We start from the raw sequence: 144,179 nt of genomic DNA, 5'->3' as shown, positions 1-144,179 counted from the left end.
TTAACAGTCCACTGGGGGTGAAGGCGAGGTTCTGGGGGCTTGGGTGAGGAAAAAACAAAGGAGATTCATATTGTGCTCACGGTAGGAAAAGAGCAGTAATTTAGGGATAAGGGCAAACACAAAATCAAGTAGAAGGTAAGCGTTTCAAGAGACAAGAGAAGACGAAGAATAAGGAAAAAAGCTTACACCTGAGGTAGGAAAATGATTGGAAAACACTGAAAAAGCAGATTGTCTAATATCCAATTGAAAAATATCTGCTGAGCGGTACTGCGTGTCAGGATTGTCGTCATTATCTGTGAATACTCAGAATAATCCACTATGCTCCCAGAGCTATCCGCAGACAAGGAGTGCTGGCACCCAGAAGAAGCTGGGAACTGGAGACTAGATGTCTAGTATAAACAGTTGGTCAGGATTGAAGAGGAAAACCTGCGCAATTCTTTTTTTTTTTTAATTTTTAATTTTTAATTTTTTTTAATTTATTTTCTGAGAGAGAGAGAGATAGAGCAGGGGAGGGGCAGAGAGAGAGAGAGGGAGACACAGAATCTGAAACAGCTTCCATGGCATGGAGCCTGATGTGGGGCTCGAACTCAGGAGCTATGAGATCATGACCTGAGCTATAGTCAGACATTTAACTGATTGAGCCACCCAGGCACCCCAAACCTGGGCAGATTCTTAAAGGACCTAGTGAGGCTCCAAATGAAATCCACTCTAGAAATCTCTCTGTCTCTGTCTCTCTTCATGTGTGCCTGCACAAGCTCATGCGTGTATGTATTTATTTATCGCATATGAATATTTAAATTTAACTAAGAATTTAAGTTTGAATCTCGAATTCAGTAGCCAGCCATCTCTGTTTGGTTTCTTAAGATGTAAAATTGATCCTGCTGGCTGTAAAATTGGTCCTCATTTCACAGAGCCTCAGTGTTCTCATCTGTGGAATAGGAGGTTTCTCTTTATATTCTGCAGGACATCTCCAAAAACCAAACTCAAGAATACACATTAAAGCAATTTGTAGATCCTCGCCTGCCAAACAAGTAATGATAGCAACGATTTTGTATTTGCACAGCTCTGAACTCTTTCTAAAGCTTTTTACCATGGATTGTCTGCTTTTCTATTCACAATCACCCTGCAAGCTACGTCTTCTTAATCCTACTGAAAGACAATAAACGTGGTTCTGAGAGGCTAACTGAGAATCTCAAAGTCACATGGCAAGTAAATGGCAGAGAGGACCCTTTCTACTTCAAGAGCAGTCCTTTTCCATAACCTCCATTTCTTTTAGCTGTTTAATGAGACATCAGATCATCGGCAGTAGCCTCAGTTTCACCTACCGCATCTTGCCTTCTGGTCACAGTGAGCCAGCCCTGTACAAATGACCCACTGGCAGAAATCCTGGACTATCCAATTTTTCTCTTCAGTTAAAAACAAACATCCAGAGGTAGGGAGAAGGTAGACTAAAAAGAAGGAAAGTGGAGAAGACATTGAGTTTTAAAACAGAGCTCTTATCGTGCTGGGTAATTGCTTTTCATAGTTTTTTTTTTTTTAAGCAGAAATTATAGATCCATAATATGCTAATGAACATTCACACTCACAGCATGCGCTGTAATGACTCTGGTGGAGAAGCGGGAAGCTTCCATTCGGCTCTGAACAGGCTGCCAAATGAGATCATACCTAGTTTCCAGCAATCATAGATTAAACAATATCTGTAGCTTACTCTAAAATACACACACGCACGCACACACACGTGTGTGCACACACCACGACCATCACTACAAAATAATGATAAAAGAGAAATATAATCAGAGAGGGAAAGGAATCTTCAGAGAAAATAGTGAAGGCAACCCAAAAAATTAAACATTTTTAAAGGTTAAACAAAACACAATAAATTAGGGATCTGATGGAGACTTCATTCTCATATGAACTTACTGCCAATCACAATTCTTAGAAATGCCAGAATGTAAGAGACGTAACATCAATGAAGAAAAGCTGTAGAGTCATTAAACCCAGGGCGATCACCTTAACGGTTTGGCTAGATATATACAGCTTCTCTCTTCAATATGGACGGGCTGGAATGTGGGAATGTTTTACATACGTGTGAGTAGACCACTCAGTACAGCCCCTGCCACCCATGCCTCCATCATAACATAGTTGCCAACATTTGAGATCTGAGCACATCAGACTTCAATGATTTACTAATTGTCTCCCCACATCATTTTGCCAACTGATGGGAGAAAACCCAGTGCCAGGAAGTAGCCAGTTATTTTTACCATGCCTCTGTCTCTGGTGAGTGACTGCATACGACACAGCCATGATCTTTGAAAAGCTGTCACCTTCCTTCCTCCGTTTTCTCTAAGAACTAAAGTAGATTTAGCTCCTTGTCATAATTTGAGTCTATATTGTTAGTGCTTCCTCAAGAAGAAGTCTGTTCTATTCTCCTCTTCCTTCTGAGGACCTCCATGCAATGTTGAGACAATACTGTCTCAGTCCCAAATATATACATCTTGTTTGTTTCCCCGATTTAAGGCAATTTTATGTCTAAGTATGTATGGCTATACAAGTGAATGTGCAGATGTGTCTTCATTTGGGTTCTTCCAGAAGCCAACCTGAAATAAGTATTTGAGAGTAATTAGGCTATTTGGAACATCATCCTAAGAAACAGTAGTGGGGGGGGGGGCAGTGATAAGTTGTGTTAATTCTCCTGTACTTTCATACTGCTCTACAAGAAGGTAGACCTAGCTCCAGGTATCATTAAAGCCATTGGGCAAGGACAAGCAGAGTGTGGCATTTAGAAGTCAGAGCTCCATGCATCACATGGTAAAACCCTAGGGAATATAATGGGACACCAGCATCATTTGCAAGAGGATTGATACAACCCAAATGCGTTAATAGTGGAATCCACATTATCAGGATGCTGGTAGAATGAAATGTATATGTATACGTAAACCACGTAGGGTCTATGCATGATAAGTATTCAATAGGCATTATTATGTTATACCCATAATTAATAAGATGATTGTGATATGTATTTTTTTGTCATATATACATTTTTGTTCCCTTAGTAATCATTCACTTACGAGATTTTTTAATGTATTCCTTGTCTGTTCCAGAAGTTATTTTAAATTCTTACAATAATATATAAAATGGAAAAAGTTAAAATTTAGAAAACGGACATTCGGAATTGTAGAAGGGATCAATGAAGACTTAAAACAACTATCACAATTACCTGCACATTTTTGTGACTGGCTAGACATTTGTTTATATGCTGTTTAAAATTTTTTTTTTAACATGTATTCATTTTTGAGACAGAGAGAGACAGAGCATGAACGGGGGAAGGTCAGAGAGAGAGGGAGACACAGAATCCAAAACAGGCTCCAGGCTCTGAGCTGTCAGCACAGAGCCCGACGCGGGGCTCGAACTCACAGACCGCGAGATCATGACCTGAGCCGAAGTCGGATGTTCAACCGACCGAGCCACCCAGGCGCCCTATATGCTGTTTAAAAGACAACATAAAAACAGCAACACTGAAAGCCAAAGCCGGCTTCTTATTCAATCTGAGTGAAAATGCCAAGGGAATAGCTGGGAACTTTTTCTCGTCAAGGGGCCTGGGTATTTGAAGGTCCAAGGACAACATAAGGAAAATCTGGGCTGCGTTTTCCATAAAACTTCTTTTCTGTTACCAGGAATATAGAACCCTTAAACATATTATATGTTTGCCATTTATACAGACATGTAGTATATACATATGGGAGATTACTCCTGCTTCCAAAATCCTAAATAACTTCAGTCTGCAGAAGGTAGACCTGTTCTTGCAGACTCCTACAGCCCATATTCTCAGACTTTCTGGGTTCATGACACCTTCACTATTTAGTAATACTTCTGTGGGCACCAAAGCCAGAATTAATACCTCACAATTCCATTTATTACGTGGTTAGATCCAAGAATTTGGAAAAGTAGTTATGCTCTAGCAATATAGTAACCATTGAAAATACAGTTGACCCTTCAACAACACAGGAGGTGGGGGCACTGACCCCCTCACAATCGAAACTCTGTGTATAACTTTTGACTCCCCCAAAACCTAACTACTAGTAGCCTGCTATTGACCATAAGCCTTACCAATAACATAAACAGTCTATTAACATGTATTTTGCATTGTATATGTATAATATACTGTATTTTTACAATACAGTAAGCTAGATAAAAGAAAATGTTACCAAGAAAGTCATAAGGAAGGAAAAATACATTTTTAGTAGTGGGCTGTCTTCATGGAAAAAAAATCTAGGTATAAGTGGGCCTGCACAGTTAAAACTGTGTTGTTTAAGGGTCAACTGTAATAATAATAATAATAATAATAATAATAATAATACAAATTTAAAGAAGAAATCATAGTTCATTTATTTCTTAAGCAATACTGATAATGGGGTATGTTTTCTGTTGGGCGATGCCTGCTAACCCTTCTTTCAACTTCCAACACTTGGCGTTCCTTCAACTGAAAATAATCTCTGGCCTCAGAGTACATGTTTCTCACGTGCAATGGCAGGTGAGACGTGTGAGGGAATGAACAGCTCCCAAGAGCACTCCCAACCAAGCAGCAAGAGTCACTACAAAAATATTCCCGATTGCCTTGGCCATTAGGGGCACAGCTCTGAGGCGTCTGTGTTAGCTTATCTCCCAGAGCTCCTCACTGGGATTAAGCTCCAGTTACCTACAGTGGGAGTTTGCTTGATGATGTTCCCTTTGATTGGCTGCCTTCCCTTCTCTAACTTTCCTACTTCCTCCTTCTAATGTTGCCTGGAATAGCCTCCTGAGCAATACACTAGTGTACTTGAACCCTTATCTCTAGGTCTTCTCCTTGAGAAAACTCAAGCTAAGACAGGTGAATTGATGACCCATCAGCCTTACACCATGTACTAACTATTCTTTCCTTGTAAAGTTTCTTCTTCTGTCCTTTGTTCTTTATCCCAGATGCTAACTTGGAGTGATATTTATGATAGGCACAGAGCTAATTGGTATATTCTTATGGTGCCTAATCACACTACAATTCATTCAGTGGAAATGCATCAAGCCTCTAGGTTTTACACACCGTGTTTAGTGCTGGAAATACCAATATAAATCAATATAAATAAGACATACAATTCTTGCTTTCAAAAGTTCAGAGTCTCAAGAGTAGAAAGACTTATGAACTGGGACTATTAACATATGGTAAATGCTTGAAAGCCCTCAATAAATAGTTCCCATATACCTGAATGTAAAGGCACCTTTCTTGCCTCCATAACCTTCTTTATTTTTTTCATTGTGTTCTTTATCTCTTTATTACAATATTGTCAGAAAAGAGCAAGAACAGTGGGTGTAGGTCATAAGTCACATGTTAGGACAACTCCCCTTTGTCGTCTCTGCAGTAAAAGTAGGAACTATTTGGTCCATTTGTTTAGAATAATGCATTGTAAGACCAAGATTATGAGTCTGACCTTGAGCAGACATATGGGAAGGCATGAAAGAATTAACACAAATCCATCACCACTGCTAAGGAAACAGCTTAAAATTATTACTTATGGCAGGATAATAACATCATGTTTATTAGTAAAAGAGACTGATGAAAAGAATCATGTGGAAATCTTCCCCTTTACCCAACTCATCAATAATAAAGGTCCCTTGGGAAAGTCCTCTTCAGCAATCAAGGATCAGGAAAGTGCTACCTAGGTCCGTATGTATTAAACTGAGTAGTCCCTTCCCAGATTAGCCATGACTTCATATGGAACGAAGTGAAATAACTAGATGGATAGATAGATGGGTAGACACACATAGAGGTATATATTGAAGGATATAATGAGTTCATAATTCCTTGCCTACCATCAACAACAGTAAAAAACATGAATAAAATTACTTGAAAATAATTAGGCATTGTTTCCAATTTAACTATATTTTCATCAAAGGTTTAGAGTCAGTATCATTAGGAGAGTAGAAAGAAAATAATTCTACTGTCACACATGATGTCATAAAGTGATGTATAATGCGACCATTGATCACTGCCAGCGGTCACAATTTGAACACCTCAAGTCTCAGGAGCTAGGTGAAAGCCAGCAGTCACAGTGGCTGCGCTAGTATGATGGCTTGAAGAGAATGCTGTATTTCCCTTGAACAATTTACTACTCTGTTGGTCAGATATAGCCCGCAATTTGTGCCCCTGGAATTAAGCGTTGAAGGAAAGGAGATTTAAAATTCAACTGACAGCTTCCTCAAATGAACCACTGATAAGGAGATATTGTGTTTATATGGTTATGATTGCCATGTTGCTATGAGAGACCTCTCTCAATGAGTGACATGAAAAACAGAAACTTCTTCATTGCCCTCCCATTTCATTCACCTTTACACAGCAAGAAAGTTGAGTTACATACACACACGTGTGTGCATATCATGCACATGTGTGCGCGCGCGCACACACACACACACACACACACACACACACAGGCAAGAATGTTATAAACCCCTGTACAAATTCAGCCACAGTAACTACCTCCCTGAAAATTTTCAAAGTCAGCCACTGGTTAAACACAGGGAATTAATAAGTTACAATGAAATTTGTAGTACAATATATTCAACTCCTATGCGTCATTGCCACGGACAAAAGAGCAGGAATCATCTCAGAAAAGTACACTTTACTTTTGTTCATTATTATTTGTAATGACCTTTTGGAAAACAGTGACAAAGTAACTGTCCCTGTCACCCCTTTGTTAGACTCAATGTACAGAGCTCAAACGCTACATGTTTTCCGTTTTGTGGTATTTTCTGGTTGTATGTCTAAACGGAAAGAAACTTAGGGTTTTGTATGTTTGTATAATTTAAGGGATTTTAAATGTGTTTGGGAAGCAGAGGGAAATAAATAATCGGTTTAGCAAAACTCCCCTATTTTGAACTAACTAAAAGGGAAGCCGCCTGAATTAATGACTATGTTGAAGTCAATGCCATCTTTTTCCCTCCTGAGTATGTTCAGTACCTCACACTAGGCTAATAAAATGTTGCCTAGAAGCAGTCATTAGAGAAACCACTTTACTAAATAAGAATGAGTCACAATTTGTAGTGTATCAATTGTTTTAAGGGAATATTCCAAAGAACGATTTACATAAACCAATTAAAGCCAGCCCCAACAAACTTGTTTACATGATAAAATCAAGCCAAGGGCCCCTAGAACTAGAGAGCTAATAGTCCAAAAGGTTGCAGTCATTTACATAGCAAGCCTGATACAAATGTTTCGTGACACTGCACATCCACAATTCTGATACATGCCCATTTTAGTTACTTGGACAAAGAAGAGAAGTGCTGGTAATTCTCCATTCACAGATACACACACACCCATCCTTTGTTGATGGTTAGCACAGAAGAAATAAGAACCTCATGCACATTTTGCTCATGCTATTTGGGGCCTGCAAAAATACCATAAAGGGTGAAAAGTAGAACGTCTTAAAAAAAAAAAAGAAAAGAAAAGAAAAGAAAAGAAAAGAAAAGAAAAGAAAAGAAAAGAAAAAAGAAAAAAACGAAATCAACATACTGATGACAAATAAATGGCCCCTCTAGAACAAAACAAAGCAAAATGTAAACAACAAAAATAGTCTTTTTATCTCTCAGGGAATCATTTTAAATACAGATTTGTTTTTAAGATGCAAAACTCATGCTATCAGAGACCAAACAAACAAAAAACTGTTGCAGTGATGGTTATGGTCAAACGCTGATAAATCGATTCAAGGTAGAGTAGAAATGAAAAGAGAATTAAGACAGCACCTTTAAAAACATGATTCTCTTAATCAAACTAGGAGACCAGACAGCAGGCAAATGCCAAGGAATAAGGGTCTGATGTCTGCCCTTTCCAGGACATTTGCGTTAAAGAGCAATGTAATTTTTAACATGTGGGAGATAACAGTGCCTCGCCAAAGAAAACAGTGCATTTAAAGTAGGTAATGAAGAATTTTCCTTGACAGGCAGAGAGGGCAAACACTGTTACTGGACTGACTCAGGATAATTTGCCACCAATTCTCTAAAAGATAATTTTTAAAAAAATCATACAAAAAATAATCGTTTTTCGTTTTAGTTTCAGTCAGCCTCTATTCACAGTTATCAATAAGGAAAAGACACGACTTATTTTTGTTATCGAAAGAAACACTTAAATTTCCTCTGCTGGCCTCTTCATCATTTTAATTTGAATTTCAGAGGATCTTATACAGCATCCAAGCCAACATTAAAGATGCAAGAGGTGAAATGATTTGCTCAGCCTTCTAAATATTTGGAGACCAGACTTCAACTAGAACGGGCCCTCCTGATTGTATCTCTAAGAGATCTGAGCGGAGTGAGTGTTTCTTGGTGCAGAGACAGAGTAACAGCCAACTAAGACATAGCAGCTCACATTTCCATTTTTTTTTTCTCTCATCAGTGTCACAGAATCATCAACGATTAAGTGTCCTGGTACAAACTGCATTATGATAATCAGCCACCCAACACAATGGGTCTTTTACTAAGATGGGGAGAGTCTCAAGAAAGTGGATTCAAAAACTTTCAGTATAGTTAGTCCTCGGCTTCTCTGCTAGGATAGTAAAGGGAAGTCAGGCTTTATTAATGTCAACTCTGATAAAATTGCTGGGGACATGGGGACTTCAGTTGTGGAGCGGTGGACTGAGTCTACCAATTCTTTTTAAACCAACGTTTAACAAAGCTTTCTGAAAATATTACATATGGCGTGTATCAACTTATGACATGTGGCCAATAACAACAGATGTAAATTTAGCTTGGGAAATTCGATATGAAAGGCATACTAACTCATTAATAATTTGTATTACTGAACTCTAGAGACAGTACACAGTAATTAGGCATGACATAATCAGTGGACAGTTTTGACCACCAGTGTTGTCACGATCAGGGGTACATTGTAGGAATTTACAGGAGCAGGGGAGATGAAACTTGGTATTGAAAAGAGCCTTCTTGTATACACGTCAACGTTACATAGGAATAAAGACAATGGCAGCCAGGAAGAGCTGCAATACGGGTGAGAGATATATTTTCATTGGAGAGGCATGTCAACAGTGGATAAATAACATTGTTTAAGGAGTGATAATGTCATCTATTAGAATTGGTTATCGTAAGTGGGCAACAGCCCAGCAGTGATAACACGAAGGAGGTGATAGAAGTAACAATTATAGTCCTTTCATCAAGAAACTTACATTCGACCTGAGACATCTTCAAACAGGAGTCCATAAGAATATACACAGATACAGTTAACAAAAATAATGTCCTGAAGATCATTGTCATTATCGTTTTAAAAAGAAATTGATCAGTAATAAGAGAGGAGTCAAGAAAGGCTATAAGAGGAATTACAATAAGAGCTTGGTCGATTGAATTTCACAGTGCAAAAGGACAGGAGTGCATCTAAGTCGTGAGGTAAAAGAAGGAGTAGGTAGGAATGATCACTCTTTCAGAGGCATTTTGAATAATTAGATTGGACCGAAGCACTGGGTGCTGGACTGTGAACTTCTTGATGGCCACACTGAAAATGACATTATACATTAGAACAGGGTTGCCCAACAGATCTTTCTGTGATGAGGGAACTGCCTTATGTTTGTGCTGTCCAATATTGTAGGCACGTGTGGCTATGGGGCATTTGAAATGTGGCTAGTGCAACTGAGAAACTGAATTTTAATTTTATTTAATTCTAATTAATTAAAATTTAAATTTAAGTAGCCACATGAGGCTAGTGGTGTCAGTGTTAAACAGCACAGCTCTGGGGAGTAGGGAATCACTGTAGGTTTTAAGCAGGGAATGACAAGATAAAAACCATATTTTAGGCAAGTTAATTTGGCAGCAGTTTTTAGGAGAGTTAGGTGCAAAACAAGTAGTTCTCTTGAGATTGTACTGAATTTGTAAATCGATCTAGAAGAATTGACATCTTTAAAAATATGAGTCTTCTAATCATGAACATGCTGTATTGCTAGCTTTATTTAGCTTCTCCCATTTTTAAACACATCTGAACAGGTTTTATAAGCTTATAGCAACATAGTTCATAAAAACAAAATTACGGAAACAACATTAGGGGGCTAATGTTCATCAACAATATAATGTGTAAGTAACATCGATGGCGTATTCTATTACAAGGAAAAGGAAAGAGCTATTGCTATATGAGACATAATGAATATATTAGGTAAATGAAGTAAGACACAAAATGATACACTTAGTATGACTCCATTCAGAAAAGGTACTATAATAGGCAAAACACAATTGTATTATTTCTGTGAAGAGTAAATCATACAGAAAAACAAAGAAAAGATTCATTATGAAAGGCAGGATAATGATTTCTTCTACATGGACGAGATGTAGAAGCCACATGGGCTGTTACTAGGACTATTATCAACCAGGTTACTACTCAGTCTTGGGTGGTTTGTGTTGAAAGGCAGTTTCATTGCATATATTCAGAGATGACTAAAAGCGTAGTAGCCGTACAGGTAAAATTATGATTTAAAACAAAAACAAGCATTGCTCAAAAGCCTTGCTGGTACTGTCCACAAAACCTCTACGCTATAGACGCCCATCAGTTGTCTTTAACATTATTTCCTGCAGTGGTGTCAAAGGTCATGCATGTTCTGTTTACACACTGAAAATCATAGGGTTGAAGAAAACTTGCTACTTACTGGTTGTAATTTGTCCTGCTTGACAGTCTTTCATTATCTTATTTCACACTTGTGTAATTTCATATTGATGACAAATCTACTCTTATTGGCTAGTACTAAAATTTCCAATATTGATAAGAGTCTGAAATTAGGTGAGCTTGCTAAGGCAAACATAATGATCATCGCAGAACACCAGGCTACTGATTAATAAAAGGGACTTCTCACCTCTCTGTTCCAAAAATAATAATAATGACAATAAGACTTCAAAATAAGCATACATATTTAACAAAAATAAAAAACAAAAAAAGAATGGGAAGGCGAGTCAGTGTCCAGTATTTTATAAATTTATAAAGAACGTCATCCATGTGAAACTAACATTGGCATATGCCAGCTGGATGGTTTAGGAAATAGTATAGCAAATAAAAGAAGAAGATTTTCAAGTTATAAAATTTGATACGGTAATCCCAGGGGCAGATAGAAGATTTAAAAGAGAAATCTTGCCTCCATTCTCTGAAGTTTTCCTACACTTCTTATTTAGTTACTCCCTGATTCCTTGAAGTGCTTTTCAATGTAAGAGGGGTGTGGAGAATTTGGAGGGTGGGGGGAAGTGACAGGATAGGGAGGGGACAAGCAGAGCATCTTGGGAGAGAGGAGAGGATCCTGACGAAATGGAAAGAGAGTTATTAGACCCAACTATGGAAAGAAAATTAAAATATTTTGAAATTCAGAGACCTCAGCAAAGGAAACCATGGGGGGCTTCTCAGGACCTGAAAAGGGAATGTCACTCGTAGCAAAACTGCAGTGAGAGCCCACAAAATAATTCCTCCTAAATGCTGACAAATAGGTACACCAGTAGTACGTGGCTTTGCTTTGTTCTAGATTCTGAATCTGAGTTCATGGTCAACAGAAGTGTCTTTCTCTTCTGTCAGTAACAGCACACATCTACAACATCTAACTCCTTTCTGTTGATACGGCTATGAATGTGTTACACACATCTTTGTACAGTCAAAAATAAACCCCAAAACCAAAAAACCTTACCTTTATTTCAAATGATGTTTTCACAAGAATCCACATTGTCTCATGATTAACTTCTCTACCACCATTAAGAAAGTGAAGGTATACCTATAAGGACTTCATTGTGTAAAGTTTAGGCACTAGTGTGGTATGGATACAACCCTTTTGAAAGCTTCTCCTTTTTTCCCCCCTCCTCTGCTAATGGATTTAACATCCTTAAATTGCAAAAGGCAGGACAGAAAGGTGATGTTTTGACAAAATGAGCTTTGTTGTTTGGAAGCAGCCCCCAAGGCAGAAGCTCTGAATTGGGGGCCTGATGTGGGTTTCTCCATAATGCAGATAAAACTTCATGATATATTTAAATCCTTTTCCGCAAACATTTCCCTGATTTGTTGCCAAGCTGTCACTGAATTTAGTAATCCAGACAGATTACCATAGGGGTTCTATTTTTAGGGTCCTTCTGTTACTGTGGAGTTGCAGCTGATCGGATTACAGCTATATCCTACCCATGTAAAATGCATTGATGCTTCAGGAGGAACCTGCACTTCACTCCCATAATTACAATGTCAGACTCATCACTGGGTATTTCTCTCTGAGTTTATTTCGTAGCTCCGTTGTGGCCAATCCATTATTAACTCATGAGATGGCATGTTGTCTCTTAGTTTTGCTCTGTGTCTTTCAATAGTAGCCCAGGTGCGTGTGTGTGTGTGTGTGTGTGTGTGTGTGTCTGTTTTTGGAGGGAAGGTGGGTGATGGAAAATGCATGCTGTGGGTCACAGAAGACATATATAATTTCTGATTCTGAAGGCAGAAAAATAGCAACCCACACATTACTCTCCTATAAATGACAATATCTCCATCTAGTGGTGAAAATGAGCATAAAAATTATATTATCTTCACTGCCAGATGAGGGAAGAGGCATTTGCAAATTTGTCTCAAAACATAATTTGCATTTTACCTACAGAATATAAACATTTTCCTCAGAAGAATACATGTTCACATAACCAAATTGGACCCTTTTCCTGCAGCCTCTGCAAGGGAAAAATAATCCCTCTACTTCAGAGAAAGTTTGGACTTCCGAAAAGACTGTCCCTCAAAGTTCAGTTGTGCAAGATTTGTCAATAAACTCTTTCATGTTTTTTTTTTTTTTATGAGGCATTGGAAGGGTGACAGCTATAAAGTGTAGTGAAATAATTTCACAAGTGTAGTTGAATTAATTTCATTTGGATTTTTGTATTTGGTCTAAGAAGTAAATTTCCCAACACATTTCTCATCTCCCACAAAATTACCTTTCATTAATTTCATAGTAGTTACACCCCAGTGAACTAGTATATATTATACCCATATAAGCAGGTAAATTGCATGTTTTACTTGAAGGAATGAAAGCTAAAGAAGAATGTTAAGGTTTTCCTATTTCATAAATTATTGCAATCTTGATCAAAGAGTTCTTGCAATATAAAGCCAATAATTGAAGGCCACCTTTTACAAATGCCACTGATTACATTATTGTTATTTGTTAATGAAAACTCAAGGTTGTTTTTAATTAATCGTCCAACTCATATCAAGTTATTTAACTTGTAGTAAATTTATGTACATAAATATAAAATATAGATCATCAAGCAGAGAACCATGATGGCGATGAAGACAGACACTGAACTTGCATCAAAGCCCCACCAGGTGGCAGCACTCATGTGGGCATGTTCTAAATCCTGGCCCTAGGACTTAAGAGCACTCAAATTTCCACTTTTTTGGTGTGCTACAAGAATTTAGTCTCTTCAGAAGGACTGAGTCCGGTAACCCACTGCAAGAGAGTCGGACCTTCCAAGTCAGAATCCCAATTGATTAACGTAAAATTGATGAAGTTCCTTTCCTCAGACTGTAATGTCGGAATATACAGAGGGAGATCAGAGAGAGGTATGGAAATAAATACAGATGTGTGGGCATATACACATATCTATTTCCTAGTTCTGTATACTGAGCAGCCCTAAGTGCAATCACACTACAGTAGCTATGCACACCTAGTGACCAGATCCTGGTTCCTAAAATTATTTTGCCTTAAAGGAGCTAGGGCTCTTTGGAGACATGAATGATTCCAGGGCTTATATAGGGAAGTAATAGGACTAGAAAATATGGAGGTTCTCAGAGAAAAGTGGGGACACGTCACGGTGACATAAAGGCCAGCCCAAAGAGGCTCCCACCATTTAACTTCAAATGATATGCACATGAAAATAAATTATGATATCAATGAATTATAAGATGTCAAAGTTGGAAATACCAAAGATACACTGGGGAACTACTCCAGAATAAGGAAGATTAAAGAGACATGACAGCTAAATACATGTGGTCCTGGATTAAGCCTTGGACCACATATTTTTGGGGGGTGGTCGTGGTGGCAGGTAGCCCTAAAAGACATTATTGGGACAATTGCAAAACATAAAGTAGGTCTACAGATTAGATAGGAAAATTGTATTGATGTTCATTTGCTGATTTTGAGAATCACATTCCGATTTTGTAACAAACTATTTTTTTTCCAAGAAACAACTGCTAATATGTTTAGTGGTAAAGGCTGAAAGTTACTTTCAAATCCATTAGAAAAAAAGTGTGTGTGTGTGTGTGTGTGTGTGTGTGTGTGTGTATGTTTGTGTTTAGAAAAAAAGACAGGACAGAAAAAAGGTACAGTGTTAAAACTGAGGAATCTGAGTGAAGGGAATATGAAAATTCTTTGTACTATTTTTACAAATTTTCTGTAAGTCTGAACTTTTTCAAAATAAAAAAAAATTAGAACTTTAGTGTCTAGAAAATAATATTATCGCCATTCCTGGCACATATAATTTTAATAAATGTCAAGCTTAGCCTTCATAATTTTCACAGAACATTGTGAATTACTCACTGGGTGTGAAGTAATATGTCTACGTCATTCATCATTTAATAACTCACAAGATAAGAAATAAAATATCTGTATGTTATGTTTAGGTGAAAGAACACACTTTGAAATGACACTTGCAAACTTTTAGTTCAAAAATGCTGAAATGAGCACAGCATTTTTCCTTTCTTTCTTTTTTTAAGTTTATGTACTTATTTTGAGGGGGGAGGGGCAGAGAGAGAGAGGGGGAGGGAGGGAGAAAAATCCTAACCTGGCTCCGAGCTGTCGAGCTGTCAGTGCAGAGCCTGATGGGGCCTTGAATTCAGAAACTGTGAGATCATGACCTGAGGGGGAATCAACAGTCGGATGCTTAACTGACAGAGCCACCCAGGTGCCCCTTCCTTCATTTTTAGAATCTCCCTGAAATTACAGGAAATATACACAAGAAGAATAAATTACTTACAGTGCTAAAAGCAAGAAAACATGCCATCAACCAGCCACATAAACCTACATTTTTGTAATATAGAAAGCTGGTAAAATCCTACTGATGGATAAATTAGAGAAAATGACTCAAAACGTGTGCAGCAGAAGGCTGAAAAACAGACAGGGGCAATTTCTGTCTGTGGAATCACAGAGTGGCCAAGCTGAACGTTGACAAAGATGGTGACAGTGAGGGGTCCGAGGCTGTCCTCAGAGTAATTAGTAAAAGGCTGAATATAGAATGGCTGAGCTTTTGTGTTTACAGATGGCTGGGCTATCTACCCCCAAGTAATGCCACAAAAAGAGAAGGCAATCATGTGGATACACCCTTCTCCAGCTCCCTCTTGGGGTGCAAATGGGTGAGGGTCTCAGCTAGAGAGAAGACTAAGAGATTGCAGGGCTGTGGTCCAGCTGGCTTCTTGGCCAACCCCAGAGCCTTGTGCCTCTAGACCTCCTGTTAGGAGCAGGAAATAAATCCTGATTTGTTTAAGCCATAATTCATCAGGTTTTCTTTTATCTGGAGCCAAAATCATTCCAAAACCAATTCTACATTTAAATGCACAAATGGCAATCATCAGAAAAACTAAAAAATAATGATGAAATTAACGAATATTTGTAGGAGCAGGTGGGACTGGGGAGGGTAAGAAAGGTATCTTCATCTTTTGCAGGAGAAATGTTAATACTTTCCAAAGTTCACAAGTTAAGAAATAGACGTATGGGTTTATAATAAGAATATTTGAGTTAAAACATCAGAAGAAGTACAAATACATTTTCAAGTGGATTTATCCATTTTCTCAGACAATACAAGAACATATTAGGAAAAATGACTTAAATGCCATCATTTTAAATAAAAAAATATATAAAACCATGTATGTTGGCAATCTGAAATATAATATATAACATATCATTTTCTTAATAACATGTGAATACTTACTTGTAAAAATAAAAAACACATTAAGAAGTACATACAAAGATTCGAGGTATTTCCAAAGTCTCTGTTTTGCGGTTTGTTCTTAAGAAAGGACCAAAAAAAGCCAAAATATTTTTCTTTTTTTTCTTCTATTCAACTGAGAAAGAATAAAATACAGGATCAAGAAACTTTACTTAGTCCTTTGGAACAGAGTTTAAAGATCTGGAAAAAAGTAATTATATAATAATCTGATTTCATATGTTGACACTGGGTGCTTTTTTCCCTCCCTTGCATTTCCATTTTCACTACTCTCTTTTCATTTCTTCTCAGTGTGTGTTGGGTACATACCCTCAGTTTGATACTCGTGGTCTTAACCATTTGAAAATTCTCCTTTAGAGTGTGACCCAACTTTGAGCAATCTGCAGCAAGTTCAGGGGTCCATTGGCACAGCACCAAGGACAAGAAGCAAAGAGTATTCACAAGCAAGAATCCTTCATCCGAGGACAAGGATGCTTTCCGCCAGACTTCTGTTTTCAAATCACTGAGTTCTAAATGGAGTTGTCCACTCTTGTGAATAGTTCGCAATCTTCATGATCGGCAAAGTGCTACTGTCTAGTTAACCTAACTGGGATTTGTTGTTCGTTTGTTTCTACCCCAGTGATAAGCATTGGCAGCGGTCAGTGCCCTCACCACATTTCTGTTTGGTACCAGCACAGTGATGACGATTCTGTAAAAGGTTGCTGTGCCTTATCCTGTCTCTCTTTTTCAATAGGACTAAAGTTCACGTTCATAGGTTGAAAGTGCAGACACGGTGAGCTTCGGTTCCCGGGTGACATCCAAGTATTCAGAAAGTCACTAGACGTGCCAGGCTAAAACGCTGGGGAAACAGTGCTTACACATTAGATTTGAAGGTTATCAGCATGTGCATGGAAGAGGGCGACGGGGTGGCTCAGTCAGTTGAGCGTCCGACTTGGGGTCAGGTCGTGATCTTGCGGTTCCTGAGTTTGAGCCCCACATTGGGCTCACCGCTGTCAGCACAGAGCCCTCTTCGCTTCAGATCCTCTGTCCCCCTCCCCCTTTCATGCTCTTCCTCTCAAAAAATAAACAAAACATTTTTTAAAATGTGGATGGAAGATAAAAACATACATGTCAAGGATATCACCTGACCATTGGTGAGCCAAGCATACCACCTTGGGTCATACTGGTGTCACAGACTGAAAGTGTCCCCCCAGATTCACATACTGAAATCTAATCCCCAAGTTGGAGATGGGCCTTTGGAATGTGCTTAGGTTTTAAGGACAGAACGCTCACGAATGAGATTTAGTGCTCTTATGGAAGAGGCCACAGAGAGACCCTTTGTCCCCCTGCCACATAAGGTGACAGGGAAAAGACAGCCAGACGTCTATGAACCAGGAAGTGGGCTCTCACCAGACACTGAATCTAGACTTCCCTGCCTCAGAACTGCGAGAAACAAATCTCTGTTTTATAGGAGCCATCCAGTCTGTGGCATTTGGTTACAGTGGCCAGAACAGACCGAGACAACCAATAACATCCCAAGAGGAGGCCAAGGAAAAGGAACCCGTAAAAGAGAAGGCATGGAGAAACCAGAGGACGGGAGTCACGGGAGGAGGGGACAACAGAAAATAGCACATCAAACGCAGCAAAGGAGCCCAGGAAAATAACTACAAGTGGCTATCGCATTGATAAAGTCACTGCGGGTTGGCCAGGGTCATTTCAGCAGAGTAGCCAGGAATAAAGGGAGCGAGGAAGCAGAACATGTCACTGAGGTGAAGTCTCTTAGGAAGTGTGGGCTTAGAGGAGAGCAAGAATGCTTGGTGTGATTCCTAAAAATCCACATTCCATTGATCAAATGCAATGTACGACTAAACTACAGAAAATGGATGAGTTGGCTTTCTAATGCCTCATTTCAACTAGAAATAATAAATAGGAAACACAATCATAGTAAATATAAAACATAAAACCATGCCTCTGTGTCCATAGGACACATACAGCTTTTCCCTGTGGGGATCATTTTTATTCCTTTATAGTCTTTTAAAAATGTTATTTTCTTTTTACATTCTCCGAAACCTGTCTTTGTATACGCTTAGGAAGAAGTTTTTTAAGTTTATCACTAGGTGGCGGTAAAGGTCAAAAGTTGAATGAAACCAGGCCTGAACACTTCCACGAGTAATAATTTTGAAATACATCATGAATCTGCACATTTTGGGGGCGCCTGGGTATCTCAGTAGGTTGAGCGTCCAGTAGGTGGAGTAGGCTCAGGTCATGATCTCACAGTTCGTGGGTTCGAGCCCCACATCAGACTGTGTGCTGACAGCTCAGAGCCTGGAGCCTGCTTCAGGTTCTGTGTCTCCCTCTCTCTGCGGCTCCCCGCCCCTCTCAAAAACAAATGAACATTAAAAAATTTGAGTTTGCATGTTTGGAATCGATATAGAAGTTATATTGTCAAGTCCTATAGCTAATACATACCTGAAAAAAGTATTGATGCTCTGTTAGCACTTAAAAAGCAGATTCTCTTAGGAAAACCATGGAAATGTTGAAGCCAAGTTGTTAAAAACACAACCTAGTGATGTGCCTATTTGCATGACAACTACACCCTCCACAACACCTAGAGACTCACTTACAAGCTTTTTAGACAATATGAGGATCAGGCCTAAAAGATTTAATTAAGTCCAGTTTTGTGCCTTCTGTCAGAAAACATGCACCTCCCCAACAAGTAGACAATTTCTTCATTTAGTCTTTTAGCATTCTTCATTCTAGCATTCTCTTCATTTTTGAGGATAATTGGCTAATGCAAAAAAAAAAAAAAAAATACCTAAAGGAACATTAGGACAGTGCATAACAATTCTTACTATATTTAATGGCATTTGTTTTTCATTTAAAATAATTTTGCAGTTTCTACTGTTTTGCCAGCATTTTAATTTAGAAAAGTTGTGGGATTCTTTGCTATCTTTGAGCGTATTTGTCATTGGCTTCCCCGCATAATGTGAGGAGTTATGACAAAACGGCTTAGTTATACAGCCTTTGCACTCCAAATAGCACTGGTTGTGACCTTTGATCGGAGATGAAGGGGACGTCTAACTCCTCCGTGGATAGACCTCTGAGAAAGACTCACAAAACCAGGATGGTTTGGGAAAGAGCCTGGTGGATCAGAAGTTCCTCCCCTGAGTCCGTCTTGATGTAATTTTTCGCTAAACAGACCCTGTGAGGATTAGCCCATGAATTAATTAAAGTGTTTAGCTTCTGTTTACAATGACGCCAGACGCCAGGGGCATATCCTGAACCAGACACTATTTTTTGTGTTTATTTTGTTCTGTATTTGAAAGTGGAAAATTCTTGAATCTTTTACATGAAGCTGGGAAAGAACCAGTAAAGGGAGAGATTTAAAATAACAAGCAATAATGAGTCTCATGAGGTATAAATGTTTCCCTATGAGATGCATTTATTTATGTGTTCCACAGAATTCATAAAAACACAGAGGAACAAGGAGACAAAATGGACCGACAGTGTCCATTGGAAGAAAAAAACCCGCTTCATTCAACAAGTAATTTTACTGCAGTGCCCCTGTGAATAAGAAGTAAGATCTGTGATTTTATATGAAAGTGGAGATTTTTTGATATTTTGCTTTAAGAAAAAGATATAAAACTCACCCCAAACAAAATATCAATATTTACTTGTAAATTTGTTTTAATCTTAGAAAAACTATCACACATGACTAGGTCCTAAAGTCACGTGAATCACAGCTTAGGTGTAGAGTAAATGTACAAGTACTTATTTTGGCTTTGGTTAACCTGTTCTTTCCCCCAGGTTCCCAAACCCTGGAAGAAACAATTATCTTTGAATTCCATCTTGTTTAAAATCTGGTAAGGCCAGTGCCTCTGGGAACAAATGGCCAGTCTCTCATACCCCACGTTCACCTCCAATGTCAAGAGATGTTAGCCAGCAAACAGAAGGGCCAGGGGACGCTGAGCCAAACACCTCAGCCTTTCCCTCTGCAATGACACCCTTCTGCCAAGCACACTCCAAAACATCTTGGAGAGTAGCCAGTGGAATAAATGGAAGCAAAACAGAACGTAAGCCCTTTTTTTTTTTTTCTGGACAAGTAGGGGAGTATCTAAAAGATGATCAAATCAGACTAAAATTCACACCAGATGGTACTAAAAGTTCATGTATCCCCTCCTTCACCTGAGTATGAGGGCTCATACCCTCACAGATTGTTTTTAGACAGCATAAAAGGGTTACATTCAGGTCAGCTTGACGGGCACACAGCAGTGCCGTTGCCTCGGTTTAGAAGTTGCCCATTCAGAAGAGCCCACGTTCGGTTTAAGGGTCTGCTTCCGCCATCTTGAAATTCTTAACTTTTGGACAAGGACCCTCACATTTTTATTTTGCCATGCCACCACGCTTGGCTGTGTTTTCTCTGCTTCATATTATGCTGTTTCATATTATGTTGTTTGTTTTTTTTTTATCGCATTAGACATAAACTACAGGTATTTTCCTTCTTTTCCTTTTGAAAAGTATTACAGCAGTTGGTGTTCCTAGGCCTATCTGGAGAAGTTCTGTGTGTGCTTCTCTGATATTTTACATCTGTGGTAATAGATTCAGAAGGACTAAAGTAGAGGACTGAATGTGGAGGATCTAAAAAGCAAATGCACAGGCTAAGGCTAGGTAAAATACAAAAGTCGAGTCATTTGAAATGAATAATTGGTTTGCATTCTGACACACAAACTTGCCAGCGGCTGCAATCATGAAAATGGAATGACAATAACTGTTTCCAGTTAGAAGCAAGAGACCATTTCCATTCGACAGGCCAAAACAAAACAGCCTTCTTTCCAGATGGGTTGTGTGGTAGATGATTCAGCCTAAATTTGACTAAAATTGAATTTCTGTGGATTCCTCTGGTAGGACCCAACACACACACACAGACACACACACACACACACACACACACAGTGAAATTCTTGATGTGCAGATATACCCAAGTCACGTTCACTTCCTTTTCTTTCAGATCTATTTTTTGCATCCTACTCTGTTCCTTTTCACAGATAACTTCCTACTTTTGCCTTGGATCCATTTGTGTTTCCATAGTCACAGAAACAGATAGTCAGTAAGTAAACCCTCCATACTTAAAAGGCTGACACCATTGAATGTCATAATCTACCCTGAGACAAGAATATAAAGAATATAATCCACAACTTAGTTTACTACATGCAAGAAATCTCATTCCATTTATCTTTGCAGTAGCTAGGAGTGGCCTGATATTTCTGATAGTATAGGGCATATTATAACACACACCCATAATGATGGAAGGTTTTATTGGCAACAATAAATTTCTAGCCCATCATAGAAGCAGAAGGGAGTATATATTAATATTTCCTGAGGTTGTTTTTATTGGTGCTAGAAGCTGATGATTTCATTTAATTTCCATCACAACCGTTAATACCCTCATTTTATAGATGAGTAAACTGAGGCACAGAGAAAGGAAGAAACTTGGCCGAGCCCCACAGTCAGTGAGTGGTAGGGCTGGGGTTTCTGTCAAGCAGCCTGACTAATTCTTAATTATGGTTTTAAAGACGCTGACTTTTGAGTCAAAAAGTAAACAGAGGTGATAATTGCAAGAGAACAAACACATCGTTTACTCAACGCTAAAGAAAGGATTTGGAAGGGAGGTCACTTTGGTTGCTGAGTCAATATCCAAGTTTCTACTGGTAAAGTTAAGGAAAGTGTCATTTCCACATGACTGCATTTTAGGTTTCCAGACACGAGCAAGCTCTTTCTTTTCCTGTATTTCTGGCTCAGCCTGAAGGAGATACACAAACTCCAGTACAAGGATTTTCTTTTCAGACCGTTCAATTTTTTTTTAAAGTTGTTTCAGTTTGGAGCTAAGAATGACTTTCGTCCAATTTAATCACCACAAGATTCATATCCTAGCAAGAGAAGGATGGAAAATAAAAATCCATTCAATTATATTGACTATTTGGCCTATCGTTACTAATCCTCTTAGCGTTTGGAGGCACCGATTTTTTTTTTCACGTTCTCTCGGGTGGTTTAATGTTATACCTTACTGATGAAAAACTATCACTTAGAAAAGGTAATTATCAGAGTGGGTGTCTCAGTCAGTGAAGTGCCCAACTCTTGACTTCAGCTCAGGTCACGATTTCACGGCTTTGTGGGTCCGAGCCCCACATCGGGCTCTGTGCTGTCAGAATTCCTGCTTGGGATTCTCTCTCCTCTCTCTGCCCCTCTCCCACTTGTTCTCTCTCTCTCTCTCTCTCTTTCTTTCAAAAATAAATAAATAAACTTAAAAATATGGTATTTTCCCCAGAGTCAGTTAATGAGTGGTAAAGGTTTGGTGAGAACTCCAATTGCCCTGGCTCCCAAGTCACTGCCCTCTGCACCACTCTGCTCCCAGGTGATGATGAGTCCTTTGCAAATATCCACAGATGTCTTTTCGTCTCCATTTTTCTCTGCTAGCAACATTCTATGATTTTCACAAAGAAAAAAAAACATAATGTATCCCAACCCTCGTTTACTACGTGTGGTCTTTTGAACTTTAAAGTAGTTATGCCAGTAAATTGAACATAACTTGTCGGCACCCCCACGAAAATGCTTCCCGAGATGGCAATCTAATTCCTGTATCACAATAGCCGGTATAGGAAACTCATGACTTTTTCAAAGCAATGCCAGCATGTGAACTTGCGTAGCCACTCCGTGGAAGATATCGTAGGCAATGGTACACGGAATGTAATGACAGGCTATTGTCCTACACATGGCATATCATCGCTTTACAAAAATGGCTGTCACAGAATCTGCCCTTCTTCCTCAAATCATCTAGGACCCTGCTACTCTCCCTTTAAGAGATGAAATGTAGCTGCCCTCCTCCCCTTGAATGTGAGCAGGCTTGTGACTTACTCAACAACAAAAATGTGTGACTTCTGAGGCCAGGATGTAGGAAGCGGATGTAGGAGCCCTGAATTGCTGTGTCAGCGGGCTGATTTCCCTAAGGCCACCATGCTGTAAGGAAGCTCAATCTAGTCTACTTGGAGAGATGCTAGGATTATCATCTAAAGAGAGGGATGCCTGGCCAGCCCTTATTTGTCTAGCGCCAGTGAACGACCATTATAGGAGGTTCCTCTAACCAGAACTGCCAAGTCAGGAAGAGAGAGGACTGGCAGTGATTCCCTGCAGAAGTCTTGGTGACAGCAAAACCAGGAGGGTGCAGAAGCAATAAGAAGATTGTCTTACTTTCCTTCTCCTGTTTCTCATCCCTTCAAAGCTCCCAAGGTTCTTGCCTAATTCTAAAGCTGGACTCCCAATCTTCTACCCATTCTCAGTCCCTTACTCCAACACACTCTTGTCTGTTTGTAAATCCCTCTTTTGTGAGTTAGCCAGTCGGTTTCTCTTGCTTGCAACAAAAGACCTGACATTTAAACTTAGAGATGACATTTAAATTCTCCCGACATTTAAACTTAGAGATGCCTATTGCTTCATATAAGCACAAACATAAATAATCATCCAGCTTCATTTTTTAAGGAAAAGGATTTTTAGGGAATGTGAGTAGTTCCCAACATGATGAACCCAGAGACGTTGTCTGGAGCTCTGGCAGCCACTTTGAAGCCATGAGATAATCAATATAAGGGAAATGCCAAATGATCACATTTATGAAATCATTTAGCTTCATTGCAAGCAGTGGTCTTCCCCGGGGTTTCTTGCAGAAAAAAAAAAATTCTATTTAGCCATTGTTACTCATCTTTTTCTGTTAATTACAGAGGACCACAAAATTAATTGATATATACATAGAAACTATCCCTGTGCATTCCATGTGAGGCCTGTAAGAACAAGAACAAAAGAGGAAGAAAGAAAGTCAAAAAGGAGTCATGCTCAAATCACTTGACCTCAGCATTCTGGTGACAGAGGTGTCCGTTGAGGTGCCACACAGGACACAGAGAGCAGAGGTGAGTCACTGCAATGGGTATTCTTATTTAATGATAAAGAAAAAATGCAGGTAAATAAAACTAATATAGAAGCAGCTACCTTAGCAGACATTTAGCCACAGATGAAGTATGTAGAGCATATGTGTGTTGAGCCTCGATGGATTTGTTAAATATTCTCCCTTTTGTATTGTTCCTGTGTTTATGCATGTTGTTGAAACTATTATCACTATTTTGTTTGAGAAATTTATCGTTGGTAATTTATAGTTTCTACTCCTCCATGCCCAAATCAATGAGAATTCTGTGTATGTCTGTGTGTGTTAACAAAATCACCATGGGCGTACAAAAATTCATGCATCAGCCAAAAGGAGGAATAGACAGTTTTTTGGCAAATGCAAAATGCTGGCTACGTGTTTTATGTGTTTGTTTACTTATTTGCACATTTAAAAATGTAAGTGTATTTTATCTTCTAGGGACTAGGTAGGGTACTGGAAACACAGAAGGGAATAAAACAAACATAGCCTGTATCCTTACAAAACCTAGAGAAGAGAAAACAACTGAACAGGCAATTGTGATACGGTATTCAGGGAACACTGAGGTGGGGGCCCTGACCAAGATTTTGAGGGTCCAGGAAGATGGAAGAACTGTTGTCTTGACACAGAGCTAAAACCTTAGTGTGAGTTAGAGAGGCAAATGGAGGGAATGGGGATTTTTCCTAGAATTTAACCATTTTATGGATAATATTGTCCAAGGCTTACCCTATACCACAGTTTACCAAGAAGAATATCTCATCCACATGGAAAAACTAATTTCTTTTTTTAAAATCTCTTTAAACATTTATTTATGTTTGATACAAAGAGAGATAGAGCAAGGGAAGGGGAGGGGCATAGAGAGAGAGGGAGACACAGCTTCTGAAGCAGGCTCTAGGCTCTGATTTGTCAGCACAGAGCCTGACGTGGGGCTTGAACTCACAGACTGTGAGATCATGACATGAGCCAAAGTCGGATGCTCAACCAACTGAGTCACCCAAAGGGCCCTGGAAAAACTAATTTCTTAGCATCGTGTTTAATTTCAGTATCTGGTCATGGAGCAGGAGACTATAGTCCTTTTCCACCTCTAATTTCCCACTCAGGTACTTGTCCTTCCCAAAGAAACACACCAGGGTGGTATCTTATATAATAGCAAAAGAACTAAAAAATCCAGAGACTGTAATAGGCATTTCTGCCAGCCTCCTTTGGCTGATATATCAGGACCCAAGTCATCATGACTGTTCCATAGGATGCATGGGACCAGATATACGTGGAAGAAAGTGAAGGGCAGAGGTCAAGGCAAATAAAGCTGCAATCAGGTGAATGCAGCTAGAATGGTCAGAAACTAAAACACCCAACTTGATTATTTTGGTGGTGATAAATTAAATTAAATTAGATAGATTAGTTTAGATTAGATTGCCACCTATGTGGTATGAATACTTTCAGAGGAAAATAACTGATTTCTTTTACAAAAGTGCAAAAACAATTCAATAGACGAAAGATAGCCTTTCCAACAAATGGGGTGGGGGGAGCCATTGGATATCCACAAGCAAAAAAAAAAAAAAAAGCAAACAAAAAAAGAGAGAAAGAGCTTTGACCTAAGTTTCACACTTTACACAAAAATTTGTTCAAAACAGATCACAAAATTTAGATGTTAAATGGAAAACTATAAAACTTCCTTTAGGAAACAACAGAAGAGGAATTTTCAGGAACTCAGGTTAGTAAAAAAGTCTGTAGATGTGATACCAAAAGCACAATCGATAAAAGAAAAAACTGAAACATGGAACCACATTAAAATTTAAAGTGTTTGTTCTGAGAGAGACCTGGTAAGAGGATAAAAATACAAGCTGCAGACTGAGAGGAAGTATTTGCAAACTGCGGATTGGACAAAGGACTACTATCCAGAGCATATAAAGACTTCTCAAACTCAACAATAAAAAACAAACTGTCCAAATACAAAATAGTGACAGTAACAAATGCTGGCAAGGTGGTGGAGAAAGTAGATGGTCATACGCTCATTATGGAAAAGTAAAATGGCACGGCCACTCTGGAAACAGTTTGACAGTTACTTTGAAAACTCAACATGCAACGTGCATTTTAATAGACACATTTTAATTGCTGCTCCTGGTTCTTCTTCACACTGGTTCGTGAAACACAGCAGAATGTTCAATTGTTACAATACCGATGCAATAAATCCATTATTATACAGACATGCTCTCCATTTTCTGTACCCAGATGATAAAATGTAAGGAGTCCATTTTCCAACTCTGACTATTTTCTTAAGTTTGATGTGCAAAATCTATTTCATTAAATGATTATAATTTAGGATTCAAGCTCCTTTCCCTTGGTACCAAATAAAACCACTGCATTACACACACACACACACACACACACACACACACACACACACACACAGAATCAGAATAGAAGAACCAATGACTTCTAGAAGTCCCTAGAAGAATCATTTTATTTTCTGCTGCACAAACATCTTTCTCAGGTAATGTTACCAGAACAACCTGTTTATGAGGTTTTATAGTTTGGGATAAGTATAGTTTAAAAAAGCTACTCTCTATCATATGGAGTTGTGATATAAAAATGATTTTTAGGCTATATTTTTCAAAAAGCATTTAGCTAGACTATAATCCTGCTGAGAAAACTTTACTATTTAAGTGTATGATATGGAATGAAAATATATGATTAAAAAGTCTTCTGATCAAGAAGCTTGTGGTCATCAAAGGAATGTTAGTCTCCGCAGAGAGCCACCAGGATTTTTTCATAATCTCCCTTGGTTTCATCCTGTTGATGAAGAAATAGAGTATACTTAATGCTACCTGAAACCACAATCAATGTAAAATATTTTTAATCATAGAAGAATTATATATTTGTAGATTAACAATTATAGAACGTATATCATAGTATGTGAACTCTAGGATCTTTGCTAAGACTATCATTTACTTAAGTCATATAATTAATATAGCAGATAACTGATATTTGTTAATCAATTATTGTATAAAAAGCAATAGCTTTCAAGATTCAGATTATATTGACTATGTTATATATTAGAGCCATTATTTCCCAAGAATGAAATACCACACAGAACTGGGTAACTTAACACAATATAATTTCGTATCACAGTAAAGAAGGACTATGTGACTCACTCACCAGAGAGAAAGTGATAAACCTGTGATTTTCTCACTTTTTCTTGGTAGATTTAGTTATCCAGTGTAAGTGACAACTTAACTTTAAACTGTCAACTATCTTTCAATCTTTCAATCTTTCAAGAAGTTTAAAACCTTTGACTTGTGTTTCTTTTTTACTTTTAACACTATAATGAAAATTTAAACTTGTTTGTTATACATTTTATATTAACAAAATTAAGTAAAAACTTACAATAGTAAGTTTCTAATCTCTAATCAATAGTCATTGCAAAATACATCATTATATCTCTCTACTAAAATGTTTTGTTTGCTAAATTTATACATGGGAAACTAAATGTTTCCATGACTGCTGGAAATTGTGTGTGGTTTTTCAGTATAGAATTCACAAGTCCAGGAAAGTTCAATAAATTAAGTATCCTAAAATAACAAATTAATCTTACGCATACAATCTACAAATATGTAAGTCAGCTTTTCTCTTTGAAGAAGTTGCAAAAAGGACTGCCGTTTGCGGGGGTGGGCAGGGAGCATTATGAAAACCACAACATACCAGGATGGCTTGGCAGAGGGAGACACCGTACAACTTCTGATAGCATGCTTTGATATCATTCATGTCGATTTCAGAACGGGAGACCATAATTCTGATCAGTGCCTTATGACGAGTCCCAGCACCCTGTTTAAAACAAATGATGGTAAATGTCATAGTCAGAGCATACTCTTAGTAAAGCAGGATATGGGTTTGAACGTGAAGCTCTTTTGTTCACTCATTAAAACACACATCCAAACACACACACACACACACACACACACACACACACACACCCATGCACTTGACACAGGTAGAAATAAAATGACAGGGATCCAACTGTTGCATCAGCAGGTGTAAGCTTTTACCACCGCTTGATTGGTCCTCCATCATCAGTCTTTCTTTTGTCCAAACGCTCCAAAAATTACAAATAACACGAACCTTCTAATTTGCGAATCTGATGGTCAAATTCATCTATTTAAAACCCTCAGTGGTCTTTGGGTTGCGTTTAGGATGAAAACCAAACATTTTGTCTGGGTTCACAATGTCTGCCTAGTCCCACAACCTCTTCTTCCACTACGTACTCTCATGCTCGTTGTATTTATCATCTTCAAAGTGTCATCCAGAGTCCTCCTCCTGGACCAACCTTGCTTCATCCCTCCATTCCTTCCACCACTACTGTCCTCTGGCTAATCCCTATTCAAATATCAGGTCTTAGTTTATCAGACGGCAAGTCTACACTGATTTCTCCTGCTTTTTTTCAGTGCTAGGCATTCATCCTCACCCAGCTAGATAACCATCCCCTTAGATGGCAGCAGGCACGAGGTCTGGGACTGTATTGCGAACCACATAGAGGACAATGTGTATCATTTCAGAGGGACTCTTTCCTATGAATTGAATAGTTAGATCTCTCTCTCTCTCTCTCTCTCTCTCTGAGGACTTCTCTATTTTGGAGTTGCAAAAGAAAAAAGAAGGACGGCTTTTCACAATACATGTATACAGGTGGCATCCTGTACAAGACGATGCATGCTAGAGAATGAAGTTCAAGTGAAGTGGCTGAAGTGGTATTTATTGCAAATGTATCTTAATAACACCTTCCACTTGTGTCATTTTAAAATGACGTTTTAAAATCTTAGAATGAAATATGAATCCAGGGCATGGATGCCAGAATAACAATAAAAACAAAAAGGAAAGTGAAACATAGAAAGGAGGAAATCGTAAAACCCACAACCTCAGCGGAAGTAGGTTCCTAAAATCACATCTTAAAAGAAAAAGTAACCTTTCTCCGCTGACTCAGGTTTTGTACAAATCATGAGTAAGCCACCAATTACCGACAAGCTCACCTTACTACCTCACCCGTAAAAAAATACAACAAATCTGACCGAATTTTATGCTAATAAGGAAGGGTATTGCCTTTTGCACTAGATGGAACAATGATTCTTTTTAGGAGGGAGATATTGAAATAAGCATGGCTTGCAAACGATATGAAGTTTTCTGTTGTTCTCCCCACAAACAATAATTTTACCCGTAAGCAAAGCACATACACACAACGTTACCTTCATGGCATGATGAAGCTTCTCAGCAAAGAACATCGGTTTGCTTGTGGCACACTTCACTGCAAGACAGGCACACTTAAGTTGACATATTTAGCACATGACAAGAAAGACACGTATGAAGGAAACATAAGGAATACAGTTTCCCCAGCAAGATTCTGTTCTACACTTCTGTTCCTCATCCCCCCACCTCATAACGGATATTTGGCCTATAAGAAACCATTCCCTAGATGGCGTTCTGAGTAATCTTTTCCCCAACAATGTCGCCCATCTCCTCCTGTATCTTAAATCCATCCAGTACCAACTCCGGTTCATGCTATCCGGAGTATAGTCTTCTTGGAAATGGGGAAACCAGTAGGTGTTAAAGGCCATGTGGGCACACGGTCAATACTTTTCTCATGTCATAATAAGAATTTTTTTCAAGTGAAATGGGGCTTGCTTGCAACATAAGGCAAGTGTCTGATAAAACACTAACACGTGCGTCCATTAGTGATATTCTCTACCTTGCAGCTCAACGTGGAATCTATCGACCAAAGGTATTGGCATCACCTGGGAGCTTGTTAGAAATGCAGAATCCCGGGGCCCCACTACAGACCTACTGAATCAGAATCTGCACTTAACAAGATTTTCGGGGGGATTCATGAGTGCGTCAAGGTTTGAGAAGCACTGCTTTAGAACATACGTTCCCAGGTAATCAGGATAGCACAGGAGACCTTTAAAGCCTTTTTCTTCTGAAGGCGTTTTCAGAAGTCTCTGCAGACCTACTGAATTAATCCCTCTGGCTATGACTAAGATGAGTCAATCAGCAAGTGGCAGACCAGGATTTGAATCTGCATTTATCTAAACCCAATCTCATGCTCTTAATGACTGACCACTCTGACTTTCCTCAGAGGTATGCCCTGCCTGGTGCTTCACTAAACGCTCAGAAAGTTATTTCCCACCTGCCCATCTTTTTGATAAAAGGAATAATATCTTTTATTATTAAGAAGGCCATTATATGCCTTTAGCTAAACATTCATTGCCATTATCTTACATGTTGCCTCTATATGAAATATAAGTTTATTATATCAGCTATTTTTTAAAAAAATTATGGGACAGCATTGACCATTTCAGGTTAGAAAACTCTCCCCGCTGCGGGACCACATACCAATAGCTGTGAGGCATTTCTCGATGTCCCCTTTCATTTCCAGGTCCAGAACTTTGTTCATGTCGTGCTTACTGTACTTGGCGTACTTCTGAAACACTGAATATGAAGTTTAAACTAAGAGATGTACAAGGCATCCTATTTTGGGGAAACTAGAAAAGCAGGGCGACTCAAAGCATTCCTTGACTGGATTTCAAAACACACATTTTAAAGCTAATTATTCAACTGAGCATATTTTGGATACTTCATCTTCTCCTAGGAATGTAGCTCTCATGGCTATTTTGGTGCTCCTGTATATTTTTGGGAAATCTCTGCAAGTGTTGACATTTATTAGAGCTGGCGTGTGATTGACAACCGTGATACTTACTACATCAGAGCCAAGTGCCATACCAAATGGATCTCCCCTTCTATAGAGATCTGTGTACTAAATGTCTCTTATTTTTATCATTAGAAATCAGTGTGCTATTATAAGATAATGAACTTTCGATCATCATTAGGACTTCCCCTTTGCGTTGGCTGCGAAAAGGTGCAGAGTCAAATCTTGTGCTCAAAGGCCAACTCTTGTTGCTTTGTGGTGTGTGTGGGGGGGGATGGGGGGACCGCTGTGCCCTTTTCTTCACTTAGTCCTGGGTTTTTAATAGTTTTCTTCATTGTAATTTCACTTATCGTATGTGTGTATTTTGTCACACCCATTCCAAATACTTTGAGAGAGTAGAAATAGTTAAGATAATGAAATAATGTTCTACCTGCCAAAATCACAAAGTGTGTTTCAAGTACTATACAATGGTGGCCGTTCAACTTTGGGCAAATGTACAAATGGCAATAAGGGGTCAGGAGCACCACATCCACTTGGGATGGGAAGGACACTAATTAAGGCTTCTATCTTTCCGTTCTTTTATTTGTCCTCAAAAAACCCTGAATCTTCCATAAGTAATTTTCAGGAACCTTTTTTCTCCCCATTTACCTTGGCGAAGATGGGGATATGCTCTGGTGGTGAGAATGGTAATGAACACATTCACATCTGTCCCTTTTCTCCTTTCTCCTGCTTCATATAAAGCCTATCAAGAAACACAAACATAAGCATTTGACTATCTGCCGACTTGATACCCGCACAAGAATGTTAGATCTCTTCAAAGATTTTCTAGGCAGCTGCTTTGTGTCCAATTCAATCACAGTAAGCAACGCTAAGAGTGCAAGTTCCGTAAAGATAGGGACCGTATTTGGTCAAGTATCTTCCACGGTATGTTTGTGCCTTGCAAACAGTAGAGACTGAAGATGTGTTTGCAGAATAAGTATTTGCTGAATTAAATTGCTTTCAGGTTATGCTCTATATCAAGACAACTCCAAGGGACTGTCTAAACATAGGGTGTTTTTTTTTACTCTTGATCGTTCAGAGTAACTACCAGCAAATGGTACTAATAAATCAATAATTCAAACATAACCTAGACTTGAATTTTGATATTAAGATTTCTGGATTCAAATTCTGACTCTGGAACTTAGTTGCCCTGTAATCTTAGATAAACAATTTAACCTTAGTGAAGTACAGAGTTTCCTCTTTTATTACTGGAAAAGATAATCTTTGTCGTACGGTCACAAGCATGCTCTGCTAACTTTGAAATGTTAATTGCCATCATCCTCCTGGGCCACTATTAATCCAGGTAGCTGCCATAAGTATACATCCAAGAGCCCTGATAGTCTTAAAATGGAAAGCAAATTCAGAAATGTCACAAGTAAATAAGAATCATGTTTTATTATAGGCAGTTATTCAAATGCTAACTTTTGTTCTTTGATACGCTTGCGTGATTTCTATTAAAATGGTCGAACTTCTGGTGGACGTAAGTTATTTTGGACTTTTCAAACAAAATCTGGTATGTATGCATTTATTCAACCAAAAGTTAATGAGTGCCTTTTATGTGCAAGATTATGTACCAGTATTATGAAGGGAGTGAGTATGGACAGATAAGTTTCTATCTTATTAACTCACCATAATGAATTTACAGACATAATATTATCCCATAGGGAAAGCATATGCAAATAATAGTTGTCTTTTTTTTTTTGTATTTAACAGAAATTCCAGGCCCTAAAATGGCACAGTTTCTCTAATGTTGCCAATGGATTGGTGTATAAATAACCAGCAATCTCACTGAAATTATATATGTCAATATACTTGAATGTATATAAATGTTATAATTTTTATAACTATAATCATTACTATAATGGTTTTACAACATAAACATACATCTATATGTATGAACTCATTGCACTGTTCACTGTTAAAAGACGGTTCAATGTGCTTACCCTTTCCACTTAAAAATTATTTTTCCCTTTCTTAGACATGATAAGAAAAAATTCAGGGTTTTCTCAACAAAAAAATTCTTAAGAATGACAAATCAATTTCTTTCAATCCCCTCCCACTTTGTGAGAAATGAAATCTATTAAGAACATAAAGATCACGTGTTTCACTCTGTTCAAGTACAAATGGGTGTGCATCACTCAGGGAATGAACATTAGGGGTGACTGGCCTCTGGGAGGATCTAAAGTTTGCTTTCACGTAGAGGCCTCAGGTGGTAACCCCACCTAACGCAAGACCTATCTGACATAGGAAGGTCGACTCCAGAAGTATTTGTGAGCACTTGCTTACCCTGGCGTCCGTATCAGCCAAGTCGTCATTCAAGCCAAAATCCTCAGATCGGTCACCCTGAAAAAAATCCCCATTCTCTGGTAAGTTGTTTTATTTTATTTCTTTTTTTAACTTTTTTAAGTGTTTATTATTTTTGAGAGAGAGAGAGAGAGAGAGAGAGAGAGAGAGAGAAAGCAGGGGAGGGGCAGAGAGTGAGGGAGACACAGAATGGGAAGCAAGCTCTAGGCTCCAAGCTGTCAGCACAGAGCCCGATGTGGGGCTCGAACTCACACTGACCGCGAGACCATGACCTGAGCTGAAGCCAGCCACCCAACCGACTGAGCCACCCGGGTGCCCTCTGGTAAGTTGTTTTCTAGCATGTAATCTCATGGTTTACTTAATTCTCTTAACATCAGGTACATAACACTTTTTGAGAAATAGAGAGTCAATTGCTTATTTCGAGAGAGAGAGAGAGGAAATCTAAGACTTGACTCCTCATAAAGGAGGAGGTATTTTCTGAACTAGTTGAAGTATACCTTAGCGAGAGAAAGCAAAGCATTCCGATAATCTCCAGATGTGTCTGAGGTGATATCTTTAGCCAGATCTCTCTTCAGTTCTGAGAAATAAGAAAAGTATATTTTGCAGTAAACTAGTGACAAATAATCGTGGTAGTAATATCTGACGTCTCTATGCTGGCTTACAATTTGCAGTGTCAAATGTTCAATGACTTATGGAAAGTATCTCAAATATTATCATTTTTTAAATAAAAACAGAGTAATCAGAGCGAGTAAAATCTTAGATCATCAAAGCTATTTCCATAGGGCAATGAAAGCAATTTAGATAATACTGTGAATGAAACCCTACGGTCATAAAACTTTTGCTAGCAAGAATAAATTGCATAGGTATACATGATTAAAAATCAATTTTGAAACAAAATATGCCAAAATTTAAGCAATGGGATGAATTAGAATATGTATTTAAAACCATAAGCTAGAGGTACTTCCTTGAACACAGATTATGTATTTACTTTAAAATGTTATAAATATCTTATATGTGATATAGTTTTGCATACATGTGTAAATATATATATAGATAGATTGATTATATATATAGATATAGATTTAAAATGTTGTAGAAAATCCCTTAACTAACTAGGCAAAAATAATGCTCTAGTACACAAAAATTAACTGAATTTATAATTGAGTAGAGGACAGGGCAGTTAAATAAGCCATCATTACATTATATTTGGTATATAATAGAGAAATATGGATATATACCTTTGTAAACTATGTTTTATCAAGAAAAATGAACTAATAATAATGCCTTTCTTGATTATCATTACTGATAAATGAATCTAAGAGAAATACTGGTAATGAGATAAGAATCGCAGAAAATGAGGTTAAAACCTTCCTTATTGTGATACCTTTATTAAATTGCCATGTGCAAGGGCTATTGTATTCCCTGTGCTTGGTATGAAAACCAAGCAGAAAGATCCTGTATGGTGCCGCATATTAGGATGGGAAAACAAACGTTGAAGGCTTGGGAAACTAGAAATAGAAATTAATAAAATTCCCAACACTGACCAAGACCCGGTGATAGCAACCCTGTTTACAGTGTTGAGCATATCTTTTAAATGAGATGTGTCACTGAATAGATAAAATGGTCCATGGCTGGTCATTCATCCCCATGGTTATAACTAGAGATAAAGAGTAAGTTACAAAAAAACATAAAGAGTAAGTGAGTCATTTATGTTCATAATGACTAAAGTTCATAATGGTAAAGGTAAAGTTTCCATCAGAGGATTGTAAGTACTAGACTCTACATTTTCTTTTTTTTTTTTTTAATTTTTTTAATGTTTATTTTATTTTTGAGAGAGACAGAGACAGAATGCGAGTGGGTTGGGGCAGAGAGAGAGGGAGGCACAGAATCTGAAACAGGCTCCAGGCTCCAAGCTGTCAGCACAGAGCCCCACGTGGGGCTCGAACCCACAAGCTGTGAGGTCATGACCTGAGCTGAAGTCAGACGCTCAACCAACTGAGCCACCCAGGCATCCCTGGACTCTACATTTTCAAGGGCAAATGGAGAATATTTTGTTTGGAAATTTCTGTTCTTGTTATCTTTTCAAAATAAAAAACAATGGGACATTTTTTGGACATAAATCTCAGAAAAATAGGAATGTTTTTAGGAAATTCTTTAAATTCAGCACTAATGAACTGAGTTTTCCATTACAGTACCACGTGGCCATTTGTGCTAGAAGGACATTTTCTATTAAAGTGCAACGTTGATGAGGGGTGGGATGCTGTCTCCCTCATCAGCACCCTGGCAACTCGAGTGCTGTCTGGTAACAATGTGTGCATGCATTGACACATGCCGAACAATGGAGAAAAATTATAATATGTAGAATTTCCAAAGCCCCATTATTAATATCCACATTCAGCTTTGAGAAACACATACCACATTTAGTTTCCGAGAGGCGATTTGGACTGTTAGGCATTAAAACATACCTTCTCTATAGACTCTGTTAATCTCTCTGATTTCTTTGTTAGTTCTTGATACCAAAATTTCATCCAGAGTATCTTCATCAGTCCCAAGGCCCTGGATTAAAGAGGAAATGTAGGAAAATCTTATTCAAGAGCATCTGCTAGCTTTTGTGTCCCAAAATTCATTTGAATCTGGCAGTTAGTAACTTTCCCACGGTATGTAGTAAATATCCACAATATTTAACGATTACAACAAACGCTATTATATTGCTCTAAAAACAAAATGGATTTAAAGCCAGTATTTTGCACAAAGATGTGAAAAATGAGGCGTATGATTCATTGCAGTGACATCATGAAAAGACTGGACGTAATACAGCTGCTAAGTCCAACATTCATTCATTTGTTTATTTACTTATTTACTTATGTATTTATTTATTTACTCATTCATTCATTTTATTCTCACTGATGGGCATGCCCTGTACTGGATGTTGAGGATATAAGAAGACATGTAAGTGGACTTGGTCTATACAATCTCTTGAAAGGAGTTTTGGTTAAATAAGGCCATTTACCTTCATGGCAGCACGAAGCTCTTCAGCATCAAACTGGGCTGGAGTTTTTAACAGAGCCAAAACAACTTCCTCGAGGTGACCAGAAAGAGCTTTCTTCAGAGCTTCATCCAAGGGCTATAACCAAGAGATTAGAATCAGGGCCTCTAATAAGTAAATGCTGATGCTGGGTAATATCACATTGTGGGGTGACCTGACTGTTAGGTAATCTTACTACCGATTGCTAAATCCAGCCGCCTTTTAGAGTTCCTTTCATTCAGGTACAAAATATGACATTTAGAATGTTACCTTCATTTTTTAGATCTAGAGTGATTACAATGAAATTCGCTGAATTCATTGATAACTTTCTTTTTCTTTTAGAGACAGTGCAATCAGGGGAGGAAGACAGAGAGAGAGAGAGAGAGAGAGAGAGAGAATTTCAAGCAGGCTACACACTCAGCATGGAGCCCCCTGCAGGACTCAGTCTCACAATAGTGAGATCATGACCTGAGCCGAAATCAAGAGTCAGATGCACAACTGACTGAGCCACCCAGGTGCCCTACACTGAGAACTCATAAAGGACTTCTTTAAGTATTCTCTTGATGTTTTACACAGGAAGAAAATCACAAGGCTCAAACATAGGAGTTTGTATTTTAACAGAAACAGTAGTAAGAATACTTCAAAAATAATGTACTAATAATTTTCCAGCCTTTGAGGTTTTCACTGCTCAAATAAGCATTACAATCAAGCAGTGGTATTATATCATTTTCTAACTGGACTCCTTAAAAATATTACCCATTATTGGTATAGAGAATACAAAGCTTACTTTTAAAGTAGAATTATATGTATAAACTTTACATTCAGACATTTAATCACTCAATTTAAAATTTAACAGAAGACACATATCAATCAGAACATATTCCTTACTGCCAAGAGTACTCTCGATATTTTTTTTTATATTCAAATTAAAGACTGGTCTTCAATATAAAAGTCATCTGCAAAGCACCAAGACGACTCATGTCTGAAACCAGAAAATTTGCTAGAATTGATTACACTGCAACCAAGCAAGCAAATACTGTCATCCTCGTCTTAGTTGTGAGGGGAAAATAGTGTTGGAGACTGAAAAAAAAATAGGTGAATTGTGCTTCAAAATCCATGTTTATACATAAACGTAAGTGAAATTAAAAACCTAAATGTACCACTCGACCTACCTTTCCTTTCTCCTGGAGATACGCTGCTTTGATCTGCTGACGTTGTGCATTGTTTCTCTTAGTCAGAATGTCAATGATGGTTGCTTCATCCACACCTGGAAATAAAAGACCACTAGGCTTTTAAAATCAATTTTCTTCATCATCAATAACTGACATAAAATAATTAGTTACCAAGATGGCCCAAATGAAGTTCTAGAAAACTAAGAAATGGAAATTATACCAGCCTAAGATATAAAAGCAGCATTAAAGGGAAGCGTTTCAGATGTCACTCCCTCCATCTGAAGGAGAAAGAAAGAGAAACTGTTCCCGGCCCTCATAGCTGCAGTGCTTGGTCCTGATTTAAACCCTAGATGTGAGGAGAGGTGTTGATTCCAGCATTGAGTTTCTGCTGGAAATGAGCTGGTAAAAATATCAGTCGTAGCAACAGAGTTTCTACTGATTTGACCCAAATTTCCCAAGTGCTGAAAATTCCTAAGTTCTTTTGATGAAGAAATCTTTTTTTTTTTTTTATCTTCAAAATGAAACAGACCTTTCCCACTGCACATGGCCGGTTTTCAATAGCCATTCTAGTGGCCATTCTGAAATGTCCAGGAGGGGCGGTTATGGGGAGACACGATTACCTTTGACTGTTATCGCTTTATGCAAGGCGGCAACATCCGAGGATGGATTGAAGCTAGGATAGGGGCTCACTGCTGACCCAGGACCGCCTTTGGAGCTTTTCACAGTTTTCTGTGGATGAGACAGACATAGAATAACGTCCACTCCTTCATACTAGCTTCTCTTCTAATCTTAACTAAGGTATTTTGTTGTCACTTGACTTACAACGTATTCCTGCTCTTCATTTTCAATAAACCAGGCCTGTTTGAGGAATTCTGATACCATTGCCATTTTCAAAGAAGTATCTGGAAAGAAAACAGGTAGATGCTTTTACCAAACAAAAACCTACAGCACATATATGCCATTCTACTCTCTTACATACATAAGACATACAGTAGTCTTGACCTTACTTAAGGATTACATTTAGGAGCATAATAAAATGCTAGATGTAAGCTCTTTAAAAGGAGAGTCTGACCCTTGAACAGAAACACCGAGCCTCACCCACCATTCAGAAACCTGGTTCTTTCTTAGCATATTCAGTCCTAACCTTTAGGGGCCAGATGATTCTACAAGTGGGGTTGGTGATTTACTTCATTGCTCTAAATTTATAGACCATCTACCATATGCCAAGCACTGAAGGTCCAGAAAATATTCAAACATCATGCTTTCCTCAGAGAGCTTCAAGCTAGTGCATGCTTCCTGTGGGAAAACACAAAAGCTAAATGCTGGCTGATCTGAGCCTCTCTTGGAATGCGTCAAGGTTAACCTGACAGAAAAGTTAAAGAGAACACAACAGAGAGAAGGCTGTCATATTTGGGACGCTACTAAAGCAAGAAATGTTGGCAGAAGCCCAATCCAAAGAGGTTTAAATTATCTCCCAACGCTTTGGGAAAAGATGAATGGATTTCTAGAAAGAGCAGTACGATTCCATTTATATTTCAGAAAGATCACTCATCCTAGATCATAGAGAATGGCTAAGAGACGGGCAAGATGAAAGATTGGAGACCGTTTAATAGGCCTTTAGAGAATCTGGGTAGGATCGGTGAGGGCCTAAAGAAAAGTAATGGCTGCAGAAAGAGCATAATGTTCCATTTACATTTATAAGGTAAAACAATCTGTGACAATCTACCGGAGTGGATTCAGGCTCAAAACGCTAAAGGAGCTTGATAAAGAGATAGTCAGGTGGCACTTCCCCCTCAAATAATTGTTTCCTTTTCCATTCCGTGGTATAAAATTATTTCAGCATTTGAAGCAATTGCTACCCTCACATTTCTTCCTAGCTGAGCTGTCCTAAATATTAGTCCTTCATGGTTTTCCATCCAACACACAAAAAACCCAGATTTTATAAGAGGTTCTTTGTTCTCACAGGAAGCATCAGGGTGATACTGCAACATAGATGTCCCCTTTTCACAAACTCTGTCTTGAAATTTTGTTAATTGCTATCATGGTTCTGCAGTATTTTTATTTAATCAACCACGTATATCTTTAAAACCTGAAGCATGTTGAAAAACTAGTGTGTTCCCTGTTTTGTCCACCAAAGAAGCTCTCAGTGATCCTTTCGGGCTGGGGATGTGTTTTGAGGGGCTCCTTCGTGAGCAAGGTTGACATATGTCTCCATACCGCTTTGTTTATCCCTCTGGAGACTACGCCCATGAATACATCTGAAGGAGTTTGGAAGGGAAATCTCAGTAGTTTTAAATTCTTCATCAGAAGCTAAATGAATCGTGAGAAGTAAAACCCATAACCTGACTCCTTAACAGCATGTTCAGACGAAATCTTTCATCCATACCTGCTGAAAAATAACCTCAGTTTCAAGTAATGAGATTAAATACGTGAGAGAAACCATATCCAAAGCAGAAACTATCTCCACTTAATTATCAAGGGGGTTGTTCACATTACTATTCTGTCATCAGTGAGAAGAACCAAGATTTTGTGCATCCGTTTAAAATAACCTCTTCCCCCTCCAGCAACTGATAGATTTAAAGTTATTTCCTGAGGTAAAGTCATGATGTACAATTTTGCACAAGGTTTTACTTCCTGTTACAGTCATAATCTGAGGCCATTGCTGTCGGCACAAGCAGATTCATTTTCCAATTATTTCATTGGCACATCCAGAACTTCTAGTAATTTCTGGCAAGGTTTCAGGTATTTGAAATTTCCATTTTTATAATCTCAGCCATGCCCTTCGTAAAGTAGAATCCTCAAAATGAGTGATATGATTGGTCACTTAGCACAGTACTGTTCCATCAGTGAAATATGTATTCCAGTATTTCCACTCTTTTCAATTGGAAAAAAACGCTCAAAATAGAACAGAGGCTATGGATATTGTCAAACATAATTTTAAAAATGAACCCCAGAACTTCAACACAAATTTTATGAAAACTTCACTGTGCTTCATTTTTTTTTCACTTCTCAAAAAATGCTCACATAATGCATTGATTTCTTCACATAACACCAAACAACACAAATAAGGGGGCTGAATAATTTATTTGACACAACAGAGTTTATAGAGGAGACACCTTTGTAACATATCTTCTGAGTTCCTAGATCTTATAATCTGAAATAATTTGGAATGTCTTGGGGCACCTGGCTGGCTCAGTTGTTTAAGCCTCTGACTTCGGCTTGGGTCATGATCTCATGGTTCATGGGTTTGAGCCCTGTGTCGAGCTCTGCGCTGACAGCTCAGAGACTAGAGCCTGCTTCGGAGTCCGTGTCTCCCTCTCTCTCTTTGCCCCTCCGCCGCTCTCACTCTGTCTCTCTCTCTTAAAAATAAACAATGTTTTTAAAAAATAATTTAAAAAAATGAAATAATTTGGATGGTCTAAAAGCACGGTCTGGAAAAGAAAAGCAGTCTGAATAGACTGTCTCAGAAAAGCAATTTGAGGAAAATGGAATCTCAATCCAGCCAAATAATATCGACTAGCTCTTAGCTTGAGGACACAGGGATACTGGCAGGATGTAAGAAATTGCCCTAAAAGAAAAATATTTTATCATGTACCAGTAGTTAAGTGCTCAATGTCAACTGCAAGTATTAGCAGAAATTTTTAACAATTGCAACATACTTTACAGATACCACAGCAAAAACATTTTGGCCAAACTGAATTGCTAAACCATTCTGTCTCTTCTGTAACTACCCTCTGCATGAAAATGGCATTTTGTACCTTGATAAAACATATTCAATAATTTGAAGGTAACACTTGCTTTACTTTAAATAATGCATACAAGGATCTTTTATAGACTGTTACTTGTTATATAGATATCAGATATTATTACTATGCAGAGAAAAAATTTGGTCTAGAAAATAGAATTGTAGAGTTAAAAAAAATAAATTACTCTATGAATCTGCAAAAGATTTTCTTTATTCTTTTTTTTTTTTAGTTGCAACGTTTGTAGGGTATGTATTATTTTATTAACATACCTTGGTGCTCTCTCTCTCTCGCTCTCTCTCTCTCTCTCTCTCTCTCTATATATATATATATAATCTGGGTACTAATGAACTCTGAAACCAGCATTATCCAAGATTATCCAAGATTCACATTATCCAAGATTATCTCAGTCTTTAACATCATCTAATTTGAAGATGAAATTGGCCATTTCTACATAGGTTGACCTATATGGAAATTAACAGTATTTCAGAGTTCTTCTAGTGAATGATCTGTTTGTGAACATGCACTGCCTACCAATCTCATTTATCTGTGCATAAATGTGTAACTTTCTAGAGATGAGCATTTTTGTGTGTATTTATGTGTCATAAGAGAGCTCTCTTCATCTCATTCAGCAAGGAATTACAGAGGGTAAACACACATAAAAAGTATGCCCAAGATGTTAGGCAGAATACAGGATCCATGCTTACAGCACTATAAGATAAAGGTATTCCAGAAATGGTACGTTAGTAATTGGGCCAGCTCAAAATCTGAAAACACTAAAGCTTGTATCAAAGTTAATTTCCTGATTTCTCAAAAACTGCACGACAGTTATGTCCTTGTTTTTTAATATAGAGAGACAGAAGTAATTTAGAGGCATAGGGCCATTGTATCTGTAGTGTTGTCTCAAATGTTACAGAAAAAAACACAGAGAGGGTGGAGTGAGGAAGAGGATAAAGCGAATGTGACATACTAACAATTGTAGGATCTGCGTACAAAGTATATGGTAATTCTGTGTGATATTCTTGAAACTTTTCTGAAGGTTTGAAATTATTACAAAAGTTTTTTGTTTGTTTGTGTTTCTTTCATGTTTTAAATCGCAAGTTCTATCTCAGTCGGCCTCATGAAAGGCTACTTCCAAGATCTGTAAACAGAAGAAGCCGATTTTTATGGTCTCTCATGCATCCTGGTGACAATCTAGAATGATCAGAGTTATCCAGAGATACCAGCAGCAACTAATTCTTGCATAGGACAGCATCTTCATTCCTATTTTCTACCTGGGAAAAACAGTGTAATTTTCTGGCAGTTTTCTAGACAGAAGCTGTCAAGCATCAAGTCATACATAAATCTATGCCTTCTGATTCCAAAGTATTGCAAATTGTTTTACACTTACAACCAAAAAGACAGTGAGTGACAGGAATGTTATTTTTAAGAGCTCACACTCGAGAATCAGCTTCATGACCAGTGAACCAATGGAGACTGTGGCAAGGTTTACCCTAGCACTTGGGGGTTTATTCTTCAATGCTTTGGCTTGTGCTCAGTTTTTCCCTTGAATATATATATTCACGGGACCTTCCCTTACCTGCTGGTGTGCGGGAACCAATTAGACTATACAAAGGCATGACTCATTCATGAAGAACCATTTTATGAAAGGTACTCTCATGAATGTTTTGCCTCTAGGCCTTTGGATAGGGTGTTTCCTTTGCTTGGAATGCTGTTTCTTCCTCTGTATTCGCTTCCCTTGCCAGACTGTTGCTTCTAAAAGGACTCAGCATAGACCTCTTCACATCCTCCAGAAAATTTTCAAGCGTTCAACACTCAACTGGGTGAAGTTCTGTGCCTCTTCCAAGATGTCCTCCTGTCCTCCTACACTCGCCCCTACCATTCTGTGTTATCACTTTCTATTTACCCGTCTATATGCCCCAGCAGCATTCCATGAGGGCAGTGCTAATCTACTATTCATCATGCACCTCCAATCTCTGGTATTTAGTATATTAATAAGTATTATTGAATGAATAAAATAGTGGATCAGTGCTAATTATTTAGGAAACATATCTATACATTTCACAAACGTTTCTTCATAGCTATAGGATATAAAATAAGAACTGAAGAGTTCTGAGCCCTATTTGGATTCCCTTTAACTGACTATATGGCCTCAAGAAAACATTTAGCTTCTCCAGGGGTCTTCATTTATAAAAATATGAGTGTTGGAATAAATAGTGTCTGCAATGCATAATAGCTCTGAGGTGCCTATCTTAAATTTCATCTCAAGTGGATGGAGGTGGGGAAAATTAGCATAATTAAAGAAGGTATTATATAAATTATATCTGTTCTGATCTTTCTGATAAAAATTTATCCTGTTTTAAAGAAAGATGAACTCATCTACTCCAAAAACTGTTTTGGGTTGATCGCTGAAAAATACAAGGTCCACTGTTTTAGCTGCTTAGCTCTGATTTTAAATACAGCTCCAGGGTTTAGAGAAGATTAAGAACAACCGATTCAGCAAACTAACATCATAAACAAAACTCAACTTTTGCAGCTCTTTGGGTGGAGGAAGCATTTAATAAGCACGAAATGCTGCATAATGTTATTATTAGCTATTTTGTCAACATCCATCAAAGGTTGGCTATCTGCCTTGTGTGGTTGAGCCTGGGGGCCAGGGTGTTGACAGAACTTCTGGGGAGGAGGCCATTTCTGAATTAGGGAACCAGTGCTTTACCGCATTTGAATCATTTTCAAATGTGCCTTCCCTTCTAGCTATCAAAATACATTTCTGCGGGCAGAGGGGAATATTATTTTTTCAAAGTCCATGCAGAATTTTAAATATAAACAGGGCAAGAAAGAGCACTTCCTTCTTAATCAAGCTAGCATTACAAGTTAGATGTCAGGGCATTTAATTTAACATTCAAAATGGACTAAGAAAAATTCTCAAAGGAGCACTTGTAATAAACGATAGCTGGATATATGATGATTCGAATTCTCTCACTTTTGCAAATATATCCAACACCAGTAAAAAGCCTACCTTGGATTTGTTTGGTGCTTTTGCTACTAAGGAAAAAAATTTTTAGAGGACCCAGCTGGCATTTACAGGAATAACTTATCTGACACCACCCAGAAAATACTTTCCTTCCCCTTAGGTTTTCACATCCACACTTGAAAAACCTGTCTATGACACGGAGACTCCAGGAATAAGAATGTGGCCACACCCTCTTTAAATGAAATGATTAATCAGCGGATCCTCTTACTTATTTACACTGCATAAATAAACATAACGTAATTTCAATGTAAATTACAAAGGGCATAATTATCACTATGAGGTCTGAATCTATTTAATTCTTAGAAAGAAAGAAAGAAAGAAAGAGAAGAAAAGAAAGAAAGAAAGAAAGAGAGAGAGAGAGGAGAAAGAGAGAAAGAAAGAAAGAAAGAAAGAGGAGAGGAGAGGAGAGGAGAGGAGAGGAGAGGAGAGGAGAGGAGAGGAAAGGAAATAATCCTGCCATTTTGAAACAGTTTCCTGAAACTCCCCTCCAGCACTTCTGTTCTGTACTGGTTGCCTACAAGTATCCACCCTCCATCATGATTTCCATGTAACACACACACACACACACACACACACACACACACACCTCTTGAAAATGTGTAACTCATAGGAGGAAAACACATTCTTGCCTTTTTCTTCTATGGTAATTCACCAACAGTGCAATAAGCCAGTATTAAGCAAACTGCCCATATTTGTAAATCTCTTAACTATATAAAAGAAAACATTACAATTTGTGATTTCCGACATATAAATACCCAATGTGATTTTACAGAAAGATTTATCAAAACATACTAAATGCAGCTAGCCATAAATCCTGGAGAAGCAGTAACAATTAACATCACGATGGGACAAGTTTTCAGAACAATCAAAGCTAACTAAAAAGAAAACTAAGACTTACCCTTTTTCTTTACCTTCTTCCAAAGCACTGGAGAGAGATTCTCCTCTGAAGGTTTCACACTAGAAGTGAAGCCTAGTGCTTCTGATTTTATAGAATTTGAAAGGAGACCACACCTAGCAACCAGAAGTTAGTAATTGGTTGCCCTTTGTTTGAAGTACGTGGCTCAGCCTCAGCCGAGAAACAAAGTGAAACAAGTCTTGCAAAACTACTAGCTGAACCAACTCCTAGCTGACTGCACAGAGGAAAAAAAACACACGGAAAGACAGACTTTTTTTTTCCTCTTTAGCTTGCACTGCTTTTTCCAGAGAAAGTAGACTGCAGTCGATTTCCAAGGATGCAGTCCTGTCTACTCCAATCCTGATACTAATTATTGGCATCCTTTTTTTAAACAGGCTGTGAAAGGAAAATGTATACACTTCAAAACAAAATAAACCTAAGAAAACCCTTTTAGTTTGAATCCTAGCTCCATCACTAGTTACTATGTGACCTTGGGGATATATTTAATTTCCCTGAACTTGTCTGCTTTTTTTTTTTTTTAAGTTTATTTATTTACTTACTGTGTGTGCAAGCACACACACACATACAAGTGGGGGGGGGGGCAGAGAGGGAGGGAGGGAGACCGAGAATCCCAAGCAGCCTCTGCACTGTGAGTATAGAGCCCGACACGGGGCTCTATCCTGCAAACTGTGAGATCATGACCTGAACCGAAATCAAGAGTCAGATGCTCAACTGACTGAGCCACGCAGGTGCCCCTGAACTTGTCTACTTTTGTAAATTAGGGATAATATTATCTAAGCTGCCTACCCACTAGAATTCTTGTGACAATTGAGAAATTATATACATATATGTGTATATATATATATGTATATATATGTGTATATGTATATATATACACACATACATATATTGTAAATTTTAACACCATGCAGTGCTGAATAATTTTTATTTTTATATTTTACCAGCAATTTTCTTTCCTTAAAATAAAAGACTTCTTGTGTTTATATATGGCTGGTGGATATAAGTAAGAAATAGAAAAGAAATAAAGCTCCAGATTGTCCCAAAATTACAAACGAAGTTAATGCTAGAAATATGATCATTATGACATTCAAAAAAAGGTATTGACATTCGAGGAAGGCCTATTTATGGCGTTTCTTTTATAGAGAATCAGTTGTACAGATAGATATGCATAGATCCCTGACATTCTAGAGTAGTTGAACACTAAAGGAAGGCACTCAAACTATGCAGTGAAAGGGTTACTAGAATAGCATCTAGTACAAAACAGGTGCCCCAAGACATTTCCTACTTGCCACAAGGAACAGAAACTGGTTCTGGTAGCCTCAATGGTGGTTCAGTTTTATTCTTCACAAAACTTTACAAAATTCTATGTGATATTTCCATTAAACTATGCAGAGGTGTAAACTCTGTCATGGTGTATGGTACAGTTTATGGGGCATTTTAGTGGTTTGTTTTTTTGCCTGTTTCCCTCAGAAATATTTCAGGTAATTATACATATCATTATATAAATATATATATACACACACACACACACACACATTTGTATATTATATGTATATGTGTATCATTATATATAATATGTGTATAATATATAATATGATATAATATAATGACATGTCATAATATATATACTATATAATATATACTATATAATAATAATAATATATACTATATATTATATATAATGACATATAATATATAATGACATATATATGCCAGCTTTACAAAAATCAGTGAAGGGGCGCCTGGGTGGCTCAGTCGGTTGAGTGTCTGACTTCAGCTCAGGTCACGATCTCACGGTCCGTGAGTTCGAGCCCCGCGTCGGGGTCTGAGCTGATGGCCCAGAGCCTGGAGCCTGCTTCCGATTCTGTGTCTCCCTCTCCCTCTGCTCCTCCCCCGTTCATGCTCTGTCTCTTTCTGTCTCAAAAATAAATAAACGTTAAAAAAAAAATTTAAAAAAAATAAAATAAAAAAATAAAAAAATAAAAAAAAAATCAGTGAAAATACTTTCTTAAGATTGTCAGATTTTATAACACATTCTGAATTCTCAATGCTAATTTCAGTGAAGTCAACATATTCTGATGTAGGATGATCAGCTAATCTAAATATTTGAGAAAATGCCAATCTATATATTTGGCACTTACTGTAAGTACGTGTTGAGCAAATTAATTAGCTGCTAACTAATTAATTGTTTACTGTTACTGCATTACATTTTGACAGATACAGACCAGCTTTCTAATATTACATTTATTTTGTCAGGTGTGAAGAGAAAAGATAATTAACAAAATTTGGTTTTATATTTGTGTTTGTATTACTAACTTTGGTAATGGAAATGATGGAACATTTCTGCACAGTGACACCCTTGTGAAATGAAGAAAAAAGCCCGTGTGCCTTTTATAACATATAACCGCGTGAAAGAAACATACAGGTTCATTTTCTTTTGTTTTTTGTGGTTACCAGTAGCATAAATCCAGAGGAATTACTTTATATACTTGGATTTGTAAGGCACTGGCAAATCTATAATAGCAACAATATTCTTTCCAAATTCTTGTGGAAGAATTAAGAAAAAAAAAGTTAAAAGAACAATTTTTTTTTCAAAATTCACTTTTAGCTGGAACCCTAAAAGCAAGCGAAACTCCTGAATATGAAAAGTAAAGAAAGTCACTAGTCATATAAGAACATTGATGCGAATGATCGGTTGGAAACCTTTCCCCCCTCGCAAATCAAGCGGATTTGTGGAAATAAAATAAAACATAACATATGTTACCGTTTAACAGCTAAGGGATAATCAGGGGTTAAGTGTTTCCTGTTCTTGAAACCCCAGGACTGCAGCCCCTGAGACATGACTCACCCCTCTTGGTGCTTCAGGAAGATGATGAGTCATCAGCTCCAGTTAGTTTACAGAGAGAGAACAGAAAATAAAGGAAGAGGAAAAAAAAGAGAGAGAGAGAGAGAAACGATAGTTAAAAGCAACCGCTGTGTGTTACATTTTCACAGCATCATTATTTCTGCGCCTTTAGTGTGGACCTGATAACCAAAAGGAAGCAAAGCAGTGAGACAACATAACAGAGCAGAAGTATGCACCTAAGACTCCAGCAAAAGATCTGATTTAGTAAGGGGTTTCCTGCCACCCCTTTCTGTTAGGCTCTGTCTTCAGCATTTTGTTTCGTATAGAGAAAGAGATATATTCAGAATCATCAAGAACAGCATTTCAGGGGCGCCTGGGTGGCTCAGCTGGCTAAACGTCCAACTTCAGCTCAGCTCATGAACTCAGCTTGTGGGTTCGAGCCCCATATCAGGCTCTGTGCTGACAGCCCAGAGCATGGAGCCTGCTTCAGATTCTGTGTCTCCCTCTCTCTCTGCCCCTTCCATGCTCATGTTCTCTCTCTCTCTCTCTCTCTCTCTCTGTCTCTCTCTCTGTCTCTCTCTGTCTCTCTCTCTCTCAAAAATAAATATTTAAAAAATTTTTTAAAAAGGAGCAGCATTTCACTAAGATCCCCCAATTTCCACTCACCTTCCTCACATCCACTATCCACAACCCATGGGAAACATTCTTTAGTCAGTATTTAAAATGTGTTCACAGGTTAAAGCATTTTGAGAAATAGTGATCCAAATGGTTTTCCCTTTACCTCCAGATATGTCAATAGTCAAATAATTATCATGTGCGTGCATGCACACACACACACACACACACACACACGCACACTTACTGGGATGATGATTTTGAGAGACAGAGAGAGACAGAGCATGAGCAGGGGGGCAAAGAGAGAGGGAGGCATAGAATCCAAAGCAGGCTGCAGGCTCTGAGCTGTCGGTGCAGGGCTCAGTGTGGGGCTCGAACTCATGAATTGTCAGATCATGACCTGAGCTGAAGTCGGACACTTAACCCACTGAGCCACCCAGGAGCCCCGACAGTGTCTCCTGTATTTTTAAATCAGAAATAGTCCTCTGTGATAACGCAGGCAAAATAATAACCAAATAATTTCTTATTACACTTTCAGTTCTACTTTTTGTACAGGGCCTATTTTTGTAAAGCTAGAGTGTAAAATCAGTCAACTCTTCTATGTAGCCTGTATTTCCATCACCTCTAACATCTTAGAGTAAGGAGACAGAGTCTTGTAAGATGTTGGACTTCTTTCCAAAAATGCATCAGTTGCATTTTTGTGACATGTCTACTAAGAAAATATTGACTTCACCTGATCCCTAATGATTTTGTGGTTTGTTTCTTGAACTTTCTTCCTCTACACTACGCAAGTTTAATACTTTCACTATTGATGGGTTAACATTTTGACAAGTTATCTTGCTTTCTTGATATGGATTCAATAAGAAAAAAATGAAAAGAATCACCCGGTCCCCCCTAAAAAGTAAACCAGGTTTGGAATTCCTGAGATTGGAATTTCCTTATCCCCATGGACTTTGGAAAGAAAATAGAAGTTTCTCATGAAGTCAGGTCCCAGCAAGATAACATTGTGGGTTTTGAAAATCCAGACACATATGTAGCAATGTGTTTCAGTCTTTAGTAGAGTAAGAAGTCAATGTACTATGTACTGACCAACATTTTTAAAAATTTGAAAAGAGAATAGAATGAAAAGGGAGATCATGGAAACTCTCCCAAGTGTTTCACATATTATGAAGTAACTATTTTATGAAATATTGGCTTATGTTGCTATATGTATATATATTTATAAGTACATGGTGTAAATATATAAATTTATTCCAACTAAGTGTTGTGTTTTAAAAAGTTTGAAAATAGGGGTGCCTGGGTAGCTCAGTTGGTTGGCATTGGAATTTGGCTCAGTTCATGATCTTGGGGTTCATGAGTTCAAGCCCCATGTTGGGCTCTGTGTTGATAGCTCAGAGCCTGGAGCCTGCTTCAGATTCTGTGTCTCCCTCACTGTCTGCCTCTCCCCCCACCCACACACACACTCTGTCTCTCTGTCTCTCTCTCTCAATAATAAATAAACATTAAAAAATTAATTTTAAAAGTTTGAAAATAAAAAAAGGGGGCGCCTGGGTGGCTCAGTCGGTTCATCATCAGACTTCTGCTCAGGTCATGATCTTAGGGTTTGTGAGCTTGAGCCCCTTATGGGGCTCTCTGCTGTCAGTGCAGAGCCCATTTCAGATCCTGTGTCTCCCTCCCTCTCTGCCCTTCCCCTGCTCATGTGTGTGCATGTGCTCTCTCTTCCTCTCTCTCTGTCTCTCAAAAATAAATTTTAAAAGAAGTTTGAAAAATACTGAAGATGAGTGGTAAAGTAAATCCACCCAAGAAAAGTAGGAAATATTGTGGCTTTCCAGTTACATAATCTGGAGAATGCAATTATATCTTAAGGAGTCATGTGTATATATGGAGACTGAACTATTGCTTATATTATCAAAAAAAAAAAAGATGATCTAATTATCTATCAATGGAAACATGGATAAAAAAATGATATAGCATGAATGAACTAGACACATAAACTTGAATACATGCTGAGAACATGTTAATCAGAAAGAGCAGTGTGAAAGGATAAGTGTGATACCTCTTAAGAAAAAAATGTAAACATCAAAACAGTAGTATATATTTTAGAAATGCTTGTATATGAGCTATCACAACATCATGATTGTGAAGAATGCTTATAGACTTTGGATAAGGGTTAACCCTGAGGAGAAAGAAAGGTGAATGGCATCGAGTATGGACTTTTCACCATACCTCCATCTTTCAAGCATCCTAACATAAGTAACATTTGTTAAACTTAGATGTTGGATACAAAGATGGTTAGTATGACCTTCGTTGTTACTTTATATTTGTTTAAAAAATTTTTACATTGTATATTTAAAGGAATCAACGACTGTGTCTGAGTTTTTCATCCAATATCAGATTTATGAGATTCATCCATTATATTGCGTATATGACTATCCTTTCTTTCTGCCCATTGCCCTATGGTATTACATTGTATAACCTATCACATTTTTTTTTAATCCAGTTTTCTCTAGTCAAATATTGGAATGTTTCTGATTTGGGGCTGTTCCAAACCATGTGGCTGTAAGTACTTTATATGTATCTTCTCATACCTCTTGTAGCTTCATGGGCTGTGCCTACATTCAAGCTAAGTCAGTCCTGCCACATGATTTTCCAGAGTTGTGCCAAGTTACGCTCCGAGGCAGCAAAGGAGAAATCCGGTCATTCTTTAGCCTTGCCAATATTCAGTATTGCCTTTTATCATTTTAGCGATTCTGATGTTGTGAAGTAACATTACCTTAGAGTTTTAATTTACTTTTCTCCAGTGACTGATGAAACTGAGCACCTTTTTTACATATGTGTTGCTTATTGGCTATTCTCTTCTTCAGACTGCCAGGTCAGGTTTTTGACTCATTTTTGTCCCATATCGCCGGGAAAAGGGAAAGGTAAGTTGGAGTGGTTTATTTACATTTTCTTCATTCTTTATCTGATGTTCATAAACAGACAAAACTGATCAATTTCAATTTTTTAATATTTTTTAAGTTTATGTATTTATTTTGAGAGAAAGAAAGAGAGAGAGAGAAGGGTAAGGGCAGAGAGAGAGAGAATCCCAAGCAGGCTCCACATTGTCAGCACAGAGCCCGATGCAGGGCTTGAACTCAGGAACCCTGAGATCATGACCTGAATCAAAACCAAGAGTCAGGTGCTTAACCGACTGAGCCACCCAGGTGCCCCAAACTTTTTAATACTGAATTTTAAATAAATTTACTTACACACACACACACACACACACACACAGACACACACACACACACACACACATCATATGCACAAGATAATTGGTCTGATCTAAAGGAGTAATTGCAAAATTCTTAGTCATGAGAGAAACAAGGGCTTTGACTCTCTAAAGCATATAGTCAACTTGAATCTTCTCAAGTAGCCTTGTGTTTGAATGGCCACAGAAGGGGTTGACTTCATAAGACACGGAAGAAGTCAGCACCAGTTGCCGTGGTCTCGGGGCCTTAAGGCAGGTCCCCACTACTCAGTTGGTCATCAGCAGTCGAGATCATTAGGAAAAAGAACAAGGTGGTACCATTTCCCATTTCAGTAGATTTTCTGAAACTGTGTATTCTGGTATGACCTAAGGATTAAAAAAAAAAAAAAAGAAGCACTGTGAACTCATTTATATTGGACTCATCGCTATTCTCCCGGGATGAGTATAGAGATAAAGATTAATTTTATTTATAACTTAAACGAATGGTATATTTTTTTCCATTTTAGTGTTATAATTCCAAGGTCCACCAAACAAAACCAGCTAACATTCTTGAGCTAAGGTTCTATCTCTGTGCCTCTGTACATTTTCTTTTGCAGAAAAGACAGAAATTCACATTTAGTGGCGGCTTAGTATCTATTACTGTGTGACTTGGGAAGAGTCAGTGAATGATTTGGTGAGTGAGTTCTGACAGTTCCACCAGCAGGATCATGCTAAAATCCGTGACTTAATGTTTCACAATTCTGTTTTCCCTTTGAATATGGTATCCCCATTCCTCTCTATGCTATCCTAAGGGAGAGACAGAGAGAGAGAATAACGTTGTCACATTGGTTATTGTAACTAATTTTATTCCAGGAAATGTTCAAGAACATTGTGGGAGGAAACTAAGATGTGTGTCAAGATTGAGAGGTCAATCTCTGTTTTCTAGGCTCAAGGAGAGCTATTTAAATCCAAAGTTGTGAAATTTCAAGTTTCCTAATGCTAGCTTAAGTACCACATTCTGTACACAAATTCTTCTACAACTGTCTGTAATTCTTGCCATCCCAGTGGCTTCTCCTTCTATGTCAGCACATGTGGAGTGAAAGCTTTTGGTGGGACAATATACATAAATATATATGAACTCACTGCATAGTAATATTTGTATGAGCAATTGATGCTATTTATTCAAAAGCCAACCGACAAGAACACTCATTCATTGCTGGTTGGAATACAAAATGGAATAGCCCTTTAGGAGATAGCCTGTCAGTTTCTTACAAAATTGAATAAAATCTTACGATATGACCCAGAAGTTGCACTCCGAGATATTTAGTCAAATGAGTTGGGAAACTTATGTCCAGACAGAAACCTGCATAACAAGAACAATGATTATAGCAGTTTTGCTCACAACTGCCAAAAATTGGAAGCAACCTTCCAGAGGTGAAGGGATAAACAAACTGTTGTATGTCCACACAATGGAATTCTATTCAATGAGAAAAATAAATGAGTTCTTAAACCTGGAGAAGACATAGAGAAATCTTAAATACCTATTGCTAACTGAAATAAGGGGTATGAGAAGGCTATCTACTGTATGATTCTGACTATATGACATTCTGGGAAAGCAAACTCTGGAGACTGAAGGGAGATTAATGACTGCCAGGGGTAAGGAGGAGGAGAGAGGGAATGAGTAGGCGGAGCACAGGGTATTTTTAGGGCAGGGAAGTTCTTCTGTGTGATGCACAGGGTATTTTTAAGACAGGGGAGTTGTTCTGTGTGATACTATGATGTTATACACATGACATTATGCACTTGGCAAAATCTACAGAACTCTACAGCATGAAGAATGAATCCTGATGGCAAACTCTGGTATTGATACATTAATAATAACACATCCATATTGGCTCACCAGTTATAACAAATGTACCGTACCAATGATGCAAGATATTAATAATGGAGGAAACTGAGACCAGTGGAAGAGGGAATCCATGGGGGATCTGTGTTTTTTCCTACTCAATTACCCTGTTAATCTTGAATTTCTCTAAAAACTACATTCTATGGATAAGAGTTTGGAAGCATAGTGGAGAGAAAGCAGTTTGAGGAGAGCATAGGAGTTGAGAATGGGGTAAAGCGTAGGCAACTGTTAGACACATATACTTACATAACCTAGGGGGAAAATGGAGAGCAATAAGAGATTAATTGTGATGTAGGATTAGAAAATCTAATATATTTTCAATTGAAAAATATATAAAATCATTAAAGGAAGAGAGTTGAGGAGAGTTAATGGAACAAGCTTCCAGGAGATTTGGGAGAACAGAGATCTGGTATGGAACAAGAGTTACTGCCCTTTGGGTTGTGGGATATCCCTTCCACTGAGGAACTCCACATATCCTCCTTTTGTAGGTGGCAGTTTGATGGGAGAAAAAAGAGGAACACCTCATCCTTGGGTAGAACAAATGTAGTCCTGAGGGGCAGAGACAAAAAAGCAGTAGAAAGAACAAGAACAAAGAACCTATATTCATAGGGAAAACCAAGTGAAGACACATGGAGAAGGCAGCCATCTACAAAAAAGAAATATCTTGGAGCATCCCTCATGGCCCTCAGAAAGAACCAGCCCTACTGATACTTTGATCTCCAACTTCTAGGCTCCCAGAACTGCGATCAATTAAATTTCTGTTGGTTGGGCCTCCAATGTGTGATGGCAGCCCAAGCGAACTATTACAGATTTCTTATTTAACTGAGGAAATGCTTGGTTAAATGCCTCTATATAGACTTGAAGCCCCCACGGACATACGATTAGTAACTTTTTCCTTGTAGAAAAGTCAGTGAGGGGCGCCTGGGTGGCTCAGTCAGTTAAGCATCCCACTTCAGCTCAGGTCATGATCTCACAGTTTGTGAGTTCAAGCCCTGCATCGGCACAGAGCCTGGAGCCTGCTTTGGATTCTGTGTCTTCCTCTCTCTCTGCCCCTCCTCTGCTCACTCTCTCTCTCTGTCTCTCTCAAGAATAATAAACATTAAAAAAAATTTGCAGATGTGCAAGTATTAAAAAAAAAAAAGAAAAAAAATTCAGTGAACTAGCAAACTGTGAAAACTCACTATTATTTTTTGTAATTCCTGCTAAATATATGAGCCCAGTTTCCAGGGATAAAGTATACATTTATTATAATGGAAGTAAGGTGTAATGTATGATGTATTTGTGTGAGAAATTTCCCTTTGTTCAAAAGATATTGTTACTTTGCTTTTATTCCTTTCGATAACCTTCCCTCCATGATGTAACAGAGTTGGGACTAGAGATTCCCATGGTCTTAGGGGAAGCAATGGATGGGTCAGAATGCCTCCCTCATGAAGTCACTGCCCTGTCATGCCTACAGAATTGTAGCTAAAGATCAACAAATCCCTTAGTGCACATCTCCAGAAATGTGATGTCCAGAACTTCTTACAGTCGAAAAGAAATTTATCTCGCTGACAAAGAGTAAAGATAAATTTTGTTTGCATTATTTTAGATAAGGAATAGCTGAACAGCGAGATAAATGTTTGGCTGATCTTTGTCTCTTGATGTCCGAAAGTATTAATATCATGAAAATATTAAAAATATTTTGGCTGCAGTATCTGTTATCTGCTTATCTCGGATTTTGACAGGGCTCTAAAGCAACCTATTTCACTTCCCTATTGCAAGACAGATGTAACTATAATGATAACAGTTGATGCTTGATTTTCGCAACAACACATCACATTTTTTCTCCACACACCATGATGGCGTGGAATTTAAGACCAATTTTAATAACTGAATGATTTGAAATGTCTTGCAATGCCATAAGTGTAAAAAAATATATATTGGAAGTGACTTCTGTGTAGCTAGCTAGTATGTAAAAACCATTCTTTTAATTTTTTAGGTATTTTATATTTTTATACATCCATACAAATATGGAAGATCATGAAACTGTCCTAAAATAAGCATCAAAATATAAGATTAAAAAAGGTGGGGGTGGGAACCATTGCACACATTTTATAACCACCCAAGATCATCTTTAAGCTCAAAGCCAAACATGCAAATTCTAACATTTTCCCTAAATCTGCTACATAACCAGGAGTCTTTTGGAAAGACTAAAAATAAGCAAAATGTGAAAAAGAAATAATTCTAAATTCCTCAGGTGATAGCTGGGTTCAGAAGAACCCCAAGAAATTTAAATTCAGCTAATGGGGTTACAGTGAACCATCCAGAGAATTAAAATCCTTACGCTTCATCAATAGCTTTTCTTCCTATTTGAAACTATATCCCTGTTGCCTGGTTAAGGTTCTTGCATTTTTTAAGAGGCTCTGGCAGGTGCTTACATTATGCATATTGCAGTTTAATTTCCATCTGGGTGAACAAGAAGTCAGCTGCCTGGAGCTGAGGCATATTTGCTGTGAACACAGGTAAATTTGTTTAAAGTACTCTCAGTGTAAAGAGAATAGGGGCTTAGTTGGGTGACGAGGGGGCACAAAAAAACTCACCAGGATTAGAATTGATGGGTTAGGCAAACATTCTTTATAGCATTTGATATTTGCAATATGGAAATGAAATGAAGATCGGAAGAAGAGCCTCATGGACTTCTGAAAACTCAGTATCTCCTAAACTTCCTTTAAACCAAAACATCTAAGTTACATTTCTACGTAGTTACAGTGCACTAGGTTCCATATCACTATGAGATATTTTTAAAGACTCTATAGATAGGGTTTTGTGACAAGTGCTGCTTTGACAAGAACTGTTGTATTATGAAGGTCACTCCCATAAGACTTGCTGAGGAAATAAGTCAAGAATCCAGGGGCACCTGGGTGGTTCAGTCGGTTGGGAGTCCGACTTCGGCTCGGGTCACCATCTCACAGTTAGTAAGTTGGAGCCCCACTTTGGGCCCTGTGCTGACAGCTCAGAGCCTTGAGCCTGCTTCAGATTTTGTACCTCCCTGTCCCTCTGCTCCTCCCCTGTTCACGCTCTGTCTCTCTCTCTCAAAAATAAATAAACCTGGGCGCCTGGGTGGCTCAGTCGGTTAAGCGGCCGACTTCAGCTCAGGTCACGATCTCGCGGTCCGTGAGTTCGAGCCCCGCGTCGGGCTCTGGGCTGATGGCTCAGAGCCTGGAGTCTGCTTCCGATTCTGTGTCTCCCTCTCTCTCTGCCCCTCCCCCGTTCATGCTCTGTCTCTCTCTGTCTCAAAAATAAATAAAACGTTAAAAAAAAATATTTTAAAAATAAATAAATAAATAAACCTTAAAAAAATCCATTTTGTGAACAAACTTGCTTTGCCGAAGGAGTTACTAAAGTTCAGGATGTGTAACTGTGGTTTGATGAGTCACAACTTTAAAATTTGCCCCCAAGGAGGGGAGGAGGGGAGGGAGATTGGCAGGGCATAGTCCTGTCAGCTGCTAAGTAATGGGAAAATAATATCATTCCTTTGCTCAAAATACCTGTATTTTTCTTTAATCGTCAGCTCAGTGTTAACATGGCGGATGCTTAAAATGGAAACATGAAATCTACAAAAAAAAAAAAAAAAAGAAGAAGAAGAAACTTTTTTTCAAGTGACTCATTTCACTTTAAGGAGAAATAGCACATTTTTCCCCTTGGAAGGGCACTCAGAACTGCTTAAACTGCTTGTGTCTTAAAGAGACTGTAGCGCTTAATAAATTATAGTAAAGGTAGTTCAAGTATCTGAACATACTATGTTTTATTTTTGGTTTTGTGGAGACTTAGACTTTAAGACTGATGTGAAGGGTGAGGCATTCTCTGACTTTGAGCTTCTCTCTGTTGAAATCCTATTGACGTGTTAAGACCCAGTTCAACAGCCAGTCCTCTACAACATAAGCTCAAATCTCTATAGAAAGGAGTGCTGGCTTCTCTGGAAAGCCAACTGCACATTGATTAGATCTTGAATGCAGAACCAGTTCATTTGAATTGTCAGTATACATGTTTCTAATATTGTCTCCTTCCTCTATTAGACTAAGTTTCTTCAAGATGATTTCGTATTCACACCCAAATCATCCACAGGGCTTTTGCACACTATAGGAGCACACACCCAAAAATTAAAACAGTTTTTCTGTCATCTGGCAAAATGATTCGGCCTCCAACCAGTCATGTGTTAGCTCTCCAAAAAAAAATGTTAGCGGTCCCAAATTCTAGATGTTCTTTCGGGCATGGGAACTTGGGTAATAACAACATGAAAATTTACCACCCTCCCAGAACTTACAAGCTAAACACACAAGTTGTTGCACTATGTTGGACAATCTATTCTGGAAAGGAAGCTTACTGTTCTTCTCCCTATGGAATTTACAAATAGTCTACTCTTAAATAGTCCAGATTTTGAAATTGTACTTTTGCCTCATGAGATGATTGCAGTCAGTAGATCATAAATGGAAGATTGCCTGATGGCTTAGGTCATACTCCTGCAAGCATAGACAGTATCTTCCATTAAAAAAAAAAGAGAGAGAGAGAAGATTGATAATATAAGGCAATAATAGTTAAACCTTTGAAGTCATCAAAATTCAATTCTCTGCCCCTTGTGGACACGCTGTGAAGAAATCACATCTACCCTTCCATAATGTCAGTAGCAAAAATGTTGTGAGAAAAGGAGACCTTGCAAAAGCCATTCATTTTTGTAAATGTTTATTTATTTATGAGAGAGAAAGAGAGAGAGAGAGCATGAGCAGGGGAGGGGCAGAGAGAGAGAGACACACAGAATCTGAAGCAGGCTCCAGGCTCTGAGCTGTCAGCACAGAGCCCAATGCAGGGCTCAAACCCATGAACTGGGACATAGTGACCTGGGCCAAAGTCGGAAGTCAGATGATGCTTAACCGACTGAGCCACCCAGGTGCCCCACTGAAAAAGCCCTTAGTAGCTTTATGCCCAAAGGTGAAAGTCACATTCAGGAGGAATAGCTTGTCCTACATGGGCCAATAAAAGCAGGAGCAGTACAAGAGGAAGATTGGAAGACAAACCAACTAAAGCCAACTGAAGTAGCTCTCAATGGTAAAGGGGCAAAAGGCCAGACTGTTCAAATTCTGTGTAAAGGGCCAGATAGATACTAATAAGGAATTCCTAATACTTACCGAGCTCTTCTAGTGAGCCACATAGGCTTTACTAGGGAGGGTTCTCAGAACTCACCAGGGGGAATACATAGCATTAGGAGCAAGGGAAACTTTTCAACTAGCTTGTATCATTTTACTATTTAATTAACCTCTCCTCAATATTAAAATAACCTCTCAATATATACTAACCTCTTATTAATATAAATAATATTGTTGATTTTTGTTTGGGGATTATTTAGGATTGCTAGTGCAGAAGCTGAACTCCCACAAATTTAGTCAGAAAGAGAGAAGCGTACAAGAAAGACACTAGGGTATCTTTGCAACTCAACCATAGATCTGGCCTTCGGATCCTTAGAACTAGGAATTAGAGAGGTATCTGGGTGGCTCAGGTCATGATCTCCCAGTTCACGAGTTTGAGCCCCACATCGGGCTCTGTGCTGACAACTCAGAGCCTGGGAGCCTGCTTCAGATTCTGTCTCCCTCTCTCTCTGCCCCTCCCCTGCTCTCTCTCTTTCTCTTTCTCTCTCTCAAAAATAAATAAACATTAAAAAAAAAGAACTAAGAAGTTGAATGCTATTAGAGGCTTCTTTCTCTTTCTCTTATCTCTGCACTGATTAGAGTAGTTTCTCTTCTAAGAGAAGGAAACTTGACAGCCAGCATTCCTGTCCTTCACACTACCTGATGCTTCTCTGCCAGAGAAACATTGTTGCTTCTGTTTAGGAAGAAAAATCCTGGAAAAGTGTTCTGATTGGCCTAGCTTGGATAAGAGGCCTTTACGTAAAATAGTCCACTGTGGACAGAGTGTTGATGTACTGTGACTAGAAGACCTTACTAGAGCGTGTTGGTTGGATTGATCCAAATGAAGATACAATTGGCCTTAGCATCAGGTGGAACACCTCTTAGACAAAATAACAAATGTCCACGGCCTTCCTCAGTACCTCCTTTTATTGTCTGGAAAGGTTTAAAATCCTTAAGCTTCAGTCTAAAATTGGCTGCAGGAATGTAGCTGAAAAAAGTCTTCTGTAATCTACACAATGACTTGTGGGTAATAGGGAATTTTAAAATATGTAAACTTTTTATACATTGCTCCCATCACATAACAACAGGCTCAGAATAAATTCTTCCTTTGGTGCTGACTTAACCTGAAAAATATCAAATCCCACTTACAGTATAAATACCATCTCACTGGCATTCAAGCATCAAGGTTAATTGGTTTAATGTTTATGCATTCGATGTTTTTGCGAAAGTGGTTCTTGTCACAAACAGCTATAACATGACAAAATTTGAAAACTTACATAACTAAGGCCTTTTTTCTTTTTACCATTGTCATAGAATTTCATTTCCTTTATTATATAGCTTAGTGAAATATCGTGAAGATGGGACAAATATGGCCCACGACCACCAAAATGATCTTTTTGTTGTTCTTTCATTTTTGTTACTCTGATCACATTCCTTTTCATTTCATAGTACATCACTGTTTGCAGGGTCTCATTACATAATTCTCTCATTTTACCATGCTTGACTGCCATGGACATTTTTAGCTCAGCTCAATCCAACATAACATAACCTTTGGGTTAGAGATTGATTAAATAAAATATGCTTTATTGTAGAGGAATAGACAGAGATAAAAAGAAGGTTAGAACAGAATTTTCATGACCTTCCAAAAGATAGACATTCAGATTGCATGTCCTCAAAGGTACCAAATTTGAGACAATTTCACGGCTGGTTTGCAGTGCCCTCAGTCTCTGCCAGTTTACTGCTTAGCTTGGTGGCCCATTTGTAGTCAGAAGGGATGAGAAATTTCAACTAAGGTTTATAATCTACCCCAAATTCTAGAAAAATCCATCCTGATAATACAGACACAGAATGCTTAGGGATATCCATCATTTTATACTTAGTAAAAGCACCATTTTTCATATGGAATCTGGGATTTATGCTCAGATGAGTTCTTAGACGGCACACTTAAGTCAATAGTGCATTTTCCAGGGATGCTTGTCTGGCTCAGTCAGTAGAGCATGCAACCCTTGATTTCATGGTTGTAAGGTTGAGCCCCATGTTAGTGTAGAGATTACGTAAAAATAAAATCTTAAACAAATAGTGTATTTACCAAAGGTACAGATTCAAATCATTTTGTAGTTATAAATCTATGTAATATATATGTCACCAATAGCTCCAGAAGAAGGTTTGATCCAGGTTCTGGAAACTAGAAAACAAAGCCCAAAGCCTTGGAAGCTTCATGGGCAAAATTGCATTTAGATTTCCTTTAATAGAAAGACAAAATCTAATGAAATATTTGTTTCATTTTCAGAAAACAGAAAAATATTGTTCCATTAAAAAGAAAGCAATAGGGGCATCTGCATGGCTCAGTTGGTTGAGCATCCAACTTCGGCTTAGGTCATGATCTCCCAGTTAATGAGTTCGAGCCCCACATTGGGCTCTGTGCTGACAGCTCAGAGCCTGGAGCCTGCTTCAGATTCTGTGTCTCCCTCTCTCTCTGACCCTCCCCACTCATGCTTTGACCTTCTCTCTCTCTCCCTCTCTCTCATAAATAAATAAACATTGAAAGAAAGAAAGAAAGAAAGAAAGAAAGAAAGAAAGAAAGAAAGCAAGCAATATTGGGACATCTGGATGGTTCAGTTGGTTAAGCATCTGACTCGATTTCGGCTCACATCATGATCTCACAATTTGTGGTTCAAGCCCCACGTTGGGCTCTATGCTGACAGTGTGTAGCCTCCTTGGGATTCTTTCTTTCCCTCTTTCTCTGCTCGTCCCCTGTTTGTACTCTCTCTCTCTCTCTCTCTCTCTCTCTCTCTCTCTCAAAATAATTAAACTTAAAAAAAAAAAGACAGCAATCTTTTTGTGAAGATCGGCACCATGAGATTACTAAACAACATCCCTTATTTTAAAATTTTCTTTTTCTTCCAATGGTCGATTTTTTCATGTTGTTTTTTTGATTCCCAAAATAGTGATCCTCTTTCACATACATTCATAGATGGTAATTTCACTATTATAAAGGAAAATGATGCTTTCAGGTAAAAGTCTGTAGAAGAAACTAGGTGTGGGTATGTGTATATATATTATACATATTCTATCAATTCCAAGAATATATTATATTATAATAATTATTATATAATTATGAAATTTATTATAATTATTAAATAATTATATAATTATTATATAATATAGTATAGTATATAAAATATAATACATAATATATATTATATTATATATATAATGAAATTATTCCTATTTTTAAGTTTATTTAGTTATTTTGAAAGAGAGAGAGAGAAAGAGAGAGAGCAAGTGGGGGAGGGACAGAGAGAGAGGGAGACAGAGTATCTCAAGCAGGTTCCATACTGTCAGCACAGAACCCGACGCAGGGCTCAATCTCATCGACCGTGAGATCAGAACCTGAGCTGAAATCAAGAGTTGGATGCTGAAGCAACTGAGCTACCCAGGCACCCTGAAATCATTCTTACTTCTAATTGACTGCTTAAGCAACCTCCCTATTTCATTAAGAACCGATTGTCTTAGTTCTGTTCCTATTCTTCCAATGAAAGCTTATTTTACAGTTTCAGGAAGAAATTCTTTTCCTCACTATCATTTTTGAAGAAAACCACATTCTCATTTAGAATTAGAAGAAAAAAATAGAAAACTTTCATTATGACTTAAGAAGATTGTGCTGAACTTTTTCATGAATTTGGTGTGAATATATAGTTACTTGGGTGATTATCTATGTAATTACATGTTTGATATCTATTTCCCCCAACAGACTGCAAGTTCCCTGATTTATTTCTTTGTTTCATTTCCTAGCACAGTGTCTAGCGCATAGTAGGCTCTCAATAAGTTTCTTAAATGAGTAATGAACAATGAGCTACCTCTATATTAGAATGAGCTAATTTGCCCAAAGAATTAATAATAAGTAATCTGACCGGACAAGCTGGCTTACTCGCCATGATTGGGAAGTCAGTAGTATTCTCTTACACTGGCCCAGAGGAAATCTACTGGGAAGGCTTGTAGCGGATAAAGGTGAGCCAATACTGACCATGACATAATACAATGCAGGTTCTGTGACTGAACAACAGATATGGAAAACTGATCTCTTAAAATCAATTCTAGCTTCAGCTCTGTATTCTCACATTTGTCTCCCTTTCTTCATCTTCAGATGAAATCCTTCCCTATTAATTAATGATCCGATGACAATAATGAAGAATGGCTTCCTTGTCTAACAACCCATTGTAGACTTGTTGTTAATTAATATAGTTTGTAGTGATCTGAATGGGATTGAGAATGATCTCACCGTGAGGAAAAATAAATACTTAGGTATAAATAAAAACCAAAACAGGACTGGGAGGTAGGGGAGGGTGGAGAGGAACACGCTAAGAGTGAAGCTAAACAAAGAAAATAAAAGATAAAAGAAGCATTGTTAATACCTGCCTGACTTGGATGAGTTCACGAGTAAATAAAAACTTTACATGGGTCTAGTGCAGGGCGATTTGAAATTGAATGAGTAAGGAGGAAATTTAATCTTCCGTGGTAAACCTGAATTAACCCCCTTTGTTTCTTTAATGCTCTGGGCTACTGGTGATATAAAGGACATCTAAAATCAATCGGCGGTTTTTCACTACCCATGACCCTGAAATTCTGAAACATAAAACTTTGCTGAGCATTTGCCGAGGTGGGCGGGTGGCAAGGTACTGACGTGATTGTGTTTATTTATACGGTTGACAAGCTGACACCTTGTGGCTTAAGACTGAAACTCAATAGATTCTAGTCTCTAGTGTACAGGTGGCATGTACTAAGATCTCTGAGGCATGCCTGAACTTTCCCCAAAAGGGCAAATTAAAACCAAGAACGGTAGACAGGGATATTAGCAGCCCTGTGTCTGTCTCTGGTAAGTTTCAGAAAATAATCAGCTCTCATTCTCCAAGGTCCATACATTGCGTGATCCACGCTGCCGTAGTAGAGATGTTTTACGTTCTATAACAAGGTTTGATCATTTAAGTTGTAAAGCTCAATTGGTTCTGTTCTGCTGCAGTAGAGGTGTGTGTGTGTGTGTGTGTGTGTAACATTTTACTCAATGTCGAAGTTCCTAGATAGCAGTAACTTACATTTTCCTGTTATTTTTGACCAAATGATGATTGAAAGCCTTGCATTTGAGAAACCCTAAACACATTGAGGTAGTGGACTCAGCTACAGGATCTGGATCAAAAGGGACCGTAGTTATCACATTGGGTTCATTTTATTCTCACGTCTGCATAGAAGCTTCATTGGCATTTGGTTGAACAATACCATGTAGATTTTTCCAAGAATCATAAGGCAAAATGGCAATTCAGAAAGGTAGATCTAATCATGGTTACTATTCAATTTAAGGCCATTTTATTTAGAAAATACATTACAACTATACTTACCAAAACTAGGAACGGGTGTTTATGAGTAATTTGCCACATTTATAAGACATCTCAAACAGTACTTCAAACTACTTTGTTGAATGGAACATATATGTGTATGTGTATTTATATATAAATCTATCTGTCCACTTATTTTTGAGTGTAGATGTAAAGTTGTCTTCATGTCACTATGCCAGTTAAGTGTATCATTGATTTTATGGAACTTTATCATTTGTTGACTGCCTGATTCTTGAACTGAGACAAAACTACCGTAAGAGTAAGGATATTAAAAAGTGCCTAGGAATATTACTCAGCCATCAAAAAAAGAATGAAACCTTGCCATTTGCAATGATGTGGATGGGGCTAGCATATATTATGCTAAGCAAAATAAGTCAGTCATAAAAAACACAAATATCATATGATTTCATGCATATGTGCAGTTTAAGAAACAAAACGGATGAACATGGGGGAAGGGGAAAAAAAGAGAGGGAAACAGACCATCAGAGTGTCCTAACTACAGAGAACAGAGGGTTGATGGGGGGCGGGGAATGGGCTAAATGGGTGATAGGTACCAAGGAGGGCATTTGTGATGAGCACTGGGTGTTATATGTAAGTGGTGAATCACTAAATTCGACTCCTGAAACCAATATTACACTGTATGTTTGCTAACCAGAATTTAAATAAAAATTTGGGAAAAAAAAGGAGAAAGTGCCTAACATTTTCCTCTCAGACATAAAAATATTTTCTAAATCAAAGACATAGAAGCAAAATCCTTCCTACTACATACATCTGTCAGTGGTAAAACTCCCTATTGGTTTAATAACTTCAGCAGTTACAAAACTTTTTTACATCTATTTATTCCATTCTCACAATGATGCTGTGGGAAAAGTAAGAGAGATGACATGATCATTGTACATGTTTCAAAACTGAAGCCCAATGAAGTTGAGATTTATCTAGCTAAAGTCAGTGGTTAGTAAATAGGGGAGTCAGGACTTGAATTTAGATCTTTTATTTTCTTTGAGTGCAGACCCTGGTGCCTACCTTAGCTTAGACATTTGGAGCCATAAAATTATCTAAAATTCTAGTTTATAGGCTGATAAACCATTTTAAGAAGCAAGATTATAGATTGACAATAAAATCCAAAACTGAGATGGAAATATGAGGACTTGAGTGACGATGGACCTGTATACGGTTACCATTTAATGCTGAAAAGTCATTCATAAACCCTCGTATCTATTAGTCCCCATTCTCAAAGTACATAGAACCACAGGCATCCACTTTGTTTCCCCTCTTTTGGGAGGGTGTGGGAAACTCAACAGGACAGACACTTAGGTTCTAACTGCTACATCATTGTTTAATTTCTGGTGTGATGCCTGAAAAACCAGCTCTCCTGGAGCTTGCACTCATGGTGTGTTCATAGTATTCAGTTTTCTTTCTTTTTGGAATTGTGTCCTTCTCAGTAATTTGTCATAACTGACAGTTGAAACAAAGCAAGGTGATGAAATGTTGAGACAGTGTGATTTATTCATTGTCATCATAATGAAGGGAATGCAGTGCATTCAAAAAAACCTCCCAGCAGAATACTAAAACATGAACTAAGACAAATAGACAAATGTCATGGTTTACTCTGCTCTCCAGTTCAGTGAACTTCTAAATAGTCTGCCACTCTGTATCTGAGATGTATTTAAATTACTGATGATACTATTAATTGGAATTCATGTTTTATTCATCTTTCTAGAAATTTAGAAAACGTTATGATGTAAAATACTTTGCTTGCTTTGATGACACAAATGACATAATTTGGTAGGAATATTAAAAATTCCATCTTAAAGACCTTACTAACTGTTAAAGAGTGAAAAATAAATTATTTAATTTTCATCATTCTCAAGCTACCGATCTTAGATTTTAAAAAAAATCGCCAAGGTGATGATGCCAAAAAAACCAAAAAACAAAAAACTTAGAATTTCTATAGATTCTGCGATTAAAATATAGAAATGATTTTTGAGAAACAAACTTTAGAAAACCATGTATTTCTTCTTTAAGGAAATGAACTTAGGGAGGATAAAACAAAATCCAGTCTACCATACATTTATCACTTTCAAATGAGAGATTTAGAAACTTCTGATGGGTTCTTGGTAGATTTTTTTTTTTTTCCCTAAGAGTGTGGTCACTCACATAGCACAGTTTCAGAAAGAGAAACAGTGCAATTGGGAAATGTTCCAGGAAACATCCTGTGCCCTTTCACATGACGCATGATTGGTGTTCGGGTGGCATAACTCGTCTCTGAGCGTATGGCAGGACATTTGCAGAAATATAGGGAGTAGGAGTCTAAAAGTCCTTTTCGAAAGTATCTGGATTGTAGATGGTTTCCTCAGGTGTCACGGACACAGAAACCTGCTTTAGTGAGTGAAGACAAATGTTGGGGCTTGCTGCCATTGGCCTGTTGGAGGGCCCTAACAGTCAGCCAAGGCAAAAATTCCATCACACGCAAAATGCAACCATCATGCCAGAGTCCTGAATAGAGTCATCAATAAGCTTATTAAGAAAGAAGTATCTTCATTCGCTGTGGGTACGGTGTTAATTACAAGTGCCCATCAGCGTGGCTAACTTTTTTTAAAGTTTTTATTTTTTTAAGTTTTTTCGTGTTTATTTATTTTTGAGAGAGAGGGAAAGAGACAAAGTGCGAGTGGGGGAGGGGCAGAGAGAGAGGGAGGCACAGAATCCGAAGCAGGCTCCGGGCTCTGAGCTGTCGGAGCCTGACGTGGGGCTTGAACTCACAAACTGAGAGATCGTGACTTGAGCCGAGGTAGGCTGCTTAAGTGACTGAGAGGGTGGCTAATTCAATGGGCATCATGTGAGTCTTACTTATTACCAATAGAGTTGTAAAGGTAAAGCCTGTTCTGTTCCCTTACTATTTTGATGATGGGCCTGGACCCAAAGAAAAACTCATATTTTAGTAACTGATTTACCTGAACGCTACCAATATGTAAGGAAACATCGAATTATGAAGTGTTTTTATTAAATTATTTTTTCCTGAGACTGTAACTTACAGTGTTAGATAAAACACTAGAAGTAGCAAGGAAAACACAAAGAATCAAACAAAAATAGAGATCATGCATGATCCAATTTTACAGAATCAGTCATTACAAAGTACATCTATAAGCAATGGGGTTAGGTGAAGATTTAAAGCTAAAATTAATTAGGGAGTGCCTGGCTGGCTCAGTTGGTACAACATGGGACTCTGGATCCTGGGGTTGTGAGTTCCAGCCCCGTGCTGGGGGCAGAGTTTAGTCAAAAATAAATAAAAAAATAAAAAATAAAAAAATAAATAAATAAATAAATAAAATTTAAAGCTAAAATGAATTAAACTGCTTCCACTCGTACCTACTTCTCTTATTTCCCAGACTTCTTTTTTTTTTTTTTAAGTTTATTTATTTGTTTTAAGGGAGCTAGTAGGGGAGCGGCAGAGAGAGAGGGAGAGAGACAATCCCAAGCAGGCTCCGCTCCGTGGATGCGGGGCTTGATCTCAGGAACCACAAGATCATGACCTGAGCCGAGATCAAGAGTCAGACCCTCAACCGACTGAGCCACCGGGGCACTTCTGAATCTCACGCATCTTATGTAGAACCTGAACGTTTTCCACAGAGAAATCCTGTCTTCCATTCAAAATCAGCTTTCATATTTTCTGTCTTTCAATTTTGCTTCCTGTCCATCTTAAATATCAATGGGAAAAGATAACATTTATTGCTCACGTAAGCACTGTCCAGCATTATGCAAAACATTAGTAACATGTATTATCGGAGGTGATTCTCCTAACAGTCTGCAAAGGGGATACCATTGTTCTCCTTACCTTGCAGGAGGCCTCAGGCCTCAAGTTGGTTAAATAACTTGCTGAAAGTCTCACAGTCCCCAAGAGGAAGAATTGGAACTTAAACTCTGGGCAATTGTTCCCTAAAGACTGTGCTTTGAAAAACTGTGCAGTTAGCCATCCAGGAGCAAGGTCCTTTCTTATAGAATTTGGATTTGAATCTGAATACAATTTAGTGTTAAGTGGGCTTCAAAATTTATGAGAAAATCAACTATACCAGGGGAGTAAAACTATCTATGTTTCCTGCCACCCCTCCCCCCACAGTTTTTGTTTTTCTTTTTGTGTAGCTATGTTTTTTGGAGGTCCTTAGGCAAGTGACTCTACATCATTTACTTCATCTCTGAACAGAGATGGTGTCACTTACTTTTTTGTAGTCATCCAAGATGTGCAAAAGTGACGATACACATTTTTTTAAAAATTTTTTTTTTTAACATTTATTTATTTTTGAGACAGAGAGAGACAGAGCATGAACGGGGGAGGGTCAGAGAGAGGGAGACACAGAATCTGAAACAGGCTCCAGGCTCTGAGCTGTCAGCACAGAGCCCGACGCGGGGCTCGAACCCACAGACCGTGAGATCATGACCTGAGCCGAAGTCAGCCACTTAACCGACTGAGCCACCCAGGCGCCCCGACGATATATATTTTAAGAATGATGAGGAGCAAATTACCTAACAGCAGAGATTCTGGAATCCAATTATTGGACAACAAATCTGATTTGTTACTTACTAGCTATGCAACTTTTAGCAAGTTTTTAAATCTCTCTGTGCCTCAATAACCCATCTGTCAAATATCCATAGCAGTTAGTATTCCATGTAGTTTTTAGTGGATTATAGGAGAAAATCTGTGTAGAAAGTTTAGCGTAGAGTCTGGTACGTAGGCATCTCTTGATGAAGATCAATTTTCATCTCCTCACATCAGATGAACTAAAGACTAGCTTGTAAGAATAAGAACAAAACTGGTCCCTAGTTAGACCATATTAAGGAAAATAGTTTTTGTAGTTTTAAAACAGGACAAGTTTAGGTTTTCATTTGAAAATGGTTCTTTGACCATTTTTGCATTTTCTCATAATGAAAATGAAATTATTTGGCGGAGTGGATTCGCTTTTTTATACTTCTTCGATGTTCTCTGAACTTCTTTCTGTTTTTAAAGACACAGATTCAATTTCCCCAGAGGTTTGACCTTTAAGGAAAACAGAGTAGACGAGATGTGAAGAAGCCGAAAGAAAATAAATGAATTATCATTCCTTCTCCCAGTCGTGATTATGAGTGGTCATTCAGAACAAGCAAAATGTTTATAATACTATCAGAAGACTATATGTCATAGAACAAGAATGAGGGGAGTATCGAAAGTGATTCTATGAAAAATACTGACGAGGAGGGAGCAGCCTGGTAGGGAGAATCGCCAATGATGCTGCAGTCATATTGGTCCTCCTGGAAGCCAGGGAGGAGGGAAGGACCACAGTCAGGGCTTCTGCAGGTGGGGTGTTTAACACTGGACACTGGAGGGAATACGAGGTCTGTAGCTGAGCTCTAAGCCTGTCACAGCATGTTTTCCATTTGAGTCCGTGTGCCTGTGAGGGCACTTCCTGTGCCAGTTGCTACAGGAATAATTACCCTATAGAACTTCGAGAATCCAAAGCAGATGATTGGCAAAGTAGACGTGCTGTCGTCTTTGTGAGGTTGCTCTAACATCCTTAGGACTCAAAAGGAGGTAAAAATAAAAAGCATCGTTACTTACACTGAAAATTTAGTACTGTGGGCTTCGTAGTTTAACCAGGTATCTCATTTCAACACAACAGAACAGTTAAGTGAGGGCCATTCACAGCAGCCCAACAAATGCTAAAGAGAACAGGAAGTAGGGGCCCCTGACAAGTGGAGAGATGTCTGATTTTAATCAAGAAGCTGAGGATAAGTAGATCTTTGAAGAGATTATATCATCCTGTAAATTATCTCTTTTAGGTTTGTGGTATATGACGGGATAGCGCTACCTTGAAAAAAAGTACTCAAAACAATTAGGCTTTTTTCTTTTTGCTAACACCATATGTACTCTGATTCTTTTTAAATTCTTTTCCTGTGCGATTTATCATATATAAAGAAGATTTTACAAGCTACAAACTTATGTGTCCATGTATGTGTATATGTAGATAGATATTCTATTCTGCTCCATCTATATTTTGATCTTTTTCTTAACCAGCACCAGAGACTCTTAAATTCTAAAGTTCTGTCCTGCATTTGGATATCAGAGAGGGTGATCCCAACATCATCAAGTCTCTCTAGGCCGAGACACTTTGATGATATTTAGCAGTTAGGAAACAGCTAGTCACATTTCCCAGTTTGGCATGATAATTATGGAACAAGTCTATAATAGGTATTGGGGAGTTTTAGTCATTATGAAAAAATAGATGACAGAGTTACAAAAGGGCCTGAGTTGCAATACTGTGTATCTGTTCTATAGTGGCTATTAATTTTCCTTTGACTCATTTGATATTAAAAGCTTATAATTCCAGATTAAAAAATAAACAGCCTTAAATTTAATCTACACGTATGTATCCACAAGTTAATCAGTCCATGTTAAGTGCGCCTACTAGGTTTATTTCAAGGATTTCAAGTAATGCTGTCAGTGAAGAATCTAAGATAAATACATGGGTGTAATAAATGTTTATAGGCAGTGATGAACAGGTCCATTCCTAGTTCAAAAAATGGAAGAAATTAAAATGCTAAATGGAAAATTCTAAATAATATTTTGTTACACATACAGCATTGTCCTAACTTCTAGGGTGTAAGATTAATCCTGTTGGCAAGAGTCTAAGAATCAGGTTGGAAAATGGACTGTCCTTCATATATGAAAACTTCAACAACCAACTAAACCTGAATAGTGAATGTTTAATGAACAGGATTGTTCTTTTTTTTTTTTTTTTTTTTTTTTTTTTTTTTTTTTTTTTAATCTTACTCATATGTGGAATTTAATAAACAGAATAGTGAACAAAGGAAAAAAAGAAGAAAAAAAAGGCTTTTTTTTTTTTATTTTTTTTTTTATTTTTTTATTTTTTTTTTTTAAAGTGTTTATTTTATTTTATTTTTTTTTATTTTTTTTTTTTTTAATATATGAAATTTACTGTCAAATTGGTTTCCATACAACACCCAGTGCTCATCCCAAAAGGTGCCCTCCTCAATACCCATCACCCACCCTGTCCTCCCTCCCACCCTGCCCTCCCTCCCACCCCCCATCAACCCTCAGTTTGTTCTCAGTTTTTTAACAGTCTCTAATGCTTTGGCTCTCTCCCACTCTAACCTCTTTTTTTTTTTTTTCCTTCCCCTCCCCCATGGGTTTCTGTTATGTTTCTCAGGATCCACATAAGAGTGAAACCATATGGTATCTGTCTTTCTCTGTATGGCTTATTTCACTTAGCATCACACTCTCCAGTTCCATCCATGTTGCTACAAAAGGCCATATTTCATTTTTTCTCATTGCCACGTAGTATTCCATTGTGTATATAAACCACAATTTCTTTATCCATTCATCAGTTGATGGACATTTCGGCTCTTTCCATAATTTGGCTATTGTTGAGAGTGCCGCTATAAACATTGGGGTACAGGTGCCCCTATGCATCAGTACTCCTGAACAGGATTGTTCTTTAGAGGGAGAGGTGTTGACCAAGAGACGGGGGCCATCGGGAAGGACTTTATTGAAGCCCTAAAACAGAGTAACACTCGCATAGGAGATGCAAAATGGTATTCCAGAGATGGGAAGTGTTGCTAGCCAATATAGAGAGACTAGAATGTTCATAGAGGACTTGCCGATTGTAACTTCAAATTATATGCAAAATATGTACACTTATGTTACAGAAATATATGCGGTATATGCTTATGCCATTGTAGGAATCTTCTGTGGGTATATGGACTAGCTGAGCCTTGTAAACTGGATGAGGAAGTGATATCCCTTAGGCAGTAGTGATATCAGGCTTCTGATCATCCAACTTTAATAACTTTTTATAATGTTTATCAAACCATGCTTTTGTTAGTTGTCCATCTAGTGTTCCTTTAGACACACCTTGGTATATTAGCCATCATCCTAGATCCCTGAAGGTTTAGTATTGCCCTTGCTGTCTGCTATTCTGGAATCCTATCGTGCCCACTGACAACAGTTCTCTAACGATATTATCTGTCATCAACCTTGCTGAGATGCTCAAACATGCCAGTAACCCCATCACTAGCATATTCTTTATGAGCTTAGTGATGACAGCATTTCTCTGGCCCTTCCAAGAGCATTCTCTGGGTTCCAAAGAACCCAGCCAGTTGGTGGGCTCTAAGGGTTATACAATAGAACCATTCTAGCATATTCACTCCTCTGAGCCTTTTGATCTTGTCCTCAAAACTCTGCCACGGCAGTTCTGTCATTTAAACTTAATTTAATATGAGTCTTTGTCCCCCCACAAGCTTCTTGTAACCATCCCAGCAGTATATTAGGACCATTCCAGATGCTCTCATCAGTCATGGGAGAATGCTCTCTTATTGGCCAATTCTCCTTTATTAAGCTTATTTTTCACCACCCCCACCCCCTGCCCCAGTCCAATGCTATCAAGATCTACTTCCTGGCATGCTCTCCCAACCCATAATTTCTTTTGCTACGGTTAATCACGTACTGAAATTCCTTTGGTGAATAATTCCTTTTTTCCTCCAACAAGAAAGCATTTCCCCAGCTGGCCCCTGCTGAGATGTGATCCTAGTTGCAGAACTAGAAGACAGGAGAGGAAGTGGGTCAGATTTTGAAGAGAACAATTATTATCTTCCAAGGCATCTGTCTCAGTTGATGTTTTGGCATGGTCTTCAGGCAAGAGGAGGCTGCTTCAGCAAAACAAAGTAGTCCCTACCTACAGACCCAGAGGGACCCTCTGGGGGTCCCCGTTCTTGAGTACCTCCATCCATATGTCTCCATTCAATGCCTTAAGCCATGCTTCTTTCCTATCAGGGTTTTGATTTTAGCATTAAAGACTTGCCAAGGTTGTGAATTCAGTGTGCATTATACTCCTATTTTTACAATAAAGTGCATGTTAAATAATAGAAATAATAGAAATATTAGAATAGAATAATAGAATAATAGAAATAATAGAAAATAGAAAATAAAAAATGGATTTTATGTATTTATATACAAATAATTTTATATGTTATATTTTATATGTTAATATATGTATATATTTCATTATTTACATATTACTATATTAAATATATAACTATATTACATATAGTTATAATATATAATATAAATATATAAGTATATATTTACACAGAAATGTAAATATATAAATAAAAATAAATATATATTTTTATGTATTTATATATAAAATATATAAAATATATATTATATATATATTATATACATATAATATATAAAAATATATAAAATATTTTTAATGTTATTTAATTGATTATAATTTAATAATATTATATATACATAAATTGGTTTCTGCCCTGGGGTCCTGACACAGAGCTCCTAAAACTTTGATTTCCTAAGTGATAAGAGCACTAGGAGCATCGTTTGTTCTAACCTTTGTTCTTTGAAACCGGTTCCTGACAGGGGGCTCCTAAATCCCTTGGAATTTACTAGGTGACAGCAGTATCTTCCTTCTGATGAGGTGACTCCTGGTGAGCTGCTAGATAGGGTTGGTCACCAGAAAGACCCAGCCATGATTAGAAGCTTGGAGTTTTCAGCCTCGTTCCCCATTCTCCAGAGAGGGCAGAGGGGCTGGAAATGGAGTTAATGATAGATCATTCTGATGTGATAAAGCCTCCATAAAAATCCCGCCAGGATGGAGTTCAGAGAGCTTGCGTGTCCGTGAACACACAGAGGCTGGGAGAGTGGTATACCAGAGAAGGTACCTCCCCACATACCTTGCCCACACGTCTCTTCCACCTGAACATTCGTCTGTGTCCTTTACTAAATCTTTTATTGTCTTATAAACTATTAAACGTGACCATGTATTTCTCTGAACTCTGTGGACTAACCTAGCAAATAATAAAATCCAAGGGGGAGGAGGCTCTGGGAACCTCTGATTTGTAGCCAAAGTGGACAGAAGTTGTGGGCAACCTGGGGACCTACTACGTGCAATTAATTGGCACCCGAAGGAGGGGGAGAAAGTGTTGAGGGGCTAAGCATTTAGTGTGTGGGATCTGGTGCTATCTCCAGGTAGATGGCATCAGAATTGAGTTAAATTGCACTTCATCCAGGTAGCGTCAAAGGGAATCCGTTTGTGTGGAAAAAGCCCACACGTCTCACACATCTGGTGTCAGAGCATTGTGGGTACAGGGGCCATGTGAGAAGGAAAGAGAGACACCCGGGAGGAAGAGTGGGTTTTCCCTGTCCTGTGCATCATCCAAGCACCGGCTCCATCTGCCCTCTGGTGACAGAAATTGCGGATTTCTTGAAATGCTTTCCTGGAGGCTTTCTAACTTGCACCCGGTGCCCCTGGTTTGCGATCAACCCATCTGAGCGTGCCAGTTTTCTTCTTCAAAATAACAGAGGCACTTAGCAACAGCCAGCACAGTCCTTTTCATTGCTAACCGCCCCCCCCCCCCATTCCTCTGAAATTCTCAGTATCAGGGTGGCTCCTGCCACCTGTATCCTATCCCACCTCGGCACTGGTGAACGTTCTACCAATTGTAATGTCAGGGTGAGCGGGAGGTTCTTTAAGTTATTCATCTACAACAGTGGGATCCCTGGTACCATCCAGCTGGCAAGTAATCCAGTTCCAGAATCACATCCTAAGGGTATGCTTCTGAGAGGGGACAGGATACGGGACCCCAAAACGTGCCACTTCAGGGTGTGGATCATCTTGAGCTGAAGGCAATCAAGGCCTAAAAGACTTAAGGTTGTTTCTTTGCTTTTACGTCTTCCTTAACTGCCTAAAAGAATTTAGACGCCCTATACCAGAAAGAGAACTATTACCAGAGATAACGTTTTATCAGAAAGACTTATCTGCTTGATGGCATGGCAAATACTTGTTTACCAAATACTTGTTCTTCCCATCTTCCTGTGAACCGTCTTCCTTCCCTTTGAATCCCAAAGCCCCATGCCTTCTCCTTGGCTCAGGAAGACAAGCCTCAGTGGCTTGACTGCCTGACAGCCTGATGTCTTTGGGGTTTCCATACCTATGAAATTAAAGGGTTTTTTCTCCCCCTCCTGTTAATCTGTTTTATGTTAATTTAATTATTAGACCAGCCAAAGAATCTAGAAGGGAAGAAGGGAAGTTTTTCTCCCTTGTACTTTTTAAGACCACTTCTGAAATTATCTATTTTCAGCTGGGTTTCTGAATTAGTTTCCTAGAGCTGCCATACCAAAATTTCACAAAATTAGTGGCATTAAAAAAAAAAAAAAGAAAAAGAAAAACAAAACAAAACAGAAGTTTTTTTGTCTCACACTAGCAGAGGCTAGAATTCCAAAATCAAAGCGTTAGGATTGGTTCCTTCTGGGAGCTCAGAGGGAATTTGTCCCATGCCTGTTTCCTGGCTTCTGGTGATTTTCTGGCAATCTTTGATATCCCCTGCCTTATGGACACATCACTCCACTCTCTTCACATGGTTCTCTCTCCGTTTGTCTCTGCAGTTACATGAGATTCTCCCTGTGTGCCTCTGTCTCTATCTCTGTGTTCCATGTTTCCCTCTTCTTATAAGGATGCCGATCATATTTGGTTTAGGGCCAGGGTTGGACAGTATGGCCTCATCTTAACTTGAGTACGTCTACAAAGACCCTACTTCCAAGTAAGTTCACATTTACACATTAGGATTTCAGCATATTTTTGGGGGAGATACACTTCAACCCCTAATGATGTCCCAAAGACAAATAAAGGTAATTCTTGTGATGAGATTTGTGCCTAAGTGGTTTATTAGCATATATTCACAAGAAAATATAGTGGGAGAGTAGGAAATGGGTAAGGGAGGAAGGGAAGAAGACCACCAATCAAGGGCCATTATCAAGCTCTGCAGATAACTTTTGCTCATTCCAGTCATGGAGTTCCGGGCTCTGAGTATAGAGGCGAAACTAGACTGTTTTCATCTCTGCACCCATCACTCACTCGTTCAGAGCTATGGCTGGAAGAATGTAAATATTCCAGGCATATTTAATTCTTGTTTGTATAGGAAAAGTAGCTGTGACAGCTGAAGAAAGCTGTTATGGGCTGAATTATGTCCTCCAAAACTCACATGTTGAAGTCTTAACCCTCAAGACCTCACGATATGACTGTATTTAGAGATAGGAGGTAATTAAGGTAAAATGAGATCATCCCTAGTTCAATATGACTGGTGTCCTTATAAGAAGAGATTAGTACACAGACTGCACATGGACAGTGGGACAGCCATGTGAACAGACACAGCAAGAAAGTGACCATCTACCAGCCAAGGAGAAAGGAACTCACAAGAAGCCAAACCCGCTGGCACCTTGATCTTGGACTTCAGCCTCCAGAACCGTGAGAAAGTAAATTTCCGTTGTTTAAGCCTCCTGGTCTGTGGTGTTTTGTTAGCGCAGCCCTAGCAGACTCACGCTGCCAAACACGTGCGTTCAGGGTCGTGAAGTGAGAGCACAATGTGGGCAACTGTGCATGGAGTGGAAGATAAATCTGAGTGCATGTGGACAGAGCATCCATGGTGTCTGCTTTGGCCTGGGGCCCTGACTGCCATTTCTACAATGTGTGCTTCCTGCCCCTAAAACTTTGGCTTTTGCTCCATTAGACATTCTGGTTTCCAGAAAGGACATAATAGAGGTTCTAATGGAACCTGAAGGTGTGACTCATACTTTGTCAGTGTGGGCTCTGAGACATTTACTAAGGCTTGCTTTTCTATAATGGAGGCATAAACACATATATCTGGATCTTGGGAGATTCAGTTAAATGGATCTTATATTTCTTCACCCAGAGATAACAATGGATGGGTTGATGCGGCAATGGTGTAGGATGAGGGAAATGTATAGCCATATTTGAGGCATTATTATCTACAGATCGGAGAATACACTAAATAATTACACAAGACAGAACTTCTTTGCTTCCATAAAGGACTCATTGTAAGACTCAAATTACGGTCTACTAGGTTAAATCGAATTCGATGTGTTTGTTTCCAACTCTAATTAGTGTGTGTCACTGAAAAGGCATTCTACTATATAACACAATATTGACAATGCAAAGTTGATCTTACTGTAGGCATTTCTAATCATAGCTCTCTTGCTGGCACAATTTTTAACTTTACTTGAGGTTATAATTGTATATTTTCATTCCCTACGATAAAGATTTACTATGGATGTGTAACTCCAAAGTTAAATTACATTTTAAGTATCTTATTATACATTTAAAGAGGTAATTCAGCTCTCAAACTTTTGAGAGTAAGATATAGAAGTTGAGTTCCTTTTTCAGAAAAGGGAACAAAATAGTAAATGTAATATTATAATGCTGTTCTTTTTCAAATTAGGAATACTTTGAGTAAATGTGTACAGAATTGGGCATTTATATTTTTGCTTCTGTCAAACAGAACAATGAATGTGAAATCACTTGGTATAATTTTTAATCATAGCAATTAAACTTTTTGCATAGGACTTTATAAGCGGTATAAGAAAATTATAGCTTATCGCCAGGATGAATCCATTTAGACCCATTGTTTATAGCCATCTAATGGAAAATATTTTATAATAATGCAACCTATGCTAGAATAATCTTCAATGTATTTTCAAAGCTAAAATAAACATCTAAATACATTTTACAATATGTTCTATATGAATAGTTATTTTGATGTTAGTTTAACATATGTTTTATTCATACCCAGTGTTAATTGACTTCTAAATCTATTAATTAAAATAGCAGAATTCCACATTTTAATACAAATATAGAGACAATTTTCCTCCCAGGGAGCCAAGTTAAGTTAGTATTCAGAGCCTAGAAACAGAGTATAGACAAAGATATTAACTTCTCAACTCAGCCAACCTCCAGTGAACACATATAGGAAATAATGGATTAAACAAAATTCTTAAAACTGGATAACATACAGGGCATTAGTTCGTGATGGAAGATGGAACAAAAATTGCATAACTCTCACATAATTGGACAAGCTATGAACTGATGGTGGAAATATTTTGTAAAAACACAAATTAGTATACTAATATTATCTCATTTAAGCCTACTCTCACTCATACCTACCGTCATCCTCATTTTCTCTGACCTGCAGCACCTCTCCCTTATTCTTCATCCCTCAATATCTCTGGTTGTCCATGGGCGAAACCAGAGTCCAGTGGCTGGGAATAGTTACTCAGAGGACAGACATCCACCTACCTTCTCATCTAGGCAACCAATAGCAATCAGCCAGGCAGTAATTAGGGTACTGAAGACATACGTGTGAACAAAAATCCACTTACCTGTCTTCATCAACATCATATTTTCATTGGTGTGATAGACATAAGTAAATTAAAAAGCAAATAATGAGGGGTCCCTGGGTGACTCAGTTTGTTGATTTCAGCTCAGGTCATGTATCTATTGACTCTTGATTTCAGCTCAGGTCATGATCCCAGGGTCATGGGATTGAGCACCACATCAGTCTCCATGGTCAGCACAGGGCTTAAGATTCTCTCTCTCTCTCTCTCTCTCTCGCTCTCGCTCTCTCTCTGTCTCTCTGTCTCTCTCCTTCTGATCCTTTTCTCCTCTTGTGCTCTCTTTCTCCAAAAAATAAAATTAAAAAAAAGTAAATAACTAATGATCTTAAAATCTTGAATTTTACGGTGTAACTTTGAGTAAGTTATTTAACCTACTAAGCCTCAGCTATTTCTTTAACCTGTAAAATGGGTATGATAATATTGTTTACAAATTGTGTGTGTGTGTGTGTATACACACACATATATACACACATACATATGTACATAACCTTCCTTGAGATGTGTGTTATATAATATTACATATATTATATATAATATAATATGTTATATATAATTAGTCTGTATTAAAAGAGAATTGTAACTCACAATTAGACTGGGCAAAGAGCCTTATGTAGACAGAAATCAAGCTCATGGAACTAAACATTCCTTACTCAGATTTTGGGTACAAATTGCCTCTGTTGACATGATCAATTGTAAAGAAGTATATGAATTATGGATAGTCCAGTGAGCAAAGAACCTTGTTATCTGACTGCTTGGACTGAGGCAATTTCCCCAGAAAAAATTAGAACGTGTCCTGTTCTTCATCGTTGGTTGCAGATTCTTTCTCTATCTTTCCTGACATTCAGTGTGAATGTGGTCAAGACTCTCTAATGTATCCAATCATTTTACTAAGGAGACCATCATTTTGTGTTAACTCCAAATCTCAGAAACCTTAATTTAAAAAAAAAAAAGGTATTAAAATCATAACTGTATCTATTGTGTGAAATGATGTCCACAGATTTTGTCTTTTATTTATCATTGAGCTTGTGAATTACCTCAGAGTTCTTTCTTTCTTTTCCTTTGAAATTCCAACCAATCTGAGAGCTCTTAGAGGAGAGAAGGAGCCCCTTGTCTCTCGCAGGTATGAAAGTCAGCCTTTGCTTGCTGACTCTCTACACAGTGGAAAGCTTTGTTTCTTCCGCTTTATCTCAAAAGCTTGTTGTGATGTTAAAATTAGATAATCCGTGCAAAATTCTTTGTATGCTGCTGAGTATATAGTAAATGATCAATAAATGTTAGCTACTATTTTTATCTGATCCCTTTCTCTACCTTACTGGGCTTACCGTAGTTTCGAATCTTAACACTTTTTTGCCTTGTTATAGTTACAATAGCATCCCAAGGTTTTTTCCGTATATAATATAACCTACCCCACCTTCCATACATGTTATGACTTGCCACCAGATTAAATATCCTGATTAATAACTCTGGAATTTGGGTTCCTGATCAAATGTCTTTAATAATTTTGCACCTTAATCAGGCATTCAGCACCTGCCACCACCTCAATCCACTTTGCCTTTCTTTATTTTATTTTATTTTTTTAATGTTTATTTATTTCTGAGACAGAGAGAGACAGAGCATGAGTGGGGGAGGGGCAGAGAGAGAGGGAGACAAAATCCGAAGCGGGCTCCAGGCTCTGAGCTGTCAGCACAGAGCCCGACACGGGGCTTGAACTCACGACCTGTGAGATCGTGACCTGAGCCAAAGTCGGTCACTCAACCAACTGAGCCACCCAGGCGCCCCCACTTTGCCTTTCTTTAAAAGAAAAAGTTTATCTATTTAATTTAGAGAGAGAGAGATTGAGAGCACGTGCAGGGGGAGGAGGGTCAGAGAGAGAGAGGGAAACAAGGAATCCCATGCAGGCTCTGTGCTGTCAGCGCAGAGCCCATATGGGGCTTGAACCATGAGATCATGACCTGAGTCGAAATCAAGAGTCTGATGCTTAAATGAGCCACTCAGGTGCCCCCACTTTGCCTTTCTAATTTTAGTTTCCCTTATGCTTTTACTGAACACTATATTCTGGTGCAAACAACTTGTTTGCTATTCTCTTAAGTGACTCAACATTTCCTTTCTACCCACTCAATGCCTCATCCCCAAACGGCCCACATCCATAGCCCTCATCATCCAAATGTCTCTTCCTCATAATCTACTCCTCTGAAAGCACATTTTCTCCCTTCTTTTACTTTCCTTATAGTCCTTATCAGTTCCTACCTCTCACTTTCTAGCATTGTTATTTGTGTACCTGCTTTATCTTTCCTAGTAGAGTGTAGGTCCTTAAGGGAAGAATCCATATCTGGTTCATATTTTCATTCCCAAAGTACCCGCACTGAGTAAATATTTGTTGGTTAAATGAATGAATTAACTTTTCAGCTATTCAGGCCAGAAGGTTATACATTTAACCAGCGGGTTAAACATCAAATATGAATAATATTTTACTACAAAGGCTGGCTTCTCAACCAGAGAGGTGCTGACTTAAAATTTGTGATATGATTTCCGGAGAACAATGGAGACCACCATGTTTCAAACTATCTTTCAACCAAACCTCAATATCCTACTGGTAGAAAGCCACTAGGAGTTGATTTTCTTAGTCTTCTTGATGGCTTTAGGTCAGTGTAGGTTTCAAGAAACACCTACTTGCTGAATAAAATTGCTTGCTAGATTTCAGAACAGGTAAGAGACAAGGAAGGGTAAAATGGCCCTGAAGGTGGACACCAAATGGTGCAGAAGACACATTTTGCCTACATTGAACTTTTTAAATGGATAATCCTGTTTTAGTATTTGGCAGCAAGCTAGTTTCTCAGTAGAATGTGTCATAGTTTACCCACCGTGAGCCTGACTACCGGCAACTTCCAAGAACCTGCCAGGGGGCAGAAACAGGAAGGTGTGGCTGTACCTGGAGATCATTGGAGGGAGTTCAAAGGCAGGAGAGAGTCAGTACGAAGTGGGGAATGGCAGGGCCAGGAAATAGAAGATGAGACTCGAGTAATTCATGTTGCTTCACCCATGCAAATTCAGAAGTCACTGCTGAGTCAAAGCAGACATAAGCACTCACATGGTTCCTTGGGAAAATCCTCAGCCAAGGAAACAATGATGTTAAGTCAGGAAGAGAGAATCACTAAAGCAGGCTTGAAAGGGAAATAACCCTGCCAAACTGGAAGAAACACTGGTAGTTGCACAGCAGCAAAGGAAATGCGTGAATAGGACCCACATGACCTCATGTTAGACATGGTATCGCTCCACCCTACTTGTACTCCTGCTTATTCCACACACAAAGGTCTTCAGTATGCCTTCAGGAATTGTTTTAATTATGACATGCCCAGGCATCTCAGATTTCACTGACCTCAGACCATAGGGAAAAGAATACTAGAAACATTCCACTTCCTAAAGGTAGGAAATACTGTCTTCCTAATCCTAAATCACGATGACAACAGTCCCTCCACTTGGTTGGTGGAATACAATGTCCGTGAAAGTTTAAGGTCATCCAACGTGCCTCACATGCATCTTAAGTCAGTTTTCAGCTACAATCGGGATATGGGGTCTGTGACCAGTGTTGTGCCAGGGTGTGTTCCCACGAGCTCACAAGAGTCAACTGTGCATATCTCTTCTCAAATCCGTGTTCGGTGAATTTATGATGGTAGCTTGACATTGGCTATGGGGGGCAAATACTGTGAGCCTTGCATTTTTCTCACCCCTGGAGAGCTGGTTGTTAACCATTACAAGCACACCAGCACGTTTGCACTGGTCTTTTTTTCCCACCAGTCCTCATTAGTGGTTTATTTCACTGCCCATGAAGCCATCTGGAGAAGCCACACCGTTGTCACTTTTCTTTTCTTTTTTTTTTCTTTTGGGGGGGTTCTCATTTAATCCTCCCAACAAATACGAGATAGAGTTTATCACCCTCACTTTCCTTTTTTTTTTACTATTATTATTTATTTTTTTATTTAAAAAAATTTTTTAAATACGAAATTTATTGTCAAATTGGTGTCCATACAACACCCAGTGCTCATCCCAACAGGTGCCCTCCCCAATATCCGTTGCCCACCCACCCCTCCCTCCCACCCACGTTGTCACTTTTCTATGAGTTCAATAGTAGTGCCCAGAGTATTGTTTCTGGATGTTTCAAAAATCTTCCAATCTTGGGATTGCCAGAATGCTCTTGGATTCCATGCAAAGATGGGGAGAATAAGCTATCTCCACTCTTCATTTTGTCACCTGGGCTCTACGAAGTCTTAGTATTCCCATGGTTTCTCATCTATCTCACTGACTTCTCCATGGTATCTCAAGACGAATCCAGCAAGCCCTATAGGAGATAAACACTATTTCACCCCTTCTCTGATTTGTTTTACTCCTTAAGGGCCTCCTGCCAACTATGAAAATGTGTTTCTTTTTTCCTAGGGACAAAATAAAAAACTTGATGACAAGAGGGACAGATGGAGTCCAGCTTACCCGAAAAGCAAGGCTGCCATTTAAACTTATTTTTGAAAACTAGTTGTGCTAGATATATCTTTTGCCTCCTTCCCCAGATTGGCTTTCCATCTTTTTTCATCCTGCTCTGTGTTCTGGGAAATTGGTACACAGAGGCTTCCTCACTGGCTCCCTTTCCCTGTAGCCTCCTATAGAGTTAGGTCGAAGGAAAACGCTATCAGGAGATTTGGAAGTCATTGTTGAATGTCTTCTCCATACAGCTGTTCTATCTGGGTTCTCATAACTATTCTCTCCCCTGTCCCTCTGACCCAGGGGGAAAAATAGCTCCTTGTTTGTTAACAGTCCCAGGAAGCACCACTATCCCTCACTGTCTTCCTAAAGCCTCACCTTTTATACCTTTTATTTTTCTAATGTTTACTTATTTTTGAGAGAGAAAGAGCACACAAGTGAGGGAGGGGCAGAGAGAGACAGAGACACAGTATCCGAAGCAGGTTCCAGGCTCCGAGCTGTCAGCACAGAGCCCGACACGGGGCTTAAACCCACGAACCAGGAACCGTGAGATCATGACCTGAGCTGATCATGACCTTTTTTTTATATCTTTAAAAAAAAAAACCCAAATCTTCTCTATTAAAATTGCATTAACTCTCCAGTTTGAGGGGCGCCTGGGTGGCTCAGTCGGTCAAGTGTCTGACTTCGGCTCAGCTCACAATCTCATGGTCTGTGAGTTCAAGCCCCGCGTCGGACTCTGTGCTGACAGCTCGGAGCCTGGAGCCTGCTTCCGATGCTGTGTCTCCCTCTCTCTCTGACCCTCCCCTGTTCATGTTCTGTCTCTCTCTGTCTCAAAAATAAATAAATGTTAAAAAAAAAAATTAAAAAAAAAAACAAACAACTCTCCAGTTTGAGTATGTTATCCTTTATTCTGCTGGCATCCTGGCTGATATGCTATTCATACAAAAGCATAGCCCAATAAAGCTTAATGTTCTTCTCACTAAAGAAAGGTATTTCTATTTGGTATATTTACAAAACAACTCAAGTTGTTTCAGCAATTGAAAAGAATAACCTTTGTGCCAAAGATAGCTGTTTATTTGACCTTAATTATTATATTTCTGCCCCACCTGTAATTTCATGAGATCTTGTCAGAGTTTATTAATTTTTTTAAATGCATAACTCCGGGTGAAATAAATAAGTACTTGAAGAAAAAGTTAGGGATAATAAAGGAATATTAAGGACATGGAATCTTATAATACATGTAAAAATATTGTTGATGCATATTGGTGTGAGAAAAATCCAGTAATTTTATCAGAGTATGAAATAAATATACAGTGATGAATTGGAATAAGTTATACCTCACAAACATTATCTCTGGGTTCAGTTCCATGAAAGTGAAAATCTGGTGTGTAATTTTGATTTAATATGGGGAAGTGTTAGAAAATGCACTCTGATGTTAGCAGGACCTTGAGTCTCACATTATTTGGTTGGGTACGTTCTGGAAAAATAGTTTCCTACTCACCTATCTCAGAAAACCAACAAGTGGGACGATTCAAATGAGGAATTAACCAGGATATGTTTTAGACTGTCTCACCCTCTACCCCCCAGGCTGTCCTGACCCAGTCATCATACAAAGGTGTTGCTCTAAAGCTGAAGCAGTGTCCAGAGTAAGAAAGAAAAAGCACCCCCGCCCTGACCTGCAACCGGAGATTAAGCGAAAGGTTATACGACATGACTGGCTCATTGTGAAAATGTGGGAAAGGAAATATTATTTCATTATATGGTGTCCCAGTGACTACCCAGATTGTAAAACCTGTGTATTCAACTGAATAAGGATTATGTTATCTTAAAATTTCCCTTCCTTATGACATGTTTTCTACTATCTTATTTAATCGCTCTAAAGAATGTGCTCTCATAACTCTGTGTTTAAATGTAGTTAACAGATAACATGATAAAAATGGAAAACAAAATAAGAACAAAAAAGAAAGAAAAAAGAAAATAGATTAAAAAAATAATGTGAGTACATGAAAGGAAAGGCCTAACTTATTACCTTACCCATCCCATCCCCCAAAGAGCTTGACGTAACGATTTGAACAAAATAGGCCCTTGATACCTGTTTATTAAATTTAATGTAAATATTCAAAATAAAGTTAAAATCAGACTGGCTATTTCTGGAAAAGTTCCAAACTTAAGCATTTGGTTTTCTTTACACATAACAAAAAATTAATCTGTTGGTAGAATCTTGGCGACTCCAAGAAATCCAGTGAATCTCTCCAGATGCCGAAGATTACCTAAAAAGATAGTCTTTAGAGCCATGACATAGGTAGTCATTGTCCCTGACACTCTCTTGCTGGAAATGTTCCTGATGAAATGCAATCTCATCCACCCTGTGTGACTAAAGCTATTAAAAGCAATGAAGAATATGGACAGGGTAAGCCATGATTAATTGCTTACTACAATGAAACTAATCCAAAATGTACATGAATCCTAAATTTAATGCTCATTATAAAAAAGGGATCTCTGCTATTTTAACACACCTACAAAGCCACCGATTCAAATATATTACCTTCCTAAAAATTTCCATTCATGAGCTCTCAACTCATGAACAGCAATAATTCTAGAGAAATTAAACAGTCTAAATTAATCAGGCATAAAACTTCCCAGGTTGTCATATTTATCTAGCATGAACAGTTCTAATGAGATCTAATCACACCGCTATATTTTTATTTAGAGTTGCATATAGAATGATAGGTTAAAATATTTTCTTGCTTCATTTGAGCATACAAAACAAAACAAAGCAAGAAACACATTCCTACATATAAATCAAAACATCAGAGACCATTGAACCCAGAAGTGCCAGGACAAAGCTGAGAATCCGTACAGGGCCAAGGCTGTAGAAATAGTTTCTGAGAAAACTGAGTTGGTGATTCGAAGATAGAAATGGGAGAGTTTGTAGCAAATTTGGTGATCTGGATTGGCCAAGGAAGACAGAAGACACCTGCAACCGAATTGAATTATTCGGGATAAGACAGGCTATATGGTAGTTTGTAACAAAATAACCCCTGAACCCTTCTCTGTCTTCTCTGCACTGAAAATGTATACCTGTGCAAAGTCTGTCTCCACCCCCTTCTTCGTCAGGAGCACCGTGCTAAAATCACCAGAGACACTGACCGATGAGAGCCTCATCAGCCTGGCAGACCCAAATCTCCTGACCTCGCTTATTCCCAGCCATAGCTTCTCAACCAGCACCATTTTAAACAACATGGACACAGCAGCCAAGTTCACTGGGGCTGGGGCTTCCAAGGTAGGGGTGGCTGGCTCTGGGGCTAGAATTGGGACTATTTTTGGGAGCCTCATCATTGGTTATGCCAGGATCCCCTCTCTGAAGCTAAAGCTCTTCTCCTATGCCATTCTGGGTTTTGCCCTCTTGGAGACAATGGGGCTCTTTTGCCTGATGGTGGCCTTTCTCATCCTTTTTGTCATTGACAGAGTCATCTCCACCTCTCTGGGTCTTTCTCCAATGTCTCGTCTGCCCCGTATGTTCCCAGGCAGCCTGGGGGAAAGTGGTTGGCTCAGGGTTTGAAGAAGGAAGACAAATAAACACTGTATTAATAAGGGGGGAAAATGACCCCAGAAAACTTACGAGCTTAATATATAATAGTTGATTTCTTGGTCATCCAAGTAATATATAATTTGATAGCTCACTAGAGCAGTGTTCATCCACTGATCCCTCAGATATCCAGGCTTTTTCTATTTTATAGCTCCACCATTGAAAATCCTTGGTTTCCAGGGTGGTTGTGTCAGGACAAAAAGAGAGCTGGGGAATATCTGGACCTTTCACTGTGGAGGGAGGCTCCAAAGTGGCATGTGTACTGAGGCACAGACCATAGACTTTGTCAAATATTGCATATGCTTTCCTCCATATCCCAGTCTCCATTTAGACTCCTTTGGGCCAGTGGGTTATGAGCAAAAATGGCTTCTGGGATGAAGCATTGGGGGTGAGTCAGTATGGGGTTCTTCAAGCTTTTTCTCCCTCCGCTGTATGACTGCAGTTCCAAATGGTAGAACTACAAAAAAAAAAAAAAAATTCAAAGAACCTTATCCTCAAGTAATTGGAAGGTAACTGCCCTAGGCAACTATCAGACCCATAGATGGCTTTGTGTGGGCAAGAGAGGAAGTAAAGTTGTACGTGCTAAATCTTGAGATTGGGAGTTTGTTTCCACTAACCATAACCCAGCTTATCTTTACTGATGCCCCAGGGAAGATAAGCTCTTCAGAACCAAGTCTTCCAATGGAGGGGGTTCTGTGGAACTATTTTCTAGAATCCTATTGTTGCTGACATAGGAGTGCTATAACTCAAAGTCACAACATCACATGAACAGGGATAATGTTATGGGACTAGAAATATGTCTATCCAGTTTAGAAGCAGCCATTCATTTTAAATGCAATGAAAGAGGTAGTTCTCCCAAGAACAGTTTTTATCTTACCCCTAATCATTTTTTTCCCCACTGTTCCTTCAGGATCCATAAGAATCTGGGTAACGTGGTTTTTAACTGATGGCCGGTAGATGTTTTCACAGAAGATCTGAGCGGCTGTTTTCTCACAGAGAAGAATAAAAAACACTGAGTGAAGAGACATTCAGGTCTTTTTATTAAAATAAGTCGTCCTATTGCCTTTTCTGACACATCAAAAATATGTTCAAGTGTATTTGTAATTGAACAGGATATAGATTATAGAACTGTGGACTCCTAATCTCCTTATATAAAAAAAAATTGTTAGTATTTTTTTAATATATTAACTTTAGATGTGTTTTCAAATATTTAGAAGTAGAAAGGGCCTAACCCTCTCTAAGATTAGAAACAATTCATGTTAGATATTCCCAGGACAAGTAAGGCTGTAAAACTATTTCTAATAACTACAGATTTTAGTTTAAACATAAACTGCACATAATTTGAAATTGCTTAATGGGAGACAGACATCCTTGCCTACAGGAGAGTCAAACCTCATAATCTGGAAATGTGCAGTCAGAGAAATCACTTATAATTTTGCTTTGAGTTTTGGATGCTTTGGTTTTAGTCAAGATGTATGAAGTCTGGCTTATGACTAAGAAAGCCACTTTTTCCTATTCATTCAATGGACGGTTAGCTACAGCTAAACCTAGATTAACAGTATTAACAGAGAGAATTGCTAAATTGCCAAATACTTTCCTTTTTAAGACAAAGAAGAGTGCTACTTTAAATTTATAGGACTATTACAGGGGCGCCTGGGTGGCTCAGTCGGTTAAGCATCCGACTTCCGCTCAGGTCACGATCTCGCGGTTTGTGGGTTCGAGCCCCGCGTCGGGCTCTGGGCTGATGGCTCAGAGCCTGGAGCCTGCTTCTGATTCTGTGTCTCCCTCTCTCTCTGACCCTCCCCCGGTTCATGCTCTGTCTCTCTCTGTCTCAAAAATAAATAAACTTAAAAAAAAAATTTTAAAAATAAATAAATAAATTTATAGGACTATTACAAACCTAAGAGTTTTCAACACCCAAGGCAACGTAAGAGAGAAGACTTAAAGACATCTTTTATAGAAGAATGTGGACAATAGTTATGTTACAAAGTGATAATGAAATACCTTTCTCCTTGTTTATATTTCTTTAATAATTACTTTTAAACATATTAGTCTTTTGAAAAACTTACCCTCTGCGATGCTACAGGGAAAAAAAAAATGACAGGTGAATATTCCGCATCTCTTACATTTCTCACATGCCAGGGGTACTTTTTCTTTGTCTCCATAATGTGGGGCTTGGTTGTGCAGCCTGGAATTATGAATGAGAAATGAAGCGGTAAGAATAGTAAGCTGAAACCTACCTCAACTACTTTTCACTGCTCAGGGCCAGGAGTTATTTGTTGAAAAGGAAGGATAAAAGGGTGGGCACAAGAGAGGTGAGAGTTTGTGCTGGGCTGAAAGAAGAGATTGAAGGTTTTAGAAGCGGAGGGAGAAGATTGGGACTAATTTGCTGTACCGTGATGTGTAGTTCTCGGTAGCAATTGAATGGGAGGCAAGGAAGATTTTGTTTTTAAGTTTATTTATTTGGAGAGAGTGGATGTGCCAGTGAGGGAGGGTCAGAGAAGTGAGAGGGACAGAGAGAGAGAGAAAGAGAGAGAGAGAGAGAGAGAGAGAGAGAGAGAGAGAGTCCTAAGCAGGCTCCACAGTATTAGACTGGAGCCTGATACGGGGCACAAATCCACAAAACCATGAAATCATGAACCTGAGCTGAAATCAAGAGTCAGATGCTTAACCAACTGAGCCACCCAGGTGGCCCAGTAGGCAAACAGGGTTTGAAATGTTTGGTTATGTGTTGTGAATGGAAGTCTTCTTTTGGAGAGAATTCAGTAAAGATTAAAGAATCTCTCTTTCTGTCCATAAGAAATGACTTTTCTAAAAGTAATAAAAGGCTGAACTGGGTCAAAGAGTGATCAACTTTACCAGCTTTTCTGACTTTTAACAAGATTTTAATTTTCTATAAAAATATAGTTGACCAGACATCATTGCACTATACCAAGCTGATAAGACAACACCAAATGGTGATGGATCCACACGGTTAATCATTAATGAAAATTGTCAAAATAATAGGCTGGGTTCAGGAGATGAGTTTCAGTGAGGAACACTTCCACGTACGAGGAAGATAAAATTTGCCTAACAAGAGCTTAGCAATAGAGAGGTCATTTTCTCACTTGACAAGAGATCTGAAAATGGGCCTCTGTTGGCATTTGTTACTGCCCTTCCCTTTCTTTCATGATTGAAGAGTGTCTCTGACACCTTACAGTGGCAGGTCCTTGAGATGGGAGTAGCATTATCTTGGTCCTTACAGCTTATGACAAAGAAAGAGGGTGTAGAGAATGTAGAGTGGCCTCGAGAAGACAGTAGAAAGGCTTCTGTGTCGTTCAACATCATCTATTTCAAGTTTGATTTCTAGGGATATACCAGAGAGAGCACTATTTTTAGCTGTTTATGATTTACCTGTCAATATTCTCACTATTCAGATATTGCCAATTAGCCTCGTTAACGCCAGGTCAAAATCAGAGTCAGGGAACAGAGGGTATATCTGGGCCCCGAGGCATGACTTATCCCTTTAATCCACTCTCCTCCCCAGATAAAAATCTTTTCACAAAACAGTACTGATTTAAGCAATTTAGCTTATATTTGCACTACTAAAAAAATCAGGCTCTTTGATTCTCAGAATGAATGCCTCTTGGAGAATAACAGAGGGGAAAGTTGTATCTCAAGAACATTATTGGTAGCATGAAGTAGCTAGTGTATTTTATAATTCTGAGATCTTTAACAACAGGGGGAAAAAAAGCTGAAAGTTCTATAGGCACAGATTGAGTTTAGCTTGGGTCATGCCTCAAACTTTTTGTATTTCCACCCGGATGATGGAGATCCGAAAGCCTGAGGTGTTTCCAACAAACAGAGTAAAGTCAACATAACCCATGCCACTCACTAACTAAATGTGCTTTCAGGCATGTTTGAAATAATGCAAAAGGTTAAACGCAACAGCATTTTTTTCTATGCACTGTTCTGGTAGAATTGCTTTCATCTGTCCCTGCTCAATGGCTATGAGCATCTTTCATCTGAGACATTGAAGTCTTGAGCCATAGTAAGGAAGTGTTCATTGCAGGAGTATGTATTTTTGTCTTCATTACTGTGTGGGATTTATTACCACATCTCTCATTTAGGGTTGGTTTGAAGTTAGACCTTGATCACTTCCAGATACCTTCCCATGAATGTTTTTCACCTGAGTGCACTTGTCTCTTTTGAAGTGCACAAACTGGGAGTACCCTGGGTGAATGCATTTGGCATCAACAGAAAGCTGAGTTTTTTCAGGTGGCTCATTGGATAGAAAGAAAAGACTACAACTGTGGAAAAGGTATTTTTATTACACAACATGCAAATATTTGTATTAACTTGTAGAACAAGTTTGATAAAACACACCCCAAAGCAAGATAAATAACATACAAACAGCCTATTCTTTCTACTAATTCTAGCACAATAAAGAATGTTTTCAATTTCCTTATCATTACAGGGAGTATTCGAATAACAGCTCTTGTTGCTGTATTGATAAAATCTAAAGATGGCAATAATTGATATAATCTAAGGGTGATAAGAATAGGAATAAATCACATACAAAGAGGTGTTATACTGACATTAGTCAACAAAACATAATCTGTTTTCAAAAAAAGTGAACATAATCTATTTATTATTGATAATGATAACAATAGCTACTTTTTAATGAATGGCTTAATAAATGTTTGGTGACAAATAGATTTTATTTAAAAAAATTTTTAACTACTTTATTGAGGTATGATTGACATACAAAAAATGGTATATGGTTAATGCCCACAACGTGTGGGGATAAGTATATATTTGTGGAAGTATCACCACAATCTATGCCATAAACATGCCCATAACCACCAAAACGTTCCATATATATATATATATATATATATATATATATATATATATATGTTTAATTTTCCATTAGCCCATTTAATCCTCATACTGACCCTCAGCAGTCAGTAGGTATTGCTTTCACCAATTTACAAACATGGAAAACGTACCCTGTAAGGAATAATCATTTGCCTGAAGTCAAACTGATTGAATGCTGTAAAGCTAGGAACGGGGCACAGGTTTTTAATACTTCAAAGACTCTTTATTTAACTATTATTTTTATTATTATTTGCTTCTCAAACTTTAGAATATATTCAAAGAAAAAAAGTAAAACAGTGTATGTTTGTATACATATACCTTATTTACAATAGAAATATTTTGAATTAAAATTTGTGAAGCATGTATCAGTAAATAAAAATGTTTATAGCAGGATGGTAAGTGAAAAAAAGCTCATTGTACAACACATAGTTGATTCGTAGCAATAAGTAGTAATTCTACTTCTCTGGACAGAGACTTGGAGACACATCAGTAAAAGAAAAAATATTTATAAGGGTGAAGTGTTTATAAGATTTAAGCATTTTAAGCTATCTTAACAGTGCTTTCACTGTCTTATATGTGGACAGTGGAACAAAAATAAATGCTAATTATCTTATTTTTAGAAATATAGCAATAGGAATTTTCATTCATACATTCAAATTAAAGCAAAAGTTTCAAAATAAAAAAAAAAAAGCCCCTGTCCCTTACTCTCTCCCTCGTGTCATGTTTCTTGTGAATCATCTTCTAGATTCCTAGTGGTGAAAGGCTCACAGATATAAATTATCAATTGCAAGTTAGACTAGTGTTTTGGAAAAGGGCACTCCACAATGGGTGGATTACCTAAACAACCTGAAGTGAGCTGAAGAAGGGCATCCACATCCTGGGACTTACAGTGACATTAAGGTGTGATAGAGGAGTATGGACAACTTCTGAGAAATAGGAGAGTCTTTGAAGGAACCAGATAAATAGCAAAAAAACGAGGGCCAAGACCTTGGAGAGAAGAGAGAACAGATATATTCAGTTCCTCTTTGCAAATTCACAAGCAGCAATGGAGAGGCCAAGATACCAAGGAGATATTTTATCTGGTTGTCTTATGGGGCTGAAGGAGAGGAGTGATGAGATACAGTTTGGGGACTCTTAGGAAAGAGAACTCTGGTAAACTTCCTTGCCTGTTAGCTTGAATTCTTCTTTCCAAGAGCAATTTCTGAGGAATAGAGGTGAACTGGAAAGAGATCATGGAGGCCAAAGTGAAGCTTTATATCATGTCAATCTTTGGTTGGAACGAGGTAGTCATCTTCTACCCTAATAGCCTGCCAATGGCAAAATAAATCCACCATGGAGGCAATATCATCAAGAGACTTAAATTGTCACCTAAATGTATCATACTAAATTTCCAGCCTTTAATAACCAGATATGCTAGAGTACAAGACCAAGTAACTAAAAACCAAAAGAAAAAAGCTAGACAATAGAGAGAGACAGAAGTTTTGGATGTTGAAATTTAAAATAGGTGAGAATAATAGTCTAAGAAATTAGATGGCAGAGATTTTCAATAGAATACTAGAAACCAGAAAAAAAAATCAAGTGAATATCTTAGAACAAAAAAAAAATAGCTAAGATTAAGAAATCAATAGTACTTTAATAACAGATTTTTACAAATGAAGAAAAGAGACAGGAACTGGGAGACAGGCCAAACGAAAATATCCCAAGGGGGTAAAATGGATGGGAAAAAAAAGTGTGAAAACATACATAAGTGACATGGTGAAGAGGTCTAACATATGTGAAATAAGAGTTCCAGAGAAGAGAGAGGGGGTGCTGCAATATTTGAGGAGATAGTGAGCGATAATTTATCAAAACTCTTGCATGGATTGGAAAAAGAGGATATATGTCCCAACTTATTTTATGAGGTTATTCTAATTTTGATATTAAAACCCAAGAAGAAAGACTACAGGAAATGAATATAGGCCCATCTCTTTTCTGAATATGTATGCAAAAATCACAAACAAAATGCAGGCAAATTGAATGCAGAGATAAAAAAAAGGATGATATCTATCATAACAAATTTGGGGTTATTCCAGGAATCCAACATAACACTCTAATTCACTAAATTAACAAAATGGGAGAGGAAAATTTTCACAAATAGATGCAGATGTAATTTAATAAACTTTACATACACCCATGACACAGAAAACCTCTCAACAAAGTAGAAGTAGAAGAGAGGTTATTTAATATAATAAAGTTTATGTAAGGAAACACGACAGCAACCAGACAATAGCAAAATATGGAAAGTTTTCCCTGAAATGAACAAGACATGGAACAAAGGTGTCCACTATCACCACCATTATTCAACATTGTCAGAGGTCCCAAGTAAATAAATGAAAGGCATATAAATCGCAGAGGAAGAGATAAAACGTTATGAAATGCAGTTGACATGACAGTGCACACTAAAATTCACCCCCCCCCCTTAACTATGCCACCTATTATGATTTGTAAATGTATTTAGCAATGTTGTTGGGTCCAAGATAAAAAATATATAAAAAAATAAAAATAAAACCAGGTTATGTTTCAGTAGAATTTTAGGACTGTATTCAAAGGTGAATCACAGAATTGTAGAAGTGGTGGCAGAATATAAATTTCAAAAAAAAAATGTAAGGAATAGAAGACATCGTGAGACATAAGCAATTTTTTACAACATAGGAAACATTCATTAACTAAGCCTTTGATATGTCTCAGACACTGCATTGGACTTCAAAATGGTATGAAGTGAGGTAAAGAGCATTGGGTTAAGAGATGTAACCAATTTCTGTAACTAGACACTATAATTAGTAACTAAGATTAAAAATCAAAGACCTTGAACTAGCAAATAGTTTTTTTCATAAGCTGGAATTTGAAGGAGACTATATTTATAACATATTGGTATAAGTAAAAACGTGAGGCAGGAATCTTTGTTTTGTTCATGGATATAGCCCTTGAATCTGGTATAACACCCAACATGTAATAGTGCTCAAAGAATATCTGAGCTCCTCAGAATCTTACAAATTTCTAAATATTTTACTCAAATTAGATAAAAATGACAAGTGCAAATATAGTTCTTATTTTGAGCCAGGTATGGTTTTAGGTGCCTCACTCATACAAATTCATTTAAACCTGTCAACCTTGTGAATTAGGTGCTATTTTTATTCCCATTTGATAGATGAGGAAACAGAAGCTGTAAGCAATGTGCCCAAGGTTACACAGCTAAGTGTAGGAGCTGGGATTTGAACTTAAACCAGCCGCCTCTGAGCAACGTGATCTTAAACAGTGTGCTGCACTGCCTCGTGGGACCTTAGGAATGATCTAATCTGAATTCAAGCCTCACCCAAGATCTCAAAGCATTATTGACACAACATATCAGATTAGATACTCATGCTTCCAATTCCCAGTGTCACATTCCTGCCCACTCTGTATTACACTGCAGCCCTTTATTTACTTATTTATTTTTAAGTTTATTTATTTATCTTGAGAGAGAGAGCTCACGTGCAAGCAGGGGAGGGACAGAGAGAGAGGGAGAGAGAGGTAATCCCAAGCAGACTCCTCACCTTTAGCAAAAAACTCGCTGAGCAGCTCGAACTCACGAACCTTGAGATCATGACCTGAGCCAAAACTAGGAGTCACTCTCTTAACCTAATGAATGACCCAGGCGCCCTACAGTCCCAGTCCTTTAAAGGAAAGACTAACAATCCAGTCATGGGGAGGGCCAGAGGGAAGGGTGGTTAGAGATGTTTGTGCAGTTTTAAATAAATAATAGAATTAATGTAATGATATTTAACCATTTTTAAGGAGCTAGTCATTCAACCTGTTGGACACAACAGGGGTCGGATTAAACAAGAGTTCTTGAACAAAATCAACATGGTAAAAATTTGGACATAACATGTTTAAATGAAGACAAGAATCCACCTATAAAAAGCAGAATCAAAGTGTAAAAGTTGCCAATATAGATAATAGAATCTTTAGGGCAAGTTCATTATCAAATAATGAGTCTTTGTCAAATAACTATCTAAATACACAAAACAAAAAAACGTATGAATCATAACTTCATTTAAACAGAGCTTATGCTTCTGGTTCATGTTTCTTATAAAATGAATTTCATGTGCAGTTTCCAAAAATTAAATGAAATTACTTAATCATTCAACTTCCATTTTGATTACAGTATTGATATAGAGGACCCACCTTAGCTTTTGTAGTAACATATACTGATGGTAATCTTGATTAATAAGAGATTTGGAACTAGAGAATCTTTCCTTATACCTCCAAATGCAATCATAAGGCATTTTGTGTTAGATGTTGCAGTAAATGCAGAGTCAGTGCCATTAACAAAGCCACAGTGTAGACAGATTCGGCTTATTGTTCCCTACTCAGCTTCTTGATGAGTCTCAGCCTCTGTCAGTTTCCCAGTGTTCTAGTTGGGTGACAAGACCACTGACCACCCCAGATTCCCAGAACATTCTGCTGGAGGCCAGGCCAGCCAGGGCAGAACAGAACAACAGGCTCTCCTTAGACTTCTTAACATAAAGATCACAGGTTCTTTGAGTGACATCAGTGCCTTTAGCATATGGTGAAATTAAGCAAGATTTTGTTCTCAAGTGCAGAGCATGGGAATGAGGAAGAGGAAACTTCTAGCTGAAGAGAGAATAATCTCATATACTTGACATGCCAGAGACAGGGAGAAAAGCTGAATAGGGGAGTAATTCAGGAGAAGATAATTAATAATTACATGGGAACGGCAGTTGAGAGATTAAGGCTGAAATGTCAGATTAACCACTTCTTAGTCATGTGAATCTTAAGAAGTCTTCTACCTTCTCTGAGTAGTGATTACTTCACCGGAATATGTGGTTAATAGAACTGAGGGTGAACATGATTCTTAAGAATTAAATAAGATAATGTCTGATAAGAGCCTATGCATAGTAGATGATAAAAATTTTTGAGATAAATACTGAAAATGGGGTGCTACATTTTGAAAAGTTGGTTTTATGTCATATGGACTTTTCTCTTTGTACTTTTTAATTTTTCTATGTTTCTCCAAATTTCTGCAGATGATAAGGATATGTACCACATACAACATAAATACAAACAAATAACCAAGCACATGGAGTTTATGAGAAAAGAAGAGATAAATAATGATAAACATATTATACCATATATGTTTATGGTATACCATATTATATATACCATAGTATATATGTACCATAGTAATGCTGTGGTCCATAAATGCTAATGATTTACCATTATTCCAACTTATTACTTAGTATTATAACTGACTTGCTGTTACAAAATTGTAATGTGTGCTATAAAGTGTCTTACGTTACTCATTCATGCATCTCAATTTGTCTGATTGGCCGATTGGCATATTTCCCAATCAAAACCTAGTTTTTCTTTTGGTAGAAGTTACCACTGAGGTACAGGTCCTTGCACGAAATGAACCTACAAAGTCACGCTGCAGGGACAGGTGACAGCTCCCCCTACTGACCAAAAATGTAGGCGACACTATGCATATTCAGACAAATACATACACATACACACCACACATATGCATGCACACATACAAAAACACCACTTACTCACATCTTCACTCCTGCCCTACATATATAGGCTTAAAAAGTGCTGAGCATATGGCAGGTAAGTTGATACCATTGAAAGGCATCCTCTTTCTGTGAAAAGCAGGAGTGCACTCCAGGTGGACTAATTTAATAACAACCACATAGGGGTGCCTGAGTGGCTCAGTCAGTTGAGTGCCAGGTCATGATCTCATGCTTTGTGAGTTCGAGCCCTGCGTCGGGCTCTGTACTGACAGCTCAGAGCCTGGAGCCTGCTTCAAATTCTGTGTCTCCCTCTCTCTCTGCCCCTCCCCTGCTCACACTATGCCTCTCTCTCTCTCTCTAAAAAAAAACCTAAATAAACATTAAAAAAATAACAACCACGTAAATCTACATGTCAAGCACTAAGCCTAGATTTTAATTTCAACCAGGTAAGAAGTACTCAGGGATAAACATCTGCATTAAGCTTAAGTGCAGCTATTTTTTTTTCATACTCTTAATGGTTTCTAACTCTTCCAGACTCTTTTTAATTTACTGAGCTCTTCGACATTCAGTGGGATGCTGAGTACTAAGGATACAGCAGTGACTCAAGCAGGCAAAATCTCTTCCTTCGTGGAGATTATATTCTAGTGGAGAGAAATAAATGTTCACATCAATTCACACTGATCTCTGAAGTCTTCAAGGTATGAAACATATCAAACAAGTAGAAGTGAGTTTTAATTGTTCCTTTAAGGGAATTTGGAAATGTGAGTTTTAATTCTATGACTGCTTAGGCACTGTAGCTGACCTGCTCCTTAGGAAATTGATAGCTCTATTTCTAGTTTCCTGCTGATGTTTTTAAGTAAGTTCAAAGTGCTAATAGAAATATTATGAAAATCAGATATTGTAATATGAAAAATGTAAAAAACAGTGGTGCCCGTGATATGGAATTCAGTGCGAGATATGCCCATGCAAGGGCACTTAACTGCTCTTTCTTTAAGACCTTGATCCTTTCCGTCTTCCAGTATTTGAGCCCTCTCTATCACTAAATTTATCATTCTCCTCATTTACAGGGAGTTACGGAGAAATACTAAATAAAGCATGATCTGCAAAATCCCCGTAATCCTCAAAAGAGCAGGAAAGATCGCCAAAACAAAAATGCCTGTGTGCAGACCCTAGTGGGGGTTTGTGTTTAAGGTTACCTTCTGTTCAAGCTCTGTTTTTAAGCTACTCAGATTAGACTTTTGAAGCCGAAAGGTTACCTTTCTGAGGCTGATATGTGAGCATATTAATTAAGTCCAGAAATGGCCACAACTGGCCGTTGCGTTGCCATTTAGTTTGAGGCTGGCGTTGATTACCATTGGGGCAGATGGTGACTCACCACCTGCGCCCGAGCACGTGGGAGGCAGGAGACCAGTGCTCTCAGCTGCTCCTCTGTTCCCAACAGCAGCACAATAAGAAATGGGTGGCCTTGACCCCATTACACGTTCTTCTCTTCTTCCTCTGCTATTTTCATTCTCAGTGGAGAAGAGAAATGGTTCAAAACTGTTTGCAGCAAGACTCTTGAGGCAAACTAAAACATGCAGTGGATACATTCTAGTACTTTCTCAGCCTCCAAGATTCTTACCCTAGTGCTAAGGAGTTACACTTCATGTGACTGCCATGACTTTATTCCAAGTTTTTTTTTTTTTCTTGTTTGCAGAAAGCTACTGTTTTAATCATGCACTTGTATTTTTAAAAGCCAGAAACAGCAGTTGTAGGTCATTTATAGAATTCTATATTTCTTCGAGTGTCGTGTTGCTGTTTGGTCTCCTGGAAGAGGAAACAAAGACTTTGCAGCCAGAGCTCACTTCTGAAACTTCTTCACACTCTGAGACAGTCCCATGTTGTGTGACAAAGAACTCACCACAGAGATACCTGATGGGAGAATTAGGAGGTCAGGCACACAGGTCTCACTGGCTCAAATCATGGTGTCAGTAGACCGGCATCCTTTCTAGAGGCTTTCGGGAACACTCTGTGTCCTACCTTTGGCAGCTTCTAGAGCTGCTCCTATGCCTTGGTTTGTGGACCTCTCCCTCCAGCTTTGAAGCCAGCAACATAGCATCTTTCCGACGCCTCTTCCTTGTCACATCCCTGTCCCTGACTGTCTTCGGTCTCCCTCTTCCACTTTTAAGGACCTTTGTGATTACATGAAACCCACCTCCCTAATCCAGAAGAATCCCCTTAATTTACGATCAGCTGATTAGCAACCTTAATTCTACATGGAATTTCAGTCCCCTTTTGCCATGTAACCTTAACTTATTCACAGGTTTTTGGGGTTTAAGACATCCAGTGGGAGAACATGTTTGGGATGCCTTATTCTGCCTACCACAGAGATAGTGGGTGAGTAATACTTATGTAAAGTTGATAGCGTAGGGTAAGTTTATATATCCACATAGCCACACTTGAATTAAAACCTTCAACCTCACCTCCAGATCATGGGGTGATTTGACAGCTCATTTTGGTCACTATTAATTGGACCAAATGCTATATCTGAATCGTTCATCCCTGTGTTAATAATTCACTCAATTTATATTCTAGCATGCAGACATGATATTAATATTAGTCCCTAGAAATCCACTTTAAAATTTCTGAGAATGGGGCCCCTGGGTGGCTCAGTTGGTTGAGCGTCCAACTTTGGCTCAGGTGACGATCTCGCAGTTCACGGGTTCGAGCCCCGGGCTGGGGTCTGTGCTGTCAGTGCAGAGCCTACTTTGGATCCTCTGTCCCCCTCTCTCCGCCCCAGCCCCACTTGTGCTCTCTCTCTCTCTCTGTCTCAGAAATAAATAAACATTAAAAATATTTTAAATTTCTGAGCCCATAATCGATGTTAAAGTATCTTTCTCTATCAGTTGCATAGATATACAAAGACAACAAAAATGTTTGAGCAATGAAAAATCCTTGTTCTGCTTTTGCCTTCTTCCAAGGCAAGTAGGCTCTGAGGAACAAAAATGACTAATTTATGGAAGAAAAAAAAATACCCTTCCCCAAGCAAACAAACAAACAAACAACAAAGAAACAAAGAAGAGAAATAGGAGAGAGAAAAGGTAGGTTTAAAAAAAACCGTACTTTACTATTCATGGTGTGAGGCCAGCAGAGTTGCAGTGAGAAGCTTGTATATTGGCTCCTTGCTATGGCTCAAAAGTCTAATTTGCTCAAAAGTTTAATTTGCAGGGGCGCCTGGGTAGCTCAGTCAGTAGAGCGTCTGACTTTGGCTCAGGTCATGATCTCGTGGTCTGTGTGTTCGAGCCCCATGTCGGGCTCTGTGCTGACAGCTCAGAACCTGGAGCCTGCTTCAGATTCTGTGTCTCCGTCTCCTTCTGCTCCTCCCCCGCTCTTTCTCTGTCTCTCTCTCTCTCCTTCAAAAATAAATAAAAAAACATTAAAAACATTTTTTTGAGTTTAATTTGCAGTTTTAGTGAATAATAACTCCTCATTTTTCCAACAGCAATTGATGAAGCAAAGTGCTAGCTTCTGGGATTATAAAGAGGAATGAGGCAGGGTATAGGCATAAGGACACATAATTTGAGTGCAGTAATGGAAGTGTGTTAAGAAAGGTATTTGTCGGGGTGCCTGGGTGGCTCAGTCGGTTGGGCGTCCGACTTCGGCTCAGGTCATGATCTCACAGGTCGTGGGTTCGAGCCCCGCGTCGGGCTCTGTGCTGACAGCTCAGAGTCTGGAGCCTGCTTCTGATTCTGTGTCTCCCTCTCTCTCTGCCCCTCCCCTGTTCATTCTCTGTCTCTGTCTCAAGAATAAATGCACAATAAAAAAAAATTTTTAAAAAAGGAAGGTATTTGTGGATTTTTAAGGAAGCACCAAGAAAGGGGACCTAGCACATCTTGGAAAAGAAAAACAAAAACAGATTCAGGAATAACTTCCTAGCACATAGATGCCTGAGCTCAGTACTAGAGCATAAGAAGTATGAGTCATGCTGTGGGATAGTAGAGCAGCCAAGCCAGACTAGGAAAACCGTGAACTAAGGAACAGAAAGTGATGGAGCCCCTTGTGTACCAGGACCTCCAAGCTTCTCATGCTCAACATGGTCAGCTTCTCATTCTTCAAGATTCACTTCAAAAACCTTCTCCTCTGGGAGCACGTGGGTGACTCAGTCAGTTCAGCGTCAGACTCCCGCTCAGGTCATAATCTCAAGGTTCGTGAGTTCGAGCCCTGCATCGGGCTCGGATGCTCTGTTTCCCCCTCTCTCTCTGCCCGTCCCCTGCTTGTGCTCTCTCTCTCCCTCTCTCAAAAATAAACATTAAAAAAATAAAATTTTACAAACTTAAAATAAAAACACCTCCTCTGAGAAGTCTTCCCTAACCCACCCTTCTTGAACCATAACTCCCCAGTAATTCATTATCATAGCACCCTATTTACTTCTTTACTGGTGTTTATTACGACCTTTAACCATGTTAATGTATATGTTTGGTGTTTTCCTTCTCTTCCCCCTTACTAGGATGTAAACGGTCAGACACTACCACCATTGCATTTTGCAGAATGTTTCATTAATGGAATATTCATTGCGATAATGAATATTTTTGTGATAATTGCTTATATTCTTCATCTCATTTCAGCTGCCAATGAACTGCAAGAAATCATAGTGGAGCTGGAAAAAGTCCAGGAAAATTTGAAACTTGCACATGGCCATCCAAATGCAACAGTGTCCCCAGGGAAGATAATATCCTGGGATTTTGCTTGTAGAAGCAGAATGAGAGAGTATAAACAAGCTTGGAAATGTAATCCTTTCTCATGGCTTTAGGATAACTAAAATCATTTTTAGCTATGTTAATCTGGTCACCCTTCGGGTAAATATCCTTCTGATATTTGCATTTGTAATACAAGAAGGCAGATTAAAAAACTGAAACCATCGTGTTACTTGACATCCATGAGGAATATATTTGAAGGCATTTATTTCATGGATACACAAATGCATACATGCCATTTTCTTTTACAGGTCTATTTTTTTCCCCTCTGAAAGCTCTTTAAAAAATCACTTCACAATGTCATGTTGAGATATAGGTTCTACCTGTAAGGTAAAGCACATTCCCAAGATAAGTGACTCCATACATTTGAAAGCTGAGATCGGTTCTCCCTGGCTTTTGTGGGAAATAGTCAGACATGTATCTTCCAATTTAGAGTTCTACCAAATCATTGGTTATAACTAGACAAAACCCCATCTTGGGTGATAATGCTTTAGGCCCGACTTAAGGTAAAACTGCAGAGGGAAAGACTTTAAAAGAAATAAGACAACAAGACTATCATCATATTCATAAGAGTTTCGAGTAGTATTTTAAAAGCAACAACTCTGAAACCTAAAATAATTTTACACACACACATAAAATAGTGTGTGTATTTGTGATACGTATGGATAGATAGATAGATAGATAGATAATATATGTTATATTTTGTGTGTTAAGGAACAACTGTGTTATAGATACTCACTCCTCAACCACCCCCTCTTATATAAGCACGTTCATAGATAAATAATCTGCTGTTTTGGATTTTTGACATGGCTGACACCCCCTCCCATGCTGAGTTATGGCTGTCATAACTGACTACGGATAGCAAAAGCCACACTCAGATGCTGACTCACAGGTTACAGTCCTCTACTCGCCTCTCTCGGGCTCCATGTCTGGGTCCTTAACATTTGTTTTTACTGGAAGAGACCCAGTCCTGAGGCAATTCCACACATGGTTGGCCAATTTTAGCCTTCAGGCCTGTCACCTCTTTCTTACTGGGTTTTGGCTTCTCACTTGGCTTAGAACACTTAGAATGTTCTTCGTCTGAGGGTAAGAAACTGCTCCTGCCTCAGGCTGCATTGTCACAGGTTGAGCTAATACCTGCCCACGTTCCCCATCCCACGCACACTGACACCCACGCACACGCACACCCACACACACACACACACACAGAAACACACATGCTTTCCTAGGCAGAAATAAGGATTTCATTTCCCAGGACTATTTTTTTTAGATTTTATTTTCTTTCCCATAGCTGGTAGCTTACAGGCAAACACACAGCAAGTACATAGACATACTTGATGAAGACTCAGCCATCATGCCCCCCTTTGCACACAAACACAGCATCTAAAAGTAAGACAACATGGGGCGCCTGGGTGGCTCAGTCAGTTAAGCGGCTGACTTCGGCTCAGGTCATGATCTCACACCTTGTGAGTTCAAGCCCGGCATCAGGCTCTGTGCTGACAGCTCGGAGCCTGGAGCCTGCTTCGGATTCTGTGTCTCCCTCTCTCTCTCTGCCCCTCCCCCGCTCACACTCTGTCTCTCTCTCTCTCTCTCAAAAAATAAATAAACATTTAAAAAAACATTTTAAAACTAAGACAACATGTTCATGTTTCACATGAAAGATATCATCTCTCATTTTTTTTATTTAGAAAAAAATTGGTAAACAAGTAAGCAAGAAACATATAGCTCAAACAGATCTTTTTAAAAAAGAAAAAACTTTTAAAAAAACTCCTTTTTTAAATTTTAATAAGATGCCTTGTTCAAAAACAGAACACTGCATTTTGCCTTAAAAAAAAAAGAAAAGAAAAAGAAACACACAATTATTTCTATTTCCAGTTGCACTGGACACAGTCAGAATGATGGAGCAGGCCAAGCCAGAGACAGTCACCTCCAGCATCAAGATTATCCTGTAAGAGTCCAGAAAAACTGGAGGACATTTCACTTGCAATCTTTTCCTCATCAGAACCTTTTTCCCTCAATTATAAGGATTATAAACCAATCTTCAATTACTAATTACTTATTGATTTTCAGTGGTGCAATAGAATCATTCATTGTTTCACAGACTGCCATTAATTCCCTTGCTATATTTACATTTTTAAATTCACTTCAATGTAACAAATGTTTATTTTAGTCTTACCATCCTGACCTCTGATTTACTTCATTGTTTACGAGATTCCTGTCTGTAAACAGTATCCAACCTCCTGATCTTAACTGTTCGGTTCCCAAGACCTCATGTGGTAGTGAATGAATAGTGTGGCAGAGATTTGTCATGGATGTTACAGAGAAAGAATGTTTCCAATCCCAGAACTGTGGGTACTTATCTCTGATGCAAGAGAGAACAGGAAAATAACTCTAAGAGAGGAAAAAGTATTGTGAAAAATAATCACGTTGGAACCGAATAGTATTTCTGAAAATGCATGCAGCATCCCCAAAATGCATCTTGAAATGAATTAAATATTTGTTAATTCTTAAACTTCCTAGTGACTGATGAATTACCAGGGATTCCATAGGAAATATTTCAAGATGGCTTCCAAATGAAAGAGTTACTAAGCTAAATTCAAAGCTCAAGAAACTCATGAAAATGTTCTGAGAAACGCTTAACTTTGGACTTTGCAAAGCTTGGAAGAGAATTAATTTTAGGACAAGAATTACATTGAAGTATGCAATTATAAACATGAATTTTATTTTAACATACTTTTATCCCCCCAAACCCATATTCTTACTCCATACTTCTTTAAAGCGCTGATGTTTCAAAAGCATCATAGCAAAATAAACATGAGGACAGTTGGCTAAAATCATTTAATCTTACTGGAACAAAATATCAACTGTAAAGGTAAATTGTGACTTAAAGGATAAACAAAAATATGACTCCCCACTGGCTGCAAAAATAATGGCTGACAATCTTCCTGTTGTAGAACATTTAAGAATCTATGCCACTAAAATTTATGGTGATATAGTGATGTTTCTCTAACATTTAGATCATTAATTAAACATAATTAGTTATGTTTCTTTATGGGAGAATAATTTTATCTTTAGAAGACAAGCAGATAACTTAGTGGTCGGGGTGGCCTGTATTTTACTTTCATGATATTTGTGGATAGTCAAAGTCCAGGGAAAGAATATGGTGGACGAATGTCTCAGAATTATGATGGAAAATACAGAGATGCCTTGTGGATGCTGGGATAGGGCAGTTGGAAGTCTAGAGGGACAAATATTGGAAAATCCTGGAGAATCTAGCCCTCCAGGGCACGGTTTATACAACGCTCTCATTCTGTTCTAGGAACAAGGAGTTTATGTGACTTATAGCTAGTGAATGCTGAGCTGAAGTCCCTGAACTTCTCATCTGGTGCTTTTCAGGTACCTCTTATTTCTGCCCATCTCTTCAGAACAGACAGGTATTGCAAGGAAACATTAACAGATGTGCAGGCAGGCAGCCCTCTGTTTGCCTTCCCAAACCTGAATTCAATTTATGGCAAGAAAAAAATGAATCAAATATGAATATTTCTTATCTTTCATAGGAGTAAAGCATTGCTAATGTCTTTATTTGAAAGATGCTCAGTACCTGGTAAAAAGTAACATGGTGACAGTTTAACATAGACTTTCTCTTGTGCTCCTTACCATCATCAAGGCTGTAGTTCATGTGTGTAGCACAGTTGATTAGAACATTGGGATAATCGCGGGTTTGATTTCTGTGGGGGGTGCATGCTGTATATCCCTCACTGGCTTTTAATTAAAGCAGATAATTATCTTTCAAATGCTAAGGGCAAGAAAATTTTGATGGATTGTTACTTTAAATCTTGACAACTTACTGAAAACAGATGTGGAGTTATAATGGCCCCTATCAACTGTATCTATAAAGTATAAAGGATCCTATTAATATCAGTGTCTTAATAAACATTTAAACGTCGTGATTCTGTTTTGAATTTTGTGCCTGCCTTCCCCCCGCCCCCTGCCCCAGTGGTTAAAGATTAAAATTGAACAGGTTAGTGCCAGGTTAGTGATGAAGTTTGCTCTCAGACATTACTGTATATTACTCAGATTACCTAAATACAGGAGTGGTGAGGTCTAGAATCTGAATAATTTAAACGGTGGGAGCATGGGGCCTCTTGGGTGGCTCAATCCATTAAGCATCCAGCTTTGGCTCAGGACACGATCTCACAGTTTGTGAGTTTGAGCTCTGCATCAGGGCTTTCTGCTGTCAGCACAGAGCCCACTTTGGATCCTCTGTCCCCCTCTGTCTTTCTGCCCCTCACCCACTCACACACGCGCATGCTCTCTCCCTCTCTCAAAATAAATAACTTAAAAAAATAATAAATGGTTGGAGCATAGAGAAAACATCCATGATGAAACATTTAATGAAAAATCTCAACAGCAGGCATATGTTGGAATAAAACAATGGAATTTTTTGTTAAAACATATGTCCACATGTATTTTCAAAACTCTTATCGTAACAGAAAATGCAGACAGTTTTAGCCTGCAAACTTTTTTCCAGCCTTATACCTCGGAAACATAAAATTTGAGAAACGATCTTGACTATTTCCAAAATGCAAGTAATAATTCGCTAAAAAATAAATCAGAGAATAAAAATTGTGTTACAACGGTACATAACTAAATCAGAACAAAACGCCGCAGTTCCCTCAAGTTACATGGGCTGAACTGGTGTTTCCACAGCAATGAGAGATGCGAACACTGGAGTGTAGCATGAAACAAACATGGTCCCAGCTCACTTATTTGAATTTATTTTAAAATTTACAAACCGACGTTTAACTGTCACGTAACTATAAAACATAGTCGGTGTTCCATGCACACTGGGCTGGGAGAATAAAAATGTCACAGAAGCCTTGAATCTCAGAGTCATAATGAACTTCAAATGACATCTGATCCAATGATTTCCCTGACTCTTGAATTCTTCTCATAACTTCCCAGCCTAATGACCATTTAAACTTCATCCATGTGTCTGATGGTGGAAGAGAATTTGAATAGTGGTTAAGCAGACATTTCAAATCTTCTGTCAAAAACAAGCTAATCAGTTGTAGCAGGTCCACGTTATATACTGTGAAGTCTCAGATGCCCGGCAAAGAATCTGTTATCCACTCACAAAATGATGCTGAGGTATACGAGCACAAGAAAACAGATATTCGCAGGTAGAAAAACACTTGGTTTCATCAGGATTTTGTAAGGATGGACCAGTGGATCATGGAAAACACTTTGAAGAGTTATGAATTTATGAGACATAATTCTTGAATTTTATTTTTTATATCATTCTCTAGGTGATAAAATGATTGCTTTTGATGTGGAGTCTAGCTTCTAACAAATCCTACCTCACTGGAGATTTGCATAAAGAAGACTTTCATTTGCATAAAGAAGATATTTCGTGAGATATCTGAAAGCAAAGCAAAGAGAGGACGAATAGTGTGAGAGCTCAAGTATATTCCTCTGCCTTTTAATATGCTTTGCCAAGTTTCCTACAACTATCTTACTTTATTTTTATTTTATTTTATTTTATTTTATTTTATTTTATTTTATTATTTTATTTTTGAATCTTAACTTACTCAATGTTGGGATTTTAAAAAATCTGACAATTTACGCTCATGACTAGTAAAGGAACACCCTATCCTAATAAATCTAAAGACGCAAAAGTATTATTTTCTAAGGAATAATTGGGCCCCAAACTTTTAAAGCGGTTTCACTTAATGGGATGTTACCTGTTACTCGGATTGCGTTAATTCCAGTATGAAAACGTACTCTTATGATCTTCAGAGTCTTTATGACTTTCTAAACTGTGCTGTTGATGAATTCATGGCACATCTTTTCAGAAATCTTATGACGACTAAAACTCGGTTGATTCCTCAAGACCTAGAGAAATGAACACTGGATTACATTAGAAATAGCAAACTCCCAGGGTGCCTGGGTGGCTCAGTTGGTTTAGCATCTGACTTTAGCTCAGGTCATGATCTCACAGTCTGTGAGTTCGAGCCCCACGTGGGGCTCTGTGCTGACAGCTCAGAGCCTGGAGCCCGCTTCAGATTCTGTGTCTCCCTCTCTCTCTGCCCCTCCCCTGCTCATGCTCTGTCTCTCTCTGTCTCAAAAATAAATAAAAATATTTTTTAAAAAATTAAAAAATTAAAAAAAAAATGGCAAATTCCCTAAACACCCTATTGCAGGCGTCCTACAATTGCTGACAGGTAAGATGATTTGTGGTATTCATTCTGCAGTAGCCAATACCGTAATATGTGTTCTGATTCTGTTTACAAACTGGCCCATGTGGCACTCTTATGAAAAATAGGTTTTTCCTAAAGTTGTGAGTTATTTAAAGAATAAAACTGACTTTGTTGAATATTTTACTACATACCAGATGCTGATTTGTTAATCAGCTTTATTGTGGTATAATTTCTTTTTTTTTTCTTTTTAATTTTTTTTTTTAACGTTTATTTATTTTTGAGACAGAGAGACAAAGCATGAACAGGGGAGGGGCAGAGAGAGGGGGAGACACAGAATCTGAAACAGGCTCCAGGCTCTGAGCTGTCAGCACAGAGCCTGACGCGGGGCTCGAACTCACGGACTGTGAGATCATGACCTGAGCCGAAGTCGGACGCTTAACCGACCGAGCCACCCAGGTGCCCCTATTGTGGTATAATTTCACTAAAATGAACTCTTCAGTAAGATGAACTTTTTTTTCTATTCAAGTGACCCCTTTAAGTGTGTAGTTCACTGAGTTTTAACAAATGTATATGCTGTGTAACAAATACCAGATCAAGATACAAACATCTCATCATTCCATTCCTTTCTCTAAAGAACCATTGATCTTGTGGTTATATAGGACTATTCTGGAATTTCATGTAAATGAATTATTCAGTAGCTCCTATTTTATATTTAAATTTTTCCCTTTTTTACTCAGCATGATGTTTTTAAGAATCACCCATATTTGTTTTATTTCAGGTCATTCCTTTCTATCCTTCAGTATTTCTGTTGTATGGATAGGCCACAATTTGTTTCTGTATTCACCTGTTGTTAGGCTATTATGTAAAAGTGGTTTTTATGAATATATCTTTGTATAGATATATGTTCTTATTTCTTTTCAATAAAAACATACAAGTAGAATCCTGGGTCAATGTCGTTGTGAGAAAAAAGAATAGGGTTTCTTCTCTCATCAAACTTACATGCAAACTTAATTGGATTTACATGAAGAGTCATAGACCCTGGGTTTTTAAAAATTGAACTGAAATACAAGGTATATTGATTTTCTATTGCTTTAAAACAAATTACTACAAATTCAGTGGCTTAAAACAACATGCGGTGAATGTCTGTTTCTATGATTCATGAGTGTAACCTAGTTGGATCTCTGTCCAGGATCCAATATAGTTGTAATCAAGATGTTGGTCAGGATGTGGTCCTTTCTAGAGTTTGGGATCCTCTTCCAAATTCCTGTGGCTATTGGCAGAAATCAGGATTCTTTATGGTTGTAGGACTGATGTTCTTATTTTCTTGCCAGCTGTTATCAGGGAGCTGAGCTCAACTGCTAGAAGCTGGTCTCTTCCCATGTGACCCTCTCACAGACCTTTCACAATATGGAGCCTGCTTCCTGAAGGTCAATATAAGAATCTCTCTTATTCCTAGGAGAGCCCCAGTCCATCTTTTGGATGGTTCATCTCATTAGGGCTGGCTTACACAAGATAATCTCCCCCTTACTCAACTCAAAGTCACCTGATTATGGACCTTAATTATATCTGAAAACTCCTTTTGCTGTAAAATGTAACATAATCATGGGAGTGATACCTTATTTTCACAGTCTTGCCTACACTCAAGAGTAGGAAATTATACAGGGCATATATTTAGGGTCAGGTATCTTAGGGGTTATTTTAGAATCCAGTCTACCATACAAGGCAATACGTTGGATTTATTCAAGTTTATTGACTTTATCTCTATACTTCTCTTCACTTGAGTGTTTATTTTTCTGAGCACAATAAAGTAGTAATTTTGCCACACAAGGGAAAGATTTAACTTCCATTGCCCTAGAAGGATCATGCCACATGTGTTTTTGTTCTATTATAGAGTGTCTACTTTAATCATTTCAAAATAGCCACTTTGAGAAAAAAAATCTTATTTTTTGGATCTGAGTAATTTACTGACTATAATAACAGGGTTTTTTTTATGACATTAAATGCCTTTGATTTTGGATTTGTTTGTTTCTTTTGAGTCATCATCTGAAAGTTATTTAAATGAGTTTAAGTATACTCTTAGATATATCTTACATTAATCCTGTTCTCCTTTAGAATGGGACAAATATCTAAAGACACCACTCAAAATAGATGGCCCATAAAGCTGCAGAAGAAACAGTAAAGGAGCTAATGGAAAACTGGAAGGATAAAACAGTAAAGAACTCCCCCTCTCAATATTAAATGTAAACCAGGTCAAACTCTTCTTAATTTGGACTAGAATGAGATGGTGTAGTCCGTAATAAGCAGAATTGTTAATAACATCGGGTTAAGCATATACATAAAACTCAAAAGCATGTCTGGTGAGTCGCCATCAGATACGAGAGACATATCCCAAGTAAATTCTGCAGCTTGGTGGAGATTTGGGAATGCTTCATTAATCTGTTTCTAAGTGCTGTGCCAGATGTTAATTTTAGATATTTGGAATATAACACCCAAACTCTTCAACACTGAAATAAATGCTATTTTGTAACTTCCTGTGCTGAATGCTGAGGGGGGAAGGATCTTTCTTTCTTTCTTTCTTTCTACCATTTTTTAATGTTTGTTTATTTATTTATTTATTTATTTATTTATATTTTTTACCATTTAATTTAATTAATTTATTTTTTTAAATATACATCCAAGTTAGTTAGCATATAGTTCAACAATGATTTCAGGAGTAATTCCTTGATGCCCCCTACCCATTTAGCCCATCCCCCCTCCCACAACCCCTCTAGTAACCCTTTATTTGTTCTCCATATTTAAGAGTCTCTTATGTTTGTCCCCCTCCCTGTTTTTATGTTATTTTTGCTTCTCTTCCCTTATGTTCAACTGTTTTGTATCTTGAAGTTCTCATATGAGTGAAGTCATGTGATATTTGTCTTTCTCTGACTAATTTCGCTTAGCATAATACCCGCTAATTCCTAAGTGAAATAAGCCATACAGAGAAAGACAGATACCATATGGTTTCACTCTTATGTGGATCCTGAGAAACTTAACAGAAACCCATGGGGGAGGGGAAGGAAAAAAAAAAAAGAGGTTAGAGTGGGAGAGAGCCAAAGCATAGGAGACTGTTAAAAACTGAGAACAAACTGAGGGTTGATGGGGGGTGGGAGGGAGGGGAGGGTGGGTGATGGGTATTGAGGAGGGCACCTTTTGGGATGAGCACTGGGTGTTGTATGGAAACCAATTTTACAATAAATTTCATATATTGAAAAAAAAAATACCCACTAATTCCATCCACGTAGTTGCAAATGGTAAAATTTCATTTTTGATTGCCCAGTAATACTCCATTGTGTGTGTATGCGTGTGTGTGTGTATATATATATATGTATATATATATATATACATATATATATATATACATATATATATATATGCCACATCTTTATCCATTCATTCATCAATGGACATTTGGGCTCTTTCCGTACTTTGGCTATTGTTGATAGTGCTGCTATAAATATTGGGGTGCATGTGTCCCTTCAAAACGGCATACTTGTATCCCTTGGATAAATACCTAGTAGTGCAATTGCTGAGTTGTAGGGTAGTTCTCTTTTTAATTTTTTGAAGAACCTCCATTCTGTTTTCCAGAGAGGCTGCACCAGTTTGTATTCCCACCAACAGTGCAAAAGAGATCCTCTTTCTCCACATCCTCGCCAACATCCGTTGTTGCCTGAGCTGTTAATGTTAACCATGCTGACAGGTGTGAGGTGATATCTCATGGTGGTTTTGATTTGTATTTCCCTGATGATGAGTGATTTTGAGCCTTTTTTCTCATGTGTCGGTTGGCCATCTGGATGTCTTCTTTGGAGAAGTGTCTATTCATGTCTTTTGCCCATTTCTTCACTGGATTATTTGTTTTTTGGGCGTTGAGTTTGGTAAGTTCTTCATAGATTTTTGGATACCAACCCTTTATCTGATATGCCATTTGCAAATATCTTCTCCCATTCTGTCGGTTGCCTTTTAGTTTTGCTGATTGTTTCCTTTGCCGTGCAGAAGCTTTTTATTTTGATGGGGTCCCAGTTGTTCATCTTTGCTTTTGTTTCCCTTGCCTCCGGAGACGTGTTGAGTAAGAAGTTGCTGCAGCCAAGGTCAAAGAGGTTTCTTCCTGCTTTCTCCTCGAGGATTTTGATGGCTTCCTGTCTTACATTTAGGTCTTTTATCCATTTCGAGTTTATTTTTGTGTATGGTGGAAGAAAGGGGTCCAGGTTCATTTTTCTGCATGTCACTGTCCAGTTTTCCCAGCACCACTTGCTGAAAAGACTGTCTTTATTCCTTTTAGCATTTATTTTTAAAGAAACGTTTCATGCATATGTGATGATTTAATATATGTATTCATTGTGAAATGGTCACCATAACCAAATTAGTTAATGCATTCATCACTTCTCATAGTTACCATTTCTTTTTCATCATATTGGAAAAATATTTCATCTTATCCCAAGGAGAAAATATGAAGTCAGAAACCCAAACGAATGCATTTGTAGAAAATTCCATTATCTATATTAAAAAAAGAAAGTAATTATATGAATTATTGAACAAAATATTTCACAAAGACAGAATTTATGTTTGATTTTAGAATGTTCTTAAATTGTATTACCAGGATCTAATCTCCCTGGTTAAAAAAAAAAACTCCAATTAAAACAGCAATAGAAGATTATGAATTTGTTTAACCCTTTGGAAAGTCAACTGAAATAAATTAGCCAAGGCTAAAAGATTCCACTATAATGAAGTGATAAGAAAGTTGGCTTCCCCATTCAGCAGACCTGTTCCATAGGACTCCCTGCATACCCCATCCTTCCCAGTCTCTGGAACACCATCACAAGGGCTCTTTCTGCACTTTATAAATTTGATCCAAGTTGAGGCAAAGACAAAACCAAGTCTTCTTATATTTATTTTTTATCCTTTATGATGACTATGAAACATAGTTAATAGGCAAACTGAGATATCATAATAAATAAAGTAAAACAAAAGAAAACAAAACTAAGAAACCAACAACACTTGAAATCAAAGCAGGATTATCCAACTGAACTGGAAGGATCTTCAAAGATTGTCAAGGGCACATGAATGGGTGGTTGAAATTTGATTTCAATTATCTCAATAGTCAAGTATCTTGATATTATAATGCCATAGGAATAAAAACATACACAAACTGAATCTAAAATGTGCATTTGGGGGTGCCTGGATGGCTCAGTCAGTTAAGCGTCAGACTCTTGATTTCAGCTCACATCATGATCTCACAATTCCTGAGATCGAACCCCATGATGGGCTCTGGGATATGTGCTGACAGCACAAAGCCTGCTTGAGATTCTCTCTTTCCTCTCTCAGCCCCTCCCCAACCCCCATATGCATGCAACTCTCTCTGTCTCTTACAAAATAAATAAACTTTAAAAAACTAAAATGTGCATTTGAAAGCTAGATAGCCCACCTAACTAACCGTGACTTTGAACGAGTTAATTAACTTCTGTGTGTTAAAATATTTGCCTGTTAGAATGAGGGTAAAAGAGTACCTACATCATAGGATTGTCATAAGATGATAAGTGGAAAGATTTTAGGGGTGTGCCTGGTTGAGAGTGCATGCCCAATACATTTTAGCTATGACCATTATTTTTAAAAATGTTTATTTATTTTTGAGAGAGAGAGAACACATGTGCACAGGGGAGGGGCAGAAAGAGAGGGAGACAGAGGATCCAAAGAAGCCTTGCTCTGTCAGTGCAGAGCCCAATGTGGGGCTTGAACTCATGAACAACTGTGAGCCCATGACCTGAGCCAAAGTCAGACGCTTAATCAACTGAGCCAACTAGGTGTCCCTATCACCATTATTCTTAAATCATAAACTTGGAACTGTGGTGAAAACACTGTAAACATAGGTAATAATGATTTTTTTCTAGACTATATACATAATGCTTTTTTTGCCATCTATCGAGACAGGAAATACTGATTAAATATTTTCAAATATCTTTTTTAAGAAAAAGTATTTGAATTCGAAGAATAGAAATTGTAATCCTTTATTTGCTAATAACTTCATTTTTTCTAAATTTTTAATTTAATTTTTTCTAAATGTTTAATTAAAAAAAGCACTTATTGAGTTCCTACCATGTGTAAACCCCCTTCTCAGCCACTAAGCCTCTAGAGATGAATAAAAACATAGACTGTGTACTCAGAGGTGTAATAATATCAGAAAACATTTATTGCACATCTATTTACTGCATGAGAAAGTGCTCTGCCAAAGAGTTCAGGTACGTATGTATCATCTGTTCTCAGAGCATTACTGTGAGTTGTATGATATTCGCACTGCCTTTTTCCAAGTGAGAATAGAGGGACTTGGGAGGCTGTGCAGATTCACAGCTCATTAGTGGACAAGTCGGGATTCATTGAGGTCCAGGTGTGGAAATACTTCACATTCATATGAAATATTAATAATATTTTATATATAAAATAATTCCCTCCGGAATCCAATTAGCCGTGAGTCATCAGTTTTAAGGTGAAGACATATGACCTGACATGGACCTCTTTTTTTCTCATTTTCAGCCTGCCCACATGTCATAAAAGTGCTTGCTTTAGACTCTCATGTATGAGAATTATATTGAGAAAGTCAGAATATTCCTTTTTTTTTTTTTTTTAGGTTTATTATTTAGAGAGAGAGAGAGGAGAGTGCAAGTGAAGGGGTGGGTAGAGAGAGAGGGAAAGACAAAGAATTTCAAGCATGCTCAGCACAGAGCCGGATGGGGGGCTGGATCCCACAACCACGGGATCACCACCTGAGCAGACTTCAAGAGTCAGACGCTCAACCAGCTGAGCCACCCAGGCGCCCCGAGAAAGTCAGAGTATTTCTAATAGGTAAAGGGAAATAAAGAGAAATGAATGGAAAAGCAACAGGAGGGAGGAAAGGGAAGAAGGTAAATGAAAGGCTTGGGGAAAGATTCAGGTTTGGGGTTTTAGTTTCTTATAATTTGGGGTACTGCAAACCAACAGCCAGTAGATGGCGCAAGAGTATGCTTATTCCAACCTCCGTCAAAGTTGGCTGGGTCCCCTTCCTCCTGCTTACCAAAACAAAACAAAACAAAACGGAAAAAAAAACCCAGGACTGATCAAATACCGGGGGTCGAGCATTGAGTACTTGTTAGTGATGCTAGCTTTAAACTAGATTATATTTTCAACCATTTCGTGAAAAAGGGCACTGTTTGAAATGGGGTGAGTGCTGTTGTGAGGAAATGCTAGAATGCAATATGCCTGGTAATCTTTCTATTCAGTATTCTTCCTCTCCGGTGGTTTTTTTTTTTTTTTTTCCCATGGCCACTTTGTAAATACAAAGTCAATGCAACTTTAGAGATTCCCAGTTGCACATAATAAATGCAATGCGAAGGAGGCTAAAAATGCTTATGTCTCAACTTATTTCTCGGACTGAAATAGAGAATGAAAACAATAAAATGTCAGTTTGAGGAGATTTTATTTTGTTATTTTTAATTTTTTTAAGTTTATTTATTTGGAGAGAGGGAGCAGCAGAGAAAGAGGGAGAAAGAGAATTGCAAGCAGGCTCTCCACCGTCAGAGCAGAGCCCAACATGGGGCTCGAACTCACAAGCCGTGAAACCATGACCTGGGCCAAAATCAAGAAAGAGCCAGTGGTTTAATTGACTGAGCCTCCCACATGCCCGTAACATGATGTTAAGTAAGAATACCCTGACAGGTAAAAAACAAACAAAAAACAACTTTAAAATTTGTCAACCAATTAACACAGTCATACATTTCCAAGAAACTAATAAAGTTTGGTTTCTGATAAACTAATAGCCATTTCATCCCTGACCCGGGTTCGTCTCCAACAAACACCTGCTCGTTAAAGTGTCATCTGTCTCTGACCCATGATGCTCCCGGCTTGCTGAGGAATGGTTACTTGTCATTTTCAGGACAACAATATCTTTAATTTAAACATATATGAATATTTGACAAGGCATTTATAAAAAGTAAACATATCTCCATTGGTTTCTTATCAAAGCAACATTCATTTGCTTATTATACCTGGCAAAATCTTTGCACCCTATTCTCACCTGCCCATGAGAGGCAAGAGAGGATTTCATCTCGTTAACTCCCTAAAGGATGCAGCTAGTATAAAGGGTTTAGAAAGATTGCAAAAGAACATGAAGCATCCGAATATGTAGAATCATGTGATTTCTAAATAAATGAGTGGCAACATTTGTAATTTAAGTTTCCTTCCTCCTTCTGGTTCCATATTTTGGGAATGAAGTAATGAAATAATGATTGTAGTAAGATGATAAAGTCCAGGCCACTGATGGAGGCTTAGGGCACTCCCATCACTCGCCCACAATTGGATGGTGTGTCAGTGACGGACCTTGCCCTCCTTAATCGGGTGTTTCAGGTTACGAGGGAAGGGCGCTCTTGTAGAAGTTGGGAAATAATATAACTGAGGTACTAGTTTGTGCTTGCCTGGGTAAAGATTAATTTGAGGATCAAATGGCAAAGTAAAAATTCAAGTAAATATCATTTTTATGTAACAAACCAAATCTTGTGAACTGAAGGACAGAATCTGTAGGTTGTAATATCCTTGTTACCTGTCTGTGTGCACTGTAGCAAATCAATCATATCTGGGCTTTTGTAAGCCAGGGTGAATTGAGAGACGTCCTTACAGCTGAGTTATCCAGTGAAATCGAGGAGTCATCCTTTGCAATGTTTTGTGTTAGGGTAGCAAGGAGGGGACAGGCAAGAACCCAGACAGGAATCTGTCTTCGGTCACACGGCTGACTCCTTTAGCTCACTAGGTTCTCTCCAAATCTGCCTTATTTGAGTTCCTCAAATATCCATGATGCATGCTAGCTTGTGGTTAGGAATTCTCAGTGAGTAATGTTTCTTCTTCTTTTTTTAAGTTTATTTATTTATCTTGAGAGAGAGAGAATGAGTGGCAGATGGGCAGAGAGAGGGGGGGACAAGAGGATCTGAACCGGGTTCTATGCTGACAGCGGAGAGCCCCAAGCGGGGTTTGAACTCATGAACTGTGAGATCATGACTTGAGCTGAGGTCGGAGGCTTAACTGACTGAGCCACCCAGTAACGTTTCTTCTTTTATTCTGCCTCAACTAGAGCTAGAGCCAAAATAGGCAAGTACTTTCACTATCTCCGTTTTTAAGGGAAGGCAAGATTCCCCCTGAGATTTGGCCCTTTGAAGGATCCCAGCATTATTGGAGGGAGTCCTCAGTCCCCCTCAGGGTCCTACCTCCTATTCACCTCTGGTGCCCTGCTTTGCTTCCTGTCCCAAGGCACACCGAGTACTCATTCACCCCTCTTCTAGATTGCTTTCTTATTATTTAAGTATCTATATTCCTACCATACTTCAAAAAGCTGATTGGTGTATTCTGTTGAAAATTGTCAATGTGCTTCACCAAAGAAGATTTTGTTAAATATCAAACCAACTATCTTGACCCTGTTTTTCATTTTCTTTGGTCCACATTGCTACAGCAAAACTAATGTTTCAAGATAATTTTCAGAAGAAGGTAAACTTATGACTCTCACACAGATATAAAAGGAACATGCACGAAAGAATTTCTTTTATTCGTACAATAGGAGAGAACCAGGCAAGTGTTATAACCAGTACAGCACAAATTTGTATGGAGTAAAGTAATGTTGAAATGAATTGCATAATGGAGACCAAACTGTGGTTTTTCCACAGCCAATTAAGGCACCAGCAAACCAGACAGAAAATGTCAACTGAACCCTATCAGACTGGCCAGAATTTCCTTATCACTTACCTATGGTTACAAAAAGTTACAAAAATAGCCCAAAGAATGAACTGAGCTAGGGTCTGATCACCCAGAAATGTTGCCATAAAATGCACAGTGTTCCATTGAAACACATTTTTTTCTACACTAATCTTATCAAGGTCATTAATGACTTCTACATGGAAAAATTTAATATCACTGTTCAGTAATCATCCCACTTCAACTGTGAACAGCTTTTGACATAACTAATGAGTCCCTCCTTTTTGAAAAAAAATTTCTTTGCTGTCACCTTTGCTTTTATAAGCTCTTCTCCATCAATACTCATTGCCTAGGTGACTCCATCCAGTTCCAAGGGTTTATAAACCAACTATATGCTTAAAATTCCTAATATTATACCTTCAGTCCCATCTACTCCTGGGTACTCGTGACATACATTTTTAAAAATTCACATCTACTGTCAAATTGCCAAATAAAACTGTGTTAGCTGAAACTGAACTTTGATTTCTTTTAATCTAACCCCTTTTCAAAACACACACACACACACACACACACACACACACACACACACACCATCATCATCATGCAGTTCTAGGCCCTCTAGCCAAGTATGCAGTCATTCACGTGTCTCCCATGTGCCCGCCAGGCTCATTCTCCACCCTTCAACACCCTGATTCATGACAATGAAAGCTGACCTGTAGGAACTAAATCAAGGTTCTCTCTTGCCCTGTGTGTGTGTGTGTGTGTGTGTGTGTGTGTGTGTCAAATTGGTTTCCATACAACACCCAGTGCTCATCCCAACAGGTGCCCTCCTCAATGCCCATCACTCACCCTCCCCTCCACCCCCCATCAACCCTTAGTTTATTCTCAGGTTTTAGGAGTCTCTTATGGCTTTGGCTCTCTCCCTCTCTAACTTTTTTTTTTTTCCTTCCCCTCCCCCATGGTCTTCTGTTAAGTTTCTCAGGATCCACATAAGAGTGAAAACATAACAGGAAACCATCAAAACCCTAGAGGAGAAAGCAGGAAAAAACCTCTCTGACCTCAGCTGCAGCAATTTCTTACTTGACACATCCCAAAGGCAAGGGAATTAAAAGCAAAAATGAACTATTGGGACCTTATGAAGATAAAAAGCTTCCGCATTGCAAAGTAAACAATGAACAAAACTAAAAGGCAACCAACGGAATGGGAAAAGATATTTGCAAATGACATATCAGACAAAGAGTTAGTATCCAAAATCTATAAAGAAGTCACCAAACTCCACACCCGAAAAACAAATAATCCAGTGAAGAAATGGGCAGAAAACATGAATAGACACTTTTCTAAAGAAGGCATCCAGATGGCCAATGGGCACATGAAAAGATGCTCAATGTCTTGTGCTGTGTTTTGCCATGATTGGTTTCAATCAATGGGGAGCCTTTGCTGAAAATAGAAGGGAGGGAATAGCATTAGGTGAAAGTATTGATTCCCTTCTCTATATTGGTATGGGGCAGCTCTGGACCGGGTGTTGTCCTTACGGTTGTTTGGTTTGTTACAATTCCACTTAACATAGGTTTTTATACCGGACTTTGAACTTCCAAGACTGATTAACCATGTCTTTCCTTTATTCGCTCGCACCTATCCCTTGGGTCCGCCTACACCCTGCTGACACCTTTGTAAATAATTCCTTTATTAAACACACTTCTAATGATCTTACTTTAATGTGCCATATCTTTTCTGATGAAACACTGAGTGATAAGAGCCCTCTGTTTCACATCCAGCGAATTCTCTGCACCTACTTTCAAAATATATTCAGTTTGACCTCTTTCTACTTGGAGTTCCCTGATCCACGCAGGAACTATGCTGTGTTATAATAGCCACTTCACTGGTTTTGCCCTAGAATCTGAAAACCCAGAAGAGCATGCTATGGTAATTGCACAATTTTCTATCAAAACATAAAATTTATTTTGCCTATGCTAATCTAATCTAATCTAATCTAATCATCTAATTAATGACCTCCACACAGCAAAAATTCGATGTCACTTTTCATCTTACTATCTGGCAAGTATTGGAGAGTCTGCTTTTAGACAACAGGCTTGAGCGATGGAAACTTGATCAAGGCAGAAGAGTCCACGGCGACCCCCTGGGTCTGAATACAGACGGCTCCATCAGGTGCCCCACCTCAAAATATCCACAGGCCCTAACTGACCAATGGGCTATTTACCACCAGGCACAATTACCAAGAAAGGGAAAATTCCATACCTCGCCATACCTCCGCACCTTCCCCCTTTAAATGCAGGTCCCATTCAGGGCCTCTTGTCACAGTCTCTCCTTTGCTACACTGCCCAGCCACCCTCCCGCTCCCTTGGGATGTGTTCAGTAAGCTTTTATTTCTTTTGTCCTGCCTCAGGTGAATTCACTGACTGTGCTACTGGCTTTCACCAGATGGTCGCCCCACATTTGGGGGCCCCCGATCCAATGAGGAAAGACACCACGAGTATGTAATAGCCCTTTACACTTCACCTTCCACAGTCCCTTATCATGCAGAAACAGAACAATGTTTTAAAAACAAATGTGTCCCACGTGATCGAGCCCTTAGCACCTGTCTTCTGTCTCTCGGGCATCCTCACACTGTTCCCTCCCTCCAGGCATTCTCACTACCCCTTTATACACCTGAGCATATTCTTGACTCAGGGTTTCTTTACTTGTCTGGAATGTGCATCCCCAAGATATCCATTGAGTCCCTAATTCCCTACAACCCTCTGCATAAAAGTCACCTCATAAGAGGGGACTTCCCTCACTGTCACGTGAAAGGGCATCCCCGCCCTTTCTCTATCCTCCTTCCCCTGCATTACTTCGCAGGGCTCACCACTACTTGACATACTTTATATGGCTTATCTACGTATTTATTTTATTTGCATATTTATTGATTTGTTCTTTCTTTTTTGAAATCTAAGGTTCATGAAAGCAAGATCTTTGTCTAGATTTTTTTTTTTCCTGTGATGCTCCTGCCATGCGTGGGTCATAATCACACTCAAATCAATGTGTGGAGTGAAATGAAATAACACAGAGGTAAATTAGCAAATGATACAGAAATTATGTTTTGAAACCCTGAGTCATAAATGGTCAGTTTCAATCCTATTGGAGTCTCAACCCGTTTCTAACAGGAAGCAAAGCAAAATTTAATCTCAAATGTGATCAAATATTTGAAAGCCGTTGGTTGGTCTGAATGTGCCTTTAAAGCTGAAACAACAAACAAAATCAGAGTTGTACAATGATTTGTCAGAAGGCCAGTAATGAAGAAACCAGTCAGCTGGATAAACAAGACGGATGTAAAAGAAACTCCATAACATCATTGTGGGTTCAAGCTGTATTTTCTTTGAATGAAAGAACTTAATTATGCTATTCATATTATAATTAGTGTTTGGTTTTTTAAATTAATTAAATTGCCTTGAATGAAGTAGTTATGGTCAAGTGAATTTCTCACCTCTCCATTAATTACAAAATATTAATATACAAATTTATATCACACAGGTACTAGAATATAAGTGCCCTTCATCATCCTTCCATACAACCGATTTGCTTTATTTTTACAGTTTTGTATTTGGCAGCCCTTCATACCTTTGACTGTATCTCTATCTCTTAAAACTCAACTTTCTAATGAAGCAATTTTGGTTTTATCCTACACATCTTGAATGAGATTTCAGCAACTGTGTTTTGTTCGACTCTACTCCATTAAGTTATTTTTCTCATGGTAGCAGTAGAGTGTAGCTTGGCATTTTCCTGAAGATTCCAACATCAGAGTTTTCTGGAAGAGGTCAAGTTCAAATTTCCGTATCCACTGTATTTGATAAGCAAAGGTAAATAAGACCCACTTAACCCTGCTAAAACCAAATGGAAATAGGGGAAGTTTATTGGGTTGAGTAATTGAAAAGGACCAAGGATAATGGCTTCAGATATTGCTTGTTCCAGAAAATCAAATAATAGACCTAGGATCTACTATGCCTCCATCTCTACATTCTGTTTGCTCACATGATGAGTTGATTTTCAGGTTTCTTAAGACAAGATGTTTTGTCAAAATCTCTTGCTCAGGAGGGAAAGTGAGGACCACTTCCCAGTAGCTCCTGAAAGACTCCTGAGATTGACTCTAATTGGACACTTTATGAAAATCAATAGCTTTTTCTCTGTCTTAACAATAATGTTTGAAACTAAAGTGGAAAAAAATATACCCATTTACAATGGAGACAAAACAATGGCATTCTTAGACCTAAATATGGCAAGAATAGTATAAGACATAAAACCTAAATTGTGAAATCCAAATGAGATACATAAAATAACCTGAATAACAATGAGCTATAGAAATGTCAGTACTTCCGAAATTAATAGATAAATGCTATGTAGTTCAAATTAGAATCTCAATGAGATTTTCTATGGAATCACATGGAATGCTTCTGGGATGTATGTAGAAGAATAGATCTGTAAAAGTAGTCAAGAAATTTATGAATATTGAATAAGAACAATTAAGAAAGCAAAGTGGGGGCGCCTGGCTGGCTCAGTCGGTGAAGCATCTGACTTTGGCCCAGGTCATGATCTCGCAGTCCGTGAGTCCGTGAGTTCGAGCTCCCTGTTGGGCTCTGCGCTGATGGCTCAGGGGCTGGAGCCTGTTTCGGATTCTGTGTCTCCCTCTCTCTCTGACCCTCCCCCGTTCATTCTCTGTCTCTCTCTGTCCCAAAAATAAATAAACGTTAAAAAAAATTTAAGAAAGCAAAGTGGAAGACTTCTGGATACTAGGATACCTATAAAGTCGCTGAAGTCAACAGTGTATGATAATGGCAGAGAAATACATAAATATATTAGTCACATATGGTTGAGCATCCTCAGAAAGATGAATATATATGTGGTTTTATCTAACTTAGAAAGGAGTGGCTAATCTAATAAATGGTGCTCATGTGATTGATTATCCAGAAAGAAACAGAACTAGAGCCCTTTTTTTTTTTTTTTTTTTTTTTAATATTGGGAGGATCTGTAGGAGGCTATTTGTATAAATTTGAGGTGGGGAATTTAGGCTTTCCTAAGTATGACAGGAATCTCAAAAATCATAAAGGAAATGTTAGATATATTTGGCTATTTAAAAATGACATATTTTTATGGTAAGAGATACCATAAACAAAATGAAGAGAGGATTCAAAGATCTATTTAAAAATCATGTGTAGAAAAGTTTCTATTGTCTTCAGAGACTAGTTACTGAAGGAACATTGCATTTAAAATTCACTGTGGAATTCATAGGGTCCCCTCATTGTCTATGCGACAGAAAGAGAAATTTCAAACTTTCTCAAACAAATTATTGGAAGAATTTCTGAGTTAAGACTTAAGCTTCTATCACCAAAAGAATACCTTTCTAATGAAATGGTACTTTCAGAAAAAATATGAAAACTAATCCAAGTCTTTACTTGAAAATAAGTGCATGCTAAACAGAATGGTATTAGTTGGAAAATATATGGGGTGAAATAGAGCAAAAGAAGCACAGAGGCCATGAAAAATAATTAGTAGGATCTGAAAACGTTCTCTCCTTGATTTTCTTTTCCTTTCTGAAAGAAAAAAGTTTGGAAGGACAACAGACTTATACTTTTGACCAAGAAGGAATTTTAGAAATGTGAATCAATAGAGAGAACATTTTGTTTTTCGGTCCCAACTTTTGAGGTGAAAAGTAGCAGTCCGAAAAATATAAAAGACTTATTCCGCAAGATCGACAGGTACAAATAACTGGTTCCACACTATCCTGGAATTATGAACAAAACGCAGACATTGCAATAGCTGAGATATATTTTGAAGGCAGAGATTTTTTTGATTAGTGGCACAAATCCTGTAACATCTCTTTCCAAGGAAACTAGAAAAAGGTAGTGTTGGCAAAAAACTACTTTCTCAGGAGGCCATGGTAACGGTGACCCCAGATCATTTGTATTTGAGGGGAGGTAGCAGAGGGTTGGAAGATCATTCACTTTTGAAGGACTTCAGTGGATGAATGCACTCAATCTGCCCTAGATTCATTTCATTAAGAGAGAATGGACCAGCTCACATTGCCAAAATCAAGTTCATTTAAGGTAACAGACCAGGGATGGTTCTGACCATCTGCCTCTTTAATTAGGGTATGTTTGCCATCACTGTGGCTAAAACAAAAATACAGAAAACAGCAATTGTTGAAGAGGATGTGGAAAAATCAGAGAACTCTTTCACCTTGCTGGCGGAGCTACAGATTGACAACAATCAAGCCGAAAACCTGGTTGGAAGTTCCAGAGGCAAACACATGAAGGTTTTATGGCTCAGCAATTCCAGTTCTATGTCTGTGTGGCCAACAGAAAGGTATACATATGTTCACCAAAAAATGTACACTAAAATGTTCATAGCAGCACTGGTCATAATAAAGTCAAACTAAAAACTACCCAAGTGGCTCCTATTAGCAGAAAAAAATTCGTCAAGTATGGTGTATTCACCTAATGGAACACTATAACAATAAGAGTGAGTAGAATAAAACTATGCACTATTTGGGTAAGTCTTGAAAGCACAGGGTGTTACAAAGAAGTCAAGCCCAAAAAAGTACATGCTGTTTGATTCCCCTATTTATAAGTAAAAAACAGACAAACCAAACAATCCCGTTTGAGGCTGGGATAATGGTTACCATTGGGGTACAGAGATCGGAACCTGTAAGAGGAGGCATGAAATGATGGAGGGCTCTGAGATGCTGGTGGTGGTCAGTTTTTAAACACTCATCAAACCTTAAGTTTATCCTTAGTGTGCTTTTCTGTATGTATGTTATAGTTTAGTAAAAAGTTTCCCAGCAAACTCGTGTTTGTAGTATAGAGCAGAAAACAGGGAGGAAGAGAACAGAGCGAGTGCACTTTCTTTAAATGGAAGGACTAGTTTATAACATTTTTAAAAATTTTTTTAGTGTTTATTTATTAGTGAGAGACAGAGAGAGACAGAACATGAGCGGGGGGTGGGGGGTGGGGGGCAGAGAGAGAGGGAGACACAGAATCCGAAGCAGGTTCCAGGCTCTGAGCTGTCAGCACAGAGCCCGAGGCAGGGCTTGAACTCACAGACCACGAGATCATGACCTGAGCCAAAGTCGGACACTTAACAGACTGAGCCACCCAGCGGGCCCTATAAACATTTTTAACCAAAAACACAAACAGGAGCTTCCCAGGTGTACAGTAATTGGACTCACATCATCTTGCCCAATAGCTTGAGAAAAACAATTCTTAATTCAAAATTAAAGACAATTACTGTTCCTGCTCCAAAGATAGTTTTCATATACTAGGCTCCATTTCTCAGTTTTCTGAAATATGTAGAGTAAGATTATTGTTAACTAAAGAGAGATCACCTTATAAATCACTTCACTGCCCAGAGCAATTTTAATTTTGGAAAGCCTTCTCACACAATACTTTCCCATAGCCCATGAAGGCCCAATGAAGTGGATAGCCAATAAATACTTTGGGAATGATTCATCTGAGTACATGCTAAATGACTTTATATTCCAGACACTAAGCTAAGCACTGCTAAGATGATAGCCAAAGTTCTGCCTTCCAAAGGTGTCAAAACTCTCTTCCCGAGGTACTGGATTCTAAACCGCCTGGTCTCACCTCTTCTGAGATGGCAAAACTTCTTGGCAACTCTAAACAGACAGATGAAGGTCAAAATGGAGGCAGAACACTTAGAGACACCCTGAGACCCAGTGAGGACCACAAAGTCTGGGATGCTAGAAAATATAGTAGAAAATAGGTCAAGTTAGTGCAGAGGTACGAAAGAGTAAAGACTCCTTAGGAGAGTGACCAGCTGTGCAAAGAGGTAAATCGACCGAACTGTACAAATGCATTTGATCGGAAAAGAACATTCATCTTGTCATGGACTTTTTACAAAAAGGAAATTGCAAAGGAATTTTTAAACACACACCCAACTTATTTGCATGAGAAGGGAGAATTGGAAGCTTGAATTTTTATGACCGGTCTTAGAACAATTGAAATATGTATATGTAACTGTGTGCTTGTGCACACATATCTACATGATTATCAATACTTGACTCTACCTTAAAGAGTTTTGGGAAGTCGGGAATGTATTTTAGTCATCTGTTTTATGCCTGGCGTCTAAAGTGCCTGGCTTAGAATAGGCACCTGAAAACACTCATTAAAAACAAACCAAAGTGTGCTGTAGGTATGGAGAGCTTCTTAATCCATCAGTGGAATGATCCTTGACTTGTAAGGTTTTATATGGACAGTGTTTTGTTTATTTCCTTATTCTCAGTTGCCAGATTTTTTTAAATTTAATTAAGGCCAAACTTCTATAATCTCGTGTTGTAACTCAAAGTTCATTTGTCTAGTCGGAGAGTCTGAAAAGTCCCCCACTCTCTAGAGCAAATCCATGAATTTTATGATACATATCTGCCATCTTTAAACCTTTCTTCACTCTCTACATGAGTTCACAGAAGTAGAGAGAATTTAAAATCTCAAATAAATGTGATACTCTACCCAGAGCATGAGCCTAAGCTGAAATAGGAAAAAAAAAAAAAATCTGATTTTTCTTAGCATTCGATCTACATCACATCTTACTCTCCCCATATAACAACAAACAGCACAATCAATAAAAACGTACACACACAATCCACAAGGTACCGAATTTTGTGTTCATTATCCCCACGCCCGATTCACGGAACACGAGTATGCAGGTTTATACTATTGTTTCTATTATATGACGACAACCTAAGTACATTTGTCAAGCATCTCATTAATAAGCATTAAGTTGTTTCCAGTTTTTCAGTAGCAGAAGAAAGCAAGCTGGGGTGGACAGTACGTGGGTGTGCGTGACCGTTGCTCTAATGAAATTGCTGAATACCGAGTAAGTGCAACTTCAAGTCTATTAAAAACTTCCAAATTTCATATTGGTTGTACCCTCACCCCCCACACAAGAAGGAATGCAAGGCCTCATTTCTCCAAGTTCCACTGTTTTATACTGTCAGGCTTGTAAATTGTGACCTGTCTACTAAGCGAGAAATGGTAGTTTAGAGTCCTTTAATGTGCACTTTACCGATTATTACGGAGATTCTTGATTTCTCATGCTTCTTGGCTTTTCCTTTTCCATTTTTCTTTTCCTCCTACTCATTTGCTTTGCTCATTTTTTGGGGGTGGGGGGGTACTGATGATCTTTTTCATATTGATTTGAATACATTCTTTTTGATTCTGGATACAACTCGCCTGTCTGTTATATGTGTTGCCGATATTATTTCCCACTCTGTGGCTTGTTTGTTTGTTTTGTTTGTTTGTTTGTTTGTTTTGTTTTTGCTTTTTGTTTATTGAGCCTTTTGTGGAGCAGAAATTCTAAATTTCAATGTAGTAAATGAAGTAACCATTTTCTTATGGATTGCATTTTCTGTACCTGGTTTAAGAATGTTTTTCTTATTTTTATAAAAATAGTTTCTTCTAAACACTTCAACGTGTGGCTTGTTTTGTTTTCATTTAGGACTTTGATCTCCCTGAAATGGATTTTCTGAACGATGCAACTTTGGAATGTATTTCAATTATTTCAAACGTACTTAAACAATTTCCCTAGATCCATCCTGCTGATATATATCGCCCCTAGATTTCTGGCACTAAGAGGGGTACGATGGGAGACAAAGAGGCCAAGTTCTAAGCTCGTGATCCTTTTTCAACTAGAAACATAATTTTATATATTAAGAGCTGCCAAGATTTCACGTGAATTAAGGAGTGTTCTCTTGAAACTACTACCACCATGGAAACTATGCAAGCTTTGAATTGGGTTTGGTATAGATTTTCATCTTGGATTAAATTCTTACCAGCAGAACGATCTTAAATATATGACTTCATCTCTCTGAGCCTCCTTTTCTGCACAAAGATACCGTCAATGCCTATTCCATGGTTTGTGTTACGTTGATAATTTAAAAATGACTACTACATTGCCCAATACAAATGTTCAAAGACTGTTAGAACATTTGCCTTGGCAGTGAAACAGCAGTAGCTTGAGAGAAGTAGAAACAATCCAGATGAATGCTCATTTCACTAATTTTGGCAAAAATGAGAATAAATACCTCAGGTTTTGGAGAGCAGCAATGTGACTATCTCTTGAGATCATATGACCAGCTGTCTTCTGTGGCACCTAAGACTGGCCCTGAATGAAATAAACATGTCACTTTAGTCATCCCTGGCAGGGGTTAATCCTAGGGTAGGACGTGTAGATTCAGAAATTATGCCTGGGGCAAGCTTCAGAAGATTGACCCCCTCTCTCTAGGACCGGGAGAAGGCTAGTTTGCTTCTTTTATACGAGGCTCAGAGTGTGCAAAAGCTGGAGTGAGCAGTCTAAAGGGGGTGGGGGTAAGGGAGAATGGAATGGCACCTGTCCATGGTAAGCAAAGAGAACAGGAAATTGGTTCAGGATGAGATCCTGGGCACAGACTGGGCTCAGGCAACAGGTGACAGGACATGATCTTGGGTGGGGGGAGGGTAGGCCTTTCCAATATCCCCAAACCTTCAAGGAAGCTTTAAAAATACCCGTAACTCTCAGGTGTGCCATTGAAAATTAGGTAAATCCCAACACTCATCGTTGGGTGTAAACATGACAGGGAGAAAGTAGTGACAGCTTCTCTCCATCAGAGTGTGCAGGAGAAGTGACGGACGCCATTAGAAAACCTATGTTTCTGGTAAGTCAGTGACATAGCTGCTGATACCCATGTGCATTGACAAGACAAAGAGGTTAGAGTGAAAGAAACACAGTGACTTTTTGGAACAGATTTGAGTTGTTACGCTTGGAGAGTTTCCTAAATGTGTAGGACATACTTTGACACTGGTTCTGGGGAAAGAGACAGGGGGCTAATTTCCGGCTGGAGTCTATGGCCATAGAAATGTAAGGAAAAAAGGACTTAATTGATGAGACCTGCATCTTAGAGCTTAAACAAGTGCGACAAGGTTGAAAACAGATTTCCAGACGGAGGAGACGTAGGCTATGGGTGGAAGTGAAACTCTGAGCAGAGGAGCCAGAAATAATATCCATAGTAGAAAATATCAGACATTTCCTTCCACTGAAAGGAACTTTAGCAAGGGCCATTCATCGAGCAAACCGTGTCCTGAGTGTCTACTAAGTGCCTAAAATAGAGCTGGACACTGTGGATACAATGGGGAGCCAAGCAGACTTGTTTTGTGGAACTTGCTGGGGAGGTTGGCATTAAAACGATGAATAGGGGCACCTGGGTGGATCAATTGGTGAAGCCTCCGACTTCAGCCTACGTCATGATCTCACCATTTCTGAGTTCAGGCCCTGCGTCGGGCTCTGTGCCGACAGCTCAGAGTCTCCCTCCCTCTTCCCGCCCCCCTTCCACTCACGCTCTGTCTCCCTCTCTCTCTCTCTCTCAAAAAAAATAAATAAATAAACCTAAGAAAAAAAAATGTTTTAGATGATGAGTAAAACCGGGTATTGGGGCAAGGGTGGAAATATGACCAAGAGAGCATAAAATGATTTCAGCCCGGGGCAGTAAGTACCTTATAGAAATAAATGTCACTATAAAGTCTGGAAAACATAAAGTTTGTTTAGTAAATGCATTTTAAGACATCAGAAACCCAGAAAGACTTTTATTAAGATTCATTAAAAGACACCTTTTGGAACTTGGTCATCTCACCTACCTGGAAAATTCATTTGTTCAACATGCTTTCGTCCACAGGGGTAAAGGATAAAGGTCATGGGATGTTGTATATGTATGTGTGGTGGGGCTTTAGATAGTCATATTGAATTGAGGTAAACTACTCTCTATAAACAGCTTGAAGCAAAGAAGAAGACCTATAAAGTTTTATGATTTTTATTTATTTTGGCTCTCTCAGTGTTAAAAATGTATACGATAGAAAATCAATTGCCTGCATCCTGCATTTTTATTCTTATCTTAAGAGAAAGTCAATGGTGTACTCCCTACAGAAAATTTGTTTCATGGCCTGTTAGGCCATTAAACAACTCCCGTTAGCCATTTCTGATTTAAGGTGTATATAGTATGGTGCTTTTATGTTTGTCGTAAGTAGGAATCTTGGGTTTTGTGGGGGAAGTCCTGTGTGAATTTGAAATACCAAGTCATGTATCCACATAGCTGGAGGCCCAGAAGCACCTGTAGATTTCACAGCCCAATTAAGAATTATGCAGATAGTAGGGGCGCCTGGGTGACTCAGTCGGTTAAGCGTCCGACTTTGGCTCAGGTCATGATCTCACGGTTCGTGGGTTCGAGTCCCGCATCCGGCTCTGTGCTGACAGCTCGGAGCCTGGAGCCTGCTTCCGATTCTGTGTCTCCTTCTCTCTCTGCTCCTCCCCCACTCACTCTCTGTCTCTCTCTCTCTCTCTCTCTCAAAAATAAATAAACATTAAAAATAATAAAAAAAGAATTATGTAGATAGTAAAATACCCTCTGCCTCTCAAAATGGTTCTGATTTCTTAACTTGTTTTGTGGATTACTATTACACCTTGATTATGGGCTTAACGGGGACAAAATTAAAGAATTGTAATGCGGGAACATATAAATAGCTTTATAAATTTTGGTGCAAGATTTCTCCTTTGAAAACCACTTGGAACTAGACACATTCTATGCTCTCTTGCATTATGCAGTGGATAATGTTTCCAGGCTGATCTTCATTTTCGTAATGTTACAAACAGCCCCAAGGGGCTACAAGAAAGGCACAAAGTTATCTATATATATTTTTGTGTAGCAGGATATATAATTCTTATAATTCTGCCTTTTTACCTTGTATAATGACTGTTGGGGCCTCACTCATCTTGGATGAATACATCCCTATACTATCAACCGCTCTATGGTCATAAAGAATTCTATGTGTAGTTTCCAGATAATTATTTAAGATATTTATGTTAATATAAGTTATTTCATATAATATTTTGGTACACTGTGTCACTTCTGATTGTATTACATAAAAAGTATTATTACCTCTAGATAAATACATATAATTAAAAGTAACTCATTTACCTTACATTAAATGACCAAGAAAAGTTGTTCTTATCTTGCTTTTAAACTTTCTTCTCGTTTTATGTATATTTCTAAAAATACATAAAATGTAAACTTCTGAATTATACAAAAAGCTTAATAGTATTAATTATACCTTAGTGTAACAGTATTAATAGTATTTACTTACATCTTAGGAACACAGTAAAAGTGAATTAACCTTTTACAATACAACGGTTAAAAGTATAGAATCCTATAGAATCGTATTTGCTTACTGCTTAGAAAAACCAGCAAAGACATGAGGTTAGAAAAACACAATTCTTTAATGAAAATGCCAGATAAACAGATTCCTGTAGTGTTGTAGTCAGACCCATTACTGTTGAGTATAAGGAAGATTTGACAGTTTTTTAACAGAAAAAAATGTAAGAATAGTTTCGGTTTGACACGCTGTCATGGGGATAATATAAATAGTTTCAAAAGCTTTTACAAGATAGGACAAGCAATCCGATTTGTTTATTTCCAAGGATAATGCTGAATTTATGTATATTTGGAAAGAAAGCCCCCGTCCTGACACTAATTCTCAATGTCTCTGAATTCGTTTACTTCTCGGCTTCCATTGCTACGTCCTGGTCTGAGAGGTCATTATCTAGAGTCACCCCCCCCCGCCCATGGCCCTCCCCGTCTCCATTAGACCTCAGATATGCTCTTATCTCTCAGCTTTGATTCCAAGTCCTTTATAATACAACTCTTCTTAAAGCTTCAATCTGAAATACAAGGTCTTTCAAACTATCTGTTTTCTGTTCCTTATATGCCTTAACTCGCTAACGAATTCAATTCAAGGGACACATACTTAGAGCTGGATAGTACACTGAAAAAATATTTTTTTAATTGCTATCCTTTTTTTTCTTCTCATAACATGTTGTGTCCCCCCCACCCACCTGATTCATAGGTTGAAGTCCCAACTCCCCACATCTCAGAATGGAAGTGTATTTGAAGGTAACGTCCTTAAAGATATAGTTCCGTGAAAATGACGCTCTTAGGAGGAAGCTATAATCTAATATGACTGGTGTCCTATTAAGAAAAAAGAGAGACACCAGGAATGTGTGCACACAGAGAAACAGCCGTGTGAGAAAACAATGAGATGGCAGCTATCTACAAACCAAGGAGAAAGAGAGGCCTTTGAAGAAACCAACCCTACCAACACCTTGATCTTGAACTTCGAGCTTCCAGAACTGTGAGAAAATAAACTTCTGTTGTGGAGGCCACCCAGGCTATGGTATTTTGTTATCTGGCAAACGAATACACATGTGTATTTAGCATGTGTGAAAAGAAATTGGTAACATTATGAAAACACCAATTTGCCCGGAGGTTAAGTTCTTAATACAGAAAACATAAGAGCCAATATAAAAACAGATTTTGAAGAAATCTGCCCTCATGCCCTTTTCTCTACGTTTTTTTTTAATTTTTAAAATTTTTGTTTATCTTTGAGAGAGAGAGAGAGACAGACCGAGTGTCAGAGGGGGAGGGGCAGATAGAGGGAGACACAGAATCCAAAGCAGGCTCCGGGCTCCGAGCTGTCAGCACAGAGCCCGACGTGGGGCTCGAACTCAGAAACCGGAAGATCATGACCTGAGCCAAAGTTGGACACTTAACTGACTGAGTCTCCCAAGTGCCTCAACTACCTTTCTAAATAGAGTACAGCTCATTTGCTACCACTATGAAATGTTCTTTGCTGTTCTAGGTGACTCTAGCTCCCTTCTCTGGACCTCTTGAGCATCTATTTCCTAGACCACTGAAAAGAAATATATTTAATACCAGAACCTTGTTCTTATTCTGAACCCTGCATTTATTTATTTATTTTTCAAGTTTCCATTTAAATTCTAGTTAGCTAAAATATAGTCCTATATTGGCTTCAGGAGTAGAATTCAGTGAATCATCACTTACACACAGCACCCAGCGCTCATCACAACAAGTGCCCTCCTTAATGCCCACCACCCATTTAACCCATCCCCCCCCTCCCCTCCAGCAACCCTCAGTTTGTTCTCTATCCTTAAGAGTCTCTCAGGGCTTTTTTCCCTCTCCCTTTTGTTCATCTGTTTTGTTTCTTAAATTCCACATGTGAATATCAGATGATATTTTTCTTTCTCTGACCGACTTATTTCGCTTAGCATAATACACTCTAGCTCCATCCATGTCATTGCGAATGGCACGATTTCATTCTTTTTGATGACTGAGTAATAATCCATTGAGTTTATATACCACATCTTTATCCAGTCATCAATCAGTGGACGTTGGGGCTCTCTCCATAGCTTGGCTATTGTTGATAATGCTGCTATGAACATTGGGGCGCATGTACGTCTGCGAACCTGTATTTTTGTATCCTTTGGGTAAATAGTTAGTAGGGCAATTGCTGGATCATAGGGCAGTTCTATTTTTACCTTTTTGAGGAACCTCTGTACTCGAACCTTATATTTAAAACATATATAAGTGTACTTCTCTGTTGGAAGCTGTGGTATAAAAGAGATAGATTCGTTCAACCCACCACTCATCTTTTCCTTCTTTCCTGCTCAGTGACTCGGTGACATGTGGGACACCACATGAGACATGGGCTTAAGAACCCCTGAATCACATACACTTCCTTATTTTCTTAGCCTATTCTTATGAAACAAACCTCTTCTATTAGAACCAAGGCAGTGCCACACACTTTACAAAACCACTTCCTACATTAGTATAATAGACAAAAACAGGAACTAATCATATGGTTTAGCTGGAGAGGATCTTTCAGTTGCTTGTCAAATGAATATGAACCCCATTAATTTTTCTGAGTTCACCAAGAAATCTTTCACCCGGTCTCAGAACCTAAGAACACAAACCAAATGAGATTCTGTTTAGAGTTGGTACGTTTTGGCTTCATGGCTAAGTCGCACCTGGGTGACCAGTCAAGTTCAGCTCCAGGGTATTTCTTCAGCTCAAGCCACTGCAGAACTTTAGTGGTAAAAATGAATATCTCCTGCAATGATGAATTGCATGAATGATGAATAAAATTGCAATGATGAATAAAAATGAATATTTCCTGCAATACTTTCTCTGAGACGCCTCAAGAGTCCTGTTCCAAATATCAACATTTTGTCCTTAAGACTGTCATTCTTTGTTTTTGTTTTTAGAAATCTTTGAGGTCTAAATAAGTTGGGATCACCCCAAATAGTTCTGTATAAAATAGACAAAAGTAAAATTTTAAAAGGCAGTCATTTTAGGGGCACCTGGGTGGCTCAGTCAGTTAAGCATCCGACTTTGGCTCAGGTCATGATCTCACGGTTTGTGGGTTCGAGTCCCGGATCGGGCTTTGTGCTGACAGCTCAGAGCCTGGAGCCTGCTTCGGATTCTGTGTCTCCCTCTCTCTGTGCCCCTCCCCAACTTGCACTCTGTCTCTGTCTCTCTCAAAAATAAACAAACATTAAAAAAAAATTTTAAAGGAAGTCATTTTATCACTTTTACCTTTGCTGCCAACTTCTCCACAATAATTTTGTTTTGCATGAAATGTTTTGTTTTGGCACATCCTTTATAGATTATATATATATATGTGTGTGTGTGTGTGTGTGTGTGTGTGTGTATATATATATATATATAACCTATATGTATGCATGTAATCTATCTATATATAATTTATATAATGTATATAATCTCTCTATATAATCTCTCTCTATATACACACTATGTGTATGTACATAATATATGCATGTGTAATTTGTATCTAATTATGGAGATACATAATTATACATATATAATTATTATATAATATATAATTATTACGGATATAAATGTCTTTTTGTTTCTTTTAGTATATTGACAAGTTTAGTTGTCATGAAGATTTAGTATAATTATGCTTAATTTTCACTGAAATGACTTTTGAGTCCTTAGTGAATAAAATATTTGAACATTCACTTCAATTTTTAAAAATTTTATGTCAAGACTTCCACAAAATTCTCACAAGAATATTCCAAAATTGTGGTATAAATAAAAAGTAATTATCACTCAATCTCCTTTGCTTTCAGAAAAATGAGCCAGAGTGATGAGACCGTGAGCCATTTCTCTCACTGGGGTGCAAACGTGTGTAGGATGTGGGCTTCGTACATCATCACAGAGGGGAGTCAGGTCTCCCAAAGCATCCCTGAGTGAGGGAGTCCCCCAAAGCTCCCAAACTGTTGTGTATACGGTTCTCCCTCCTCCCTCTACCTTTTCTTACCAGACACCATATTTGGCTTGTCTATGACAACTAATTTTAGCATGTTTCCCAATACATCCTAAGCCATAGATGAGGGACCCACCTGACTTTACAAAGTAATGGGCCTCTTTTTGCATAGATGTCACCCGTCTGTCTAGGAGAAAAACAATTGTTTTCTCTTTGCACCAGAGGCCACAGATCTGGAGACCTACAAATCGTACTCAGTCCTCCAATAAATTTCTTTTTGCTCTGATAATCCTTTAAATGCAATTCATTATTGCTAACATTTAAAAAATCAGAAGATTCCACATGAAAATCTGCATTTCCATGTTCTGTTTTGTAATGAAAGGGGCAGGCAATATAGGAACAATGATTTACTGGCTGGATTAGACAGAACAGATGGCCTCTTCCCCATGCTTCAACCAGTGCAAATCTCTCATTTGGGGCGTTTTCCACTGCTCAGTAGGTGCTTGAGTTTGTGACCTCTGTTTTACTTTAAACATGAATACTTTCCCCTTAATATCAAGTCTTAAGTTACATACTTATTTAGCTTAAACAAGTGCCTCCGTGCAAACAGTATTTCTTTATTAGCACCTGTGTGTTAACTCAGTTTGTTTGAACATTACTTAATATTCAATATAGTCATAAATGCTTGGATACTAGAACCTTTGGGATACTTGAGGTTGTGTTGAGAATAAATGCCATTAAATTTATACTGACTGTATGTCTTCTTATACCGACTTGTAAAAATCCTTAGTTTTATTCGGTATGATCACTGGGTCTGCAGAATGGATGTGTCAATCTCACTGATGATAAGTTTTGCATTGGGACAGTCCATGCAATGTATATTCTGCTGTTTTGCTGGTTACAGAGATTGTGAAGATGCAGTTAGGTACACAGGATAAAATCACCTGCCTCTCTAACAGCTCTGAGCATGAGACCTTAGCGAGATGAGATCTTGCATGAAGAAGGAGAAGCTGTACAGGGCACTGTGTATATAGCCTGCTGAATGCATAAGAAGGCAATCTCTACTAGTTTACTGGAAACATCAAACCCAGGCCAAATGGAGCATCTGACGTCCATTAAACAAGAGTTAAGCAGTTGGACGTGAGTCCTGCTTCTGCTATCTGCTGAACACATGATCGGAAGCAATTTGTTTAGCTTGGTTGAAAGTTATTGTTGAGGCTCAGAGGAGGTACTTTGCAATTCGGTGCCCAGCACACAGTGGGGGTCCATGCACCCCGTCATCATTCTCACACTGTGTGAGGCACCTTCAGCTCAGCCTGCCCATTAATAGTTGATGTGGGTGAGCCTCCAACTGCATTTTATTAACAACTATTTATTGAGTGCCTACTATGCGCCAGGAATCGATCCTGGTACTGGGGTAGACAAAAAGCAAGCAAAAACTGAGAGAAGAAAAATCCCTGCATATAATGACCTATGTTCTGGGGCGGGGGGCGGGGGGCGGGGAGGGGATTTAGGCTGCATTTTGAAATATCATCTGGTCATATCCATGCAGAGGATGAACCCATGACATCTTTGGTTCCCACCTCACCTAGTGAGCCCAGTTTTGAAATCAGATTGCCCTGAATGAATTTATATTAAGATTCCATCTTTCCCATTAGGATGGAGGAGAAAAAACTGAGTTTCTTTCCAGTTTCTTTCAAGAGAAACAGAAGGAATGAAGTGTCATTAGAAAGAATGTACATTGTCCCCAGACTAATTCCTAAGAAAGGCACAACCAAAAGAATCTTATCCCAAGAAATAATTTTGGCGACTTATTCGTCACGATTTACGTGACAAAGGTGCAAGTTTTCCTGGGGATGAAATAACCATTCATAGCAGCATCCACTTAGTACTACAGGAAAGCAAAATACAACATTGCAACACATCCCATAAATTCAAACAGCCCACCCCTAAGCTGCCTCCCACAACTCACAATGTTTAATGTCTTTTTCTTACTGTAATAATAATATGACTTCTTTATAAATCTTCATTCTTTCATCGATTGATACATCTTCCACCTGTTGTCAAGTTAGTAACTTATTCTTTTTCTTGTACCTGTGCAACATATTGAACATTTAATATATTGAAGGCATTGCTATGACTCACAAATGCTAACATTAATATTTAACATCAGATAGTTAGCGGAAGAAATGCTAAGCACAGCATGATTACATATATATATATATATATATATATATAGCCATCAAATATATATGTATATACATATATATCCATCAAATTTAAATCATGATCAAAATTTTATATATATATATATATATATATATATATATATATATATATATATATGGGGAAGAGGAGCTAGTCTCTTTGCATGATGGAAAATAATGCATATCAAAACAAATGCTTCTGTTTGCAAAGAATATTCAGGAACATAATTGTGTAGACCCTAGAAAAAAATAAACCAAACTGCCAGTAAGTATGATAGAAAGAAGAAAGGAAGAAATGAATTTGAAGAATATTACATCTAAAATTAAACTGCTAAGGGGCGCCTGAGTGGCTCAGTTGGTCAAGTATCCCCCTTTGTCTCAGGTCATGATCTCACAGTTTGTGGGTTCGAGCCCCTCATCGGGCTCTGTGCTGACAGTTCGGAGCCTGGAGCCTGCTTCAGATTCTGTGTCTCCCTCTCTCTCTGCCCCTCTCCCCCCTCTCAAAAATAAACATTAAAAATTTTTTTAATTAAACGGCTAAAACATCTTTAGTATTCTTTGTCGTAATGTTAAAAGAATTTGCTTCCTGCAGTCTAATACCTAATAGAACTTATAAGAAATTTGGTAGGTAAGAATGATTTTAAAAACTATGAAATTTAGGAATGATAGCAGTATGGTGACAGTGTAGACTAGTACAATCCTTCTGAAAAGGATTTTGGTACTCTGTATAAAAAACTCAAGACTCATTTTATTAGATGAGCCAGAAAGTTTGCTTCTTAGCATAAGGCTATCATTCAAAAGGAGGCAAAAACTGATGTATAAAGATGGTCATTTTAGCATTAGCAAGATATTCAATATCAGCATTATCTGTGCAGGCTGAAATTTGCAAACAAGGCAGGTATCCATCCCCAAAACAGCAGATGGATAAAATGTGGGGGGTGCATGCCACGGAATATTATGTAACCGTTAGAAACAACACAGGAGAAATACACCTGGCAATCATAATTGGCTCTCAGAAATATAGGGCTTCATGAAAAAGTTAGAAATAGATTGAGATGTAAATAAAAGGGCACTTATATAAATTAAAGGTCACGATAATATAAGAATAGATGGTAATACATGGCAATAGAAAGCCTATTCTACAAGAATGCATAAAACAGGGCGCCTGGGTGGCTCAGTCCGCTGGCCCCTACTTTGAGTTCAAGCCCCGCGTCCGGCTTTGTCTGACAGCTCAGAGCCTGGAGCCTGGTTCAGATTCTCTCTGTGTGTGTCTCTCTCTGCCCCTCCCCCACTTGCACTCTCTATCTGTCTCTCAAAAATGAATAAACGTTACAAAAAATAAAACAATGCGTAAAACAAACAAAAACAACTTTTTACACAGATCAAGAATAAATGCCAGTGGGTTGGGGAAAGTCCTGGAAGTGGGAGGTGGGGGAATGAAATAACCAACCAGAAAACACAGCCAGGCATTGCCTGAACAATATAATGCACTAGAACTGGGGATTATGTTAACTCAAGTCTCTACTCTGAGCAGAACACGTAGTTTTCTGAATGACTTGGGAAAAAGGCATAATACTAAATGGTTTACACAGTGAGATCAGCTATATGAAATGGCCAGTATCGAAAAAGGGCTCTGAACCGTGAACAGTGGTTGACAAAAAAATCGCAATTAATCTTTATTTGCCTTCCATATTGACAAATACTCCTACCTACCAGCTCCAAAGAGCTCATTCACAGTGCTTATGATTTCAGCATCAGTTAAGATGGCTGTTTCCGTGGTAGCATAGTCATTGTGGCATGCGTTAACCAGGGCATCGGCAATGGCTTGGATGTCGTCCTGAGGGGTCAAACCTTAGCATGATTATTTATCTCCAACTACATTCCACATCACCCATGAAGGGTGAGAGCACCACAGAACTTGAATGAACCTAATTAGATTAGGAATATAAGGAATATAAGTACATCATTTTAAACCTGCAACCAATTTTGCTGGTCAATGGTAGCGCTCAATCTTGAGAGTATAAAATAGAAAAGTTACCAAACTCCATTTTCTCCTGGAAGCGTATTTCAGTCATTACAAAAAACAAAACAGGGGCACCTGGGTGGCTCAGTCAGTTAAGCATCCGACTTCGGCTCAGGTCATGATCTCGCGGTGTGTGAGTTCGAGCCCCGCGTCGAGCTCTGTGCTGACAGCTCAGAGCCTGGAGCCTGCTTCGGATTCTGTGTCTCCCTCTCTCTCTGCTCCTCCCCCTCTCGTGCTCTGTCTCTCTCTCTCTCTCTCTCTCTCTCAAAAATAAATAAAAACATTTTAAAAGTGTTTTAAAAAGTACTACGTTTGGAAGCACACTTATAAAAATTAGAGGTTAACTTACTTCAGAGAAATTGCTAGACAATGAATTATGATAAGAGATTTTCAAATCTATTTATTGTAAGGAGTTAACTGTTATCACCATACAGAAAGACATGGGGCTGAAGCCTATTAGGGAATAAGAGAAAAATGTATGAACTTAAGAAATTCATTTACTTACTGTACCTGATCTAGAATTCCAGCTGGTACCTTGAAACAGATTGTTTTCTGGTTATTTCTTGTTTCTGTCTCTTCTTTTAACTGGAGGGGACTTTATTCTTCACACTTCTTCATTTACTCAATTATCTGCCTTTTTATGTTTTTTTTTCCCCTGATGCCCTCATCTTAGCAAATCGGACCCTGAGAACTAGGATTCTTTCTAATACATAACGTATTTTAAGAGATGTCTTACTCTTGTGTGGACCATCAGATTGGGCCAACAAAGATTTCACTGGCTCATAAGAAAGATCCACTTCTGCCTGTATTACAATCTCAAAATTTGTTTGCATATAGTCAGGGAACTCAAGTAGGGTTTAGGAGTAAATTGGAAGCTTCCTGATGAATAATTTTTGTGACTATTTAAATCACCTTCTGAAATAATATGCTGATAACTTTATATCTGAGACCTCATAGTTTCAGATGTAAAATGGGAGAAACTAAATCATTCGTTCATTTCTCCAAGGAATTCATCTCCATTGTTGGTCATCATTTATCAGCCAATTATAGATTCACAATTCAAGTCTCTGCCTTATACACCCAACTGGGAAAATTTTCTGAGTTCTCAAAGAATTCAGAGCTCTTCTTAGGGTCCCTACATGAGAACCAAGTAATACTCCCCTATGATCTCACTGACCAAACCTCAAATTTACTCCTAGTTTGGGTAAGGTTCACTTTAGAAAAATTATAGTGGAAGAACCAAGGAAGAATACATACAACTTTCTGGGTACTCAGTGTATCTCACCATTATCATTTACTTTTCACCAAAACCCTCATCCTGGCATGAATTTAAATCCTTACATTATCACATGTAATAAGATGATCATGTGGTACAATAGACTGATTCAGGGCCTGATAAACCTCCTGAGGTGCATTTATAATTCATAGTGGAAGGTAATGGAAACGTACGAAATCAACAGGATTAACTTCACTGCAGATCTTGAGTAAGTGATCATTTTATCTATTCTGAGAAACTCCTCATCACATCACTGCTGTCACATCTCCTGCCAAAGCAAAGGGCACGGAGAACATTGGCCCCCGCACGTGTGATAACACTTCTGGGGGCAAAGCTTCCATTCTTGGAAGTCAATTCTTCAAAGACTTTTACCAGCTCAGAAACTTCTTGATGACCTGATCCTCGGGTAAGCAAAGACAGTGGAGGACTTTTTTTTTTTTTCTGTTTTAGTAAAAGTTCAGAAAGCATTAAGGGCAACTTTCTAATAAAGCCTCCAACTTTCTCCATACTTGAAAATGAAAGACTCTGTCTTTCTGCCAGCAAAGAACATGCATGCATGATGGGTTGGTCTGCAAAACACGGTCCATCCTTGAGGTAGTGCTTGCCTCACCATTTTCATCCCATTCACTACCAGGACAGGCACCAGGCCAAGTTTGATGAGAAAGACATCTCCATATTTCTTTCTCATTTCCATGAATGTAAAGTAAGGATAGTTTCCATACTGCAGAAGATTCCCTATGATGGGAAAGGACCATGATCCAGGAGGAGACACCTGCTTTCTCCCCTTGCTCCCTGGCGCTCTTACAAAAACAAAACCATTGCCAAAGTTATGGTACAAGTAGCCACCTCCCCAGGAGTGATCGCCATGTCACTTGGATATCATTTTCAGAAAGAAAGCACTAAAGAGTTAAGAGCATAAACCTTAGTTTTTCTATTCTAAGCAGAGACTAAGTAGTCTTTATTTCTTGAAACATTTAAAGGAAGAGTACAGACTCTTTGCAGTTCGTTGAAAGACATTCTTAACTGATGCACTAAGAGAGCAAAATCAAATTCTTGTAAAATGTGCTACGTCTTTGTCCCTCTTCTCACCACCAGCCTGAACCTTTCCATGTCAGTCACTGACACGATAGAAGAAGAGGACGATTCAATGTACAAGGCAGTGCGGTCATTGGGAACGGGATGGAGACTACAGAAGCTGACTCATTGACTGGGGGACCTTTGTCTTGTCACTTAACCTAAGGGTGTCTCAGTTTTCTCATCTAAGTATCCTGCGGAATTAGTCATACTTTCTTTGAACAACCATTTACTGAACCTCTCCCACTCCAGGTCAGGCACTAAAAATATAAAACCAAATTTCATTAGATCAACAAAAATAAAATGATGAAGTGGAAAGTGATATCGAGAATTTCATAAAGAGCGATCTGTCATCATTTGAGAACCAAATTAAATTATTATTAAAACGTACTTGGTGAATTATAAGCCATGTAGTGAATATCTAATTGGTTGTTAGATAGCCCATCCTTGGACTTCCCAGCCTGCTTGTAAAGGTGCTTTTCTGAAGCTATCTTTCTGCTCCGTGACCTGCCACGTAGACAAGGGTGATTGATCCAAGGATGGGCCACCGACCCAAGATGAACTTTCCTTAGGAATTTAGAACTGAGACTGTGAATGATCACCCTCTCTTTGGGCAGCTAGATCTATAAACTTCAAGTCCAAAGATAAGATTTGGGGACCTTTCACCCACTGGGAGGCTTTGAGAAACTGGTGAAAGCAGGTCTGAAAAATTAAAAACACAATTGTCCTCATGACCTTGCACCCACTGCCTGCCTCTAGTACCTTCATAAGATCTTGTCCTTGGGTCCAATTCTTTCCTGCTTAAACAGCTAGGATTGATTTCTGTTATTTGCCACCAAGAGAGTCCTAACAAAAGAAAAGTTTCATACACATGCAGAATATTGTTTTAATGTTTATTTATTTTTGAGAGAGAGACAGAGAGAGGCGCAGAGTGTGAGGAGGGGAAGGGCAGAAGAGAGGGAAACACAGAAGCTGAAGCAGGCTCCAGGCTCTGAGCTGTCAGCACAGCACCGGAAGCGGGGCTCGAACCCACAAACCACCAAATCATGACCTGAGCCGAAGTTGGGTGCTTAACCGACTGAGCCACTCAGGCGTCCCAACATGCAGAATATTTTTAATGGCTAATTAGCTATTGCATTTTATGGTAATTAGAGAATACAAACCCCCTTTCCCTGGAAAGAAAGCAGTGAAACTGTTCACGCTTCTCAAATTACTGAGACAAATAACACCGATGGGCAGTATACTCACTGACCAGTGTTAATATCCATTTCTCTTTGATTTTTGAATAAGCCAGCACTTGATTTCTTCTTTTTAAAAAAAAAAATTTTTTTTTTTAACATTTATCCACTTTTTGAGAGTGAGAGAGACAGAGCGTGAGTGGGGGGAGGGGCAGAGAGAGAGGGAGCCGAAGAATCTGAAGCAGGCTCCAGGCTCTGAGCTGTCAGCACAGAGTCCAACACGGGGCTCAAACTCACGGATTGTGAGATCATGACCTGAGCTGAAGACAGACGCTCAACCAATTGAGCAACCCAGGAGCGCTTCAACTTATTTTTTTTTAATTTTTTTAATAAGTTTTATGTATTTATTTTGAGAGAGAGAGAGAGCATGAGCAGGGCAGGGGCAGAGAAAGGGAGAGACAGACTCTCAAGCAGGCTCCATGCTGTCAGTGTGGAGCCCAGCGTGGGGCTCGAACTCACAAACTGTGAGATCGTGACCTGAGCTGAAATCAAGAATCCTATGCTTAACTGACTGAGCCATCCAGGAGTCACAAGATCAGCTTCTTTTTTAATGGGGGTGGAGGTGAGGTAACAAGAACCCAAATACGCGTTTAAACTGAGAAGAGAAAACCGAGTCCCTAATCAGTGCAACAGCTACAATTTGCAAAACTCCCCTTTTGTCTCCATTCAGAAAGAATGCAGTGAGATCTTCATTGTGTTTCTGCTTTGCAACGGGCTGACTTTGCAAAACCTCTCCTGTTTCTAAAGCCATTTATTGTCCTTTTCCCTGTGACAGGTCCGGAACTAAGTACTAAATGCGCACTGTCTTTTCCAATTCGTACCTCTGGGAGGTAATGTATCATCCTGCTACATAGAGGCTTGGAGAGGTAGAGTCACTTTTCCCATTTATTCCCCATTTTTTTTTTTTTTTTAGTTTAACAGTGAATCACTGATTACCTCTAGCACTTGGTTTTTTTACGAATGCAATTTCTTACCTTGACAATTTTCAGCAGCATTTCCAAAGCAGACTCCTAAATGGTGAGAAGTGGGTGTGCCTGGAAGAACGTTGGACCCTCAGAAAGATGACTGTTTCTTCACTCTTTCTTCCCTTATGGATCTGTGAATCTCATGTTAAATTATGATCTCTCTTGCCCTCAGTTTTCTCATCTGTAAAATGGTCCCTTTGGACTGGAAGGCTTCCAAGGCCAGCTCCAACCTTCAGCAATCAAAGCTAGAAGGGAAGAGGGAGCAGAAGTTCAGGTGTGATGCACGGGGTTAACTGCCCAGCAATGTTATGTTGCCGGTTTCCAGGGCAGTTAACAGTTCATTGAAAAATGTAAGTAACTGTTCCGTGATCACCCTGAATTCTTTTTCAGCTTGGGCCCTTCTAGTTTCTTTTATCAAGTCCTCTTTAGCAGTTTACCAAGCCCAGACACATTGCCAACTTTCCCTGCAACTTTCTTGGAAAGCTCTGAAGGCACATTCTGTTCCTATTGTTTTGGGGTGAACTAGGGACGAGGACAGGGGGTGTGAAGCCTCCGAAAGCTGGGCTACTGCACCATCAAATGTTCAAGGTGAACTCTACCTCCTTAGAGAAGAGCCCTCCCTCAGGAGCTGTTAAACCCTAGCAATGTCCACGTCCCATGCATCTTGGGGTGGATGCATTCCAAAAAGCTCTTCAAGATGACTAAAAGACATTCTAGGTTGAGGACCTCTTTTAGGGGAAAACAACCTGCTAAGGAGATCAACAAATCCATTCAGCCAAATTACAGTGTAGTTTCGAAGGCTCACCTATGCCCAGAAATCTTGCCCATCAGTGTGAGGAATCTGGCAGAGGAATCAAAAGACAGAGAAGGTTTTGAGGAA

At 38.4% G+C, this 144,179-nt stretch overlaps 2 protein-coding genes and 1 pseudogene across 2 annotated transcripts; 1 reads left to right on the top strand and 2 right to left on the bottom strand.

Moving 5' to 3' along the window:
• Positions 1-26,340: 26,340 nt before the first annotated feature.
• On the bottom strand, positions 26,341-44,992 carry ANXA1 (annexin A1). Its single transcript, XM_042913049.1, has 13 exons — positions 44,791-44,992; positions 37,938-38,017; positions 37,736-37,844; positions 37,116-37,210; positions 35,929-36,042; positions 35,384-35,474; positions 33,416-33,495; positions 32,901-32,957; positions 31,224-31,317; positions 30,263-30,358; positions 29,119-29,177; positions 27,587-27,709; positions 26,341-26,677 (listed from the first exon to the last, which is right to left on the bottom strand). The coding sequence occupies exons 2-13, from the start codon at positions 38,001-38,003 to the stop codon at positions 26,624-26,626; spliced, it is 1,038 nt and encodes a 345-aa protein (XP_042768983.1). The 5' UTR covers positions 38,004-38,017; positions 44,791-44,992; the 3' UTR covers positions 26,341-26,623.
• Positions 44,993-85,738: 40,746 nt separating this feature from the next.
• Positions 85,739-86,235, top strand: LOC122204528 (ATP synthase F(0) complex subunit C2, mitochondrial-like). Its single transcript, XM_042912075.1, has one exon. It carries the CDS (start codon positions 85,747-85,749, stop codon positions 86,233-86,235), a length of 489 nt encoding a protein of 162 aa, XP_042768009.1. The 5' UTR covers positions 85,739-85,746.
• A 313-nt stretch (positions 86,236-86,548) lies between these two features.
• LOC122204527 lies at positions 86,549-140,889 on the bottom strand (annotated as a pseudogene).
• Positions 140,890-144,179: the final 3,290 nt, after the last annotated feature.

The sequence above is a fragment of the Panthera leo genome, chromosome D4 (assembly GCF_018350215.1).
Source record: "Panthera leo isolate Ple1 chromosome D4, P.leo_Ple1_pat1.1, whole genome shotgun sequence".
Classification (NCBI taxonomy): domain Eukaryota; kingdom Metazoa; phylum Chordata; class Mammalia; order Carnivora; family Felidae; genus Panthera; species Panthera leo.
The sequence above is the reverse complement of the archived record's forward strand: the minus strand, read 5'-3'. Positions and strand labels throughout refer to the sequence as shown.

What these genes read in the sequence shown, in the direction of transcription:
- ANXA1 (XM_042913049.1), bottom strand. Translation starts at nt 38,003, where the DNA reads ATGGCAATGGTATCAGAATTCCTCAAACAGGCCTGGTTTATTGAAAAT. An exon ending in CTTTGCTTTCTCTCGCTAAG is followed by an intron (nt 32,958 to 33,415) that starts GTATACTTCAAC and finishes GATTTTTTTCAG; the next exon opens with GGTGACCGATCTGAGGATTT. An exon ending in ATATCCCCATCTTCGCCAAG is followed by an intron (nt 30,359 to 31,223) that starts GTAAATGGGGAG and finishes CTTCATATTCAG; the next exon opens with TGTTTCAGAAGTACGCCAAG.
- LOC122204528 (XM_042912075.1), top strand. Translation starts at nt 85,747, where the DNA reads ATGTATACCTGTGCAAAGTCTGTCTCCACCCCCTTCTTCGTCAGGAGC.